General features: G+C 33.8%; 2 protein-coding genes and 2 long non-coding RNA genes across 7 annotated transcripts; 2 read left to right on the top strand and 2 right to left on the bottom strand.

Annotated features, from left to right (window-relative positions):
- Positions 1 to 14,054: 14,054 nt before the first annotated feature.
- On the bottom strand, positions 14,055 to 22,527 carry LOC138122365 (twisted gastrulation protein homolog 1-A-like). 2 transcript variants are annotated; one of them, XM_069036602.1, is made up of 5 exons: positions 22,131 to 22,527; positions 21,629 to 21,956; positions 20,422 to 20,613; positions 20,166 to 20,364; positions 14,055 to 14,380 (listed from the first exon to the last, which is right to left on the bottom strand). In XM_069036602.1, the coding sequence occupies exons 2-5, from the start codon at positions 21,852 to 21,854 to the stop codon at positions 14,281 to 14,283; spliced, it is 717 nt and encodes a 238-aa protein (XP_068892703.1). In that variant the 5' UTR covers positions 21,855 to 21,956; positions 22,131 to 22,527; the 3' UTR covers positions 14,055 to 14,280. The 2 variants fall into 2 exon arrangements, with proteins under 2 accessions (XP_068892703.1, XP_068892705.1); XM_069036604.1 differs by lacking the exon at positions 22,131 to 22,527 and having other exon boundaries at positions 21,629 to 21,972.
- Positions 22,528 to 54,279: 31,752 nt separating this feature from the next.
- miple1 (midkine and pleiotrophin 1) lies at positions 54,280 to 101,246 on the top strand. 2 transcript variants are annotated; one of them, XM_069042496.1, is made up of 5 exons: positions 54,280 to 54,421; positions 68,685 to 68,811; positions 95,713 to 95,850; positions 99,984 to 100,136; positions 100,597 to 101,246. In XM_069042496.1, exons 2-5 carry the CDS (start codon positions 68,685 to 68,687, stop codon positions 100,617 to 100,619), a joined length of 441 nt encoding a protein of 146 aa, XP_068898597.1. In that variant the 5' UTR covers positions 54,280 to 54,421; the 3' UTR covers positions 100,620 to 101,246. The 2 variants fall into 2 exon arrangements, with proteins under 2 accessions (XP_068898597.1, XP_068898589.1); XM_069042488.1 differs by having other exon boundaries at positions 99,984 to 100,142.
- On the bottom strand, positions 54,341 to 73,715 carry LOC138126721 (uncharacterized). The gene is made up of 2 exons (XR_011157935.1): positions 73,324 to 73,715; positions 54,341 to 54,448 (listed from the first exon to the last, which is right to left on the bottom strand). It is a non-coding gene; the product is annotated as an uncharacterized lncRNA (long non-coding RNA).
- Positions 101,247 to 109,234: 7,988 nt separating the features above from the next.
- On the top strand, positions 109,235 to 112,726 carry LOC138133148 (uncharacterized). 2 transcript variants are annotated; one of them, XR_011160260.1, is made up of 4 exons: positions 109,235 to 109,249; positions 109,299 to 109,598; positions 109,735 to 112,423; positions 112,477 to 112,726. It is a non-coding gene; the product is annotated as an uncharacterized lncRNA (long non-coding RNA). The 2 variants fall into 2 exon arrangements; XR_011160261.1 differs by lacking the exons at positions 109,235 to 109,249; positions 109,299 to 109,598 and having other exon boundaries at positions 112,140 to 112,154; positions 112,255 to 112,423.
- The last annotated feature ends 5,516 nt before the right edge of the window (positions 112,727 to 118,242 follow it).

Below are 118,242 nucleotides of genomic sequence, written 5' to 3'. Positions count from 1 at the left end.
ATCCCAGAGCCGCATCGAGCAGGACTTCGGTCCGCCTCCGCTAACGGCCGTAACTTAACCGTGGCCTCCCCAGAAATTTACTAGACAACCCCACGACTTCCTGATTGAAACCTAAACCCCCATAGTGGCGCACTTACAACATTTTACTGTAACGCTTCCGAAATCTAGCGGTGCTTAACTACAACATAAAGAAAACCCGAGTTTAATTCAATCGAACAACGCGTAACATTAAACGATGCGAAAATTCGACACAACAAAGCGCAACATTAAACAATGATGAAATGCACAAAACATAACGCAACATTAAACAAGGATAACATAAGCAAAAACAAACCGCAACATTAAACAAGGAGGAAATAAAAGAGAACAAACGTGCAGTTCAATAACGATAGAATAGAACCACTTTAAATGGCTCAAATATCAGGAAACAACATAAATCACGAATACAATAATCCCTGGTAATGTTAAACAAAAAAAGATGGCGGGTCGATGCCGCGAAAGTAAAATGTTAGTGAAGAAAAAGGAAAACAAAATGGACGCTCGCGGTTCGGACGACGGCTCCTAATTTCCGAAATTACAAGATTACAAAAAAAGGACCTCCCGGGAGAAAGATAACGCTTAAAATTAACGAATGGGCGCTTCTTAAAGCAACAGCATGCAACAAATTGAAATCTACAACATACCCTTACCACGTGGTCCTGGTCCCAAAACAAAACACAAAAAAAAAAACAACGAAAGTGGGATAAATTACCCAGGTGAATTAAAAACGTTGAATTCTTCACGTGGACACAAAATATCTACTCGGAACGGTAGTGTAATCGGTTCAGATGTAACTTACAGATTTTTGGAATATTGGATCGCTCTTCGCTAGGTCTGTTCGTTTCGAAAAACCAAACAAAAGTGAACTACCCCCCTTCAACCACCCGCGCGAGCCCGTTTCCTCCCCGCTATATTTCCGCTAGTAGTTCCCAGTCTAGCCGCTAGTACCTTCACATTTGGCGCGCTGTTGTGGCGGTACCGGAAACTTAAATTTAAATTTTAAACTGGGTCACTACACACGCCCCCAAGCTTCTTCGGAACGAAAAATGTGGAAGTGACTGGAGATGCTTTAAAAAGGGTGGCGCAGTTTACAAATTTTTGGACGTTAAAGTGATGCTTTGGCTGGTTGTCGTGTTGTGGTGGGTAGTCGCGTTGGTGTCGTTGTCGTTTTGGCCTGCTGCAGGGGGTAACAATCCTTGACGACGCCCCCGAGGTCCGTGTCCGCGGTACATGAAAAAAAACATTTAAGGCAGCCTCATGTTCTTCTATGGTAGAACTTTAGGTTGGCAATGTTATACTTACTCTTTTTCTTTTTCTCCCATCGCCGGAACAATCAGGGGAACACCTCTCGTTCCCGCTCTGCCATCGTTACCCCACTAGTGACCTGGAGGTGGCACCAAGAATGGGTTGAACGCCCCTTCCGTCTCTCCGATGGCGGCAGACGCAACCATCCTTTGTGGTGGCGCTTATGGTGTCGGTCCTGCCCGGTGTGGTGCCTCCCACGTTCGGTTTGGTGAGGCAAACTCCGTTCGTGGACGTTTTGGAGGATGTAGCACAGACTGGCGCTCCAGGAAATCCAGGGCCTCTTGGATTGACCTCTCGCCGCGTGGCTTTTCCGACTTGAACAGCAGCGAGATGTTCTCCGGAAAGAGGCGCATCAGATCCTCCACCATTACACACTCCGGAATGGGCTGTGTCAGTGTGCGCAACTGGGTGGCCTGCTCCATGAAGAAGTCCACCATCGAGTCTCCTTTGGCCATGTTGTAGCGCTGGCTTAAAACCCGCGCTCGAACCGCCAGTTGTCGACCCGCCGACCAGTAGGTAGCTAAAAATTCGACGCTAAATTCCTGAAAGCTTCGCCACTTACCTTGGTGGAACTTTGCCCAACGGGCCGCTGTTTGGCGGAGACATCGGATTGCCTCCGACAACTTCTTCTCCGGGGGTACCTGGGCGTCCGTGGAGTACCGCTCATACTCCTCCAGGAATTCGGCCGGGTTCTCCGTGTCCAAACCTGCAAAAGTTGGACGTCGTCCAGCAGCTTTCGCTGCGCTGGTGGCCATCGCAAGTGCAATTCGACGCCAATCCGCGACTTCTGGCTGGGCTTCCGGGTCCGGTGCTCGGTCGGGAGTACGCGGTGGCACGACACGGTCCACCGGTGGCTCAGGTACCTCATGTCCTGGTGGGGCTGGTGTCGGAGGTCGGACCCCAATCGGCGGTGGTGTAGGGGCACGGGCTTCTGCCTCTGGTACCTGGACGAGTCTCGTCGCAAGTAGCTCGATCACCGTGTTCGTGCGTCGTTGTTGCTCCACCATCTGCGCCATGATTTCCTGCTGTTGGCGTAACAGCGCTATCGTGGTGTCATCCTCTTGTGGTCGTGCACGGTTCCGCGGGGTAGCTGGGGCCCTACCCCTGGGTCTAAGCACCCTTCCTCTTCCGCGTCTACGTCCGGCTTCCATCGTGGTCCTTCTCTACAACAAAACACACACAAGGGGAATCTGCGCCCCCTGCGAGGTGAGTACATGGACAAGCACAAAACAGACAAACAAAGAAACTAAACGTAAACTCGGCTCTCTTCACAAAGATTTCACGCAATTTGCATCCTGGTCACGGCACCAATTCTGTAATGATTTGAATACATTACTTTTTCCGCCAAATATTTGAACCTGCGCAAAACGGTAACAAATGTGGTCGTGATCGTCATCGAATCGGAGGAGCCCTACGTTGTGATTTTCTTTTGGCGGAAAAGGTTCGGAATGCAAACGGTGAGGGTTCCAGTTGGAAGAGTGCCGCAAATAAAACACACATGTGAGGGACGCAAAATACCTTTTATTAAAAATGCCTGTAATAACTTTGATGAAAAAGAAATTGGAACGAATACAAAGGACAGAAATTAAGTTTAACGAAGTACAAGAAATTAACTAGTTGAGTACATCACAAAGATAAACGACAAGATGAATGCAACCATATTTAAAATAACAGAAAAACGAGCACATGACAGACAAAATGACAGTTTAAAGCTTGCAAACCAAGTAAACAAATTATAAGGCAGTTATTACAGACAGGGACGGATGAAAAACCCTCTTCAAAAACCGTATCCCAGGTATTACTCATATTTCACAATTAGATTAATGACAAAAACAATGGTTATTTGAAACTACGCGGTCAAGGTACGCCAACGCGAGCTTAGAGCTGGAGGTAACAAACTCTCGGCCGCGAGGGGACTCAGAAGAATAATCTGAATCATCCTGAAAGCAAGCGACGTTTCTAGATACTCAGGTTAGTAATGAACGTCGGGCTATTTCACCGACCAAGAAATAGTGACAGAGCGCCTCGGGGTTGTACGATGAGCTTCCCAAGCCGCTTCGAGCAGAGCTTGCTCCACCTTCCCCAACCAACCGTTTACCGACAAAAACCTAAGATTTCTAGAACCGCGACGGAGGTTTCACGTCAGCATCCCAGAGCCGCATCGAGCAGGACTTCGGTCCGCCTCCGCTAACGGCCGTAACTTAACCGTGGCCTCCCCAGAAATTTACTAGACAACCCCACGACTTCCTGATTGAAACCTAAACCCCCATAGTGGCGCACTTACAACATTTTACTTTAACGCTTCCGAAATCTAGCGGTGCTTAACTACAACATAAAGAAAACCCGAGTTTAATTCAATCGAACAACGCGTAACATTAAACGATGCGAAAATTCGACACAACAAAGCGCAACATTAAACAATGATGAAATGCACAAAACATAACGCAACATTAAACAAGGATAACATAAGCAAAAACAAACCGCAACATTAAACAAGGAGGAAATAAAAGAGAACAAACGTGCAGTTCAATAACGATAGAATAGAACCACTTTAAATGGCTCAAATATCAGGAAACAACATAAATCACGAATACAATAATCCCTGGTAATGTTAAACAAAAAAAGATGGCGGGTCGATGCCGCGAAAGTAAAATGTTAGTGAAGAAAAAGGAAAACAAAATGGACGCTCGCGGTTCGGACGACGGCTCCTAATTTCCGAAATTACAAGATTACAAAAAAAGGACCTCCCGGGAGAAAGATAACGCTTAAAATTAACGAATGGGCGCTTCTTAAAGCAACAGCATGCAACAAATTGAAATCTACAACATACCCTTACCACGTGGTCCTGGTCCCAAAACAAAACACAAAAAAAAAACAACGAAAGTGGGATAAATTACCCAGGTGAATTAAAAACGTTGAATTCTTCACGTGGACACAAAATATCTACTCGGAACGGTAGTGTAATCGGTTCAGATGTAACTTACAGATTTTTGGAATATTGGATCGCTCTTCGCTAGGTCTGTTCGTTTCGAAAAACCAAACAAAAGTGAACTACCCCCCTTCAACCACCCGCGCGAGCCCGTTTCCTCCCCGCTATATTTCCGCTAGTAGTTCCTAGTCTAGCCGCTAGTACCTTCCAAAGCCAGTCGATTAATAAAGTACCGACACGATTTGACGTTTACATAAAAGGCAACCGTAACGATATTTTCGCTACAAGAGGCGCTGATATCGCTATTTTGACTGGCTTTGGTGAACATTTGTTCACAAAAGTCCATGGATTTATTAGTAATAATTAGTAATTTATTGGTAATAATTAGTAATTTATTACTAATAAATCCATGCCAAAGCCAGACAAAATAGCGATATCAGCGCCTCTTGTAGCGAAAAAATCGTTACGGTTGCCTTTTATCTAAACGTCAAATCGTGTCGGTACTTTATTAATCGACTGGCTTTGGTACCTTCACATTTGGCGCGCTGTTGTGGCGGTACCGGAAACTTAAATTTAAATTTTAAACTGGGTCACTACAGATTATTTATTTTTTGCTATAACAATGAAAGTTTTTAACAAAGCTCTGTTTCTATCACAACAGAAAATTTTCGCTCTTACCCATAGGCGGGTATACACTTTGATGGTTAATTTATTCCAAATTTTAAATCAATTTGTATTGCTTTTTCGTAAAAATGTTATAGAGAAAAGTTCCATGATTTGGCGCGTTCTTCTCCTGGTTAAAATTAACACACGTATTTCAGAAACACCCTGCTGTACGTTAAAGAAAAAACAAATATAACTTCTATAACTTCAAACAATTCAAACTTAACCTCACTTACACAATTTTAGAACAATAATTTATCGATCAATAAATCTTATAAAAATGGAATTAAGAACCATTATTTGGTATTAAAATAATCCTTGATATTGAAAGAATCATTTTGTGATGTTTAACTAGTTCCTACTTTTTGACCAATAATGACTGGTAATTGACCGATCAAGGACCGGTCAACTTTAACCAAAAATAAATGACCGGTCATTTATCCATCACTAACCATGTTGAAGATTGAGTTTTATCGTTTGTTGTTGACGTTTTACGAAATATAAATTTTCTTTTACTATAACCTCAATTTCTTGTTTGACAATTTTGACATTTTTTTAACTAGGATTTTCTTATACCTACTCTGAATACTGGTTATGAATTTGTGTGTGCAATCTGCAGCAACATATTAAAAATGACACTGACAGCACGGATGTCGTTGAAAACGACTATACAGTGCATTTTTTTAAATTGTTGCCATAGGGAATTGCATGGTAAAACTTATACCCCCTGTTAACTTTTGTTCTGATAAAAATATTCAAACCATTTTTGGAACAAAGTTTGAAGATTTTTTTAAATTATCGGACCGAATACAATTCAATATCCTAAACTGTCGAAAAAGTTGTGAAAAAAATATTTTCTAGCGCACCAGAATGATAGTACGTCGAGCGGTCGCCAGAATAGCGTCCCTGTCGGCTCAACCAGCACCTGACCATCTCCACTTTTCACTTTTGTCACTTTCATTTAAAAAATAGCGAGATCTCCTGGAGGCTATGATTAAATTAGATTTTGGAAGGCAGAACATGTAAACATTTAGATATTTATTAAAAAAAAACGAAACGTTAACGCACAAATAACTCAACAAATTAACAGAAATTATTAAAGGAAATGTTCAGTGTTTTCCTTCGACTGCTAGACAATGTCCCAAGCGATCTTGAAAATTTCTTCGCGTGTTATTCTTGCCCTTAATTCCTCCACAGTTTCTGGTTGACCTCTTATGCGTTTTTTTTTTAACTGTTGCCGTAGGAATTGCATGGTAAAAATTATACCCTCTGTTAACTTATGATCCACTGCAGATTTGGTGCAAATTTTTATTTTTGTAATAAATCATTAATAAGACTATGTAATGCATACTGTTTGAACAACGAACGACAAACAGTTTTATTTTACTAATTTTACTCTTCAAAGTTGAAATTAATGAACGTAAATAATTTGACAAAAAACGTAGTAGGCGATATGGGAACAAAAATTAGGTTTTGTATTTTAATTTATTATTTATTTTAATCATAACCTCGAGGAGATCTCGCTATTTATTTTTTAAATGAAAGTGACAAAAGTCAAAAGTGGAGATGGTCAGGTCTCAGATGCTAGTTGAGCCGACAGGGACGCTATTCTGGCGACCGCTCGACGTACTATTATTCCGGCGCGCTAGAAATATTTTTTCACAACTTTTTCGAAAGTTTAGGATATTGAATTGTAATCTATCCGATAGTTTAAAAAATCTTCCAACTTTTGTTCCAAAAATGGTTTGAATATTTTCATCAGAACAAAAATTAACAGGGGGTACAAGTTTTACCATGCAATTCCCTATGGCAACAGTTAAAAAAAAAAAGCACTGTATATATATCTACTTAACTACCGTTACCGTATACGTAGAACAACGTATTACGTAACTCTGACGTATTGGAACACGTAAAAAAATATTGTGCTTTTAAGTGCTTATTCGCAATGTACATAAGCTTGACATAAGGCATAAGAAATTCATTATACATGCAGTGGATATATTATTAATTTTTACGTAACTTATGAGAAGTGACCTCAGTGAACATTATCGTTGTGTACAAAACGGCATGGAGAATCATTTTCGAGTTATTATCCGTTTTTTAAACTCCCGCACTGTCAAAGTGTTTGCAAGTTGCCGCACTGCCGTTCTGAGATTAGTAATTTTTACTTTAACGTTGGTGCAAACATTTGAAATTTCAAATGTGAGGTTAAGTTTAATAAATTGGCTTTCTTTCATTCAAAGTATTACTTACACGAAATGGCTGAACAAGATATGAAACGCAAAAGAATACTGTTAACAGGCCAGAGAGAAGCAGGGTATTGTTAATTATTGTTTGGAAAGACGAGAATTAACTCCATTAACATAACCCAACTTTTCTTGTTGACGTTTTTATAACTAAATTTTGTGTACAGGCAACTGAAAAGGTATGTCACCATAGGTACACTCCAAAAAAAAAGTCAAAAAGTTTACACTGACAGTGCGGGAGTTTAATAAACGGATATATGGACACATAAATTATTTTTTCTATAATTGATACAAAAAATTGAAATTCACGCATAGTTTTCTGTGCCTGAAGTGGGTCATATTCACGCATACGACTATTTCTGTTTTTCATTTCACGCACTGTTTTTTATTAGTTACCTAGCAACATGGTCACTGCATTGAAACTTCAGAGTTCCTTCAAAAATTTGAATTTTTAATTTCAATTTTTTGAATCAATTATAGAAAAAATATTGTTTATATTTCGTGCGCGAAGATGTTTTTGTGCATTCAAAGGCTTATACTGCCTCGACCTTCGTCTCGGCGTAAAAGACCTTTTCATGCACAAAAAACACTCTCTTCGCGCACTTAATATAAAAATAACTATTCTTTATACCATACTGTTATTAGGATTTATCAGTAGGTACTCAATGCTAGATTGATATGACACCTATAACAGTCTAGGCCGTTATTCAAAATTATCAGACCGAGGCCGTTATTTTTGCTGCCGTTGCTACGGTTACGGCATAAATGACAATTTAATTTAATTTTTGAAGTAAAGAGAAAGTCAGTCTTACAAATAAATCATCGTTAAATTAAATGTTAAGTATTATTGGTATGTATAAAGAAAACTATAAAACAACATACGGCCGATATGGATATAACAGACTCGGTTGATTATAAAATCTCGGCTCCGCCTCGATTTTACAATATCTCAACCTCGTCTGTTATATAATCCATATCGGCCTAATACCGTTATATACTATTTCCAATTGCCCAAATTTGTAAATTATTCTTAGGTATCCCTTATGTATTTCTTATGTCTTATGTCCATTGTGAATAAGCACTTAGAATACATATTTGATGGAATGTTACAGAATATGTATATGTATGTATATGTACCTACTATCGCGGCCAAAAGTCAAAATACGCTGCCCCAAAAAAGTTAAGGATATTGCTGTTTGTGAAGGAGGAACAGGGATCATAATCGATACACATGTGTAATTCCATTAATTTTCAGCCAAATCAATACAGAATGGAACTAAAAAAAGGAAAACCTTTGAAATTAAATAAAATTAAAAGTACATAAATCAAATCAAATAATGTTTGTTTTAATTTCAAATAATCGGTATTTTGTCCTCGTACCCGTATAACTTCTCGAATACGACGAATTAAGTTGTCAATCTCTTCCTGGGGGATCTGTTGCCAAAATAGGGAACAAGTCACTCAATTCCCGATAAGGATAAAGCAAATAGTCTGCGCGAGTGTTTCCAAGGTCTCTCTCATAGTACATTGGTCGTCGATGTGACGTTGAAAAGCAAAAGATCAACATGGTCGCGGTTTAGACAACCCTTCAGAAGCAAATAAGACGATTTATCAAAAACTGAAGGTGCCATATTTTTTACAAGAATAATTTGAAATTGTCATGACATTAATACTTGATTTACATTTGAAGTGTCAAAAAGTGACGACCAAAGTATTTTGGCCGCGATGGCATAATTAAAGTAATTCACTAATTCTTATTTGCTTTTTTCTTTGTATTTTCACCAAATAAAGATTTATTGGAGATAACCTATAATGAATCTGTCATAAATGTGACTTTTGTAATGTAACTAAGTTAAGACTTAAAGGTGCTTTTATACATGCACAGCTCACTTGATGAACAATTTATATGAAATCAACTACAAATAAAGCCCACAGCCACCTAATTTTTATTTGTATGTTTTATATTTTTTATTAATGTCATCGGAGAGCGACTTATCGCGGAATCGCGCGATTCAAAATCAAAGAAATTCCTTTTTGAGAGGATTTCCCTTGCCATTCAACGTGGAAACGCTTCAAGCATTCGGGGCACTTTTCCAGATTCTGCATTATCGGAAATTTTTGCATTGTAAATTAAAAATGTTATGATTACGTTGTACTCTATGTCCTGGAAAATCATTTAAGGATAATAACAGATTGAAAATTCATGTAGATAAGTATCATTTCGATAATAATCTATCAACTTCTTCTACTTCTTCTTGAACCGATTCAATAACAAAATTGCTAATTAATTTCAAACTTCAGTTAAGTACCAACTATTAGAAAATTACCAGTAGCGGCTCGTCAAGATCAAAACCGGGTAGGCACTAGCAATTTTTTTGGTCAGTTTTTTCGCGTTATTTTTTTTTTTTGACCTTGCACCAGTTAAACGGTGGTGATGGATATAATGCTTATTATTACAAAGGTGAGACGTAATTTCAAGATGCTCCACTTTTCCCTAACCTGGACGTTTTGAAAATGACAGTAACATTAAGAAAACAATATCATGCATTGGGTTTATTATGGAAAATAAACGACAACTCTTGCTGGCACAAAAAAATTGCAATATAAATTAGACTTGATAATTTCACGATTTTCCCGTACGCTATTCTTATCTAAACTTTTCTAAAAAAAACGAAAAAGAACGAATTTACAAGCAAAAGCAATATGCTCTTTACTCTTATTGTGCTTCTCTAATGCACGCCCTAAATCGTTCAAATCAGAATACCCTGTTTTTGTCCACACTGTCTCATTATTAGTCACGAATAGAATAAAAAAAAAGTTTTTTAAGTAATTTACTGCCAACAAGCCAATCATATTTTCCGTACCTACCACGAATTAGTAAATGCACTATTCTGTTTACCAGTAGTTACCAAAGTTTTACTTAGATCAGTTACATCAGGACAAGGTCTCTTTAACTGTTTAATCTACATAAAACTTATCTTCGTAGGAAAGTTTACAAGACCGGCATTTATTTATCAAAAAATCGAGATCGACGTTAACAGGAACGACAACCGCCTCTTGTTCTTGACTGGTACTTGCCATTGAGATCATTTTTATTAAATTCCTACTTACCTACTTACCATCACTAGCCTGCATAACCTAACTAAACCGCAATGTTTAACAACAACATTAAATTTCAACTTCTGTTCCGAGGTCGAGCTGAAGGAACGCATGATTCGCGCCCGCGCCGCTTCCCAACCTTTTCGACACAACCATTGTGTCCGTTAATCTCTCATAGTCACAATAATCATAATATAAAATAAAATTTTACGACTACAATGAAAATGACAAAACTACCGAGGCATAGCCTCGAGTTGCACTTTACTAACACGCAGTAACCAATAACAGTGTATGACGGGTTGATGGTATTCAGTTCTTTATTCCACCAACCACACAGCTTAGGCGGGAAAATGAAGTGGCATAGTCTACGGTGCCTCTACGGTACGCTGAACGCTCTGAATAAGTCTACGCTCTGGGCTCTGCAGTCCGAAGCGAAGGGGCCGAATGCAAAACGCGCCAAATACAAAATACAAATCAAATTAACACATGCAACAGTTATTCTTCGATAATAATTAATTCAATGTAGATACAAAATAAAAGTATACAAACATAAAAATATTTTTATACTAAAAAAAATCAAAAATTATCTATTAAAAAAGATTTTGGTTAGTAAAGTATTTGGTGAGGCACTGCCTCCCCTGCCTACCCGGAGAAGCCGCCCCTGAAAATTACCAAAAGCTTGTAGACATTTAGCTGCAGATAAATTAAGTTCCATTATTAATAATTGTCTTTCGACCAAATCAATATCATCCTTTGTGAATCTTTTGCTTTTTTCCTATAGAGCTTTCAATGTAGCAGAGAAATCTGATAAGTCTTTGAATAAGCATATAAAAGAAAATCTTTCTAATTTTGAAGTACCTACTTCAAATACGAACTGGTTCTAAGAAACGTACAAATTTATCATTAGCTAAGAAAGTGGAAGCAAAAGTAGCCGATTTTGGTATCAGAGGAGCTGTTAAATTATTGTCATCGGATGACTCATTAGCTTCATTCAACGAAGATGTTGCTGAAGAACTTAAAAAAAAACATCCTTCACCATCTCGCGAACTTTTTTTCCCAGACCCTTCCTAACCAGGAGACATTAGTTGAGTAGTCAATGAGCAAAACGTTCGAGAAGCTATCAATTCATTTCCTGGCGGTTCTTCACCAGGTTTAGATGGCATGAGACCACAATACTTGAAAGATATTGATATTATATCTTTGTCAGCGGGTGAAGCAGGTCAGAAGGCACTAAGAGTTTTAACAAAACTGTGCAATTTTTTATTATCTGGGCAACTTCCTTCAGAAATCTGCCATTTATTGTATGGTGCGTCTTTATGTGCCCTTAACAAGAAAGATGGAGGACTTAGACCGATCGCTATCGGAAACTGTTTGCGAAGCAGCAATTCATACCACACAAACCTATGTTAATAACGATCAAAACCGCGGCAAAGTTCTTCTTAAATTAGATTTCAAAAACGCCTTTAACGGGATTGTATTCTAAAAGAAGTCCAATGTCATACCCCACTTCTGTACCCTTATCTTTATCAATGCTATAGAAATCCTTCAACTTTATTTTTCGGTAATCATTTAATTTCTTCTTCTGTTGAGCCCAGCAAGTAGATCCCTGCGGTCCCATGATTTTTAGTCTTGCCATTCAACCAATTATTTTATCTTTGGATTCTCAACTGAATATATGGTATTTACATGATGGAAGGAACCTTAGCTGATTACCCAGAAGTAGTTTTATCCGACTTTATGAAAGTTATCAATTTATCTCAGGAAATTGGCCTTAAATTAAACTTTAACAAATGCAAGATCTTTTGCTGCTCTGGAGACACAGATTTAAAAGTCATAAAGGAATTTCAAAATTTAGCACCAGGCATTAAAATCTGTGACCGAGAAAATTTATCTCTTTTAGGCTCTCCAGTCTTTGACCAAGGTTTCAAAAACACTGTCGAAAAAACTATAATTACAGTTGAAAATCTTTTAAACAAAGCTGAACTCCTTAACAGACACGTGGCTTATAATTTAATCAAAAACTGTCTTTTCATACCAAAATTTAATTTTTTATTAAGAACAACTCCTGTGGCACTTATATCAACCGATTGTTGATTATAAGCCTACCTAAGCGAAGAGCTATGTTACGGGATTCGCGATTCAATAAATTCAAAAACGACTTACCGTTGGGGCCGGACGTCTGAATTTTGTTCGTGTTTCGGTACGCGGTGGAACTCACTTAGTGTTCGAGATGTTACTTGTTTGGTAGTTACCGACGAACTCTCTGAGACGAACTATCTTCTTCTTTGGGCCTTCCCGAGAGGGAGGGTTTTATTGTCGTTTTCGAACAGACGAATCGTGAATCGAAAAACGCGCCAATGACACACGATAGTAGAGTGCAACCACTTTCAATGAAACTAAATGCTAAGATCTAATAGATAAAGAACTAAACTAACTAAAATGTAAGGAAACAACAAAAGAGAAAAGTAAAGAGAGAAAAGGAAAAAAGATCAACTATATACAAATTCAACAACTCCATTTTGGAAATTTTCTAATTATGTTAATTCAATTGATTCTTTTTTAAAGTCTTGTTTAGAGAGAACACTTAATTTACGTTTAACTGATTTACAATGGCGTCAGTCCACTTTACCGATTAGATTTGGTGGTCTGGGAATTCGTCGCATTTCCGATATTTGCCTCCCTGCTTTCCTATCTTCAATTAATGGGGTTAAAAAGCTTGTTTCTCAATTACTAAATTCAATGAGCTTATTATTCACCATTATGATGAAGCTTTAGCAGTCTGGGATGTAGAAAATGAGAACCAAATACCAACAATCCCACAGTCTCAGAAGAATTGGGATAATATTAATATCAAACGAATAATTGCCAATGACTTAATCTTTAATTCACCAGAGACTTGGCTCGTTTTAAGGCTTTGCAATGCAGAGAATCAGGATCTTGGTTACATGCAATACCTTCTCCTAATATTGGTACTCTTTTAGATAACACTTCCTTCCAAGTTTGTATTGGTTTAAGATTGGGTTGTAATCTTTGTACACCTCATATTTGCAAATGCAATGCGAAAGTTGACGAAATTGGCACCCACGGTCTAAGTTGTTTCAAAAGCAGTGGTAGATTTTCAAGACACACTGAAATTCATTCCATTATCAACCGGTCTTTAACTTCAATTCATGTAAATTCAACTTTAGAACCAAACGGACTGTCTCGGGATGACGGAAAACGCCCAGATGGGATGACTTTAGTACCGTGGATTAAAGGTCAACCTTTGGTTTGGGACGTTACTGTTGTAGGTACACTTGCAGACAGTTACGTATTGAAATCATCTGAAGTCTCTGGTTCTGCCGCTGAAATGGCTTGCAAACGCAAACATAGCAAATATAGTTCAATCATTTCATCAAACTTGGCCCTTGGTGCAAAGAAGCCATCGATTTCATTAACGTCATCGGAAACCGACTTATCGCGGAATCAGGCGATTCAAAATCAAAGAAATTCCTTTTCGAGAGGATTTCCCTTGCCATTCAACGTGGAAACGCTGCAAGCATTCGGGGCACTTTTCCAGATTCCGCAATATTATCGGAAATGTTTGTATTATAAAACAAAAATGTTATGTAATTATGTTATTTTTTAACTTAAATAATTAATTATAATTAAATTAATAAACGTAAAATGTTATGTAATTACGTTTTTATTATACCTGAATTTATTAAAACCTCGTTCTGTTCCATTTGTCTAATTTTTAAAACCTCTTGAATGTTATGTCGGCAAATCTAATATTCACATTTTAAAAATTGACACAAAAATACTGCACTATTACTTGATAGTAATATCCATAATAGTTTATGTACTCCGGCAAAATTGCCGTGCCGCCGGGTGGTGGAGAGTTAAGATTTAGAATGGTGGAGCGATTCAATACTGTATTTTACATCATGTAGGTATTATTTTCTCTTTGTAAATTGTAAATAGGTACTTACAAAAATCTTATCTGTAATTCACCAAAAATTAATACATTTCTTCGGCATAATAGTCATAGTCATAATAATATAAATCCTTAACTTCTTCTTCCTTAGCTTCTTCTTCCTCGTCAAGGCACTCTTGACATCTGAAAAATGTGCATAGTTCATAAACGAAATGAAGTTAACGCTATCACCTCTATTTAAATTTAAAATCCTATTTAACGATTTTGATCAGCTATAAATTTGAAGTATGTTTCTTTAATATTTTAATATTAAATAAGCGTCAATAATGGCATACGTTATAAATTTTAAAATAATACGGGGTGATCAAATAGGACTGTTTAAGTTGGTAACACTGAATTGTATTTTAAATCGTATAACAGGAGTAACTTTTGGTTGTTGATGGCTTGTCGTTGTTAATGCTATACCTACATCAGATATTTGTCAAATAAACCAACAAAACATATCCGGTTGCAGGGTTATAAATAACCGAATTAAAAAAATTTCTTAATTGTACTGCCAACTTAAACAGTCCTTCTTGATCACCCGGTATATACTCCATTCTTTATCTTAGTGAGTGGTGTTTGGGAAATTTTCAACCGTCAAGTTGAATTTAGGGATTTTTGAAAGTTCCACTGGAAAAGTGCGTTGGTAGTTGTTGAAAAATATTCAAATATTACAATAATGTACTTACAGAGACGCCGCAAACTCTTTCTATTTATTATTTTCCGGGTTAAATTGCTCATCATTCATATGCACGAAATGCACCGAGACGACCGAGACATAACCTCAAACGTGTCATCTTCCTATCGCATCGTTTTCTAAAATTTTAATAACTTGCTTGGGAATTTCAAAATGTTGTAGACCGGCCACACACTTTCCGGTCAAATTTGGTCCGGTTTATGGTTTAAGAATCTGATTAATTTCTCACACCCAAACTTCTTTGCAATATTGCCCGGCATGGGACGGGAATAATGTTCGGTCGGACTGACCGACGACGGACGCCGATAATTTTCATATTTATCGGGAACGGTTAAATTTAAGAATCGATGTGTACGGCTTATATAGATATTTACATTTCGCGACATAAGATCGCGAGATTTGGACATGAATGCTTGACGAAGATTCTGAATCTGAATGACAGCGATGACAGTTAATATTTGATTTACACGACACACAAATTTGGTGGAAAAAGTAAAACTTACAAAGCTACCCATGGCTTGCTTGATCGCATTGACCACTCACCAAGATAAAGAATGGAGTATATGTATGTAATTTAAAACGATACAAACAAAACAATTAATATATCTAGGTATGTGCCTTGGCGAAAATAAATTTATAGGTATTCATATGTTATATCGAGCGATCCATTGAATTTAGGGAATTGTGCCAGGCCTGTTTTTGAACACGTTGTTTTTCAGGTATGGAAAAACAAAATAATCAAGGCAAGTTGTTACAGGTGAGTGCCTTGAAAGTCCGGAAACTTTTGTTGAAATTCCTCAAAAACTCGAGGTGTCGAGTAGGACTATTTGAACATTTTTTACTCTAAAGTGAACATACAGGGTTATTCACATAAGATGACGAGCCTGACCAGCTAAAAATGCAACCCAAAAGGCAATTCACAAAGCAATCTCGATCCCTATTGCATTATCCGGCATTATCATAATGGGCATAAAACATACCTAAGTCGCTTCCCATTTGCAACTGAGATGAGCACAGCAGACTCGCATAATGACGTCATAGTTCACTTTGTAAAGGACCGCGCATCCAATGCGTAAACAATGTGAGTAAACAAGTCTCACTAAAGCACACGGTCTGTGAGAAAACTCACTTGAAACTCACTTAACCCAAGTAAAAGGAACGCGTCATTAAGTGAGTTATGACGTCACAACTGAGAATTTACTGAGTTTCTGTGTAAATGGGAAGCAACTATTGATAGCTTTTAACGTCAGCCTAATGAATGTCAATTTCTGAGAGAAAAATACGTGTGTCAACAAAATATGATTTAATAATAATAATAAGCAATTAAAATCACAAAAGTAATGGGTAAGTAGGATCATATCGGTTCAGTCATCGTTCGAAAACCTTTCCAAATACAATATATGCACGAAAAATGCAATGATAGGTATACGAGTATACTCCATTCTTTATCTTGGTGAGTGGTAGATGATCATCGGCGTCCGTCGTCGGTCAATCCGACCGAAAATTATGCCCGTGTCGGGTAATATTGCAAGAAGTTTGGGTTTGAAAAATTAACCGGATTCTTAAACTATAAACCGGACCTAATTTGACCGGAAAGTGTGTGGCCGGTCTAGAACATTTTGAAATTCCCAAGTAAGTTATTAAAATTTTAGACAATGAAGCGATGTGAAAATGACACGTTTCAGGTTATGTCTCGGTGCATGTGAATCATGAGCATTTTAACTTGGAAAATAATAAATAGAAAGACTTTGCGGCGTCTCTGTAAGAAGATTATTGTAATATTTGAATATTTTTTTAACAACTACCAACGCACTTTTCCATGGGAACTTGCAGAAATCCCTAAATTCAACTTGACGGCTGAAAATTTCCCTAAGCCCACTCACCAAGATAAAGAATAGAGTATATCTTTCAAATTAATAGAATACCTACTTGGATTCGATTTAATTTTTTAATATCAAAACACAATGAATGCTTTGTAAAGTGTATTTTGGGTTGCATTTTTACCTGGTCAGGCTCGTCATCTTATGTAAATCTGTATTGTAGTAGCAAATTGTAATGGTCAATAATTAATTTGAATTAAATTTTTACGTGCTGCCAACTGAAACGTATTAATCACGGCCATTTCGATTTTTTTAAACTTTCGATCGCACGGTATAACATTTGGAAATTTGTTTCAAACCTTTGACTTTGTGAATAATGAATCTAAAGTTCATTTTTTAATTAATTGTAGTCCCATGGATCAATTAATAAGCAGAACAACTGTTATATTGCTAACTCTTTTCAACATAATGTAAAACAAGCTACTGAACTCTTATACGTATTGTGTTAAGCCCGACCCACTATGGATCTCGCTTTGGCATGTGCGATTAGACCAAGACGCGAGTTGTACTATATGTCGATGCTATTGGGAGCATGGAATTTCGGGTAGCAATTTATACAGGTGTCTCAAAATTTTCGAATTCCGAACTCAGAGCGTTGTAGGGGATCACTTCAGTAGTCCAAATATGGAAAAAAAAAAATCGGGACTCCCCCCACAAAGATACATTGATCTGAAGGTGCACTCTTTGAAGTGCGTTTTCTTCAAATACAGGCTGAAAAGTTCAGTGTTTATTATTATTTATGGTATAGATAATTGTGGAAAATAATAACGTAAAACAATTTTTTGAAGAATAGCTTTACTTTAGAGTAAAAAAATCCTAACTTTATGTAATTTTTCTTAAAAATGGAACGGCAACGTAGCTAGAATATTATTTTGTCACTGGATATGAAGGCTGCTATGTATTGAACAAAATCAAAGTGCTTATATCTTCTTCAGGAAGAAAGATTTTTCGAGCTCCACTGGGTCCTTCCCTACCACGCTCTAAATTCGGAATTCGGGAGTTTTGAGACACCTGTATGTCATTTAAAAAACCAAATGTAGTTTAAAGTTTACTGTCACACTCATAATAATTAATTTGAAGTGAACTTCAAAATAAACTGTCACAATTATGCACAACTATTTATTCACATAAAGTGTAAATAAATCTTTAGGAAGCGTAACCCCACTTTCAATTCTTGTCATTTTGACATGCATATTGTTATTCTGTCAATCAATTTAAACTGTTTAAAACTCAGATATTCCAAAAATCCGACATGAATGAACAAAATTAGAGCAGTCGTACATAGATAATCTGAGGTAAACGGTCTGTGTAAACTCCATCCATTTTCAATATACATACATTACTGTTAGGGAATTTTCTTTTTTTGTATAGGAATCAACGTGTTTTATTTTTTCTAATATTGAACATTCAAAGCGGGCGTTATGAATTTGTCAAAAAATTTGACACTGTCAGATTATAATTATTGAAAAAAATACGATTAAGTAGCGATATCATGGAGGTCACAGGCATTGTTATAAAGAGAAAATGCCTCACTTTAGAGAGTAAACAAAGTGTTCACAGGTGTTTTAAAAACATTTGTAAAGTGCATTTGACTTTTTCAATTCCATTACACATTGATTTGACAACTTACAAAATTGCGCGACTATGAACTGTCAAAGAAATGTCAACTCTATCCTACCTACACAGTTGCCACATAAATTTTCGTACATTCATACTCATGCACAATCATTTTGAATCACCCAATACATATTTTTGAATCAAGTATGACAATGACACATTTTTGGATTTCAATTTCAAAAGTTCCAAAAGTGACAATAAACCATGGACTACATCCATTTTTTTTTTTAATTGACATGAAAGTGACGGCCAAAATTCCGTGACCGCAATTGTACGGTCGATAGACAAATAAAACTGGTGCACTTAAAATTTAATCTATGTAAATCAGACTATTGAATTGTCAATATATTTGTCACTGTGTATATGTATACACATTGACAAATAATATGTCATACCAAAGTTAACCTATTTGTGATTTGTGAAGCCGTAATTAAACGATGCAAATTTGTAAATTTTGACTTATGTGATTGTCATTTTTGTCCCAGTTTTATTTGTCCATCGACTGTACAATGACCGGCAATAAAAATTAGCCATCACTTTTGTGTTACGTCAAAATCCAAATGTGTAATTAATGCTTTTTTGACACTGACATTTAAATGATGGCTAATTTTTTTTGCCGGCCATTGTACTATCGCGGCCAAAATACATTGGTCGTCAATGTGACATTAATGAATAATGATATTCAATTGTAAAGCAAGCTTTAGGATGGTTAACCTTATTTTTTACTGTTGTTAAAATAATTTTAATCTGTCAGTGTCATATGGGTGGGATAAATCCCAGCTGCGGAGGCAGGATTCAAAAGCAAAAGATCAACATGGTCGCGCTTTTTGCCCCATAGACAAAAATGTTACTGCTTGAAAGATATGCAGGCTGATTCACGTAGACCGTTCATTAGAAACTTTCTTATTTCCCCAAATCATATTATTATACTCATGTCACATCGTGAGGAAATTCCTTAACATTGATACAGAACATAAAACACAAAAAAGTCAAAATGTGGAGGCGAGACGCTGGTAATTATGTTTATAAGCACTGCACTATTACTTGATAGTATTATCCGTAATAGTGTATGTACTCCGGCAAAATTGCCGTGCCGCCGGGTGGAGGTGGGATACGATGAAAATTGGTAGTTGACTATAATCGACTACTCCAAGTTCAAATGAAATATTTTCAAAATGGTGGCACTTCCGGAAATACCGGAAATCGACGCCATCTTAATTTTTTTAAATGGAAGGCCTCATTTTGACTTCACATTTCGATTCTACGTTAATTTTTGAGTTTAGAACGTCTTTTTGTCAACATTTATCTGTCATTGTTTTTGACCTGTCATCTTTTTTGCAAAAAAGCGAGGTTGCAGGGCTTCATTAACAAATTTATAACTCTTGAACCATCGAAAATAAATAATTGATTTTTTTTTAGTTGAATTCCTAAAGACCTGGCCGAACTTTTCCGCCATTAGTGAATTTTTTTTATGTTTCATACGCCTACTGAAATTTTTCAAAATTGCTAATCAAAAAATGTCAAAAACTTCCTTGCTCTACGTAGAATTTAGTGACTTTTATGTCAACCAATCTCTCGCTGGGCAAACTATATCAAGTTATACTCGTAACTGCAAAGCGTATTAGCGGCTGCATTTAAAATTCGTTAGGGTCGCAAAGTTATGTGAATTAGTCTGAATATTTTCCATTATTCGCAAAAAGTCTGATCTGAATTTGTATTTTTTTGTAATTACCTTTTAATTTCCAAACCAAATGGGATGCAGTACTCTCCGACGCATTCACAGCATCCGTTGTAAAACCATCTGTAGCTATAAGCACCCATTGTGTAACAACTCCTTTTGCATTTAGGTAAAGTCACACAACTATTAATGTAAATCACTGTACAATTGAAAATTCGTGGACCGGCAAAATTTGTGGATAATTCTGTTTCCTCTAAATTTATCCAACATTAATAACTCAATATTCATCAGAAGTAGAATTCTTACTTACCGGAATCAAGTTCGATTTTGTCATGATTTTTAAGATTTACATAATTTGCAAATGTAATAGCTGTCCATCGATTCAGATCATCAGGATATTCGGTTAAAACGTTAAATAAGCCTGGGATTGTTTCAGGGAACTTTTCAACATGCGATTGTCTAGACAGTTTACTTTCATCTATTTTGGATTTGGGACAAAATTCTAAAAAGAAATAGTTAAAATTGTTTTGTGATTAAATAAATTAAATTAAATTAAAAGAAAATATAAATAACAGAAAACAAATTTACTTGAAATTTCGACATGTGAATGAACTAATACCGTGCGATCAAATATAAAAAAAATCAGAATAGGCGAAAATGGTGGTTTGAACCAATCAAAGCACACACAAGGCACAATCCAGGTAAGTCGATTTTTTTTTATTCGATCGCACATTATAATTATCGTATGATCAAAAATTCTTTAAATCAGGGTTGCCGTGGAATTAACTAACAAGCTATATCTATGAAATTATTTATTTCAATTATTTTTGACATTTACTTGACAACTTTCAAGTTACTAGAGGTATTTTCATATTTAGTGGCGGAAACAAAAGACTGAGAAATGTCACAAAAATGTATTGTCAGTGTCAAATTTCTCATAAACGCCGTAAAAAGGAATGTCTAGGTAAATTTAAATTTTCGCTAAATAGATTGAAAAAAGAAATTCTAAGGAAACCAATTTTTGTCAGTGCTTCAAAAGGAACAGTTATTCTCATATAATCAAACGTATTACAAATTATTTCTCTAGTTCGACGATGAATAACTTTCTTATTGCCATTTGCTGCATTTCTGTCGCAATCACGAACGTCTTTGAGAAATTTGACACTGACAATACAAATTTGTGACATTTCTCAGTCTTTTGTTTCCGCCACCAAATATGAAAATATCTCTACTCGTAATTAGCAGGTTATAATTCAAAATGTTTCAAAGAGAACATAAAATTTTTATTATTAAATCATATCTACTACAGTAATGGAAATCGTGGTGGAAATGGTAATTTGGTTTATTCGCCTCGTTTATGTTTAAATGAGTTCCGTGAGAGATTAGCGCTACTTTGAAGTACACATAAAAACTACAGACAGTAGAAGTAAATAATTCTATAGACGGTTTTTACATTTCATTGCTATCGCGATCCAAAGACTTTTTGATTATACGATACCTAATTAAGTTTTACTTACCAAGACACGAACAGCAAATATCGAAGTAAGTCCCAAGACATTCAAAACACTCTTTGTGGCACTTGTAGTTCTTAGTTTTACACACACAAGATTTAAGCAATAAACATTTACTAACTATACTTAAACATACATTTTCATTGCAGCATTGCACTAATTGAATTTGAAAATATAGATGTACGAGAACTAGCAGTAAATAACAAGTACTGATATTGTTATTTATGTTCATCGTTAGATTGATGTGAAAATACTCCTTAAACAACTTTTAAAAGAATCGTGTGCTGGTAGCGGTACGTCTTGATAGCGATGTTCACTGTCTATAGGTAGGTACCTATTAGCTGCTATTAGATGATTAACAACAAAAAATTAAAGGCAAAAAAATAAACAAAAAAGCGTTTTTGTTTATTTTTAGAACACAAACAACAATAAACGAATAACGAATTATAAAACAATGTTTCGATGACGAGTTGACAGTCGTCAACGCATGCACGTGGTGAGTACTTACCACGTGGATTAAGTAGTTAATAAAGTAGAAATAATTAATAATTATTAGTAAAACACGCCTTGAATACAATTGATGATAACGCAATTAAAAACAAGCAAAAAGGATAAAAGATGTTAAGGTAAATGAGTACAGACTAACAAGAAAAACAAAAATAAAGTACATAAGCAAAAGCAAGTACCTATCTTGCCAATAAGGGAAGTAAATATGTACGTTGTACGAGACTACGAGTACGTAGTACGACTCTATGGCCGAAAAGTGAACGCGCCAAATTTAAATCATTTTAAGTTTTCAATGAAACGTAACCTCATATCTGGTCATCATTATCAATTTGTCAGGATCAGGATAGTGTTTTAAATAATGAATTTTAGTTTAGCAAACTTTTCAGATTTGATTACCATCTAGGCATAGCGTATATCCCATCTGTTATATAGTCCAATTTTTACCCTTTTAAGGTGACGTCACGATTTCCTTCCTCGCTTTCTCTTTATTGAAACGACAGAAACAGAAAAAAACAAAAAAAAAGGCACGTTTATTTATTGATGGTCACTTTGAGGTTATTTTATGCTCCTGTAAATTTGACAATTTTTAATTTCTTTCACTTATTACATTGATTACAAATATAACCTTTCGAAGCAATTGTCAACAAATTTGACACATTTATAGTTATTTATGATCAATTCAAATTTGTTTCTGATCCTAGCTCAAACATACGTAAAGTTACTAGATAATGACGTCATCGCAAAAGGGTAAAAATTGGACTATAGTTCAATTTTTACTCTATTGGGATGACGTCACGATTTCCTTCCTCGCTTTCTCTCCATTGAAACGACAGAAACAAAATAAAAAAACAAAAAAAGCGATGCATTTATTTATTATTGGTTGCTTTGTGGTTATTTTATGCTCCTGTTAATTTGACAACTTTTTTCATTTTCACTTACTACATTAATTACAAACATACAATCTTGTCAAAAATAAATTACTAACTATGATTTAGGGAAAATTCGTTACTAGTGGTTACTAGGTTGCCATAAATTTGGTTAAGTTGGAGGCTATGTGGTTTCTGGTGACAAACAAAAGATATCGTACCCAACCGTAAGGCAGCGAATTCCTTGTAACAGTTGCATGTGGCTCTATTTCTCGCTAAGTGATGGATGTTTTTTCGTTTCACAATCAATTTTGGTTTCTGGCGGTATATTTAGTTGGACTTAAACTCTCAATTTATAGTAACCAACCTTAAGCATTCAAAATTACATACTTTTGAAAATTCTAGTTACACACAACATGAAACACGTTATTTCCCTAAAAGTTCGAATTCTAGGGAGTAATTTATTTTTGACACGAGAGTAACCCGTCAGGGTAACTGTCAACAAATTTACAGGGTGGTTCAACAAAACTCAACTGTCAACTCAGATTATCTGGAAAATTCTAGACATACTTGAAAAGCGTCTAAACCATGGAGGTACAGTTGCGGCCGTTGAAAACTCAGACACTTTGACAACGCCAAATTTTTAGCTTTGTAAATGGTATTGAAAGTGACGTTTCTCAAAATCCACATCCACATTAATTTCTCTCGCAATGGCTCTTATACTCACACCGTCCCTCAGTCAAACACATTTTTGCAAATCAGATAATTGCGGAATTTCAAAAGTTACGCGCGATTCTGACCTAATATGTCAATTACTGACACTAACTTTATAATCCTTGATGAAAATCCTGTTTACGCTAATCAAATTTCGGAATTTATACAGAGTGTTTAAATCTTTCCTGTCTGAGATTTCAACGGCCGCAACTGTACCTACAAAAAAAAACGGGAACTGTTAAAAATGGAAACATTTTTACCATTTTTTCTCCTTACGAGAGATACGTTAGAATTATGGTCAAAATTCAAAATTCAATGACATTTTTAAAAATTATTTGACAGGTGTTTCCTAATTTACATTAGGAAAATTTTAATTTCCCGTTTTTTTTTTGCAACCAACTGTACTTATTACTAGGTAAGTATAGTTTGTTTTAAAAATATATCCAGTTGTACGGGGTCATTATAAATGATTGTCTCATCGCAGTAGGCCTTGGTGACGTAATTGAATGTGCCGCAAGCTTTATAACATGAGTGAGACTAGCATCGCCGATAGGTAGCGCTGCTGGCGGTAGTGTAAATTTGGCTACTAGTTTGTCTAACGTTGCGAAGCAAGCGGAACATCTCAAATTTGTGTGGATTTTTGCCAATTGCGATGGGACAGTCATTTATAATATAATGACCCTGTATCAGTTTATAACACGTGTATGTTGCTATCTTTTTTCAACACATGACAAACAAGTTCGTTGCCTCTGTTACGTTCGCTATTAATATGGTCGCTTTATGCATCTCACTCTGAATCTTACGATCTGAGTAACATAGAACTATTGAGGTTCGTCGGACTCGGCGCGGCGCAAAACTGTGCTTGCGCATCATGTAATAATTGGAAAGTCGAATGATATTTGGATTAATCATTAATCAAAGCAATTATTTCGATTCATTCGATTATCGAAATATAGCGAAACTAGAAAATATAGTATGATCAAAAAGGCTTTGGATCACGATAGCCATGAAGTGTAAAAATCATCTGTAGAATTATTTACTTCTGCTGTCCGTAGTTTTTATGTACTTCAAAGTAGCGTTAATCTCTCACGGTACTCATTTAAACATATAGTAAATTCAAAAAACTCCTGGACTGTCAAAATTAAATTTTAAATAAAATGCTTGTTTTGACTGTACTTGGATATAACAAATTTTCGCTAGAGTGTACCGACATCAAAATTAATAGTGCTATTCTCTAAAATTTCACTGCATAATGTAAAGAGTTTTTTGTTCGACACTGTCAGAATTTGAAAATTTTCTCCTATGTGAACGGATTTTGATAAATGTCACAACTTGTCAAAACGAAACGTCAAGCTAATTTTAAAGGTTTTAAGCGATTTGGAGCCTTTAAGGGGCTCGTCGAACAAAAAAACGTTGTAAAGGCCCAATTTACACACAAACTCGTCAAATAAACTACTATACAGTATGTAGCTAACAGAGCAATGTAAGAAAAGTCCTTACAGAGATACATAAAATTCGTATTCTCTAAATACCTCTGTAAGCATTTGCCTTACAGAGCTGTTTAATACATTTGAAAATTAGTGGAGTAAGCTTTGCCCGAGTGAACAATGCAAATTTCGTACCTTTCAAAAATGGAAAGTGTCTAAATGAACAATTACAAAACGAAAAAGGTGCCAAAATACAACTTCCGAGCAGTAACTACGAAGAATATTTGAAATTATGTAGTGGAAACGAATGATATTTTTCGTTCTGGTGAACTAAATCCCAACATTTCCCCAAGTTACCTTTGGAAGTTGTTCAGGCCGTTAGCCCTACCACTGGTGGGGGTAGCTCCCCCCAACTCAAACCCCTAGTTGTTAGTTATAGACTGTACTGTACGGCACTTGTATTGTAATCGAGAAATAAACGAGAAAGCATCCTGCAAAGAAGTCTTTACTCATTTTAGAAGCGCAAAACGATATCGCAACAAATCTGGTCGTTCGAGATAATGCGAACAGAAGTCTTGGGATAAGTTGTCCAAGAAATTAAACGCAATTGGTACTGATTCCGTTTTATAGCCAAAAGAATGGGCGTTGTTCATGTTTATTTTTGTGATGTGAGTCGGTATAATCGGTAGAACTAGGCAGAATTAACAAGAAAGCAAACGTCAAGATTACATGTACTGACATTTATTATGGCTTACAGAGGCTTTACAGTGCTTATGGTGACGATTTGTCTCACCATAAATTTACAGCGACTGTACTCTCGTGTCAAAAATGGATTACTCCCTAGAATTCGAACATTTAGGGAAATAACGTTTTTCATGTTGTGTGTAACTAGAATTTTCAAAAGTTATTTTGAATGTCTAAGGTTGGTTACTTTGAATTGGGAGATTAAATCCAAATAAATATGCCGCCAGTAACCAAAATTGATTGTGAAACGAAAAATCATCTATCACTTAGCGAGAAATTAGTCATTTGCAACTGTTACAATTAATTTGCTGTCTTACATTTTTGGGATATCTTTTGTTTGTCACCAGAAACCACATAGCCTCCAACCTAACCAAATTTATGGCAACCTAGTAACGAATATCCATAGATCCTAGGGAGTAATCCATTTTTGACACGAGACTAAGCTATAGAATGTATGTTACAGAGACAATTTCGCTTAGAGAATACCATTTTGTGTTACAGACTGTAGCTTATAGGGTTGTAGAGTTACAGTGGGCAACTTTTGCTTAGAGAATAGCACCAATAGTTGCAAAATATATTTAGGTTATGTTTTCATTTTTAATCATTGAACTAAAAATGTTTTGAATCATTGCTGCAACTAAACGAATTAGAGCAATTTAATAAAGTTTATAAAAAACACGCGACAAACTGAAAACAGGTAACAAATAAAACAACAACCAAAATCATCCAAAATAAACTAATCTGTTTCATTTATTCAGAAGAAAATTATTTAACACTTGATTAACACTTATCTCTCCAAAATTTTGATTTGTGAATCACAAGAACGAACACCAATTCTTAATTAACAATACTGGAGCGGCTTTGGCACAAATTTGTGATTTCTTCCCGTTATTATCACTTTTTTGTTTGTTCCTCATAATAATTTTTTATGGCCCTTTTCTCTCGCGCCAATAGAACCACCCTACTTCGTTTTGAACTTTCCATTTTTACCTTTTTACAAAATACACTTAAAGAATTTTGCAATTTATTTGACAATGTCAATTTAAACAAATGAATAGTTTGAAAAATTAAAAAATCGTAGATAACAACTGGGGAATATGAAAATAACTAGTGATTTAACCAACCTAACAACTGCAATTTTGATTTTAACAGTCCAGATGTTTATTGAATGGACTTTAAACGAGGCGAATAAACCCAATTACATAAGATATCTTGTTAATTCTACGGCAACCCTGATCCAAAGACTTTTTGATCATACGATACTGTAATTTTCGACAATGGCGGTAACATAAACAACTCAAGCGCAGAAATTATGCCTTGCTGTCAAATATGAACGAACAGTATGTCGACTTCTTCATTCAGACGTGACGTCACTGCATATAAACATGGTCCATGGTCGAAACCACGACCTGCTGTATAATAAGCAACATAGGTATAGTTGACTCAAGTTGCAAAAAACCACTTGTCATTTGCAACAGCATTTTTTCAATATTTTTGAACCAAATAAAGGCACAAAGGGACCAGAAAATCATAGTTTGGATTGGATATTTTCCATATAAGTGCGGTTTTAAAGTAATTTCAAATGACTATTGAAAACGCTGTACACTGTGTGCGTTAATTCACCAGCTTATTTAGGTACAAAAGCTGATTTTGTAGACTGAGATGAATGAGTAATAAATAAAGTGGTGTTCCTCAATGTGCATACAGGATGGTCCCGATATAACCTGCCAGAAGAAATCCATTAATAGGTGACGATGAGTAGAACTCACACACAAAAAAAGTTTCTAATAAAAGTCTTTTCGTTTTCGAGATAAAAATAATTGAAAATTTGGTCAAAATTTGCTGTACGCTAATGAGTTAATCGGTTTTAAAAAGGTAATTCTGGTTACTTGGCTGCGATTTCTTTAGCAACGGTACCTGCAACATCTATGACATTTGTCAAGTTTAATTTTAAATTTGCGAATCCTTCAAAAAGTTATGAAATTCACGAAACAAGAATACGCCGATTTGCATTTACTCTATGGCGAAACACGTGGTAATTCAAGACCGGCAAGGCTACCATCCGGCGAGCGTTTTCCTGAAGGAGTCCTTCCGTCTCGTTGTATTTTTGTGGAGCTACATCTGCATTTATGTGAGGTTGGTTCTGACTGATTCCAATACGATGGCGTCCCCGATCCTCCATTTAACCCCTCTGGATTTTAATTTTTGGGGCCAAACGAAAGATTTGGTATACGAAGTTGAAATAAATACCAAAAGCCAACTCCAGAAACGCGTAGCAGACGCCGCGAACCAGATTAGTAAAAACCCAGAAATGCTGAATTCTGTTTATGAAAATTGGTACCAGCGTACTCAAATGTGCTTAAATGCCAACGGAAGGCAAATAATGTGTCTAGTCTAGTTTACCTTTCATTAGTTAGTAGATATTCTCCGTTAGAGTTGAAAGTACGAATATGTAAAGTGTAAATAAATTTATTCAATACATTATTTTGGCTATTTAACCACAATTAAGACGATACTCTTATTACACAGTTCTTCCACAATTTTGCACACACTACCTCTACATTTATTTACACATTGAGGAACACCACTTTATTTATTACTCATTCATCTCAGTCTACAAAATCAGCTTTTGTACCTGAATAAGCTGGTGAATTAACGCACGCAGTGTACAGCGTTTTCAATAAATGTCATTAATTTGATTTAGTTTGTCAGATTTGAGATTTGTCATAAAGATACAGGTACCTATGTTGCTTAGATACTGTCATCCTTACAAACACCAACAATTAATTCCTGAGTAGGTACGTATTTTTGTGGTCAGCAGCGTCGAATGGGTGTGGATAGGGGTTAATTTATCCCCATGATTTTGGACCTAACGAAGGGGGGTTTTTTGGACTTGTTAGATCCTTCTCATGACCCAGAATTTTTTTGGCAGGTTATATCGGGACCACCTGTAGTCCTACAGAAACTCTAGTGGAATTCGACTTTGGTTGTAAATTTATGTTTGTCACTGGAAAAATAGAATTTTATGCTGCAGCAATAATCCTACTGATAAATGCCAATGAGGGTCGTCGGTTTGGGGTTCGCAATGCTAGAGCTTCAGGCAGGAATGTTACAGGTAGTGGTAGTGGTATTTATGACAAAGGTTATTACTTGATGATAAAATCGTATTCTTCTGTTGTTGTTGTTAAATTTACAACCAAAGTCGAATTCTACTAGAGTTTCTGTAGGACTATACATTTTGTGTGTGGGGAACGTAGCAGAAACGCCAATTCTAAAACAATACTGAATACAATTATATGTATTTTTGTATTTTTGATTTTAAATTCGAATGTCATTTGAACGAGAAAAACTCTCGGTGACAAAAACTTAAGATGAATAATATCCCAAAAAAGCGCCCGTACACTAGCGCCCTGGGGGGAGTGCGGGGATCGCTCAAATTACACTTTTGAACAGGCCGGCGCTATACGAACGTTGGCTCCAACGTTGGACCGAACATTTGAGACAAATACGTTCGACACGTGTTCGACAGTTGGTGCGGCAAATGTACCGGCTACACGGTGTAGCGAATGTTTGATCCAAAAAGTGTGGTATGTACAAACGTTTGTCCGGTTTGTCTAGAGTAGGAGATATCATGGAGGATGCAGACGTTGCAGGTACATACAACCGTAGCTGCAAATTTCGCTTTTAAGAGTTACGGTGCCGACAAAGGCATCCAAACATAAAATTTACAACCGATTTCGGCCTCAGTGAACGGTTCTTCGGACGTTTCGTTGAAATTATTTAAAAACAAAAATTATTTATCGAACCTATTCGGACCATTACAATAAAATACACACCTGTGAAATACAAATGAAACACTTTGCGCTACACGCTACACCTAGTAGCCTGGTACCCCCAGAACAGCCACCTAGAAATTGAAAACTTTTTTGAAGTTCGAACAAGTCCTGTACCCGTGCATCAAACAAACGAATGTTTTCGTCAAACGTTTGGAAGAAGTCCTTTGACGCGGTCAAGAATACCGACAATAGCCGGAACGTGATCCAAGATCCAAGCGAACTAACTAAAGTCAAGCGAACGTTGGATGTTGGATGCTCGACATCTGTCGCTCGTGGATTGAAGATCGGCCACACGATGCGACGCACCATCAACCCTCCAGCGTTGGAGGGTGTTCGTAGCATCGTGTAGCGCCGGCATAATACAGCAGGTCGTGGTCGAAACACATCAAATTTGTTATCGAAAGGGTTACATAAAAAAGTGACAAATTCAGCAGCGCAACTACATGCTCCTGATTATAGGGTGGCCATTGCATTCAATTATGAATCATTATAAGGAACAGGAGTCGAATGATATCGTGCGTTCATTTAAATTTATCCTCAAAGTTGGCGTTGGAGAGTCGATTGAGAATGCACCACTCGTGTAAAAGCGTAAGATTTAAACGGCTGATCTGTGATCCTTTATCCGTATAGTGCGTTAACAATCGAGTCTTCAACGCCTACTTTGAGGATACATTTAAATGAACACACGATATATTGGGTGTTTTTTAAAATTTCATCTCATAGTAGGCGTTGAAGAGTCGATTGTGAACGCATCATACAGGTTACGGATCACGGATCAGCTGCTTAAATCGTACATTTTACACGAGTGGTGCGTTCACAATCGACCCTTCAACACCTACTGGGAGGTGAAATTTTAAAAAACACCCAGTCATTGCTGTCAACGCGTGCCTGGAACTCTCCTAAATCCCCACTGAGATGATCTCGTGGGGCTCGAAGACGAAAATGACTCATCGTCATCAGTCGTAATCGAAAGCGTTTCCCGGACGTTCTAGCGACAGAGTCGAATCATAGCGGCTGTTCATTAAAAATTTCCCGTCAAAGTTGGCGTTGAAGAGTTGATTGTGAACGCACCTTTTGTCGGTCTGTCATCAACTTGTACAGTTAATTTCAAAATTATCGAGTACACCTCAAAAATCAAGAAGTCGATTTATTACAGTTTTTTACACATGTAAAGATGCTCTTGACGATATTATAATAGTGGGCTACCCTTCGGATCGACCACCTTTCTTCTAATTTGGAAAGAATGAGCACTTTCGAGTTTTCGGTTATATTAGATATTTTGTTTGTCAAAATTGACATTGATCATTGACAAGAAATGTAAGTGCTTTTTTCACTGTAGAAAATTAGGTGTAGTCTATAATTTTGAAATTAACAAAAAACGCAAATATTGAGGTTAGAAGATTTAAACAGCTTTATCAGAGCTGTAATTGGTAGTGTCTTCAAAATCAACTCTTCAACGCCAACTTTGACGGGAAATTTAATGAACACCCGACTTTATGATCGAGAGCAGCTGTGAAAAACAAACGATTTAAAAACCAAAACATTATGGCATAATCCAGTCGCACCTAAATGTCATTATTACGATAGTTGTAATGAACGAAGATAAAAATAATCCGGAATTAACAATTCCCTAATCATCGTAAACGGATAGAATATTTTAATAAGTGTGGTTGGGATACAGTCAACATCTGATGGGAAGAAAATATGGGAAATTAAATTAAAAATAGGAAAGAGAATTACTAAGCATATACGTGTTTGTTGGTATCATTTTGTAGATGAAGATTTTATTCCACTGGTTTGGACGCAATATGCCCTCACTGTCCACTTGCTTGATAGTTTCGAGGTTAGGTATACCGCACACCAATAAATGTTCAGCCCGCAAAACAGCTTCCCCCGCGACGTAGCATTTGCTACTTGGGGTAGCATTTAAATAAACACAGACAGTTGACTCCTTTTTTCAAAACGCACTAAAACCCATTTTATGAATCAGATTTTTTTTTCTCTAATGTACTTAGGTACATATCTAAAATTTTGTTTGACACAGTTTTGAAAATCGTGTTAGGTAGGTGACACCCCCCATTGTTGATACACTGAATAAGTGAATAAGCCGATTTCTATACTTGGGCCAAACAACAGATATAGTAATAAAACCGCCCCCTAGTGCCCGCGTATTTTAAATAGCAGCTTATTCAAAACGTGCGCAGATTTTCAAAAGCCCGATGTACTATGCCGGTCAAAAAATTTTGGCCGTCATTGTCTGTCAATTCAAAAAAAAAAATTGTAATCCGTACTTTATTGTCATCATGATTACCGTCTTGATTATGAACGTTATTTTTGGGGTGGTAAATTTCAAAACTCAAAATTATTTTGTCATTTCTATGTTAAGAAAGTGACGGCCAAAATTTTTTGGCCGCCATAGTACAGTCGCGGAATCAAAATTTAGGGCACTGAGTGTAATTAAATCATCGCTTTCACCTGCTGCCTACCCGTTAATTTGCCGCAAAACACTATTTTTTATGTAAATAAATCAAAATGACAAAAACATGATAAAAGTAAAAAATAAGATTATATTAACGTAAAAGTTACAGTATGAAAATGACAATACTGCCCGAAATTTTAATTCCATAAATGTACATCCACAAAAATTACTTGACGGCATCCGGCATCTTATTCGTTTTAACCTCGCTTCGGGAGTTTGACCACGTGTTTATGTTTGTTTGTTTTCCTTGGCATTTTTCGATTTGTATTACAAAATAGTTTTTTTTTCAAGACTTTTGGTTCTCTACAGGGTGTTAGGGAATGGTCTCCTAAGAATTATTTCAGGGTGAGTTTATCAGGGAAAATATGGTCTGAAACCTTTATACCGCTTTTGGAAAAATTGAACCGTTTACTGAAAATAAAATTGTTCCCTGTTGTTTTGGGACTACTGAAATATTGCTTTGTGTACGAAAAAATCTTGTATGTTTCGATTTATCCGTCGCCTGCAAAGATTACAATAGTTTACAATGCCAGAATATTCTATCGAGGAGTATGCAGATATGTATTTGGCGTATGGGGAATGTAGCGGAAATGCCAATGCTGCTGTCCGAAGGTATGCTTATGTAATGGCAAACGGAGGATATTTTAAGCATTTATTATGAATGTTTTCAATACAAATACAAATAAATAAAATTACACAGAAATGAACGAATCTTATTAGGGTCAGTGCTCGATTTCAAATCCCTTTAGAGGTTGATCGAGATGTGGTATCACAAATGAAGCTGCACAAATAATTTCAGTTCATTGCAGCAATAAAAGGGGACTTACCTCAAGGTTGTGGTGAATCTAGATAAATATTTCGAATATAATTATTGATTTTGTCAATAAAAAATGCAGTCCTGGTAGTTTTTGATGATCTATTATTCCAGGGAAATATTTAAAACCGAAACGTCATTGTGACAGTAGGTACTCGATAAAATCTGACATGAGGCATTGTTGTTTTTGATTGCTAAGCAATTGACTTTCATTACAAAATGTTAAGTATTTATTTAATTATCACAACAATAAAATGGTGCAAAAGCTCCCAAACAGTGGGGCACTATTTAAAATTTTTATTTTTAAGAAAACCATTCATGTTAGGAAAAAATGGTATTAAGGCTTTCGACCACATTTTCCTTCACAAACTTACCCTGAAATTCTTGGGAGACCATTCCCTAACACCCTGTATTTGTTAGAAAGAACCTGCTTCATTGTGAAACAGTCTTCGGCATATATCGTTCTACGCAACTAGGCCACATCCCCCTTTTTTATTACTGTATCTGTTGGTTGGCCCAAGTATAGCGTTAGCCATGACATAGCAGCGGGTACGAATACTATCGCGGCCAAAATACTTTGGTCGTCAATGTGACATAAATGACATTCAATTGTAAAGCAAACTTTAGGATGTTTAACCTTATTTTTTACTGTTGTCAAAATTATTTTAATCCATCAGTGTCATACTAATGTGTGGGGTAAATCCCAGCTGCGGAGGCAGGGTTCAAAAGCAAAAGATCAACATGGTCGCGGTTTAGACAACCTTCAGAAGCAAGTAAGACGATTCTATATTTATCAAAAACTGAAGGTGCCATATTTTTGACAAGAATAATTTGAAATTGTCATGTATATTGACATTAATACTTGATTTACATTTGAAGTGTCAAAAAGTGACGACCAAAGTATTTTGGCCGCGATAGTATGTTGGCAATTTCTGCACGGAAGTTGGCTTTCAGGTCTTGTAGGGTCCTTTGATGGTTGATATAAACGCGGGATTTCAAAAAAACCCGCAAACAAATCGGGCGAACGGGCTCTCTACTCCAAATTGCCCCTTATTGAGATGAGGCTCCAGTTCTTCGTCTTGTCGCACTCCCGGTTTGTCTGAACGTAGTGACCCATGTTACAATTGATTTCTGGTCCGGGACAGGACCCAACTGGGCTACATTGAAGCGATTTCGGAATGGTTGCGATCACAGAATATCGGTTTGAAAAGTAGACCTCCACGGCAAACGCAGGCTCCCCACTCTTCCTACGCATGATGGCAACTGACAGGGCTGGGGAACAAAACTTTAAAACCACGGCTTCCGAATGAAACCACTCCCGCCCCATTACGACCCCTACAGCCTGAACGGCGTGTTGATCACACTTGTCAAAACTCAGCTGACGTTAAATTGTCGATGCGCGCACAATGACAGATGACAACCTTCAAAATGAATTTTCTCCATAATTTTTTTTTTTTTTGAATTTTTCCGATGGTTTAATAGTTATTCTGCTATTCGGGCCGGAGACAAATCCAACAAAATAAAAATCATAAAACAAAATGTTATTTGAAAAAAAATTGTCTGAACATTAATATTTTACATTTAATAAGATAGATTCATTATTACAAGGTTCTTTACTTCAATAAAAATTAAATGAAATATTCAGAATGGCCTCAATAGGCAGTTAAGCAATTACACAATCAATTACATATCAAAATTACATGTGTCAGGTGAAATTTTAGCCTACTGAAAATTTAAAATTAAAGCAAACGGAATTCAAAAAACGTCTTTTTGCTAGCTTATTCTTTGTTTCTGGTTATTAAATTGAAATTGTTTCAAAACATTATCATATCCCACAACTTTACTATAAAATTGGGTTGATTATTTTCATGAGGACAAAAGTTAACAGGGGGTTGAAAAATTAGCATGTAAAACTCTATGGCCAGTCTTAAAAAAAAACTCACTGTATATAGAGATTTAATTTGACAGTGACATCTTTCAAAAACAATTCCAATCGCCCAAATATTTTTAAAACGTTTTTTCTTAAATGAAATCCTAGCAACGTAAAATTACGGCAAACACACCTTGGAGGTGTAGATCTCTGATTAGTTAACTTTAAGTTGTCTTTTCTCGAATATGTTTTAAGCTAGATTTTTTTTCTTCAAAATTACACATCCAAATGCGATCTCTTGTTTCCTCTTTTTCTCTAGGGCGCGAGCTGTGAAAGACCCTGTATACTAGGGCGGAAAGTTAACCACTCTTTTTTATCTTTACTTCCCTCTCTTGGTCAGTAATAGGCCACTTTCCACCCTATTATAAGGTTTTTCCAGTGGCGTACTTACTGAAATTCGAAAAACAGTAGAAATGAAACTGCATCAAATTAATTGTTTATTTGCTAAGAATGTAACGATTCCGAATATAATAGTACACAAACCTCGGTGAGAATGTGTTTCATTCCTGTTTCGAGCATTAGTTCACCTCGGCTACGCCTTGGTAAACTATCTTAGCTCTCGACAGGAATGTAATCTACTATTACAACCGACAGGTCACACATAATTCACACCTTTATGAAAATCAAGGTTTCAACGTTCTCAAAATCACTAACCTAACTTTTGAGACTGACATCTGATAATTGAAATCTTAATGATTGCCAACTGAAATTTTTGGTCACAGCCAACTCTGATTTATTTATTTTTTTCGATCTCACGGTATAGTTTCTCCAGCGAGAGATGTGTTGACATAAAAATCAGTAAATTCTACGCAGTGCAAGTACTACCTAGCGTAAATAATTTTTTTGTTCGACCCTGTTAGAATTTGAGAAATTTCTCCTATGTGAGCGGATTCTGATAAATGTCACAACTTGTCAAAACGAAATGTCAAGCTAATTTTAAAGATTTTAAGCGATTTGGAGCTTTTAAAAGGCTCGTCGAATAAAAAAACGTTGTATTCAACTCGTTCTTGTGTAAATTGGGCCTTTTTTGGCACTCGTGGGCCTTTAAAACGCTCGTTTTACTCGCGTTTTAAACTGGCCCACTCATGCCAAAAAAAGCCCAATTTACACACGAACTCGTTAAATAAACTACTATATTTATTTATTTTCAAGCAGTTACATTTTTTGCCCTGAAATTATGCTCTAATTAATGTACTGTCGCCAGCAAAAAATTCTGGTCGTCAATGTCATTTCAAAATTTGGTTAGACTGTCACGAATTTAAAAATTTCCTGTGCCTGATTATGCCCATGTCAACAAAATGTCAAAAAAATTAATTAACTAATGTCAATTAATGTCATACAACATGATGATAGGTTATGAATTATGATATTTACGAACGTTTTACAATGGAGCATTTTCCATTGTGTCAAATCATGATTTTGACGACCAATTTTTTTTGCTCGCGACGGTACGAGTATTCTAGTGAATTTGTAGTGTTGTGTTATATGTATTATAAGTCTACAATTTAAAATCTCCCAATCTCTCGCTGGACGGAGTATAGTAGCTAGTGGCTCAGCGTTTTCAGTTCATCTACGATGTTCGGTGCATTTTAATTTGTTGCAGATGAGCAGATGTGGTTTTTTTTACAGCAACGCGTCCGTATACGTCTACCTACAATTCTCAAATGACGCCACTTGGATTTGCTTTATTTACTATTACATACTTACTAAGGTCAAAATTTAATATTATAGTCTTTGAAAATATCGCCAGTAGTAAACTCTGTTCACTCATAGATTGCTTGACATAAAGTTTACTAAAAATGTTCGCTTACGCTATAACAAATAGATCAGGCGCGAAATTAAAAAAAAACAGAATGTGTCGTAAAGACGCACGATAGAAGTGAAACTCTTGTATTACAGGGCAACATTGTAATTATTCATCAATCACTTTTAAATAGCATATTCACAACAAAATTGTATATTTTAATGAAGAAAATAAATTATAAACAACGATAACACTAAACAATATCGAAATGCGTAACTCATTGTTCATTTTTAAGCCTCCAAATCAAAGAGAGGACAAATGCCGTGAGTGTGACAAAGACAGAGACACTGCTCCCACTCGACCCAATAGTGTTTACCCCCACCACTTTTCGTCACACAAAAAGGTTGCCGATCAGAATTTCAAGACCCTCCCATAAAAAGTTTCACTTCAAAAATGGAAAGAGCAGGTTTACACGTGATGTTTTATTATTATTCTGCATGTTTGCACTTAGGAAAGACGAAAGAAAACTTCAGTACAGTAGGAGTAATATATTTGGTTTTATTAATACAGGGTATTTCACGAGTGATAATGTGCCCGACGGAATAAAAAATGCAACCCACGATACATTTTCGAATTTCCGAAAAAGCTGGCTATTGAAATTAAAATATCCAGCTTTTTTCGGAAATGGCTAAACACAAGCAAGAGATTATTTAATATGTAGGTACTCCTATTTAATGCATGAACAAAAATTACCTCTGTATCATTTTAGATGTTTGTAATGTCACTTAAAGTGTTTATAATGCTAGATTTTTGAGGCACGCACTCACTTCACAAATTAAAAAAAATCAACAAAAAATCGCAACGGAACAGATCAAAACAGCAACACGATCAAAACGAATAACTTTTAAAACCAGAGAATCGCAAAATAAAGCTCTGAAAATGAAAAATCACAAATATAAATGCTTAAACCACTTGACAGAACTGACAATTTCAAATTAAATCTCTATATACAGTGATTTTTTTTTTAAGACTGGCCATAGAGTTTTACATGCTAATTTTTCAACCCCCTGTTAACTTTTGTCCTCATGAAAATAATCAACCCAATTTTATAGTAAAGTTGTGGGATATGATAATGTTTTGAAACAATTTCAATTTAATAACCAGAAACAAAGAATAAGCTAGCAAAAAGACGTTTTTTGAATTCCGTTTGCTTTAATTTTAAATTTTCAGTAGGCTAAAATTTCACCTGACACATGTAATTTTGATATGTAATTGATTGTGTAATTGCTTAACTGCCTATTGAGGCCATTCTGAATATTTCATTTAATTTTTATTGAAGTAAAGAACCTTGTAATAATGAATAATAATAATAATAATGAATCTATCTTATTAAATGTAAAATAGACAATTTTTTTCAAATAACATTTTGTTTTATGATCTTTATTTTGTTGGTTTGTCTCCGGCCCGAATAGCAGAATAACTATTAAACCATCGGAAAAATAAAAAAAAAAAAAAAATTATGGAGAAAATTCATTTTGAAGGTTGTCATCTGTCATTGTGCGCGCATCGACAATTTAACGTCAGCTGAATTTTGACAAGTGTGATCAACACGCCATTCAGGCTGTAGGGGTCGTAATGGGGCGGGAGTGGTCTCATTCGGAAGCCGTGGTTTTAAAGTTTTGTTCCCCAGCCCTGTCAGTTGCCATCATGCGTAGGAAGAGTGGGGAGCCTGCGTTTGCCGTGGAGGTCTACTTTTCAAACCGATATTCTGTGATCGCAACCATTCCGAAATCGCTTCAATGTAGCCCAGTTGGGTCCTGTCCCGGACCAGAAATCAATTGTAACATGGGTCACTACGTTCAGACAAACCGGGAGTGCGACAAGACGAAGAACTGGAGCCTCATCTCAATAAGGGGCAATTTGGAGTAGAGAGCCCGTTCGCCCGATTTAGCCCCTTGCGATTTTGTTTGCGGGTTTTTTTGAAATCCTGCGTTTATATCAACCATCAAAGGACCCTACAAGACCTGAAAGCCAACTTCCGTGCAGAAATTGCCAACATACTATCGCGGCCAAAATACTTTGGTCGTCACTTTTTGACACTTCAAATGTAAATCAAGTATTAATGTCAATATACATGACAATTTCAAATTATTCTTGTCAAAAATATGGCACCTTCAGTTTTTGATAAATATAGAATCGTCTTACTTGCTTCTGAAGGTTGTCTAAACCGCGACCATGTTGATCTTTTGCTTTTGAACCCTGCCTCCGCAGCTGGGATTTACCCCACACATTAGTATGACACTGATGGATTAAAATAATTTTGACAACAGTAAAAAATAAGGTTAAACATCCTAAAGTTTGCTTTACAATTGAATGTCATTTATGTCACATTGACGACCAAAGTATTTTGGCCGCGATAGTATTCGTACCCGCTGCTATGTCATGGCTAACGCTATACTTGGGCCAACCAACAGACATAGTAATAAAAAAGGGGGATGTGGCCTAGTTGCGTAGAACGATATATGCCGAAGACTGTTTCACAATGAAGCAGGTTCTTTCTAACAAATACACACTCACTTCACAAATTAAAAAAAATCAACAAAAAATCGCAACGGAACAGATCAAAACAGCAACACGATCAAAACGAATAACTTTTAAAACCAGAGAATCGCAAAATAAAGCTCTGAAAATGAAAAATCACAAATATAAATGCTTAAACCACTTGACAGAACTGACAATTTCAAATTTGAAATGTCATATTATTTATTTTTCGCGTGGGTTTCATAACAACCAATGAGAATCAGTGGCGCGAATGCTTCAAGATATAATAGTTTTCCCATTTATAATTTAGTTTTATGGCAGTGCAATTGCAATTATTAGGGGCTGGGGTTGTGGTTTTGGCAATACTGAACATATTGTAACCTGGTCAGACAACAGACCTTCTTTTACAGTCCTAGGATTTATGGCGGTAGTTGCCTATTGTCGGGGTATTTAACTCCCTGACAACAGGGCTGGTAGTAAAACCAAATTATAAATGGGAAAACTATACCAACACAATCTATGATACTTTCTTAATATTTTAATGTTATGGTTTGGGGATTTTGTTATCTAAGGATATTTAAAAAAATGCATTCTATCAGTAGACGTAGTCTACAGGGTTATTATTATAAATGTTTCTAAAAATTACCTCGTAGTTGGCTGAACGATTAATTTTGGGTATGTTCCTACAGCACATCCAAAATTTGTGTGGCTTTCTACGCCGACTACGATGTTAGAAAGATTTTTAATAACCCTGTATTGTTGGCATCGGCAATAAAGTTATTTGAATAATTTGATACAAACGATTTTCGTGGACGCAATCAGCTATAAATCAAATCTGTTAAATCGCTGTTTTTTCTGCTTTTTAAAAATCTTCGAAACAACTTGGAGTACCTAATATGAAACTGCTTCGGAACATTTTTTTATTTCTTTCAATTTTTCGCTGCTTATAATTGCAAACCAATTGAGAATTAAAAATAGAGTTGCACACTGCAATAAAATAAAACGAAAATAATTGCATGATATCATTGATATTTTTACTCTTATTTTAATCTTATTAACTGAACTACGAGTATAACCTAACGCGTACCTGGTGTCGGTTGCGAAAACTTCGGATGGGTTTATTTCTACTGTCTTTTACGCTTTTTATTTTAAGACGTTTGTGTAAAAAAGTGATGCGTTAGAAACGGCAGTTTTTGATATGTTTAACTTTAATATTTTTATCAATTCAAAAATTTTTACCAAAATTAATATTCTAAATATCTAATTTAGTTGTAAGGCTTTAGCGGGACTTGGACGGTTTCAGTGGGTATATAACGTGCCCATGAAATTATAAAAGTGATACAGAAAGTGAAAACTCAAACGATGAATTTCAATTAAGCAATGACTATATTCATAAATTGAGTATTCAGACATCAAACACGCAATAAACTGAAAGGGCATTATCCCGCATCTTTTATCCACATATGACGCATAAATGAACTCGAACTGAGTGTAACAGAATACGACAACCTTTTACTAATTAATGTCCATTTACACAGAAACCACTAAATGGTATCGCATTTCAGCCCTAAAGGCTTTTTAAACAATGTGTAGAATACCCTCATCGCATCGTAGCCACGAAAAAAGAATCTGAAAGGCGCTGTCGATCCGTATGACAGGAAAACACCTGGGTTGAAAAAGTGTTAATGGAATAATTGACACCAAAATTATATTCACAACAACTTAAGAACAACATTTTGTAGTCTTTAAAGTAAAATAAAAAATTGTCCAGTGGGTAATCTACTTCATTTTAATTTATTAGGTAATAGTAGTTTATTTAATAAGTTCGTGTGTAAATTGGGCTAGTTTAAAACGCGAGTGAAACGAGTGCCAAAATAACCAAATTTACACACGAACGAGTTTAATACAACGTTTTTTTTTGTTTGACGAGCCCCTTAAAGGCTCCAAATCGCTTAAAATCTTTAAAATTAGTTTGGCGTTTCGTTTTGACAAGTTGTGACATTTATCAAAATCCGTTCATACAGCGGAAAATTCTCAAATTCTGACAGTGTCGAACAAAAAAAGTTATTTATGCAACATGTGTACAAAGTGTATAAAGCACTACTTTTATTAGAAGGGGGAATTCCACGCGTAAAAAAGTGCTTTATAAACGTCATACAGAATTTATAGACAACAAATTTTCATTAAAAATAGAAAATTTTCATATTAAAAATTGCTATTGTGTAAATGACTAATTGTAGTCGGAAAAAATATTAATAAAATTTCAACATATAAATCACGTAGCATTAATTTTCCACTGTCAATGTGTAATTTAAGTAAACTAAAAGTCAAAAGCTTTCACGATGTTGAAATGTGCATACATATTTACAATTACATACAGTGTGAACATAAAGTTTGGAACAAAATTCATAGTAACGTTATGTGATGTTTTTTGGAAAATCGCTCGGACAGGTCGATTTTATTTTGAAAAATGCCATCCTGTGACGTACAACTTGTTTAAATGACATCATTGGTTTTTGCGCAATGACGTCATCACCAATTTTTTTAAATGACAACCCCCACTTTTTTCTTCTCTTTTTTATTCTATTTGAATAAATGACACATTAAATGAAATATGTAGTTCGAAAAACACTTCATTATTATCATATTCGATATTTTTTTCGACATCTATTTTTTGACAGACGATAGCCAACTTTTTTTTTCAAATTACACTGTAACAGGTGTTTTTTAAATTTGGCGTCGAAGTAGGCGTTGAACTGTCGATTGTGAACGCATTATACAGGTTACGGATCACGGATCAGCTGTTTATATCTTAACGCTTTTATACGAGTGGTGCGATCGCAATCGATTCTCCAACGCCTACTTCGATGCCAAATTTAAAAAAACACCTTTATATGTTTTTTTATTCGTTCTTATAGAGAATTTTCTTCTGAATATCCGAACATTAAAAACTGAAAATCAAAAATCGAGTAATGGAATTTTTAAAGGGCGTAGGTCATTTTACCGACAGCTATTCTACCGACAGCCTTTTTACCGACAGGCCGTTTGACCGACACCCGGTCTACCGACAGCCATTTTATCGACAGACTTTTGACCGACAAAAATTAAGATACTTTATGTAAAAACAATACACTATTATAGGTAGTGGACAAATTAACGTAGCAGATAGACACACAAAGTGAATGTACAGGGTCTCTATAAATGATTGTCCGGCCTTTTTGAAACAGATGCTCAGTTTTAATTTATTAATAACGGTCACTTCTGACATGAATGACGCTTTTTTCGCGCTTTTCAGAACAATTTTCATTCAATTCAATTATTGCCGGAACGTTACAGATGCGGATTGGGGGACTTGTTGTTAAGTTGGCACTACCACGAAAAGTAACTATGCACGATTATAAGCGTAATTATAACTATACTCTGTTTGTGAGGCCTATGCGGCTAAGCCATAAAACGACCGAAGCGCTGACAGATTCCAGTGCTTCCAAAACTTTCATGAATAATTAATTATTAGCAGAAGGATTAATATTTCTAAGAAGATGAACTTTTTGATTTCCTGCTCTAAAGTAATATCCCTTACCATCTTCCGAACATCATGTTTTCTCACTCTTACGCCCGCACACAGATTTCAGAACGAGGATGGCCAGTTTGTTAACGTAAGCCGAGCGCAGTATCTTCCCGACAAAAGGAATTTGCATATTCGTGTGTTAAGCGGTGATTATTATTGATTTATGACAACCCAGTTTTACGACTTATCCGCAACAATCTCAAAAACCGAGTTTACGAGTATAAAGAGATATAATGCGCCTTGTGCCCAATTTTTCTTGCCAACATAATGAGACAAAAAACATATCGGTGCACCTTAAAATGTTCTTTTACTCATGCGCATTTGTGGGCAGTCTCAAACAGTGAGATGATACTTGTGTTTTGTTTCGCTTAGATGTCAAGACTTTCTAGGCATAGGGAAGGTAGCTAAGGCGCATTATATTCTTTTATACTTATATGCTTATTATAAGGTATTTATAAGGTACAGTTCAATCATAAGTTACAAGCGACCTTGAGTTTGATAATCCACATTAAAACGTTTTTACTATACCTTAATTTTTGTTGGCCTAATGGCTGTCGGTCAAGAGACCTGTTGGTCATTTTTGTCGGTCAAAAGGCTGTCGGTCAAATGGCCTGCCGGTAAAAAGGTTGTTGGTAGAATGGCTGTCGGTAAAGCGGCTGTCGGTAAAAACGCTGTGACCGATTTTTAAACAATACAAAATCTATCCTAGTTGCTCAAAATTGCCTCAGTGCTGTTGCAGACACTGTTGACACCTTCTAGAAAAGCCCAACTTTGCATTAAGTAAAAAATTTGGGGGTATTTCCTGACAGACGTGCACTATCCTTTTAAACATTGTCTCAAAAGTTTCGAATGAATGTAAAGAAATTCAATGGAATCAAATCGGGGGATCCAGCGGGTCATCGAATAGGTCCGTGAGTATCCATTCATGGATCACCAAAATTATTTAAATGATTTAAAAATACAAAATTCATACGTGCAGTGCTGGTTTTACCACTAGACATCTAGGCAATGGCGTAGGGGCGCCAGGAGAAAAGGGGCGCCCGGCTGATCGTGCTTTTAAAACAAATTATAAATTATATAAATAATTTGCTACGGAAATCGAAAACAACGCGTCAGCAAGAGAAAAGTACCAGATGGGTTGGACATCATAAAATAAATTAGGGTAGATTTATGACCGACAATGGTCGTCGTCGTCGGTTTCGGTACAACTTTGAAAAGGGAATGTTTTGGGTCTTTTTTTAGTGCAATATTTTCGGCTCTAGAATGTAGATACATACAGGGTCGATAAAAAGTATGGACACAGCTAAATATTTTCAGATTGGTTTAGCAGAACTCGTTGAAATTTGGCACGTAGTTAGCAATGTTTAAATTCTATCATCTGAAATTTTTTCAGTTTTCTAACATCGTTTATTTTGAAGATACAAGGTTAATTTGATTTTTTTAATGGGATGGGGGTCAAATTTAATATCTTTAAAAATAGCATTTTTTTGTAGATTTAGAATACATTTTAATAAAAAAAAGTTTAAACGCGATAATACATAATTTTTAATGCTAAAAAGATTTTCAAAATGGCGGCGATGTGGACATGTGTTGCATTACTGTATTCACAAAAAATACTCTTCAAAAATATTAATTGCATCTTCAAAATAAATGTTAGAAAAGTGAAAAAAATCTCATATGATAGAATTTAAACACATAATTGTATGTCAAATTTCAACGAGCTCTGCCCTCTGCAAAATTGTTCTGAAGATATTTAGCTGTATCCATACTTTTCAGCGACCCTGTATTACATTAGGTACATAATTATTCTTTAAAATGATAAAAAAGTTAAAGATGATTTTCATTTATTTCCGTGATTCTCTCGTTTTGTTCTGAGGGGCGCACTAAAATGTTGCCTAGGGGCGATTTAATTCTAAAACCGGCACTGCATACGAGCATTATGTGATATGGCGCCGTCCTGATGAAACACGACTCTGTTCAACACTGCTAACGGCATCTCACCCAGAAAGTTGCTTATTGCGTTTGATAATAAATAATATGATATTTTGTTTGATTAAGACTGCTATCGATAAAAAAAAGACCCACTAGTCCAATCTATCTCCAAAAATGCCACAGCATATTAACACTACATCGTCTTTGGAAATTTTCTTTCACAACAACATAATAATAATTATTATTATCAAACTGTTTTGACAAATGACTAATATTCAGAGCATTTAGAGCATTTAGAACAAACTTTTCTCTTGTTTATTTTGGTCATTTGCTTTTTAAATTATATACATTTATTCTTTAATTTCTGTACTTTTGTTTAATGAATGGGTATGGTTCTTTGCATTTTTATATTCAGAAAACAAATCTCTGCAATACTGAATTAAAAAAAATGTACAGTGCTATTTGTCAAAAACTGTAAGCACGATTTTTTTTTAATTAGTTGGTATTGAAGTGTTTTCAACATTATTTCCATTGATGTGTCATTTATTCAAATCGGATAAAAAAGAAGCAAGATACAGCACCAAAGGTTTTTCGTCAGTCACCCGGTATGTACTATATTTTTCGATACTATTTTTTTTGAATAAGGTGAAATAAAGAAGGCTGTTTCAAAATTACAACTATAATGACACTATTTTAATTCAAAATTGCAAAATAGTATATTAAAGAACGAGTTTTATATGGGTTGATTTGGCGCACGAGTGTAGAAAACGACCCGTAGGGGAGTTTTGTATGGGACGAGTACCCTAATGCCCAAAACGAGTTTTTTATGTTATTTTTTATAATTCGCACCCTTGTTTTAATTTTTAAATAAAAAAAAAATTAAATTCTAGGGAATTTTGTATTAATTGGTACCTAATTCAAGGTAACGGATGCAACTACATCTGCAACATATGTTAAAAAGTAGAGTTTGAACATTAATATTGGAAGTTTTTTGGTGTAAATGACAATAACACACTGAAATATTGATAAAAATTTTCTTAGAGATCTATTAAACTACGGTTGCTTTAAGATATAGCCATAAACGACTCCAAATTGAATACAATAATAGACCTATTAGAGACGTAGATTCTATATATTTAAATCATATTTAATTGATGTTACACATTTATGTAAAAGATTATGATAATATTCGATGAAAACAAATTATGATTGTATACATATTGGACCGTATCACGACACTCTTATTAAATTTAATCATGACTCTAATTACCTTGGTGACGAATTCATCTCTTTCTGGTAGGTTATAACTCCATAAATCTATATCGTTTTTGTTTACTTTAATCACGAGTTTAGTTGTCGGCCCCTTTATAACGATGTCGTGATACGCCCCATTATGTTTATACAGGGTCATTATAAATGATTGTCCCATCGCAGTTGGCGTTGAAAACCCACACAAATTTGGGATGTGCCGCTAGCTTCGCAACGTTAGACAAACTAAAGAAAACTAAGATACGATAAGACAAAAATGGCAGCTTGGACCTGGTTGACAGTACAGAACAGTGCAATATTGCACATTTCTCTAGTGTAAGTAGAAAAATAAAGTAACCAATAGGGAAGTCACATTTCGTTGCAGGATTTTGTAAATGCGCATGCATCCGCCTACCAGGAAAAAATAGACTATAGTAGACAAATTTACACTACCGCCAGCAGCGCTACCTATCGGCGATGCTAGTCTCACTCGTGTTAAAAAGCTTGCGGCACATTCAACTACGTCACAAACGCCTACTGCGATGAGACAATCATTTATAATGACCCCGTATAAGACTATTATTGAAGAATTTTCTTAGAAAAAGGTGAAGCAGAAAGATGCTTTTAAAGACATATTTCTATTAATTATATACAGTTAACTTCTTTTCTAAAATTGGCCTAGCTAAAATTAGTTAACGCACACCCATTGGTTAAACTGTCAATAATATTATTGTAAAATAGTTTTGTTACGCCATAAATGGAAATCATGTCGTTGGGTCAAGATGAGATATCTCTTCGGTCCTTCGGGAAAGCTGATATGTTACACCAACGATATGTCTCAAGTTCTCAAGACCCAAAACACCTCCTGCACTTTCAGTTCTATTTCCGTTTTCAAAGTCAACTTGGAAAATGACGCCTTGTGCCTATTTTTATAGTTCCCATGTAAAAGTTTTTTCTTTATTTTCTTGTACACACCTGGCGCCCTACGAATATAACGCTCACGTTTCTTTTTGTTCTTATTTGAATCGAGAATGAATAAGCTACTAAGAGGTGTCATTAAGTATATATTTTCAAATCAAAAATCAAATAATATTTCTTAACTAAATGCGTATTATCGTCAACAAACGATGGGATTTATTTAAAAAAGGTTAATCGTATTTCGGATTTCAATATAATCCAATCCAGTACGTATAAATATTTTAGAGAGCATAAAAAACGCGTTTCTGTAACAAATGCTATTTACAAGTTTTATTCATTTCAATTTGCACATTGTAACGTACAGTCGATGGACAAATAAAACTGGGACAAAAATGACAATCACGTAAGTCAAAATTTACAAATTTGCATCGTTTAATTACTGCTTTAGCATAAATAGGTTAACTTTTGTATGACATATTATATAGACACTGACAAATATATTGACAATTCAATGGTCTGATATACATAGATTAAATTTTAAGTGTCCCAGTTTTATTTGTCCACCGACCGTACATACACATAAATAGTTATTTACACAATTGTGGGATAAAAGCAATATTACAGGATTCGAGTGTGAAGATTGCAGATAATGAGGGCGTTAGCCCGAGTTCATCTGTAATCACACGAGTTATGTACCGCCCCGAATTAAAAAAAAGGTAAATCTTATTTATTTCCGCCAGTTTCATTACACCACTCAGTGGAATAATAACTTACTTATCCCACTGAGTGGGGTAATGAAATGCGTCCGGTAATGAAGTTCCTTATTCCACTCAAATGAGTGGGATAAGTGTCATTTATCCCACGGGATTAGATAAAAATATAAAAACCACAAACAAATAGAAACTGATGTCTGGATAATCAAAATCATGCAGAATTACTAGGTAATTTTTCTTATAGGTATGAATCTTATACCAAAACTAAGGTGCATAATTTACTTGACAAACATTTTAATATTTTATAATAAACGATTTTCGTATAATGAAAAAAAAATTATAACTAGATTAAAGTACTCATTGTTATGTTTCATGTTTAAAACAATTTCACAACATGCAGCATTACGTACAAAGCTCTTTAATTGTTTTAATGAAATACAGGCAAATACTATAATAAAGATAGTTGAAATACTTTATTTATCTACGAAACTTAGTTAACTGTTTAGAAATCGAATGTATCTTTCTAATTACCTCAATCGACAAATAAAAATAATCAAGCAACGACTCGACACAAATTTTACAATCATCGTACAAATTAACATTGCTTTTAAGATAATTATTATAGAAAATCACACATGCAAACTAGGTAATTTTCATCCATCACAATATAATTTAGTACACCCCGTTTTCCCTTGTACTACCTCTAAAATCTAGGCAATATCACGAACACTTATGACGTCTTCAGTCCGCAAACACTTCTCTCCTGCTCTTATAAATCTACATGATCTACATTGTTATGATAAGGGGGCATCAAATTGATCACAGAACTAGATCCTGTTTAAGTGGTCGGCCTCACAAGCCGTATTCCGAAAGTGTTTGATAAAATGAAATCAACTGGGCCCATATGTGCTTCGCTACCCGGCCAAATGCAGATGTTGGGTTCAGCTTTCAACCATTCATCTGGTGACAAAATGTGGGGACAGTTTCAATCCTCTTGAGTGGTTAAAGGATGTTGTTTTGTCAAGTAAGTCAACAGATGCATTAACTTATTTAAATTTTAGCACAAGACCGTAGTTTACGTCAGTTTACGATAGTTTTACACCCACATGAAATCTATGTAATATTGAATTAGAAATGAAACTGCACAAAATTATGTTAATTGTATCTTTTAACTATTTGTGGGTTGTTTTGTAACATATTCAGAATTCACAAAAGTAATCAGGTAAGGAAATGGCACCAGAAAATTCTAAATTAAATTCAAATATGTATTCCAATTAGCACCCTGCTTAAAAATATCAAATTCAATGTACGCACATATCGGAATATAAATCTTCATTTGATTACTATTTCCCTCAGAAAATTTCAACCAATCATATTAATGCATATTAAAGAAATCACCTAGCAACGGACGAATATCAGCGAGTATTCATGCACCGTGCAAATACCCGAGTATTTACACATGAGCACATGTGCATAGAGTGAATATTTTTGACATTTTAAAAACATTCGGGCTTTTAATTATCAAAATGCAGTTATTGATTTAAATCACAATTAGTATTTGAACAATAAATAGTTATAGTTATTATTGAAAGTACAAAACTCGATTTCTTGATTGTAATTCATCCAAAAGTTTTTTTTTTTTTTGTTATTATTTCTATCGTGAAATTTCTAAGTATCAAAGTTGCGGGAAATTTTCTTCGGGAAATAGTCCTCGATATATCCCTCGTGCATGTCATCCTTGAATTTTTTACTCGTGCACTTCGTGCAGTCGTAAAAATATTCCCGTATTTGGTATGCACTCGGGATATAACTACTGAATATTTACTCCATTTAATAATATTAATATTTATTTCCCAATAAAAAAAATATAGATACAATGGCGGCCAAAAATTTTTAGCAGTCACTATCTTGACATTCCCATAAATTGTAAATAAACCTTTAGAAACTCTAACCCCACTTTCGATTCTTGTCATTTTGACAACCAATTTAAACTTTTTAAAGCAAAGATATTCCAAAAATCCGACATGAATGAACAAAATTAGAGCAGTCGTACATAGATAACCAAAGGTAAACGTTCTGTGTAGTTGAAATGGCAAAATAATTTGGAGTTTTGAAATTTACCACCCAAAAAATAACATTCATATTCAAGACGGTAATCATGATGCCAATAAAGTATGGATTACAATTTGATTTTTTGAAATGACAAACAATGACGGCTAAAATTTCAGATCTTATGTTTAAAGAAAAGAATTATAATTTTTTAAAAACTTGTTTTTTGTTCGACACTGTCGGAATTTGAGAATTTTCTCCTATGTGAACGGATTTTGATAAATGTCACAACTTGTCAAAACGAAACGTCAAGCTAATTTTAAAGATTTTAAGCGATTTGGAGCTTTTAAAGGGCTCGTCGAACAAAAAAACGTTGTATTCAACTCGTTCATGTGTAAATTGGGTTCTTTATGGCATGAGTGGACCCAATTTACACACGAACTCGTTAAATAAACTACTAAAGTTTGTCCAGCGAGAGATTGGTTGACATAAAAATCACTAAATTCTACGTAGAGAAAGTATTTAATACCTACCGCGTAGTTTATTTAACGAGTTCATGTGTAAATTAGGCTTTTTTTGGCATGAGTAGGCCAGTTTAACACGCGAGTGAAACGAGTGCCAAAAAGAGCCTAATTTACACACGCACGAGTTGAATACAACTTTTTTTTGTTCATCGACCCCCTTAAAGGCTCCAAATCGCTTAAAATCTTTAAAATTAGCTTGACATTTCGCTTTGACAAGTTGTGACATTTATCAAAATACGTACACACAGGAGAAAATTCTCAAATTCTGACAGTGTCGAACAAAAATTTTTTTTTTCCTTCAAACAGTAACATTTTTGCTCTGAAATTGTGCTTTAATTAATGTGCACTAGGTGCATTTTGTAGTGCTGGTTTAATTTAATTCATTTTAAAATCTCCCAATCTCTCGCTGGACGAAGTACTATCGCGGCCATCCAAAAGTGAACGTTTTTTTTTTATAGTTTGATTTTTACTTTAAATCATAGGCGTCCTAAAATGTCAAAGTTTGACACTAGCGTTAAAAAAATTATTGAAACTATTTTTTTTTAAATGCCACATCCCACTCCGATTCAGACAGTTAGGGCTATTGCAAAGCTAGAAGAAAATCGGTTGTTGGCTGCTGTTGCGAGAGAATTACATTGCAGTAAGACTTGCATCTTCAGTATAAAGAAGCGTTGGCAAAAAACAGGCTTGCGAGGCCAATACGAATAGGTGTTGGAAAGGTTTCTTTACTAAAGTTTACTTTCACTTTAATAATGCGTTAATTACTTTTCAGCCTCATTTTTAGTAAAAATTATTTATTTCAACTTTTTATTATTAAAATAGTAACGCCTGCTGCACGAACGCCAATGAATACAGCCTGATTTAATTTAACGAAAAATACGAAAATTTTCGCAAGCTATCGTTCACTTTTGGATGGCCGCGATTGTACATACGAGTATATTAAGTTTTATGTCAATATAAATTTTACGTAAACATAAAAAATATTAAAATTCTATTTTATTCAAGTAGAAAATCTGGGGATCATCTTATGTGAACAATTCAAGCTGAATACAACAAGTATTTGAACAGTTTTTTAATCATTTCGTGGCCACAGTTGTAGCACCCCTCTCAGTTTATGAATCTGTAAAAACAATAAATCGTTAGAATTTAGATAAGAAAGGTCCGTTACTTAGATATATGAACTTTGCTCTTGTCACATCTTTTAATACTAAATTTAAATGAATAGTAATGAGGAGAAAATATGCTTATCAATCAATGTTTTAATGTAATTTAAAATCTGCTGCACATATGGAATCGACTTTCAGCAGAATGTTTTTACAAGTAGGTACTGGGTGCCCCAAAATTCGCGGAACAACTCAATGAGGCAATGTCAACTCATGTTAGAAAATAATTACAAAAATAATAAAAAAAACTCTATACCTCTTAGATTTGAAGATATGGGGGCTCAAAAGGTGCAGCTTTGATCTTATTTATTTTAAATATTAAAAAGGATTTTGACTATTTGTCTTTTACTAGCCAGTGGCATAATAATGCTGAGCGATTGTGATCAGGCTTGCAATAATTTCTTCATTATTTCCAGCTTTTCCAAGTAGTAATTTTATATGCTTTACTTCAAATAGCGTACGGGAACATGGCTTTGATTTTTCTGTCTCATTTGTCATTTCCATGGATACAACAAAAATGAAATATTTGCAGACTCTTTGGATGCATATTTTTTTTTTAGATGTTGCCACATTTAGTGTAACGAAGAGGTCCATATCTTTTACAAAAAAGAAGATTAATTTTTTTAAACATTTTTACCTGATATTTTAATGACTACTTAACAACGTACTGATAAGTTGTTCCGCGAATTTTGGGACATCCAGTATACTATTCCATAACAGGAACCGTTCAGGAAATAGGAAGTAAACCATTCTAGTTTTCTTGACCATAACATCGCATAAGCGATGTGTAGTTTAAATCATTGTTTAACAGATACAGAGTGTCCCCAAAAAAAAAGACGAGTCCAGAGCTCCCTTATTTATCGGACGATTTTAATTATCTATACACCAAATTAAATGGTTGTTAACAGACTACAAAACGGCTTAATAAATTCACGTATAGCTCCAAGGGCTTCAAGACTAAACTGTCAAAATATTTTTTTTCAAATGGGATTACATACTTTTTTTTAGTAATTCTGATAGAGATTTTAATTCTAAAAATAACAATGTATCACAAGTATAACTTAACATAAAAAAAAGAACACTAACTTTTGAAACAAATGACGAGCACCAAGCGAAAAGCTATCAAAATGCATTGCGTTACAATGTAAGAACCAAATTAAGGTAGCTGGAAAAACAAATGACAAATAATAACATGTGGGATTGCGCAGATACGCCGCTAATGTTTAGCGCAAAATGGAACATTGACGATAGTAATGTTTTTTTTACTTTTTGTTTGTGAATTTTTGGTATTTAAGTGTTTACTTGTGATACATTGTTGTTTTCAGAATAAAAGTCTCTATCAGAATTACTAAAAAAAAATATGTAAGCTCATTTGAAAAAATTTTTTTTGACAGTTTACCCTTGAAGCCCATGGGGCTATACTTGAATTTATTAGGCCATTTTGTAGCCTATTAACAACCATTTAATTTGGTGTACAGATAATTAAAATCTTCCAATAAATAACGGAGCTATGGACTCGTCTTCTTTTTTGGGGACACCTGTATAATAAACCTACGTAAGTGCTTATTCACAATGGACATAAGACATAAGAAATACATAAGAGATACCTAAGAATAATTTGTAAATTTGGGCAATTTGAAAATAATTTATGTGTCCATATACCTCGAATATGATTTTTCATGCCTTTTTGTACACAACAATAATGTTCACTGAGGTCACTTCGCATAAGTTACGTAAAAATTAATAGTATATCAACTGCATGTACCATGAATTTCTTATGCCTTATGTCAAGCTTATGTCCATTGTGAATAAGCACAATACAATGTGTCCAAAAAGTCTGGAAACACTCCAATAAAATAGAAACGAATGATTTTCGAGAAAAACGCAAAAAACAGGTGAATTAGCGTTTTCAAAAAGCTTTCTGTTTGCTGTTTTTTTTAAATGGCAACGTCGCATTTTTGCTACCGTTTTTAATAGATCTTTTAATTGTCTACCTGACGATCAAAAATTTTTCAGTTAACATAAGAAATTTCCTGAAAAAACCTAATTGGTTATAAGAAAATAAAGAAAATTTTAATTTTGAAAGGCAACTATAATTCTTACAACAAATGTTCAAAATGTTGTCCTTGAACGTCTTAACAATATCCTAAACGATAATAAAATTCGTTTTGGACGTTTTCTATTATTTCAGTAAAGTTTTTTTATAACATAATAACTTTTTTAAGGATCGAAAAGACCGAACAGACACTATCAGCAGAAAGCTTTTTTAAAACACTAATTGACCTGTCTTTAGATTTTTTTCAAAAATTATGCGTTACGTTTTCATTTGGGTGTTTCCAAACTTTTTGGACACACTGTATGTACCTATTTAAATTGAAAATTTGAATATTTTTATGAGTGAAGAAAGTGTTATGCATCATTGTTTTGATGTTTGTTTTAATTAAATTAATTTAATTATATTAAACTGCTCATACGAGTACATACAGTTTTTCATAAACTTTAAAACATTGCGCTACAACACAATTATTCAAAAGCACGGAAGTTCACAAATTCCTGTGTAGCCAGCAAAGTATATTGTCTTTTCAGCTGACCACCTTTTTCAACAAAAAATTCCACTCAAAAATGAAGCGGAAAGGTCGAAAAGGACTTGCGGCTCAAAGCCCGCATTAACAATGAAATACACAATCAAATTTCGTTGCGTCCGAGGGCAAGCCTATGTAACCGCAAAACAATAGTGAATGTCGCGAATGTCGAAGATCTTTGGTACGATCGGAGCTATTGGCAACATTTTGAAGCACCACAGAAACAGAAAGGAAGCTGCTTCAGTCGGTCCTGGAGCCCTGTCGCGCGCAGAGGGACGGGCGGCGGTGGCGGCGGTATATCCTGGATCCCCGCCCGCTGTTCTCGCCTGTTCAGTGATCAATAGACGTCTCTTCTGTGCTCTGCTCTCTCCACACGATCGCGGAACCCCCACAGTACCCTCACTCTCATCTCATCTTCATTTGCTTCAATCGTCACTGCAGTGGAGTTGTGGTGTTTCTTGCACATTTGCCCGATTTAACGCCGTCTTCCATTTAACGAGGTAAGTGCTTCAGGCATAACTCGATTGCTTCTCCACACAAAGATCAAGAAAAAAATACTCATTATCACTGTATTAAAAACAATTAATATTTTACTACTACCTTTGAAATACATATTTATTACGTGATGAATGAGATAAACATTTTGATCAACAAACAAATAGAATAAACATAACTTTTCAAAAAATGTATTTAGTTTTTCTTATCAATAATGGATAAACGATTTACGAATATTTAAAGACTTTAATTATATGTATGTATTAAGTTCGAAATGGAAACTTTAAAAAATTATAGGTCAAATAGAAAAGTTTTAAACATGTTCCCAAAAAAAGTTAGAGAAAAACTAACTTATGTAAATATTCGCATGCGATTGAGAAAAATGTTGGGTGAAAATTTATTTTAGGCATAAAGATATTAAGAAGCTGATTTAAACTTTGCCTTCTTTAAAGTTACATATATTTATTTTGAAGGATTCTAAAAGATTTCTTTTAAAGAATAAGTACTTATAGGTACAACAAAATTTATGAATTCACTTTCATAGATGCGAAAGTGTCCTATATCCTATAAACTAAAAATTAAGTTGCACATTTAGATAAAATCTGAAGTAACAATCATCAAACGTTTTTAGAGTTTTATAATTTTGCCGATTACAATTTTTTCTGCATTTATTTTTAGACCATGAAATTCCGGCATAAAGGGTTAGAGGCGAGTTGTCTCCCGTGCTTCAGGTAAAGGCATTAGGATTACGACTATGTACACTAATTGCAGTTGGATGCATTGAAATAGCTGGTAGATAATTTTTAAGGAGGAACAAACAAATAAAAATTCTAGAAAACAGGCTGTATAACTCAAAGTTATAATAAAAAAATACAACTTCAATAACACAAATACGTACATATAAAAATGTACTCCAAATATTTATAAATAATATTTATTTGTTTATTATAACGGAAATTATTGTAGGACATCTTTTTCACAAAATCAAAGAAAGTATAACTTCCATTACTACATATTTTTATGTTTATTAATTTTTGTTTGATATACTCGGAAGTGTCTTTTTGAAAATCAATGAGGATATCTATAAATAGAAAAATATTTGTTAGCGAAACAAAGAAACTTGCATTAAATTTGGAATAGACATTTAATATCTTCACTTAGAAATACGAAAATTATCACCGCATAGAGTTAATTTGAGTGGGAGACAACTCACCTCTTGGAAAAACTACCTGTGCCGTTCTGGAAGATAATTCGCCTCGTCCGTGAAATTCGTTTGTGGAGGAGGTGTAAAATCGCTGTTTTGTTTTGTGTTAACATGGGTAAATAGGTATACAAATATGTATTACTATTACATTGTTATAAACCTCTTTAACGGTTCATGAAATTAATGTTTTGGAGTGACACTTTAACGTACACAGTCCAAATGATTACAATTTATATCGACATTAAAGTGTGGCAATAATGTTAATATGCAAATAAATCAAAATATATTGTACATATTTATGTACAAAATAAATAAAATTTTGCTCGAGTTGATCACAATATTTACTAAGATGAAAGCAGAACTTTTGCAAATACGAAGTTACATCAAAAGCAAATGGAAAATACAAGTTTTAATATAAACTCGTTTTAACACTTTGCGTTATCGTAATATGAAATTTGGAATAAAATGTGCTGGTCGCAAGTTATTAGTGATAAATCATCATTTATATTCAGAAAAGCTTAGATACTCACAGTTGCGTTCGACAAAGATGAATGGCGTTTGGATTTGTTTTAACAAATATTACATATATTATACTGCGTTTTCTCTTTACAATCTTCAAGATAATTAGTAATCTTTATAATAATACTTATAATTTCAGTTTTAACTGACATTCACATTCAGCATAACAGACCAGACATTATTATTTTAAATAAACAACAAAAGCAAGCATATCTTTTAGGTATAGCTGTTCCAAATTCACACAATATAACACAGACATATAATACAAAAATTAATAAATATTTAGAACTCTCCGTTGCTATGAGAAATCGATTTTACCATTTATAATTTCAGCAACGGGAATAGTACCGCAATCTCTTTTTAAAAATTTAAAAATTTTGGACTTAGAGAACACATTGGTGGTTGAAATTCAAAAAGGTATATTATTATACTCATGTCACATCGTGAGGAAATTCCTTAACATTGACACAGAACATAAAACACAAAAAAGTCAAAATGTGGAGGCGAGACGCCGGTAATTATGTTGATAAGCACTGCACTATTACTTGATAGTATTATCCGTAATAGTGTATGTACTCCGCCGCCGGGTGGAGGTGGGATAGTGTATTTCTTTAACATTAATATGTTATGCTTTGGCTTGTGGTTTGTGTATTAAGTGCGAATGTAAAATAAGGAATAAGGAATAACATTCTTAAAATTTATGTCATTAATGCTTGGTAAAAATCCTCCTCGGGCAGGTTAATTTGTATTTCTCAATGGTCATTATTTGCTTTCAAGAGGAACAACTTAAAAATTTTAAATAGCAACAGGGGATCAATTGCAACATGTTTTGAAAATTCTCTATCCAATAGTGAAAGCATTTTTAAATCGGTTGGTTAAAAAAGAAAATTTCAGTAAATATTAGTAAAATAAAATTATCTCATCAAATTAAATCCAACAATTTCCTGATAGGTTGCGAAATGGTATTGAAATTCGTCGAGAAAATTACGATAACCTGTGGTCCTATTTATCGAATTTCGAATTTAATTCTTTTTTGTTTTAATCAACCGATTGAAAAATGATTTTAGTATTATGTAGATAGGCTTTTCAAAAACATGTAACTGATATTATTATTTAAAAAAATTGAGTTCTCCCCTTCTTTGCCGCCACTGGATGGAATAAAAACGTGTAATCTATGTATGTCAAAAGATGATATGTAATGTAAAAATACAAATTCACCTATTTGAGGGTTTTTGCAAAGAATCAACGACATAAATTCAACAAATTCTATTCTTTACACTCACTCACAGTCTATATTTACATTACATATACATATTATATCAGGTAAAAATGTAAAAAAAAAACAATCTTCTTTTTTGTAGAAAATATGGACCACCAAATGTGGCAACATTATAAAACATTCTATGTATCCCAATAGTCTACAAATATTTCATTTTTGTTGTTTCCATGGAAATAAGAAAGAAAAATCAAAACCATGTTGCCTGCCGTACGTTATTAGAAGTAAAACCGACGTAAAATCACTTCTTGGAAATGCTGGAAATAATGAAGAAAATAATTGCAAACCTGATCACAATCGATCGGAATTACGAGTATATTGCCACTGGCTAGTAAAAGACAAAGTCTAACTCTTTTTTAATATTTAAAATAAATGAGATGAAAGCTGCACCTTTTGAGCCCCCATATCTTCATATCTAAGAAGTATAGAATTTTTTTATTATTTTTCTCATTATTTTCTAACATAAGTTGACATTCCTCCATTGTTCCGGGAATTTTGGGGCACCCAGTATACATACTCGTATGTGTATCTACATAATTGTATACCTATATAAAAGGACTGTCACCCACTCCTGCCCAGAAAGATTTCTTATTTTTTACAAAAATTTAGATATGTATGTAATTAGAATTCTACTCGTACTTACACATATTGTTTCAATGCATCAACATTGTGAGCGGTTTAATAAATATTTAAGTTTCTTTAAGCTTCATATCAGTACATATATACCTACACGATATTTTTTCTATTTGTTTTTTTACTTATAAATATGTATATTGAAGTAACAAATTGTTATTATTTTTTAAAACTCCGTGTAGTACTCATACATATTTAGTGTTTTTCATATTATATGTATGTATAAAACAACACTTGTAACAGGCTTTCAAGTTTACGGTCTAACCTTAATTGTCCTTCATGCAGTGTAAATTTGCGCGTTACTTGGTTTTATAGTGGTAAGTTGGAAGTTCCCTTACTCATCAAGAGTTTAGGAAACTTTACCATAGAAGGCCGCATTTATTTTAAAATTTATAAACCCGAAAAAGTGACCAAACTTCGATGTATTAAGTGTTTAATAATAGTACAAGCACGTTACTTAAGTTTTGTAAGAGTTTGAACAAAGAAAGTTATTACTTATTACTAACATTAATTAATACCATAAATAACAGTGACATGAAAAGGTGAAACTTCTTTATCCATAAAGCTTCATAAAACATGTAAATATCTTTTAGTTCAAACTTTAGGTGTATGTAGATACAGGGTGACTGATGAAAAACCTTTGATGCTGTATCTTGCTTATTTTTTATCCAATTTGAATAAGTGACACATCAAATGAAATAATTTTGAAAACACTTTATTACCAACTAATTAAAAAAAAAATCTTCCATCCAGTTTTTGACAGATGAACATCAGCTTCTTTTTTTCAAATAGCACTGTACATTTTTTTTTATTCAGTATTGTAGAGATTTGTGTTCTGAATATAAAAATGCAAAGAACTATACCCATTCATTAAACAAAAGTCAAGAAATTAAAGAGTAAATGTACAAAATTTAAAAATCAGGTGACCAAAATAAACAAGAGAGAAGTTTGTTCTAAATGCTCGAAATGACTAAGTAAGCTCTGAATATTCATTTGTCGAAACAATTTGATGACAATAATAATAATAATGTTGCTGTGGACGAAAATTTCCAAAGACCATTTAGTGTTAACGTGTGGTGTGGCATTTTTGGAGATAGAATGGACTAGTGGGTCCCTTTTTTATTGATAGCAGTCTCGATCAAACAAAATATCATATTATTTATTATCAAACGAAATAAGCAATTTTCTGGATGAGATACCATTAGCAGTGTTGAATAGAATCGTGTTTCATCAGGACGGCGCCAGACCACATAATGCACACATGAATTTTGTATTTTTAAATCATTTAAATTATGTTGGTGAACGATGAATGGGTGCTCATGGAACTATTCGATGGCCCGCTAGATCCCCAGATTTGAATCCATTGGATTTCTTTATATTCATTCGAAACTTTCGAGACGATGTTTATTTGACCCCACCAGGTACCCAAAGAGTTAAAAAAAGGGTAGTGCGAGTATGTCAGGAAAAATCCCGAAATTTTTTACTGAATGCCAAAGTGGGCATTTCTAGAAGGTATCGACAGTGTCTGCAACAGCATTGAGGAAATTTTGAGCAACCAGAATAGATTTTGTATTGTTTACAAATTTGATTACTTGATTTTGATTTTCAATTTTTTTCAGTTAAAATACATTTTTTGTTTTTTCTTTTAACGTACGAATATTCAGAAGAAGATTCTTTATAAGAACGAATAAAAAAATATATAGAGTGTGATTTGAAAAAAAAAAGTTGGCTATCGTCTGTCAAAAAATAGATGTCGAAAAAAATATCGAATAGGATAATAATGAAGTGTTTTTTGAACTATTTCATTTGATGTGTCATTTATTCAAATCGCATAAAAAATAAGTAAGATACAGCGTCAAAGGTTTTTCGTCAGTCACCCTGTATAACGTACATTATTGTGCAGATTAATGTAGGAACAGTAATTGAATATGATGATTAAAATTGAGGATGGAATTTGATTTAGTATTTTAAATCTTTAACTCACTGCATAATATTGTAACCATTCTTTCAACAATATTTTCTTGTTTGTTTAGAAAATAAATAAATATGTTTTCCACCCGTACAAAGTTGAGGTTAACAGTGCTTAAAATTTAAAAATTCACGTTATGTTTATTTAAACCTAATGAAATCATTCAAGTTGTATCCTTTTTGTAACTAAAAATCATTTAAAAAAAAAACTTCCCTCAGTAATAGTACGAGATTTTTCAATGTTTAATAAGACTAACTACATGTACAATAAACAATCCTAATCAAATGACTAAACTTAGAATTAGATTGTTTTCTTTAATCGCAGTTAGTAATAAAAGTGAGCAGGGTTTGAAAAACAACTCCTATCTGCCTAGGTTTATGCCATATAGATGAATGATTTTCTGATAAGTTGATAAATATTTCTTGGACCCACACGGCATTATAAATCGCACAAACTTTTAATAAATGGTGTGATTTTGAAAGATCATAACTCTTGTTGCCATAATTTGTAATCATCTAACACTCACTTTTTATGGACTTGTGATATGGATTATAAGAAATCGTGCCCACTTAAATATCTTCCACGTTAAATGATAAAAATCCGAGCAATTTGTTCTTTTCTCTGATTCATCCGCCTTACTTTTTCTTTATCATCCAAATTGATTCGACGAAAGGAGGGTTATCTTACCCAACATCTCACTAATAGTTAACAAAACCCAATAATAAATTAGTTTATTAAATATACAGGTGTTCCAGAACTCGTGAATCAGATTTAGAGTGCACTTTCGTTGGTGATAAATGAAAGCAATAGCGCTAAAAAAAGGTCAAGGTGTAGTAGATTTTTTGTAATTAACAATTAAAGTTGACCAATCAGAAGGTCGCTGTTAGTTTGAATTTCAGGTAAATTCAACGAACACTTTAAATTGCTTAGCAACATAGTTCTAAAAAAAAAATAATTTATTATTCATACGATTCATTAATATTACACGTTACTTAGTAACTGAGGGAAAGAACTCAGTTTTCTCGTAAATTTGAAAAATTCATAACTAAAGTCCATTCAAAAATCAAAAAACCACCACCTGTTGCTTTAGGTTGGTAAAATTTAAAAAACCCTAGATAGATATTTTTTCATACTATGTTGGTAACTATAAATTATGACATTTATTTGATTTAAAATAAAATTCAATTGCTTTGAATTCCGTCCATATTGTTTTATTAGCCGCATGTTTCATTTATTTATTGATTCTTATTATTTTTTACTTAAACATGCCTAGAAAAATAATATACATTTAATAAACACTTAACCTCAAAATTACAATTCTCACCAAATTTTACACTAAACAGCGTTGCCGATAGTAATTATCGAGGAAAATGCGACGTTGGTGGTTTTTTGATTTTTGAATGGATTTTAAGAAACTATTGCACCCTGAATATTTTTCTGAACGTTTTTCACCACCATTGCGACTAAGGAATGTGCCCTTTAAATCTGATTCGGGGACACTTGTATAAAAATAGATTTTGCTATATGCAGAGAATTCAAAAAATCTTTAAACGTTTTGTGTATTTCAACTTCTGAAGAAATAGTAAAAATCACGTTGAATTTTTAAACATAATACTTACTTGTTAAATGACTTATAAATGATTGAATTTTTTTCGGTTGGCAACACATTTACAATTTTCTGTTGCTACACTTGACTCTTAAATTCAAATATGACAGTTCAAAAGTCAAAATAAATCAAATTGTCATTATCCCGATTTATTAATTTGCAAAAATCTTAACTTGGAAAACGAATCAACGGACAACCCTTTGACAAATGACTAGGCGTACCAATTATTCGGGAGTGCCAAACCACTAAATTGACCTCAATCATTTAAAGTCACCCGGTATATACATACATGCATTCAAATAACGGATGTTTTTTTTTTAATTTGGCGTCGAAGTAGGCGTTGAACTGTCGATTGTGAACGCACTATACAGGTTACGGATCACGGATCAGCTGTTTAAATCTTACGCTTTTACACGAGTGGTGCGTTCTCAATCGACTCTCCAACGCCAAATTAAAAAAAAAACAATTTATTTGTATATCATAGATGTTTTTCAACACAGTGTGTTTTTGAATAATGACATAAAATTACAAGTAGATTCATACTGGGGGTTTTCAATCATTAAAAAAATGTCCAATGCCAGTTAGGCACATACAATACTAAACAAATAATTACTACATATGGCAGAGTCAATCAAGGCGATTAGTATTATCTACTTAGCTAATGGATTATTCGTGAAAATAGTACACGTGCGAGGACAAATACATTTCTTCGAGGGAGTAAATGATTATAAATCGTCTGTTTATTTATTTTAAATATAAAAAAAAGTTTGTAGATATTCTAACAAAACACATCAAAAATAAACAACATTAAATAAATAAAATAAAAAAGGCCTTCTAAAAATAAACTCTGAAAAAATGTATTCTAATCATAAGATAATGAAAAAGAAATACTGGAAGTGATACCCAGACACCTAACGCAAAGCAAAGAACTCTTTTACTGCGCAAGTGCTTCCGTAATCGTAATGATATGAGTTACATATGACATCATAATTTTTTCAGTAGCATTTGTGTGTTACATTGAATTTTCAATACCTTCCATCGCGTCAAAATTATTAGGAGTGTCCCAATTTTCAATAGATTTATCTACATAAAGTGTGTCCCCTGATAGGTGAAACGACTCTTGTAAAAGATTAAAAAATCTCGGTTTAAATTTTCATTTTCTGGGGTTCAGCCCTGCTTGGTTAAAGACTAATTTCTAACATAATTTTAGTTTTGAAAAATCAAGTATGCCTTGGAAGTTTTCAAAATAACCTATTTTCCAGTAGAGTAAAATGCCTTTTATGTGACAACTACGACAAAAAGTTATTAAGAAAAGTTGTTTTTCCAACATCGATTATGAAAATGATACTTTCATCACTCAATTTAGTGAGGAAATAGGCGTTTGCATCACTAGTGAGGAAAATGGAGAAAGTAAACTCACTAGTGAGGAAAATATATTTAACAATCTACATTCATTAACAATCTACTACCTACTTATTAATATAAAAATTTAAAACACTGTTATTTGCATTAATTGAAACGCCAGATCCGGAAAATTCAAAAAATAGGGGAGTAAAATAATTATAAAGAAATTTAAAATTGAGACTCATTTTCATAAGCGATGTTGGAAAAAATAGTACATATACACAATTTGTGATCAAAGTTCTATTTTTCAACTCGCAATACTATCTATCCTCATTCGCTGGGCGCTCGAGAGTATATCATGTATTGCTCGTTGAAAAATCAGGCACTTTCATCACTTATAGTGTAATATACTATTATAAATAACATCTAGGCCCCTATACCAAATTTCAAAATCATCGGCCAACTATGAGTTTTCATTTTTTAATGTTTATTTCACAAATCAAAGAATTTTATTTTTAACAGTTCTCTCATTATGAGTAAAAAAAAACTTAGATTATTACTACAAGTTACTGGCTTAACACTAATAAGTTATAATTAAATAAAAGTAAATTAAAACCTTAGATTAAATGGAAAAATCATAGTTGGCCGATGATTTTGAAATTTTGCCTAGAGGCCTAAATGTTGATTCTAAACTACTTTTCTTAATAACTTTTCGTCGTATTTACCAGATAAAAGGCACCTTTACTCTAGAGAAAAATTGTTTTTTTGAACATTTTCAGGGCTTCGATTTCAATAAACAACATTGTAACCACACACTGAATGCATATTGATAGGAATAATTATTTTATATTTATGTTAATATAAGTATATAATTTTTTTTCCCTACCGGTTAGAAATGTAGGCTGTGGATACCTCATTTGAGGTGAAAACTTTCTCGCTAAGGTAAGAAAGTTAATCATGAAATGTTTATGGTAAAACTGTACCAAAATACAAATGTCAAAAGTCTTAAAAGTGAAATAAGTTATTGATAAATGAAAGCCAATTCAATAAAGCAAGCAATCAATCATATAATCTGGAAAATAAACAGATAAGCTAGGTAGGTAGATTACTTTACCCTGTTTATATCAAATTTTCGAACAAACGTCAAATCTTCAAATACGATGACAAGTTAATTAAACAAATAACCCAGCCTACTATTCAATTCTCAAAATTTTCATTTTAATCAGGAATATAACCATCTTTTTTTGACTTTTTTCAACGAAGTTGTGCCGGTAGGGAAAAAAAATTGTATTCAAACCTTGTTAAGAAAGTGCCCTTGCAGACCTGGGGCACTTCAAACCTCGCCTACGGCTCGGTTTATAATCTTTGCCCGCGGTCTGCAAGAAAGCACTTTCTTACCTTGGTTTGAAATATACTACATATTTTCATTTATTGCATTTATACAGTATGTCCCCGGATTGAGTTTACAATAGGAAAAAAAAAAAAATTTTTGATTTTACGTAAAAACTTCAGAGGAATAACATTCTTTGCTTCATTTGAAACCCCCATTTTCGTTATTAAAATCTCAGTATTGATACACTGTATTCTTAAATTAACATTTTTTGTGAAAATTTGGACTTTGAATTAATTTTTATGTTATAAATTTTATTACAATTGGTCTGGTTTTTTGACAAACAACGTATTACTGTTTCAAAATGTTGTCTTTAGAACAAAGAATTTATTTAATCCAATGTTGGACCGGTTTTTGTTATATAATTACAAAATTTAATGAAAAATTTCCCAACAGTTATGTATCAGGCATGGGTGTGCAGAAGCTTAAACTTCGATACAGGGTTGAGTTATGTACAGAAAACGGCGCATAGTTAATAGAATAGTTTTATATTCAATTATCATTTGATTTTTTCAAAAAAAAAGGAAAATATTTTTTCTGCATTTTCTTTGATTTCAATGTTAAGTCTTCCTCTGTGTTGAAAAAGACTTTTTAATAACAGAAATGGGGGTTTCAGATGAAGCAAAAAATGTTATTTCTCTAAAGTTTTTGCGTAAAATCAAAAATAAAAAAAATTTCCCTCTTGTAAACTCAATCCGGGGACATACTGTATACTAGTGTATGTTGTATACTCGTAATAGTATATTATGCAACAAGATTTATAAACGGCACTTTAGACACGAGTTTAATAAATGAGGGTCCGATTTCAAGTCATGGTGGCAAATAGGTGGTGCAGCGCCAATGTGTAGCTATCTTTATCCTACACGTTAATTACCAATATGCGTCATCTTTCTCTCTTGCACGTTACCATGACAACAAGAAGTGCTATTAAAAAAACCCGTTGCTAAATTCACCTCGTGACTAAAACGCATAAAGTCATAGCTTGTCAAGGTGTATTTAAAAGATCACTTAGCGTCATGAAAACATATGCGATAAATGGCGTTTGAAACATAGGAGCAGAAAAACCTGTTTATTTGATTTTTAAGTTAAAATGTTTTCGTGTATCTTTACACTATTATTGACAGTTTCGTTCCTAGATATACCATTAGCGGTAGTTGCTAATGAAATTTTACTTCGTAATGAGAAATTATGAGGCGGCCTTAATTTAAAATGAAAATGGATTTGGTGCGAGCGGCGCTAAAGATATAAAATGGCGTCGAAACATTGTTCGCAATAATTAATATTAATTTGAAACAGTTTCAAATTAAAATGTATCCTATGTAACAGTAATCACCGTACATACAACTTCGAATAAATAATTCTAGGCTAAAACTATATATTCAAATAAAGAAAATTATAAATAAGGCAGTTGGAATTTCTGACAAATATCGTGCAATGTGTAAAGTTTGAATAGGCATAAACTCCATTGCGCTTGTGTGAATTCCGCTGTAACAAATAATAATACTGATATGAATTTATTACCCCATAATTTCGATCTGTGAAATCCCAAGTGATTTTTTCAAATCTGCTGTTGCTGTACCTAAATAACTTTGAACATAAATTTAATTTTTTTTAATTAGAAATAAAAATTGGAAGCTATGGATCAGTCCTTTAATTGAGATGCATTTGTACGGACTAAACTGGTGTTGAAAGAATCCAATTTGTGTTTCTTAATGGCTTTTAATTGCTCCGACATGACATGAGTTCATTGTACTAATCGAAAACGTATGCCGTTAGGAACAGTGACAACCAATGTGAATATCATACTCGTATGCTGGTGTTACACAATTAAATAGAAAAACAAAAAGATAAACATATTTTTGCGAATTTTGCCAAATAGTTTACTTTTTGTGATGTGAGAAAACACAAATAGGCATAAAATCATCTTGACGTACATAACTTAATTCCTTTTCATTTACACTAAGTATAACTATTTTAAAGAATGAAGTTAGCATTTTCGTAGATACAAAGAATTAGTTTCATTACAAAGTAGTACTCATTTCGATATTTTCAATGTGAAATAAAGCCATCAAATTGAACTACTCGTACATTAAAAAAGAACAATAATTTATAATGATCCTGCATACAAATAACACGAATAACAACATTTACATGTTTGCTAGTAAAATATAAATTGAAACTAAGTACAGGGTCATTATCAATGATTGTCCCGTCGCAGCTAAATTAATTAAAGAACACGAAGAAGAACAAGAACTGTGTTTTTAAATTAAAGATTAAAATAATAATTTTGTGATAGTCATTTAATAATTTAGCATTATTTTCATTATTTAATTTTTATATACATATTAATTAGTAGGCAAAAAACATATTGAACATATTGAAGTTATTTTTAACTATCCATCAAGCCAAAATTTGAGTTCCTTGTTTTTTGCAAGAGCAAAAAGCTGTATTACCAATGTTTTCGTATTTTATGTATATGTTACGGGAATAGTGCGTAAGGGGCGAATGTGCACATTTACCGGCAAACGTTCATAATGACCGGTTTCGATGGTAAATGTGCATAGCAATCTTTTTCAGTCGTCGTTTTCATACATTCACCTTTCAAACATGGATTGTGTGCACATTTACCAGAGGCGGATGGTAAATGTGGATATAAATTTACTATAGTCCGTACGCTGATAGATTGCACGTTTTTAAATTCTAGTTCCAAAACATAACGCAGTGAAAAATACTAAAAGAAAACCTGCAGATTAATTCCCGCCACACATGTCTCTGTGTCTATCTTCTGTCAAAAAACGTGCAATCTATCAGCGTGCGGAGTACGACTAAAGAATAACCCATAGACAAATGAACACACTAAACGAAGTGTGTTCATTTGTCTATGGAATGTGCACCCACCACTTGGTGGGTGTTTTAGTTTTAATAACAATGAGGGGCAAATTTAACGTGTAGCTGAGCGCAATAATAAATGCTAAGAAACAAAATAATGGTTATCACTAAGGAAGGGCAACAAAACTAAAAAATTATAATCAAGAACAAGCAACTTTGAAAGTCTAAGTTACTAGTTACCTTTAATACCAACAGAATTAGATTTTCATGGATTGCTTATGTGCACATTTGTATGAAATTGATCGTATTGACGTCTTGGTAATGATTCAATTTTTAGTTAAGTACTTAACATTAATAAACCTACTGAAGCCTGCTCCAGTTTACCGGTCAAAGTGCATATAAGAGATAATTTACCCACATTGGCCGGTTCTGCTGGTCAATGTACACATAAGCCGGTGGATGTTAGTTTGCTAAGTAGAAAATGCTGTTACGTTAAATACGCCAGACTAAAGAATGTAACATTTTTTGGGATTTTCTGTGTTTAATATCCAACTTTACGTGCACAAGCACTAATCGTCAGGATTTTGTGTTACTTCTTAACAAAATTCAGAGTGGCAGCGCATTGTTAGCTGATTAAATTTCAGATTTGAATCGTATTAAAGCTCAAGGAAAAACAGAGATGTTGACAAAACACGTTTCGTTTAATAATCAGAATCCCAAGATAAAAGTGTGACGCTAACTCAATCTTCGTATTATTTTCTGCAAAAATATACACAGAAACGGGAGCTGAATTATTATTCAGTTTATTTCCCGTTTCAATTTAAGAAAAAACTCGACTACAGTGCGCTGGACTTTCCATATCGAATTTTTATTAAAAATGTTAAATAATTTTAAAGGAGTAGCTGTGGCTGCTTGTATAATATACGCAAATTGCTTGGAAGCAAAATATCATAAAAACACAGCATATTTATTACCAACATAGCTGAGCTCTTGTAAGTACTTCTGAAATATACCGCACCCGCAAATGAACTGTTTTACATGCTGTTCCAGCCGTGTTCCAGTGAAATAAATTAGGGAGCTCGTAGATATGGCTGTAATTGGGTAGCAGCTGAGTTATTGATGAAGCAAAAAATGAACTCCGGTACTAATTTATACGAAATAAACCAGGTCGTTCAGGTGGATATATTTCAATTATTTTCATTTTGATTAATGATAAAGGAAATTGCTGCACTTGGATTTTACGTCAGCTCCAGATTTACTACCAAATCCAAAAAACAGGAATGAAAAAGATTTTATTTCCGATAGGGAGGTGATGATTCGGTCCGTACACATAGTTCTATGATTCCAAATCTGATTAATTATCTTTGAAAGATGAATTAAAAAGTAAATGTAATATTACCGCAACAGGCAAAAACGAAATACATAAAGATACGATACAATCTCAACACAATACCTACTGTTAATTAATATGTTTGTAATTCGTCTTTTGATTTTCCAGATGAAGTGGTTAGCATTATGCGTACTAGCCGTTGTATTGATAACTCTCGCAGTGGCAGACGGAGAGATATGGGAGGAAGACGACCATGAAGTGCTTATCAGAAGTGAACGAGGAGCCAAGAATCGTGGTAAGCTTCGTTTATAGATAGTTATTTTTATCCTGTGTTCACCAACCTTATCAGAAAAATGTTTGTTATAAACACCAACCTTATTTATAAAATTAGCCCGATTAACAAACCAGTCTTGTTTGTAATTAATTCATTTGAATTATCGTCAAGTTTATTGTTTCCAATTTGCGTTGTTTGCGATAAATTTCCGGAAGAGACGTCTATTTTTGGAATCATTATCGAGCGATGTGAAACTTAACATTTAAGAAATCGGTATTTAACATCTAAAAAGTGTTACGTATTAATCCCCAAATATAATTATTACCAAAAAAATAATATTACAAAACAAAATGAATTAGGCGACATTTTTTTATCCCGGCGCATCCACCATTTATGAAACTTCACGTACGACGTCCAAATTATTGCTGTAAATTAACGTTTGCTAATAAAATGTTATGATTACTACGTAGCAGTTTGTTAATAACTGGAACTAAAATGACGTCTGGTGGCTAGCGGACTAGTTGTAAATTCTTCTATTAAATACCAAATTTCAGTTATAAAATTCAATCAGTATAAATTTGCTCGATTTAATCCGTAAAACTGTGCAATAAAATGTTTTTTTCATTACTAGTCTCAGAAGGCGTCATTATTGACTCTCGAACTGAACACAGAAGTAGAATTTCTCTCCTACTAGTTAATAATTTTTCATTATTAACCAGTAGTTAATAATGAACAGTCGTGACCTAGCAACGAAAGATTTTCTTTGATTTCATTGGTTAACGTAGACAGACGATTTTCAATTTTCACAGCAACCGTTGAAAAATGAGAACTCGGATCGTCGCATCGGACAAAATAATTTAATTAATAATTATTATTAGAAAGGGTTTTAACGTATCTAATAGTGAAAAAAATAATATATACACCACGGTTGAGAAGACAATTTTAAGCCTCGCTTCTTTATTATAAACTACCTCGGCTTAAAAAAATGTCTTCTCTACCTTGGTGTATAATTATGTACTATTATATCCATTACATTTAATATTACATATTATCATCATCATCATCACACCCCTCAACTTAAAATAACTCTTATTATTAAAATTCAATTAAAAAACCAGTGTTACCAACTTAAACAGTCCTTCTTGATCCCCCCATATTTTGGTCAATAATCGTCTTCATACGCCCCCAAATGAGGGCATAAATTGGCCTTTATGGCACAGATCTGTCAAAAATCTGCCAAGCAACGGTTGGTTTAATTATTGAAACAATGGTATCAATAGTTATTTGTATCACAAGGCTAGAAACTGCCATTTTGCAAGTGCAAGCACAAGTGCGAGCACTTGCAAAACATTTTCTAGCCGTGTAACACACAAAAATTTTTCGGCCGACAATTTATTTAAAGCAAAATATAATCATTTTTGTTAAAAAATTACCAGATAGAGAATTTATTTTTCTTCCATTGGCAACATAAAGAATTCAAGAAGCGACTGTCACGACAAAAATCAACCAGTTCCTCAAATATTCAAAACCGTCGTCGTCGTTTCTGTTATTCCTAAACCATCGCTTGATACCCCCCTCGACCCCTACTCCTATACACAATGTACAGCTTGCGATAAAGGATACAAATTTGCCCGACATCAATATTTTACACTTAAAAAATTGTACAAAAATGCCACATGACACTTGACATTTTGTGCTGCCAACCTAAAATCTTTCATTAAAAATTCCTGTGTCGATTTTCTTGCCTAGGCAGGGAAAGGCTAGTTTCCAGACGATTTAGACGAATGAAAAATCAGTGTTTCTAGACGGAGGCCGAAAAACATTATTTAATTAAAGAAAATCATACAGGGTGACTGACGAAAAACCTTTGATGCTGTATCTTGCTTATTTTTTATCCGATTTGAATAAATGACACTTCAAATGAAATAATTTTGAAAACACTTCAATACCAACTAAATTAAAAAAATATATTGCGTCCAGTTTTTGACAGATTAGCATCAGCTTCTTTTTTTCAAACAGTGCTGTACATTTTTTTTAATTCAGTATTGTAGAGATTTGTCTTCTAAATATAAAAATCCAAAGAACTATACCCATTCATTAAACAAAAGTCAAGAAATTAAAGAGTAAATGTACAAAATTTAAAAATCAAGTGACCAAAATAAACAAGAGAGAAGTTTGTTCTAAATGCTCGAAATGACTAAGTAAGCTCTGAGTATTCATTTGTCAAAACAGTTTGATAATAATAATGTTGCTGTGGAAGAAAATCTAAAGACGATTTAGTGTTAACGTGTGGTGTGGCATTTTTGGAGATAGAATGGACTAGTGAGTCCCTTTTTTATTGATAGCGGTCTCAATCAAACAAAATATCATATTATTTATTATCAAACGAAATAAGCAATTTTCTGGATGAGATACCATTAGCAGTGTTGAAAAGAGTCGTGTTTCATCAGGACGGCGCCATGCCGCATAATGCACGCATGAATTTTGTATTTTTAAATCATTTAAATCATTTTGGTGAACGACGAATGGGTGCTCATGGAGCTATTCGATGGCCCGCTAGATCCCCAGATTTGAATCCATTGGATTTCTTTATATTCATTCGAAACTTTCGTGACAATGTTTATTTGACCCCATCAGGTACCCAAAAAAAGTTAAGAAAAAAGATAGTGCAAGTATGTCAGGAAAAACTCCGAAATTTTTTACTGAATGCAAAGGTAGGCATTTCTAGAAGGTATCAACAGTGTCTGCAACAGCATTGAGGAAATTTTGAGCAACTAGAATAGATTTTCTATTGTTTACAAATTTGATTACTTGATTTTTGATTTTAAATTTTTTTCATTTAAAATACTTTTTTTGTTTTTTCTTTTAATGTAAGAATATTCAGAAGGAAATTTTTTATAAGAACGAATAAAAAAATATATAGAGTGTAATTTGAAAAAAAAAAGTTGGCTATCGTCTGTCAAAAAATAGATTTCGAAAAATATATCCAATAGGATAATAATGAAGTGTTTTTCGAACTATTTTATTTGATGTGTCAGTTATTCAAATCGGATAAAGAATAAGTAAGATACAGCTTCAAAGGTTTTTCGTCAGTCACCCTGTATATTATATACACAGTAACCCTAACAACATCAAAATAGCTAACTAAATTTGCATGGACACAACTTTTAGTTGATTTCCTTTAAGGAATACTAAATATTTGTTTGAATCTTTTAGAAATTATAAAATAAGTAGAATAAAACGTTGTATGTACCACGGGCATAATTGTCGATTATGGCCCTCGGAAATTTAAAAGCCCTCGTTCCTCGGGCTTTAAACATTCCCTCGTGTCATAATCTCCTATTTTTTCTACAACCAGCTCTATAATGAAAAAAATATATGAACTGTCGAAATTGATACATTTTAGTTCTGTCAGATGCTCATGGCAATATTTGATATTGACCGCATATTGCCGTGATGCTGCATTTCTATTGGTTATAAACTTGTATTTTAATGAAAAATCTTTATCTTAATGAATATCATTAAAGTACATATAGTATAATTCAGAATAAGTGGTATCGCGGTAGGCGTTGATTCTCTAAAGTGAGCTTTATGTTATGTCAAAAAATTTAGTAAACATGTGAAACCGTCATTATTTTATTTTTTATTCTGAGGTTATGCGTTACATAATTTTGACATGGTTTTCACCCACAGCAGACAAATAATACACTTTTCATAAATGAAACAAGGAAATTCCAAATACTTATAACAAGAAAATAAACACAAAACGATTCCAATGGTAATATCAAGGCCAAATTAAAAGCGAAGGTTACCAACAGCATCGAAACTAGGGTATTATTAGCAAGGGTCTTGCTGCCAACGTAAATTTGAATTTCCAACGCCTACCGCGATGCCACATATTCTGAATTGTAATATATAGTAAATGTCTAATAAATCAATTAAAGTATAGGAGTAGAAAAAATAGCATTTTGTTGATATTAATCAATGATTTATTGTTACACTTGAAATGTTCGTGTTCCGGTTAATAGTTTTCTGATATTTCAAAGTCTCCATAAAAAAGTAAATGAACCATGTGATATTCAGATTTTCTTTAAAATGAATATTGGTTAGTGATACATAGTTATTAATCACGAGTGGTTACAGATTTGAGAAAAGTGTAGACAACGTGTTTTTACATTGATTCAATTTTTCTATTCCTCTCAACTTTATATTTGCCTTTATCTCGTTTTAAAACGGTCACAGATGCCAGAAGTTTTTTGATTGATCACGAGTTCTGTTGAAAAATGTCAGGTCATGCTGTTTCATCATACGTTTCTGCATGAAAGTAGCATTTAATTCTTTTGATTAATGAATCTACGTAGAAATAAGCATCGAATATTATCTACAGATGGAAATGTTGTTAAATTCTAATAGAAAAGACGGTGGAAACGTTTATTATTACTGTTATTGCTGCATAAAAGAGAAACAAAACGCGAAGTGAACGCAATTACGGACATCCAGAACAACGATTTAACCAATACAAGCTTTACTTACCACAGTTGTGACTACGATTTCATCCTTTGCAGCCATGTTAAGAAATCGATGCATAAAGCGAAAGACGAAACTAACGTAAACAATCCAAAATCAATCTGAACCTGAAAAACACAGAAGCTGGTGAAAATTTGTTATTTCTCTTTACCGCATAATAAAAATAGGTCGACATAATCAAATATCCGAACTAAGGGTGTTGGAGATCGTCAGGAATGCAGTGTCAGCGTAGATACTATCTCGTACTTTACCCTGATAAATCGCATAGCTGAGCTGTGTTACATCACAACACAAACCGAATACTAATAAATTTTATAATAACATAAATACGAGTACATAACGCAACCGTACAAGATAAAATTCCACCAGATTTACCGACTTAATTTTACACCATTATACAATTGGTTAACTTGACTTTATTTATTATAAAAATAAAAAACAAATTGCTTTACTAATAAATGTTTTGAAATACCTAATATCTTATCTTACACTGATATTTTTACATGTTTATGCTGCTGCTTAACAGTGTGGTGCGCAAATGTCTACAAACAATTCAAACAGCTAAAATAGTTATTTACTTAACGTATGCGGGAAGTGAAATTGGTAATTGTTCACTTTAACTACTTCTGGAATTTTCGCGTTTTTTCTGGCTAGACAGCCTCAGGGCGTCCTCCTAGATCGTTTCCCACCATTCAAACCTTGAGCAAATGAATTTTCCTTACCCTTTAGTTATACTAAGCCATTGACGCGACCTTGAAACACAACAAGAGAGAAAAAAAAGGCACTTGCACAAGGTTTGAATGGTGGGAAACGAGCTAGGAGGACGCCCTGAGGGTATCTAGCCAGAAAAAACGCGAAAATTCCAGAAGTAGTTAAAGTGAACAATTACCGTGAAATTTCCCGCGTGAGCACTTTGTTTGCGGCACGACCGCAGGAAAAGTTAGGTACAATATTTTTTGTAACGAATACCTAACTCAAAAATATTTAAAAATAGAATTAAAAAAGTAAATTATTTAACATTAGTAACTGTTTTACTATTGGGTTGGTAGCATCTTCCGCGCTGATTACTAGATCATTAAAATTTAAAGCGTCGCTGGCGTCTTCCACGATCACACAACATACCTATTGAACAAATTCTTTCTCTTCACTTAAAAAACAACAATAATTATTTTCGGAGCCCTGTTATTAGTGTTATTACTCTTACCTTTTTGAATTATATGTACATATTATTTGTTTTATAACAAAATTACTCATTTCAATGAGAATTAATGTTACAATTGCAAATGTGACGAGACGTTCATTTTGTTTAAAGTTTCCGTCTGTTTACGTTATTAAATACCAACCTTACAATATGCAATCCCCTAGTTTCTGCTGCAAAGTAAAAAACACGGCGTGCGGGAAATCGTTGTTTCCTCACTCCGAGGACAACCGGGAAATACCGATTTTGAGGTTATGAATACAAAAAGAAATATACCCTTTCAAACTTCAAGCTTGCTGTCTATGTACAAAGTTTTTATACAAAAATTTAAACTCTGTTTTTTAAAGCTTTATACCGTGCGATCAAATAAAAAAAAAATCAGAGTAGACGAAAATGGTGGTTTGAACCAATCAAAGCATCAGAATAGCACAATCCAAGTAACTCGATTTTTTTTTAATTGATCGCACGTTATTTGAACAAGAATTTATTCTGTTCAGCTATCGCCATCATTCATTGTCTTATTTTTGACGTTCTATTGCTCCTTAAATTTAAAGAAAAAAGTTTTCAATTGTACGAATTGTCTTATTTAAATATTTGCTTGACGTGCCCTGATGGATTAGACGCGTTGAAGAGATGTTTTTTACAAACCGTTACAATGTAAACTTGAGTGTCACAGGTTATGAAAGTAATTTACCGAATTTCATTTCCAAGCTTATTTATTTGAAAAACCCCTGGAAATTATTATATGAAGAAGGATTTACCTGAGCTTCAACGACTGTTTTAATCAACACCGTAGCGTGGGTTATGCACGGGGCGATCGTTTTTAGACTGATATTAATTTTGGATTTTAAAGAAATGGGAGTTTTGTCTCTTGCTGAATTATAAATTACTCATTATTCTACTCGAAATTGGCTACTTTCAAACTTTTGCTTTTGCCAAGATAAAATATTGTTGTTGGATAATAGCCCTAATAGCGGCACAACCTGTAACTGAGGTAGAATTTATGCGCGAGAAACGATTTGTATTCAAGACGTTTATTATCTCTTTTTCTGATAATACAAAATGAAAGATGGAATTGAAACGGTACATCACCGTGTGAAATTATGAAAAGTAAAACGAGTTGCAAAGAAAACGTTTTTTAAAATTATATTTTCTGAAAGAATCGACGGTCGTTCGATTTATATTGTATAGCAGACATAGTTTCTATGATTTGTGAAAAATCTCAGTTCACACTTGTTTTATTCATTCAGTTCAGTACTTAAATTACACGATAAATAAACAGTTATATTTCACGTTAACCACGAAAAACTATAGAATAAAAATTGTTAGTATGCAAATTGCGAGTGACGCTTTGTGTTTGCCTATCTCTTTCCTCTTTGGTTTGTCGTCACACGGAATAATTTCAGTGTAATTAAAATGCACTTGGCTTTGTTGTGCTTCGTTCCGGTTTTAAACATTACCTACCAAATTGTTAAAGCTACAAGCTACAAGAAACTACTTGCTCAAAAACAAAATCAACCGCTGGAGTAAATTAAGTATAAATCAATTGTATTGTCTTCGCATTGAACCATTGAAGTTATGTTCATATATCTAGTTGTTCTTAAATATTTCCGACCTTTATCTAAATTGATTCATTTGTGATGGCACTTTGCTACATATTGATTGTTTTAGCTTTCTAATTGTTTTACAATTTGTTTTTAACATTAACTTTATCATCAAGCGACAATCAACTTTATTTTTTCAAAGGATAATCGTCCTTTTTTTAATATAGTTAACTAAACTGTCCGTCTTTAGTAACTGTTTTATTGTACAAAGGTAGGGCGCGGGAAACTCCTTTTTTGAAATTGAAATAAAATAGCGTATTGTACTCGTACATACAGGATAGAAATTTTGAATTTAAGCGGTTTTGGAAACGATATTCTGTTAATGTCGTTCCCTCTTGTCCACACACTGAAGAAACCCTTTTCTGAAGTTTTCATGCACTTTCTCGAGCAGGGCGACGGGGATCCTGGCAATTTGAACCTGAATATTCTCCTTAATGATGTTCAGGAACTGGGGGCGATCCGTGAAAACAAGGGACTTCAGGTACCCCCACAGAAAATAGCCGCTGGGGGCTAAATACTAGGAGCGGGCTGGCCAGTTGAGGTCCTCCCTGAGGGAGATGAGCCGCCCGGGGAAGTTTTCTCTCAAAAGGTTCGTTGAAACCCTTGTTGTGTGGGCTGTGGTCCCATCTTGTTGGAACCACACATCCTCTAGTTAAGCTTCTTTGAAAAAATCTTGAATAATAGTCAAATAACGGACTGAAGTCACTGTACAGCACGACCTCTCTCTTCAAAAAAGTAAGGGCCGATGATTCTTATTCTTGATATGGCGCACCATACAGTGACCCTGTCCGAGTGAAGGGGTCTTTCATGAAGTTCCCTAGGATTTTCTTCTCTTCGTTACCGCATATTCTGTTTGTTGACACATCCATTGAGGTGAAAATGAGGAGAAAAAATAGGCATCCGCCGAAAACTTGCGCTCCACAAGCGAGAAATGCATGTTTGTGACTCAAAACCGTTACAGCACAAACTCCCAGTCCCTCTCCTCTAAATGAGACCATTCCCCAACTTCTGTGACTCCCTCGAGCTTCAAGGCGCCCGTTTCAAAAAAGGAGTTTACCGGGCACCACCCTGTAGTACGAATTATTTATGACATAAATATTATGTATCTTTGGTTTTAAGTGAGAATGTATAATGTGAATACGAAATTTTAGGTTAAATTAGAAATTTTCTTGTTATACAGGGTCTATCAGAACTGGCGGACCAAAATAATACGGTGAAATCATCATCTTCTGGGAATAATAGGAAAAATATTTTTTTAAATCCATCCTCATTGGATTTTAAAATAAGAACGTTGTTAATTGACCAATCGCGTGTAGATATAAAATTACCTTAAAAATTATATTAGTAACTATCGAAACAAATTTGATTGTTGCAAAGACATAATAATTAAATATTATGTCATAATAAATTATTTCTGACAATTACAAGTCATTAAAAACGCTTAATGTTTACTTTTTGAAAATATTTTGATATGCTTGTCTTATATGGACAGTGTGATGAGAGTGCCACAGTTGTTGCTCAGGAGTACGCAATTCGTTTTCCCAGTATGAAACATCCTAGCAGAAATACTATATCCTGAAATAGTATCGTGTGTTCCAATAAAAACTCACTCGCAGTAAGCCATGACTATAGAGATAGATAGACTGGTCATGTCGATTTTAGGATCATTGGAAGTAGTTCATTTGTTACTTACAAATTTTCATCATATTGTGAGTTGTGACAGATAACCTATAAATTTGCTTTAGTAGTTCATTTCACATCTGGTACTAAGACATACTTCACTTTTGTCATGGCTTGCTGCGAGTGAGTTTTTTGTGGAACACACGATATATTAAAGTATAAAAAAGGTCTTCAAAACACGCGCGATTTTTCGGACACGACGGCGCAGCCGGAGTGTTCGAAATAGAGCAAGTGTTTTAACGACCAGTTATCCACGAATACTTTACGCTATTTTTTTTTATTGGTACACTTTGAAATCATAAATATTACAAAAAATGGAAATAAGAACGTGAATACATTAGTGATGTGACATGAATATACCTTTCGTTGTCATGGAAAATGAAAAAAAAAAACAAAATTAATTTCCAATCTGTCACTTAATCTCAACTACATATACCGAGCGATCATTTAAAAAATAAATCGGGTTTGCTTTGGAGCCTATGCTATAGCATGGGTTGCCATAGGTAACACGCCGACTCGATTTATTTTTTAAATGATCGCACCGTATTATTCACATTCATTTAAAAGGTTAAGATTGTTGAATATTTGATGAAAGCTTTTGAAACGTTTGTTAGTAGTATTTTATTTGACGTTACAAGGTACTCCTGTCAGATCAATCAGTAATATTTAGACCTCACGTTTCTCCGGTCCTCTCGGATTGTTGATGATGCCATGGAAACTTTAAAAAACGCGCGTTTTTACAAGTTCGATTTATACACGCTCAGGCGTGTTTTAAATGAGCAAAACAGCTTACCAATAAAAAAAATACTATAACCTAAAAACGTCCGTCATTGCACAAACAATGCAGATACCCAACAATGCATATGCATAATTTGAAATGCATCCATAGTTACAAATAAAGTAGGAAAACTCATTTATAGGTAACTTAACATCAACAACAGGATTGGTCAGTTTAAATTGCTTCTTTCCTAATCACTATTTAAGATAGATTTTTTTGAACATTTTTCCTATTATTCCCAGAAGATGATGAATTCACCGTATTATTTTGGTCCGCCAGTTCTGATAGACCCTGTATAACTGCGTTCATAAAAACTTTTGACAAATGAAAATGATCTACAGTGAGCGGCAAAAGTATGGAATAAATTCCTTAAAAATTAAATTTTTTTTTTTTCAAAAAAATCTTTGGGCAGGTCAATTTTAGTTTATAAAAATACATGTTTTAGTACCAAAGAAAATTCCAAGCAGTCATTTGTTTTCGAGTTATGACGTCATCGATAGTTTTTTTAAATGGAACCCCCCTATTTTTTTTCTTGATTCTGATAGCCCTTTTAATTGTCTAAATGACAGTGTAAACATTTTCTTATCTTACATAAGGAAATTTTTGAGAAAAAAAAAATAAAGTTGGAAAAAATAAATTTAATAACGAACAAAAACAAGTCAAAAAAATCAAGTGGGTAAATCAAACAGTCAAATGTTACTGTCAATTTCATTCGTATGTGTTATTTGTTTTACAAAACGTTTTCATTTAACAGAAACACAACGTATAGAAATTTTAATTTTGATTGGGTGCTGGGATGAAACTAAAACAGGGGGAATTTCTTCATAAACTTGATTTTTGTCAACAAGCTGGGGGATGGCAATTCGAACATTTAATTCCATAATTTTAAGTACTTACTAACACAGTTTTTGACTTGTTTTTGTTCGTTATAAAATTTATTTTTTCCAACTTTATTATTTTTTTTCTCAAAAATTTCCTTATGTAAGGTAACAAAATTTTTATACTGGTGTTTAGATAATTAAAAGGGCTATCAGAGTCAAGAAAAAAAAATAGGGGGTTTCCATTTAAAAAAACTATCGATGACGTCATAACTCGAAAACAAATGACTGCTTGGAATTTTATTTTGTATTAAAATATGTATTTTTATAAACTAAAATTGACCTGCCCAAAGAATTTTTTGAAAAAAATTTTGTTTAATTTTTAATGAATTTATTCGATACTTTTGCCGCTCACTGTATATAACACTTCAGTATTGCAACCAAATATCGTAACATTCCCTATATTTTTTTTTAATCCAATGATGTCTAACAGGTTGACTTTGGTACAATATTCAGTAGAAAAAATAAATATATATGTATATTTTCTATAAAATTTTCGGCTTTGTCTAATTTTTATTCTCATGGACATTCAAACAAAGCACAACTTACTCCACACAGTTTTGCGAGATTTACACTAGCTACTGGACGGATAGTAATGAAATTGACCTTTTTTGCATATCGTAATGAAAGTAGCACTTTTTTACACACAAAATCGTAGTGAAAGCAGTTTTTTACACGAAAAATCGTAGTGAAAGTACTACTTTTTTGCATCATTTTATTCCATCACCTTGGAGATGATTGTCAAAACATACCTATTTTTTTTTGTAATTTTTCATAAATTCTTTTAGACCAAATTTCTCAACTTACCTTATATGCAAAAAAATAGTCTGTACTTACAACACGTTATGAAAGTCTCTTTTTTTCACTTATTTGCTTGATTAACTCGGGCTACGCCCTCGTTAATCAATCTGCAAATTCATGAAAAAATGTATGACTTTCACAACTAGTTGTACAAATAACTATAAGAGTAATGTTTATGTTGTATGTACAATCGCGGCCATCCAAAAGTGAACGATAGCTTGCGAAAATTTCCGTATTTTTCGTTAGATTAAATTAGGCTTTGTTCATTGGCGTTCGTGCAGCAGGAAGATGCAAGTCTTACTGCAATGTAATTCCTTTGCCACAGCAGCCAACGACCAATTTTATTCTTGCTTTGGAATAGCCCTAGGGTTCTGAATCGGAGTGAGATGTCGTGGCATTTAAAAAAAATAGTTTCAATCATTTTTTTAACGCTAGTGTCAAACTGTGACATTTTAGAACGCCTATGATTTCAAGTAAAAATCAAACTATGAAATAAAAACGTTCACTTTTGGATGGCCGCGATAGTACATGATTATAATATTTAATATATTTATAGTTTTTGTAGACTATTTTGTTTTAACATTTCATAATTCCACATTTTGATTTTTAATTATACCGAGGTCGTCTAAGTTAGTCAAAGAATCGTCACTCGAGAGGACAAGTGCAGTTTTAACCTTTTACAAAGAAAACATCTGACAGTAAATAATATCTATGCATAAGAATGATTAACTTATTGTTAGAAACAATTTTCTTATAGACCAAAATATGTATACAACGTGTCTCAGAAATAAGTACATTAATTTTAACCCGTAACAGTTCTCGTCAAGAACAACACAATTTTTATGTATCATTTTTTCGAAATATAATTTTCATTTCAGTATTTTCCCCCCCCCCCCATGAATTAACGAGCTGTCTATTTACTCGCATTTTCTAGTTATTTGACTCAATGGCAGTGACCGTGAAATTATACTTTTTGTAAAATCAATGCAAAACATTATGTTTGTGTTGTGAATACAGTTTTTCCGCTCTGCGGCCGAGGTGTAGTTTTTAGTTAGTTTTGTCCGACTCCACAAGGCAGGTGTTTACGTGTTGATTTTGTGATTTAAGCTAAAATTTTGTGAAAATTTTTACAGATTAATACGCTAATTTCAGGTGACATTTTGTCATTATTTGGGTATGGGCGATTCATTAGGGTCAGTTTAAAATATTTATTATTAAAATTGTTTTCATTTAATATCTACCATAAGATTCTCTTTTTTTTCTTCCACCCTTATCATTATTGGTTACAGCAACAGGCGCAGCAATTAGCCGCTGTACTTAAGTTCGCAAGAAACAAGTGAAAGTTTTCTTGCATTTGTTTTTTATTCTTCGCTTATCGGCATCGGCGAAGCAAGTACCTAATCCCCATAGGCGGGTAACGAAATTTGTGCTAAATCTTTCAATAATTTTAATTGGATAACTACCGGGTGACTATAAATGATTGAAGCAAAATAGTGGATTGGCAACACTGATGCAGTTGGTAGTGCAAATCTTCTCGTGCATCATTTGTCAATCATTTCTATTTAGGTTAGGTTAAGTCACGAAGTACATTGGCGTTGGAAAAAAAATAGATTTTTTGACGTTTCTTTCAATTTTGAAAATTGCGTGTGTCATGCCAACGATGTTGCCAACTAAAGATTTCAAATGTGTTACCAACATAACAAAATAATTTTCAATCATTGATAGTCACTCGGTATAAGGTTTGGGAAAAAATATATTTAAATATACTCGTATTGTCGCTATTAACGAGTTCTATTACCAGTTAAAATTTCTTTCTGAGACACGTTGTATACAGGCTGTTTTATAAAAAACGCCTTTACCCATAACTTTTTTATTTATTACCCGATTTCAGTAAACAAAAAAACCAAAGATATGCGCTACAAAAAAGCCATAAAATATATTTTTTTGGTGTTATCTTCAATAGCTAACGATAGTCAACTTTTTTTTTAATAGGCACATGTAGTTTTTTTAGGCTCAATCTGGTAAGGTTTTTTTTCTGAATCTAATGATGTATTGAAAGTTACCATTTGGTCCATAGATAACTGAAAAAAAAATTAAAAATTTTTTTGTGGTTCAGCTTATTATGAAATTTTTAAGAGTCCCGTGAAAAAGAATCGGAATACAAAGTGCGGTAAATGTGATCCAAACGTCAACTTAGAAATGTTCATCTGCTTTTTTAAACTTTTTTTGATTTAAGTATAAAATAACAACATTGCCAGTCATGCAGGATAGCAGTCATTTGACTATTATTTTATATTCGAGTGTAATAAAAATTAGTCAAAAACGAAAATTTAATAGAAAAATAATAATAATAATAATTCATGTTTTAAATTATAATTTTTTTTTTTATAATTCATGATTTCCAAGAAAATAATAATAAAACACCTCGTACTCTCTCGTTGTATTACTAATGATAATTATTAATTTATTAATGTATTATTTATTACACTCTGGCTTATCATGAACAGAACAGGTACGTTTTATCACTCCAGATTTAGCTTGGCAAAAATTGCTACCTTTCAGTGAGATAGCTTTTGTTTTGTAATAGTGCCAGATGGTAATAACATTTCAGATTACAGAATTCTGTAAGGAAAAATAGGAAAATGCTAAAGTTACAATTTCTATTTTGTTGTGTGTCGGGTAACGACAAACAAGTAACTGCATAATAACCAGCGATTTAAGAATTTAAGAAAATATGTAGTGAAATCACTAATCACGGTTACTTCGAGTATTAGATCACGGAGGTTACTCGTGATTTCCGAGTCACGATGATAAAATCACCGGTAGTGAAATATCGCTCATCTCTAGAGGCTATGTAGTTTCTGGTGACAAACAAAACATATCGTAACCGTAAGGCAGCGAATTCCTTGTAACAGTTGCATATTATGGCTCTATTTTCCGCTAAGTGATAGATGTTTTTTTGTTGCACAATCAATTTTGGTTTCTAGCGGCATATTTAGTTGGACTTAATCTCTCAATTCATAGTAACCAACCTTAAGCATTCAAAATTACTTTTGAAAATTCCAGTTACACGCAACATGAAAAACGTTATTTCCCTAAAAGTTCGATTTTAAGGAGTAATTTATTTTTGACAAGAGAGTATCACTGTTGTTCTAAAATTGATTTGTATAAGTGTTTTCATCGTCTTAAATAGAATTTTTAGACCCAAAATATGTGAGAATCTAGCAACACTTAAGGTTTACAACAAAATATGGTACTTTTTTATGCTTTGCGGTAAGGTTTTCGACAATATTGAAATAATACTGGATATATCTCAATAAACTTATTGCTTTCCGCGGGTTATCATAATTTTTGCTGCCAAACCATGTGCTTATTTTTTTTTAAGTCGTAACACCTACTCCACATTCAAACCGTCGTTTTCTCTCTATTTTTTACCCAAAATATCATATATTATGATACAGACATATGATATATTACGACCCTTGACAAAGTTATTAACAAAGTAATTAATACAAGGATAAAAATAAATTAAATTAAATAAATAAAATTTATTTAATACAAGGATATGATGTACCTATGTATGAGGTACATATTAAATAATAAACAGGTTCTTTTATTTTCTTCATAAAATATGATTTCCGTAATGTACTCGTTTATCCTAGTAGTTTATATTAAGTGGGAAAAATACTAACGAAATAAAAATCAATTGTTTGTTTTCAATAGTCTATATTAAGTGGGCAACATATTATCGAAATAAAAAATCAAAAAGCTTCTGAAAAATACCTCTTTACCATCCCTAAATTTGCTAATTAAATTGAAACATTATGCTCTAATCATCATAATCGATCAAACCCTTCTCATTTTATCGGAATTAATTAGGTGAAACAATTTAATTAACAGCATAATTAAACCGTAAGTGATATTAAAAAAAGAAATTAATGAAACCGTTTATTTATATGTATTTTGTTTTTGTTAAACTTGCTTCGTATGACTTTGACTCGTGTTTGATATGTTATCTCGAATGAACTATTTATTTTTAGTTAATGCGCATGTCATTACATGCACACTTTCTGTTGCTCCTTGCAAAGTGGATGGATCCAACTAAATTGCATTGAAATATATGTAATAAATCAAAATTCCTAAGCCAATATATCCAGAAAAACAAAGTGAATTTTAATGAACCTACACACGGCTTCGTTCTCCGCAATTAATTATTTCTGTGCTGAAGCACATCCTGGAAGTTGCTCCGTAATAATTCGTCTTTCGTGCACCATGCAGATTGTAATCTATTTTCCTAAACGTATAGGGCGATACAATAAATCTTGCCCCAACTTCGACCGACCCACGAGCTGTATTTGCAAATGTCTTAATAAAACGACCTCGCCAATAAATAAAATGGATAACCCGAACGTTATTGTCTAGATTTGTTCGTTATTACAAAATTAAACCCTACCAACTTAAAAATGGTGATATACAATGTCAATTTTTTTCCGCAAATAATCTGTAGAATAAAGAATATCCTGTCGTGTTATGCAACTGTTCTTAAAAAATATCTGAAGAAGAGAGTAACAGAAATATTGAGACAATATAAAAGTCAAAACCAAAAATTAGACTACATTATTCAATGTTTAATTAATTAATTGATACTGACTAAGGAAAACTTGTTTTGGAATTATGCAATCAAACATTATTCTAAGTGCTTGTTCACAATGGACATAAGACATAAGAAATACATAAGAGACACCTAAGAATAATTTATAAATTTGGGCAATTGGAAAATAATTTATGTGTTCATATAACTCGAATATGATTCTTCGTGCCTTTTTGAACATAACAATAATGTTCACTGAGGTCACTTCTCATAAGTTACGTAAAAATTAATAATATTGGGTGATTCAAAATGATTGTGGCCAAGTATGGCAACTATGTACGAAAATTTATGTGGCAACTGTGTGAATGGGGTAGAGTTGACATTTGTATGACATTTCATAAGCGTGCATTTGACTTTTTCAATTCCATTACACATTGATTTGACAACTTACAAAATTGCGCGACTATGAACTGTCAAGAAAATGTCAACTCTACCCTACCCCCACAGTTGCCAAAAAAATTTTCGTACATAGTTGCCATACATGGCCACAATCATTTTGAATCACCCAATATATGCACTGCATGCATCATGAATTTCTTATGCCTTATGTCAAGCTTATGTCCATTGTGAACAAGGACTAATACAGAATAAATAAAGAGCGATCAAATTAATTTGTAATCGAGTTATCCATGAATCCGAAATCGTATGTCGTTACTTGAACTTCACGCTCCAATAAACCAAGGCGGTCTCTATTTTAACAGGCCAGGACACTGGCTGTGTTGCCAAATTTCTTAGTGGGCCATTCCATAGCATCCTGAGTTTCAAAAATATTGGCACTTCCATAGAAAGGCGGTTCATTCAAAAATCATTTTGACAAAACAATTAATTGTGCAATTAATTTCAGTAATTGAAAAACTAAACATGCCACACAAATGTTGCGTACCCAATTGCACGTCAAATTATGCTGCAAGCAAGTCTTCCTACGTTAGCGTTTTCAAATTCACATCGAAGAAGATTAGAATGCAAGAATGGATGCGGATTTTGGAACTAGAAAACTGGCGCGTGAGGTCTTTGTTGCTCGTTCCATTAGGTCAAAAATCCATTTTAAATAATAAACCTGTATTGGTGGTAGGGTCCATACACTCGAGTGGATAACTTTTGCAGTTCTTATTTATTTTTAACAATTCATACTGCACCTTTATTAGTTTTTAATGGTCTCTGTGTACGACTTTAGAAAAAAAAACCAGAATGTGTCGTAAAGACGCACGATAGAAGTGAAACTTTTGTATTACAGGGAAACATTGTAATTATTCATCAATCACTTTTAAATAGCATATTCACAACAAAATTGTATATTGTAATGAAGAAAATAAATTACAAACATAACACTAAACAATATCGAAATGCGTAAGTCATTGTTCATTTTTAAGCCTCCAAATTAAAGAGAAGACATTATCGATAAATGCCGTGAGTGTGACAAAGACAGAAGTATACACAATTACATACATTTAAGTGAGATGGAAATATTGGCGCAACCGTTGTGCGAGACTGTGTTTACCCCCACCACTTTTCGTCACACAAAAAGGTTGCCGATCAGAATTTCAAGACCCTCCCATAAAAAGTTTCACTTCAAAAATTTGTCCTGATCTGTACAGTGCACAGGTGGCATGCGTTGGAATTTGCACTGGAGCTAATGCAATCACGGTGAACTAAAAAGACTTCTATCTTCATTTTGGATAGGATACTTGTTCAGAATACAGGACTTTACGAAATTTTACAATAGCTATCTTATAAAAGAGGATACACATAATTACTTTGACTTGGACACCTGATATTCTTTGACTGAAGTAAAATTGCAATACGAGAATTAGAAAAATCTTTCATTGACAGCTGACAATGACAAAATAGTGAGTGATCACAAAACTTCACAAATAGTAACTTTTTTAAAGGTTGTCGAAGCAACGTTGCCAGACGTTTGGGCCATTCTACAGACCACTTTCTGAAGTCAGTGGCACGGCCTGTTAAAATAGAGACCGCCTTGAATAAACACAGCTTGAAACACAGGTTAGATCTCGACATACTCTCGTGTCAAAAATGGATTACTCCCTAGGATTTAGGGATATTCGTTACTCGGTTGCCATAAATTTGGTTAGGTGTGTGTGTTATGTGGTTTCTGGTGACAAACAAAAGATATCCCAAAAATGTAAGACAGCAAATTAATTGTAACAGTTGCAAATGACTAATTTCTCGCTAAGTGATAGATGATTTTTCGTTTCACAATCAGTTTTGGTTACTGGCGGCATATTTATTTGGATTTAATCTCTCAATTCAAAGTAACCAACCTTAGGCATTCAAAATAACTTTTGAAAATTCTGGTTACACACAACATGAAAAACGTTATTTCCCTAAAAGTTCGAATTCTAGGGAGTAATCCATTTTTGACACGAGAGTATCAATTGCGAAGACATACGGATTCAAATCCATTGATGACTCGATTACAAATTAAGTTGATCCCTCGATACATAAGCACACTTTTAAACGAACAATAAGATTAATTATTAATAGAATAATGTCTAAATATCCGTTATATCTGCCTGTTATTTAAGTTCTCAAACAAGGACATATAAATCTTATTAGGTAATACTGAAATTACAAATTTATGAATTTAAGGCAAGACTGGTATTAATTACGTCTTGAATTCATAGCACAGTATATCTAATTTAAAACTACGGTTTAATTTGTGGATAAATTGCTTGTAGGAAACTGCTATAAAATGCGTTAAACAATGTTTTGATAACAATGCTGTGATTTCATCCATCAATAAATATTAACGTTTATATTAGCGTTTCAATTAACAAGTTCTTATTCGCTATCACATCAAAAATTCTATTTTCAGAGCAACTCTAGAATATTGCTAGAACAAATGATAGCAATATGTTTTATTGAAATTTTGTTCTATAAAGTTATTATATTGTTAATGTTATTGTCTCATAATAGAGTGAATTAATACATTTTTTGTGTTTTTGCGTTTTCGATAAATTTATGTGTTAATTATTATTAATTATAATTAATTATTACAATATGTACGTGTAATTGTAAAATATTTGTACAATATAAGCAAAACAAAAATATATACAGGGTCGTTAAAAAGTATGGATATAGCTAAATATTTTCAGAACGGTTTAGCAGAGCTCTTTGAAATTTGGCGCATAATTAGAAGTGTTTGAATTCTATCTTCTGAGATTTTCAATTTTCTAATGGCATTTGTTTTGAAGATACAAGGTTAACTTGATTTCTTTTTTAAATTGCACGGGGATCAAATTTATCATTTTTGAAGAGTATTTTTTTGTGAATTTACTGATGCCACACATGTCCACCTTTATTTTTATTAAAAGGTAAAAAAAAATCAAAAATTTCATTGTAATTTTGAGTGATTCTTTGCAGAAGTTTGTTCAAGGTATTCGTTATTGCCAGGAAATAAATGGAAATCATTTTGAACATCTTTTGTAGCGTACAAATTATGTATTTTGCCTTTAACCTTTTTATTATTTTTTTTTTATTAAAATGTATTCTGCTTCAGTTAAATGTCTAATTTTTACACTTTATTGACATTTATTTATTTTTGGACAAAATACAGGCGACAAAGAACTAGCAATAGATTTAGACAACATTTTTAAGACTAATTCAATTAATTCGATATTTTTTACAATGTTTCGATTAAAATAAGATATGCATGTTTTAATCACTGAATTCACAAAAAAAATACCTCTTTTCAAAAATATGAAATTAAAAAAAAATCTAGTTAGCCTTGTACCTTCAAAATAAAAGATGTTAGAAAATTGAAAAAAATCTCAGATGATATCGTGCCATCCATTGAATTTGTTATTAAAGTTGGTGCTGGAACTGTCAAGGCATGTCTAGTTTTGAACTGTCGCGACAAACGTCACATTTAATGACAATTGTAAAACAGAAAATGGCGAATTAAGGATTCGAGGGATTAAGAGAAAAATTACAATGGTAATGTTTATTTTATGTTACAACATATGCTGAAAATGTTCACCATTTTGTTCTAAGCACAAACGGGCCCTTCATTTAACTCCACTGATAGCATTTTGTAACATGATTTACTATACCGGGATATCAAAAATCATCTTGGTGAAAGGTGGTCTTGGATTGTAACACGTCCGTCTCAACTTGTTTCGTGTCACGGTTTCTTTAGAACGAACGATTGGTCTACCAGCACCTTTTTTATGAGTCACAGAGCTAGTTTCGCGAAACACACCAACACAATTTGTAAGGGATGCATAAAAGTCCTTCGGCATTACTGCAAAGTGTGGGGAAAAATAAAAAATAAAACTGTTTGAAATTAAACTTATTTTATTAAAAAGTCGCCAGTAATACCTTAGGTATCTGGTTCTATCAACCTATCTACAGGGTGTTTATAAATGGCTGTGATCGCGGTTTGCCATGAAATTAGATTCATACAAATGGTAACCAGTACTATAATAAATTTGAGGTTAAGTGTAATCTGACAACAAATGCTGTATTTGTAATATTTTTTATTCTATAAGCATTTCGACTGACCATCAACACCTCGGCACCGCATTAGCACTCTGAAACGTGGGGTTGATAGCCTCGATTTAAATGTGGACTGCAATCATGAGCACGATTAATATTAGTATTTTTACATATGGTGTTAATTTGCCTTTATAAGATCAGAAACGATTTCCGAGAACTCAAAAATTATTCCTACAAGAGAAAAACAACCGCAAAGATAAATTTTGGCTGCAGCTGGCACACATATCGCTCACAAGCTGCAATTGTGGCACAACTAAAAAAAACTATTTTTGAGTTACTACAAGTTTCAACATGGCAAAAAGCCTTGTCTGTAGCATTAAGTAGCACTGGCACATCTGTTAATTCAATATTGGATCGGCAAATGGCAGAAGTCGTTGTATTATCTTTCAAATTTGTTGACAATTGCTTAGAAAGGTTATGTTTGTAATCAACGTAATAAGTGAAAGAAATTAAAAACTGTCAAATTGACAGGAGCATAAAATAACCGCAAACTAACCAACAATAAATAAACGTGCCTTTTTTTGTTTTTTGTATTTCTGTCGTTTCAATAGAGATACATAACAAGTTTTTTGAGAAAATGACAAAATTTTACTTCAAAAATTTAATTTAATTTTTAATTTGTATACAGGGTGTTTTCGAAGTTGAGGCGTTCCTTTTAACATGTGATAGTATGCGTTGTTCTAAAGAATTTTAGCCAAAATCACCTTAGTAAAATGTGTACGGCAATGAAGATACATTAAGTTAATTTTTTTGAAATTTTTGAAACCGGTCCTGCTCAAATTTGCGCTGATTTGTTAGAAATTGGAATTGACAAAAAAAAAAATCAAATGAGAATGGACGTTAATCAAAACTACTGTCAGAGTTGTCATCTAATTAGTCGAAATGGCTTTATTATTAGGAAAATAATGAGCTCACAGATATGTTGCAAATGCATGGGTAATGTTATCACGTTATCAGAATGCATCTGCAGCGTCCAGAGAGTATTGCAAAGCGATTTCTGGAAAGACACCATTCTGGGCTAGGTTAGTTATTAATCTAGTACAGCGGAGAAATGGACAGAATCGGACTCAAAATTTTAGAAAACAATAAAAATATGCAATCAATTATCTCCGTTAATACAAACATTTTACTAAGAAGATTTAGGCTAAAATTCTTAAGAATAAACTCGTGTTACAAGGAACGCGTCAACTTCGAGAACACCCTGTATACAGGCTGTCCCAGAGTTGCGAAAAAGCTCCATAACTTGTTTGTTATTAAAGATATCAACTTTTTCTTTTTTCTAGATGATAGATACGCTTCTACTGCACATTCGGAAAATATTGCGGTATATACACAGTGTGTCTCAATATTGTAAAAACACTAAAGTTATGTTTTTTTAAACGGAACCTACCCAGTTTGATTTTATTTTTGAATTCTATGCTAAATTATTAATCAAATTTATACAGGTCGTTTTTATTTATCTGCCATCGTTTTTGATCAGTGGCGCTTTTTTTTTACCAGAATTTCGAATTGCTGGGGTCCCTTCGAAAATTCGTACCTCCCTGTATATATACCGCAATATTTTCCGAATATGCAGTAGAAGCGTAGCTATCATCTAGAAAAAAGAAAAAGTTGATATCTTGAATATCAAACAAGTTATCGAGCTTTTTCGCAACTCTGGGACACCTGTATGTATTTTTTTTTTTGTATGGGATTATTTAAAATTTAATAGACCAAACAATTTAGAAGATTTACTGCAGAGAATTTGCGCTAAAATGGAACAAATAAACCCTGATATTATTGAGCGCAGTGTGCAAAGTATCGGTGAGTGCCAAATGGTTGGCGGGGTACAATTTCAACATTTGCATTAAATTTTATTGTTAACCTAAGATGTTTGTTTTTGTATGAGGTCAATTAAAATTTTTACATTAAAAATTGAATTAAATTTTTGAAGTAAAATTTGTCATTTTCTCAAAAAGATTGTTATAAAAAATCTTGATTCCTACCCTACTCTTTGTGCATTTCATGACTACCACACCCGAGCCGAAGCCATTAGCTTTAAGACAATAATAAATCCAGGGATGGTATAAATTATTTTTGCATAAACATTTTTAACAAACTTCCTACAAAAATAACAAAAACCATTAATGAAAAGATGCTGTTGTGTAAAATCAAATAGATATCTGATAGAAAAATCATTTTACTTGTTTGAAGAGTTTTTAGAGAATAAATTCACTGATTTTAGCACTGATTGTTATGTAAGGTATCAATTTTTTTCATTCATCGTTTGGGTAGGTACAATTACGGCCACGGAATTTTGGCCGTCACTTGTCATTCCATTGAGTTGAGATGTAAAGTGAGCCTTAAGTATTCGTAACCTGACTTTCTGCTATTACAAAACTTGTCATTTTGACTGACTTACCTACAAGAAAACCCGCTTCATCATTTCGTGCAATCTTGGAACAGGAATATTATCTGAACATCCGTATCTCTATCCAGAATTTTCTAATCAAATTAAATTAGACAACATTTAAATTTGAATTGAATGTCGGAACAGTCATGGGTATTGTGTACTTTAGCTACTTGTGGAATTTTCGCGTTTTTTCTGGCCAGACACCTTTAAGGCGTCCTCCTACATCGTTTCCCACCACTCAAACTTTGTGCAAATGCCCTTGTTTTTCTCTCTTGTTGTGTTTCAAGGTCGCGTCAAGGTCGCATCAATGTCTAGTATAACTAAAGGGCAAGGAAAATTCATTTGCACAAGGTTTGAGTGGTGGGAAACGATGTAGGAGGACGCCCTGAGGTTGTCCAGCCAGAAAAAACGCGGAAATTCCACAAGTAGGTAAAGTAAACAATGACCCAGTCATGTCATATTTCTGACAGGAACAAATATAAAACTGAGTCAGTTTATTCAACATGATAAAAATAAATCACAGCCATCCCTTATCCACATTCATCGTGAATCTATTATAACACTATCATGAATTTTGTTCCAAACTTAATGTTCACACTGTATACTGGGTGCCCCAAAATTCGCGGAACAACTTAGCAGTACGTTGTTAAGTAGTCATTATTAAATATCAGGTAAAAATGTTTTAAAAAATCAATCTTTTTTGTTGAAGATGTGGACCTATTTCTTACACTAAATATGGCAACGTTTAAAAACATTCTATGTATCCCAATTGTCTGCAAATATTTCATTTTTGTTGTATCCATGGAAATGAGAGAGAAAAATCAAAGCCATGTTGCCGTCCGTTATTTGAGGTAAAACGGACATAAAATTACTATACAGGGTGTTAGGGAATGGTCTCGCAAGAATGTCAGGGTGAGTTTCTGAGGGAAAATATGGTCGAAAACCTTAATACCATTTTTCCCAACATGAATGGTTTTCTCAAAGATAAAAATTTAAAATGGTGCCCCACTGTTTGGGAGCTCTTGCACCATTTTATTGTTGTAATAATTAAATAAATAGTTAAAGTTCTGAAATGAAAGTTAATTGCTTAGCAACTAAAAGACAACAATGCCTTTGTCAGATTTTATCGGGTACCTATTGTCACAATGACGTTTCGGTGTTGAATACTTCCCTTGGATAATATCTCATTAAAAACTACCAGGATTGCACTTTTTTAAGGTGAAAATCAATAATTCATTCGAAATATTTATCTAGATTCACTGCAACCTTGAAGTAAGTCCTATTTTATTACTGCAATAAACTGAAATTATTTCTGCAGCTTTATTTGTGATACCACATCTCGATCAACCTCTAAAGGGATTTGAAATCGAGCATTAACCACCTAATACTACTAATAAGATTCGTTAATTTTGGTGTAACTTTATTTATTTGTATTTGTATTGAAAAAAAATCATAATAAATGTTCAAAATGTCCTCCGTTTGTCCAAATACAAGCATTAACATACCGTCGGACAGCAGCAGTAAGCCTTTCCGCTATATTCCCATACACAAAATACATATCTGCATACTCCTCGATAGAATATTAGGGCATTGTAAACGATTGTAGTCTTCGCAGGTGACGGAAAAAAGATAGATCAAATTAAAATGTAAACTTTGACAGTAGTAAATTTCAAATCGTTACCAAGCAATCATTTATAAGTCGAAATTTATAAGATTTTTTTTCGTGCACAAAGCAATATTTCAGCAGTCCCAAAAAAGCAGGGAACCTTTTTTATTTTCACAAAACGGTTTAATTTATCCAAAAACCGTATAAAGGTTTTCGACCACATTTTCCCTGATAAACTCACCCTGAAATTCTTGGGAGACCATTCCCTAACACCCTGTACAGTGCATTTTTTTTAACTGTTGCCATAGGGAATTGCATGGTAAAACTTATACCCCCTGTTAACTTTTGTTCTGATCAAAATATTCAAACCATTTTGTTCCAAAAATGGTTTGAATATTGGAAGTTGGAAGATTTTTTAAACTATCGGACAGACTACAATTCAATGTCCTAAATTGTCGAAAAAGTTGTGAAAAAAATATTTGTACCACGCCGGAATAATAGTGCGTCGAGCGGCCGCCAGAATAGCGTCCTTGTCGGCTCAACCACCAACTGCCTATCCCCACTTTTGATTTTTGTCGTTCATTTAAAAAATAAATAGCGAGATCTTCTCGTGGCTATGATTAAATTTCTTTATAAAAAAAAAAAACAAAACGTAATAACGTTAACGCACAAATAATTCAATAAATTAACAGAAATTATCAAAGGAATTGTTCAAAATGTTTTTCTTCGACTATTTTGTAAATGTCGCACTGTAATGGAATTTGGTCAGGTGCTGGTTGAGCCGACAGAGACGCTATTCTGGCGACCGCTCGACGTACTATTATTCCGGTCCACTGTAAAATATTTTTTTCACAACTTTTTCGACAGTTTAAGATATGGAATTGTAATCTATCCGATAGTTTAAAAAATCTTCCAACTTTGTTCCAAAAATGGTTCGAATATTTTCATCAGAACAAAAGTTAACAGGGGGTATAAGTTTTACCATGCAATTCCCTATGGCAACAGTTAAAAAAAATGCACTGTATATTTGGAAATGCTGGAAGTAACGAAAAAAATAATTGCAAACCTGATCACAATCGTTCAGAATTATTATGCTACTGGCTAGTAAAAGATAAATAGTCAAAATCTTTTTTAATATTTAAAATAAATGAGATCAAAGCTGCATCTTTTGAGCCCCCATATCTTCAAATTTAAGAGGTATAGAATTTTTTTAACATGAGTTGACATTGCCCCATTGAGTTGTTCCGCGAATTTTGGGGCACCCAGTATAAAAGTCACTTTCGAGTGGTGTCACTTATTGCAGTTGTTGATTTCAGTTTATCGTGAAAATGATAATTTTAGATAATTAACATATTTTGGGATACGAATGTCTATACTCCATTCTTTATCTTGGTGAGTGGACTTTGGGAAATTTTCAGCCGTCAAGTTGAATTTAGGGATCTTTGAAAGTTCCAATGGAAAAGTGCGTTGGTAGATGTTGAAAAATATTCAAATATTACAATAATGTACTTACAGAGACGCCGCAAACTCTTTCTATTTATTATTTTCCGGGTTAAATTGCTCATCATTCGTACGCACCGAGACGACCGAGACATAACCTCAAACGTGTCATCTTCATATCGCATCGTTTTCTAAAATTTTAATAACTTGCTTGGAAATTTCAAAATGTTCTAGGCCGGCCACACACTTTCCGGTCAAATTTAGTCCGGTTTATGGTTTAAGAATCCGGTTAATTTCTCACACCCAAACTTCTGGGCAATATTGCCCAGCACGGGACGGGAATAATGTTCGGTCGACGGTCGGATTGAACGACGACGGACGCCGATAATTTTCATATCGAGAACGGTTAAATTTAAGAATCGATGTGTACGGCTTATATATTTACATTTCGCGACATAAGATCGTGAGATTTGGACATGAACGCTTGACGAAGATTCTGAATCTGAATGACAGCGATGACAGTTAATATTTGATTTACACGACACACAAATTTGGTGGAAAAAGTAAAACTTACAAAGCTACCCATGGCTTGCTTGATCGCATCGACCACTCACCAAGATAAAGAATGGAGTATAGAATAAATACCTCATTATAGCTTCCTTGTTTAAAATGCATTCAAAGGACTATTGTGAAAAAATCTTATACAAATAGAAACATATTTGTTTATTTACTCATTATCACGTCCGTATAAAACTATACCTTCATTATGTATAATAATTTATAAAGTAGTAAGTAATTAACATTTAGTAATCGGTCTTGCTCTTATCTGTTGTTTTATGCTGGTTTCAGAGGAATGCAGATATGGAAAAGGAGCGTGGTCGGAATGCGACTCAAAGACCAACATGCGTTCGCGAACGTTGACATTAAAGAAGGGTAACCAGACAACGTGCGAATCTACGAAAACCATTCAGAAGAAATGCAAGAAAGGTAATTACGCCTTTTAGACGAATAATATACCATCTCCGGTATGTCGCTTTGAATCGTCCGTCGCTCAGTTCGTGCTGTGAATGTGAGACTTCTTATGTCGTTTATTTACGGTTCCACTTTTATACAGAACCGTACCCAGTTGACAAGTTGAATTTGCTTTTATTTTTGTATACTAACCAAGACAGAAGCACATTTTATTGGGTTTCTTCTATTTTGCTACAAAAGAAAAAATACGATTTATCATGTCGGATCTTTTAAATGTTGAAGTTTAGTAATGAGTATTGTAAATGCAAAACTTTATCTATAATTTGTTTCAAAATCAAAAATCCACCACCTGTTGAATTATGTTGTCAGAAAAAAGAAATCCCTAGAATAAGTTTAATTTTTTTTGGATTGGCCCAAGCTCCCGCCAAAATTAGACATTGAACTATTGAGTTTTTTACGTAACACAAAATAATTATTATGTACAAAAAGGTGGTAGCTACCATATCATAACTTTTGAGTGATATAATAAAATGAGAATAAAAAAACACGATGAATTACGACCTAAACGACTGTCAACAGTTTTCTTTCATAACTCCACTTTTTTCTGACACTTGCAACACACTAAAAGCAAAAGTTGGCGACGTTGTCGGTTGTATTTTCGAGATAAAATGCAGCGTTGGTGGATTTTTGATTCTGAAACAGATTATACTTTGGTGTCACAACGAGCATTTTGTGACACCGAAAACAGTTTCACAAAGATCAATTTTATAGCATCGTTTCTAGTGATTATTGAATGTGGGGTTGGTATTGATAGTAAATTTCAGTGTTAAATAATATGATGTCATTTGAACTTGAATCCATGTTTTGGATCAAAATAAACTATTAAGGGGGTAACAACATTTGGGAGACAATTTGGAATTTTATTTTCAATGAAATGACATTGCTTCGTCAATACCAACCCAATTCCATTAAAATAAAAGTCACTAGATAATTATTTTATATAAAAAAAAAATAAATTAATGAAGCCATAGTAGTTAGAAAAAATTGGGATGGAGCCGAGTCGAAGACCCGGCCTAGTAACTTACCCGACATCAATTTAAACCAATCTGAATTGATCCGAGATACCTACCTAATTTTCTGTTAAAATTTTTACCAATTATTACCGCCGAACTATAAACACGTAAATAACTTTATAAGCCGCCATATTGGAAATTCTCGCAAATAGTACATATCATTTCCAACATAAAAACACATGCCCTTCCAACTGGTAATGTCAAATTTTCATGTTACCTCATTATTTTTTTGAGCAACCCCCACCCTCTTCCACCCCTCGTAGTCGGATTGGCACCAAACTCTATTTGGTGATTACTATTACAGAGTTAATTCCAATGGCAAGATCCGAGATTATTTTGTTAAAAGTTTCAGCAGTTATCGCCGTCGATCTATGAAGACGTAAATAACCTTATAAGTCCGCCATATTGGAAATATCCGCAAATGGTAAACATCGTTTCCGACATAAAAACAGATGCCCTTTCAAACGGTAAAGTCAAATTTCCATGTTCCCTTATTATTTTTTCTACCTACCCCCACCCTCTTCCACCCCCCGTGGTCCGATTGACACCAAAAGCTTTTCAACTCGAGAGACCATGGGTAAGTTTGTACTGGTCAATTTTGAAAGCAATCGGTCAAAGCGTTTTTGAGTAATCGTGGGAGAACGAAAAGTGGGACAGACAGACGCACAGACAGACGCACAGACAGACATCATTCTAAAAACTTCATTAACGTATTCAGGGGACCTCAAAACGTAAAGATCTGATGAAATTAGCAATTCGAAATTTTGGACCGATCACAATAACTTACCTTCCTTTGGTCGGATAAGTTAAAAATAGCATGTTACACTCGTTTCACTAAAATTAGTATATCAAATAGAGTAGCCTCCATCCTGGTTCCTAGGGGCGTTTTTCGATGATAATTGGCTGCACTTTTATTGTCAAAATTATCATTATCTGCGTTTATCGTTTCAACAAAAAAAAAAAACGTTACACATTAATTTTTCAGTCCACGTAATCATTCTGTTAATTCCATTATAAACAATCTACGTGTGTTATAAATTAAAAAATAATTCTTATTTCAGAACATCAATAACCATTCGTGTAAAAAATTCATATTGTCTGTTAGAATTTCGAGGATGCAGAATAGTTATTTACATACGTGTTTTTTAATATTCATGAAAAAATTAATTACGCTCGAGCACAAGGTTTGTCCAAGCGCATTTATCGTTGCCTGGTAGAGCAAAGTGTAGTTAATCACAAAAATTGCCGAGATTTATAGCATAGCAATAATAAAGAAAATCGATAGGCAGGTGCGCGACTAAAGTCTGCTGTCGAGGAAGATACAGAAGATCAAAGAAATATTTACAGGGAAGAAGTACCTATAAGTTTTTCTCTTTTCCGCCAACGTTAAATTCTCGTTACTGAATATCGCAGATTTTATTTCATTATAGGTAACATCCGGAACCGCGCATCCTTGTTAAGAAACCTATTCTGCCGCAACTTCATAACATGGAGCCTTGCTGCCTGCATTACGGAAAATTGCTTTTATATTAAACATGAACACGTTACACATAGTATAATGGCAATTCATTAAAAACGGGGGGCCACATGTGAAAATGCTTATAAGATTATCCGAATTAAACCGTACTTAAGGGAATTGAAATTCGTTTCGTACTAAATCTTGCGACGTGATTGAATTTATAAGTAACCTAGTCGTCCAATTGACGGGTTTTTATCGCAAAATTCTTTGTGGTAAATAAGGTAGTCGAACTATTTAAAATGAAAGTTCGTAAAATGAAACGTATCCGTTTCAAAATCGAGCGAAATTTAATTAACGAGAAGTATTTAAAAGAGTTTGGATTGGAAGGTTTGGAAAATCTATCTTTGACAACACTTGTCTGTCTACAGCATCCTAAAATAAAACTTAACGAGTTTGCTGAGATCGTAGAGAGAGTATTGTTTACATTCATTTTCTGTAGATTATGAAAGTGTCTTACGAATATATCTATAAGTACTAAACAATTTGATTATAACAGTAAGTACAGTTGCGGAATTAAAATTTCGGGCACCATTGTTAATGTCATAATATAAACTCTAAAACAACCTTTACGTTAATAACCTTATTTTTTACTCTTGTCGTGTTTTTATCTTTTTGGCATTCAAAAATTGTCATTTGTGGCATAATAACGGGTAGGCAATATCAAAGCGATGATTTAATTACACTCAGTGCAACTAACTGAAATCTCAAAAATTCAAAATTGATTGGGTGACTGACACAGAAAGGTTTAATTTTTGAATGTCAGTCATGATGACAGTAGAAAATGTTACAGAGATTTTGTTGAAGCGACAGAAAAATAGTGTCCGAAATTTTAATTCCGCAACTGTACATGAATACTGTTAAAAATGAACATAAAGAAAATAATAACATGCGATGCACCTAAATAAAACACGACATTTATTATTTTTTGTTCAACAGACTGTCTTCAAAATCATGGTAAAACAAAATCGAAAAATTAAAAAATTATGATGCTAAATAATAGATATATAAAAATGTCTATAAACGATAATAGCAGTTTATTTAAGGAGTTTGTGTGTAAATTGGGCCTTTTTGGCATGAGTAGGCCAGTTTACCCAAAAACGATTTGAATACGTTTTTTTGTTCGACGAGCCCCTTAAAGGCTCAAAATCGCTTAAAATTTTTAAAATTAGCTTGACGTTTCGTTTTGACGTGTTATGACATTTATCAAAATCCGTTCACACAGGAGAAAATTCTCAAATTCTGACAGTGTCGAACAAAAAAGCTAAATTAATCCATAAAAGATATTGCTTCATTTGGTTCATCTAAATTCATATCGATTTATTTATTTAAATAGGTATACACTTAATTCTTAAAAATAGATGTACACTTAATTTTTAAAAGCTTGTCAAAACATAATGATTTATACACTTTTTGTGGAGTATTCTGCAACATAAAACTAGTATATTTGAGGGCTAAAAAATTGCCTCTCCGTACCTTTTACTTCCCTAAGTCCTATAAATCTTCTTCTTCCCCTAAATTGCCTCGGTAATAATATTTAAGTGTTAAATCTTTTTCAGCATGTCGATACGAAAAAGGAACCTGGGGAGACTGTAATGCTCAAAGTTTGATGACGCGAAACGACAAGTTGAAGCCTAACAGCGACGCGAGTTGTGAACAGAACAGGCAAATCACAAAAAAATGTAAACCTAAAAGCGCCAAACCAACGAAAGGTAAAGGTAACAGTATCGACCATCTTCAACTCCATCTTATTTAGTTTCAGATTTGCGTTTAGTTCGCGCGCTTTTATTCCCGCTCATACATTATTCACATTATTTGGAAAACTTTTTGATGCTATTTATGTATTTTCCATGTTGTTTCAAACCACATGATTGATGATTCTGGCGGATAGACTGCAGACACGTGCGATTTATACAGAGCATCACATCAACCTGTTTCAAACTGAATTCAAATTAACAAATTTAAATCCAGGGAGATGAGAAATGGGGTCTGAGATTCGTCGAAATATGTGTCGAGTATTATTCAGCACCCACACAGCTTTTAAACGTACCTACGTATTCATCCTCGTTTATTCATTTTGTCACAAAAAGACTCACAATTCTCAGTATAATGTCATTGTCCGTTTCCTCTGAGACTACATAATTAATTAATTACTTCATTTTGTTTTTCCAGCTACTCGTCGCAACAGGCAGTAGAAGAGTGTGAAGAATTTAGGATAAAATCATTTTCGATATAATACCATCTAAGTAATTCGTTCATCTCAATAATTATAGTTCTCCCTTTTCCTCTAGTTATGGGTGTAGATTATGGTATATCAGACATATGTGTAATCCAGAACGGCCGTTGTATAGGGACTTAGTTAATAAATTAACTTAATGTAAATGGGTTGCTCTGATTTAGCTTCCCGGTTGTTTCTTGTGACTGAAGCTAATATCACCTAATAGTCTACACCCATAAAGACCACTCTTTACCATTAACCCTATACGGCCCACTGCCAACGAAATCACAAAACTGATCCTTCTCGTCCCTTCAACTGACCACCCTCATTACATAAACAATGCAAATACCACCGCAGGCTAAACTACGGAGGAATTTACGTTAATTCCAAATGTATAGATGTTCGTTGTAGGGTTGTACAATAGTATAATCATCGAAACTATGTGTGTAATAATAATTGATTTTAATATAATATTTTCAATTATTGTTTTCGGTATGTAATATTTTTTACTTAACTATAAATGTGGGTGTGGACTTAATCTAACATAATATTATATCATTGTATTTGACACATTCAGACAAAGAAAATAAAATGTTTAACATTATGACAACTTGTTTTTATTTTAAACTTATATCATATTTTCATTTTAAAAATACATTCGTAATTATAATCCTTAGAAATTTTCTCCTAACTAGCTGAAAATTGGTGTATATTTTCATTTTGTAATTATAAATAATATGTTAACAGTAAGTTTCCTTTACTCCGTAAAATATTACAGCACATAAGCACTGCCAAAAATATGTTTTTAATAAAGTCTTTCAAAAAGTACATACCTAAGTACATAACATTTTTGGTTTACAATACAACAATTTCCGATAATAATGCGAAATCTGGAAAAGTGCCCCGAATGCTTGCAGCGTTTCCACATTGAATAGCAAGGGAAATCCTCTCGAAAAGGAATTTCTTTGATTTTGAATCGCCTGATTCCGCAATAAGTCGCTCTCCGATGACGTTAATAAAATCAATGTCATCTTTGCACCAAGGGCCTAAAGTTTCAAAGGCTAAACCTTTAAATATGTAATTTGACGAAATAATTGAACTATATTTGCTATGTTTGCGTTTGCAAGCCATTTCAGCGCGGCAAAACCTGAAACTTCAGAAGTTTTCAAAACGTAACTGTCTGCAAGTGTATCTACAATAATACCTAACGTCCCAAACTAAAGGTTGACCTTTAATCCATGGTACTAAAGTCTTCCCATCTGGGCGTTTTCCTTCATCCCGAGACAGTCCGTTTGTTTCTAAAGTTGAATTAACATGAATAGAAGTCAAAAACCGGTTGATAATAGAATTAATTTCATTTTGTCTGGAAAATCTACCACCGCTTTTTGAACAACTTAGACCGTGGATACCAATTTCGTCAACTTTCGCATTGCATTTGCAAATAATTATGAGGTGTATAAAGATTATAACCCAATCTTAAACCAATACAAATTTGGAAGGAAGTGTTATCTAAAAGACTATCAATATTAGGAGAAGGTTTTCCATGTAACCAAAATCCTGATTCTCTACATTGCAAAGCCTTAAAACGAGCCAAGTCTCTAGGTGAATTAAAGATTAAGTCATTGGCAATTATTCGTTTGATATTCATATTGCTCCAATTCTTCTTAAATTGTGGAATTGTTGGTCTTTCGTTGTTCTCATTTTCTACATCCCAGACTGTTAAGGCTTCATCATAATGGTGAATATTAAGCTCATTATCCTTTGAGTTTAGTAATAAAGAAACAAGCTTTTTAACCCCATTAATTGAAGATAGGAAAGCAGGGAGCAGTAAAGCAGTAAAGGGGACTGACACCATTGTAAATCAGTTAAACGTAAATTAAGTATTTTCTCTAAAGAAGAATCAACTGAATTAACATAATTAGAAAATTTCCAAAATGGAGTTGTTCTTAATAAAAAATTAAATTTTGGTATGAAAAGACAATTCTTGATTAAAGTAGGTATAAGCCACGTGTCGGCTAAGGAGTTCAGCTTTGTCTTAAAGATTTTCAACTATACATAATTATATGTAGTTTTTTTGACAGTGTTTTTGAAACCTTGATCAAAGATTGGACAGCCTAAAAGAGATAAAGCTTCTCGGTCACAAATTTTAATACCTGGTGCTAAATTTTGAAATTCCTTAATGACTTTGTGTTTGTGTCTCCGGAACAGCAAAAGATCTCGCATTTGTTAAAGTTTAATTAAAGGACGATTTCCCGGGATAAATTGATAACTTTCTTAAAGTCTGATAAAACTACTTCTGGGTAATCAGCCAAGGTTCTGTATTGTTGGTTGCCTATGACACGTGGGCGACCTCCTCTACAGACTTGAGCAAGATCAGCTCAAGATGGTGAAGGCACAATAAACGTTATATTGAAATATAAGACAACAGTTTTATTTACAAAATTACATAACGTAACATGGTGGCAGCGGTGAAAGTTTAAAAGAAAAAACAGTGGTGAGAAAAAAATGGCAGTTGAAGAAGTCGTTCCAGGGGCAGCGTTAAATTTAAGTTTAAACGTGAGTCCACCCGAAAAATTTTGCTTCATGAGGCCTGAAAGTTGGACACAATGGAAGAAACGTTTCGAACGATATCGTGTCTGGTTTATCAAATCGTACCGACGACGAGAAAATAAACGTGTTATTATATTTAATGGGAGAAGAGAGTGATTAAATATTATTGCAATTTGCAGAAGAAGAAGGGCGTTTGATAAGTACTTCATCCCAAACAAAAACGTTATTTTCGAGAGATACAAGTTTAACTCAAGAACAGAGAGAGAGGGAGAGTCCGTGGATAGTTTTGTAACAGCTTTGCATGGGTTAGCTGAATATTGCGAGTACGGAGCTCTAAAAGAAGAACTAATCCGCGACAGAATTGTAGTGGGAATGTCCGACACAAAAACTAGTGAAACAATTCAATTGAGAGGCGAAGTGCAGCTGGCCGAGGTGGTGATGATGGCAAGAAGAGCTTAAAACCAGCAGAAGCAAAATCAGGTGTTACGACAGGAGAACAAAACGATTGCTGCTGTGTCTAGCAACAAATGGTCAACCAGCAAGCAACAATCAAACTCCAAGGTCAATGCCAAGCCTTCTACATCCAATTCCAATGTTGAATGCAGTTACTGTGGAAGACGCATGCATGAAAGAGACAAATGTCCGGCGAAAGAAGCAAAGTGTCATTTATGCGGAAAAAAGGGTCACTACAGCAGAGTATGCAGGAAAAAGAAGGAGGTCAAGTCCATCACTGTAGAAAGCAGCAATGGAAATGAAGCAAACGAGCTATTTTTGGGTTCCATTTGGAAAGGTGGAATAAATAAACGGTGGTACGCAAATGTTTTTGTAAAAGAATTAAAGAAATCTGTTCCTTTTCTAGTAAACACTGGAGCTGATATTAACTGTTTGTCGTTAGATTTGCTAAATAATAATCAAAAAGTAGAACAGTGTACAGAAGTTGTATCAGGTCCAGATGGCTCTAAATTAGATTTAGTAGGCAAAATCAATTTAATGCTTAAATTTAAAGAAATTTTGGCGGTATCTGAAGTATGTGTTTAGAAATTTGAAAGTTCCTATATTGGGTAGGACAGGATTATCTCAATTAAAGTTAATCCAATTCAGTCAAGGTCATTTAGTGGGCCACGTGAGTCAGTTAGAAAATCTTAACATTGAGACAATTGCCGTCCAGTATCCAGGAATATTTAATGGTTTAGGCGTTTACAAAGACGAAATTAAGATAAATATTAATTCGGATGCAGAACTATTCGTGCAGTCTGTACCGAGAGTAGTTCCTATTGCGTTAAGAAAACCTTTGCAAAAAGAAATTGACCGGTTACTCAAGCTAGGAGTTATCGTACCCGTTGAGGAACACACCAGTTGGGTTGCGCCTATTGTGGTGGTGCCAAAAGGTAACGATATTAGATTATGCTGTGATTACACTCGGTTAAATAAAAGTGTTTTGAGACCTCATTTTCCAATACCGAAAGTTTAATCTATGTTAGCTAGGTTAAAAGATTCAAAGTTCTTTTCAAAACTCGATGCTAGCTCAGGGTTTTACCAAATCAAGTTAGATAAAGAATCGCAGCGTTTTACAACCTTCATTACGCCTTTCGGGAGATATATGTTTACGCGTTTGCCGTTTGGTATCTCTTGTGCTCCAGAGTTTTTCAGTCAGAAATTCACGAGTATTTTGAGCGATATAAAGGAGAGTGTTGTGATTCACATCGACGATATTCTAGTGCATGCGGCGACTAGAAAGGATCACGATGAAAAATTAAAGGAAGTTTTGAAACGTATTTATGACGCAGGAATGTCTTTGAATCGGGGAAAGTGTCCAACAAATAAGAAAGAAGTTTTACAGATATTGGGAATGATTAATTTTGTAGATAAATTCATCCCACAGAAGTCGCATTTACTAGAACCATTAACGGCTTTACTAAGAAAGGGTGTAGAGTTTGTATGGGAAATCGCCCAACAAAAAGCTTTAGATGAAGCAAAGCATATCTTAACAAAAACACCAAATCTTTCATTTTTTGACTTAGATAAACAGATAATTGTAAGCGCAGATGCAAGTTCCTTTGGTTTGGGAGCTGCGTTGTTTGAGGTAAATTCGGAAGGTGTGCGTGAAGTCGTTGCATTCGCATCACGGACTTTAACAAAAACCGAATCTAGATACGCACAAATCGAGAAAGAGGCTTTAGGTCTTACGTGGGCGTGCGAAAAGTTTAAAGAGTATATAATGGGGTTAAATGTTGTGTTAGAAACGGATCACAAGCCGCTATTAGGTACAAATACTACAAACTAAGAATCTTGACGAATTGACACCGCGTCTACAGAGATTTAGAATTCGCTTAATGCGCTACACATACTCTGTAAAATATACCAAAGGTACTGAATTACTGGTAGCAGACGCTTTATCGCGGAATCCGATAAAATTGCAATCAACAGATGAAGAGTTGGGAGCAGAAATCGAAGTTCCTGTAAATCAAGTTATTAGAGTATTACCGTGTAAAGACAAATATTTATTAAAAATTGCAGAAATGCAAAGTAACGATTCGGTCTGTAGGAAATTGATTGAATATTACCATTTAGGTTGACCGGAGAAGAGTAAATTACCGGATGAACTATTACCGTACTATTAATATCGAAATGATTTTTCGCAGGCTGAAGGGTTTTTGCTAAAAGGCACTAGACTAGTGATTCCATCAAGTTTACAGTTAGAAATAATAAATTTTATACACAATGGACATCAAGGCATTGTTAAATGTAGAGCACGTGCTAATCAATCAGTTTGGTGGTTGGGCTTAGCAACACAAATCAAAAATTTGATACGAAATTGTCATAATTGTGTAGAAGTGAGAGTAAATAAAAAAGAATCTTTCGTAAAAGATGCATTTCCGGACAGACCATGGCAAAAACTTGCGTTAGATCTTTTCGAATGTAAAAATTGGTTTCTTGTCATAACCGATTATTATTCTAGATTCATAGAAATTTTCCAGTTGGATAATGATTTTTCGACTAAGAAGGTAATAAATTCTTTGTTATCAGTGATTGGAAGGTTTGGTATTCCTGATATGGTTTGTACTGACGGGGGGCCACAATTCAGGTGGGAGTTTCAAGAGTTTTTAAAAGAATTTAATATCAATCATAGAGTATCTAGTCCACACTACGCACAATCCAACGGGGCGGTAGAAGCAGCTGTTAAAGTAGCAAAAAATTTAATAAAAAATGATGGTTTGGAAACAAAGCAGTTGCAATTAGCTCTGTTAGCATACAGATCAACTCCTCTTGAATGCGGTTTTTCTCCTTCGGAGCTTTTGCTGGCCAGGAAAATAAAAACTTTTGTGCCTCTTTTGCCTTCAAAATTAAATAAAATAATTGACACAAGTTCAGTTAAAGTGACGCAAAAGAAGGGAAAGGAGAAGCAGGAAAGGAACTATAATAAAAGGCATAGAGTAAAAGATTTAAGTGAACTAGGGGAAAATGACTCGGTATGGGTAACTGATCTAAGACAATATGGTAAAATTGTTAAAAAGACAGATGAACCTCGTTCATATATTGTTAAAACAGATTCAGGGACTTATCGTAGAAATAGATGGCATTTGATTTCAGCGCCTTATGTTCCATATAAAAAAGAATTTAGTTTAATAAATCCTGAAAATATAGAAAATAGTAATAATACAAATGTACCAGCTACTACCTACATCAACAGAACCTGAAATTGTTGACTTACGAGCTGAAAGTTCTATTATAAATGTAGAAAATCCTTTGTAAATGTAGAAAATCGTGATGAAACCACGTCTGTCCAAGAGAGTAACGATAGTGGTTTTGTTCCGAGAAGATCTCAACGAATTACATCTCGACCAGCTTGAATGAGAGATTATAATGTTTAAAAAAAAAAGGAATTATTGTTGGTTGCCTATGACACGTGGGCGACCTCCCCTGCAGACTTGAGCAAGACCAGTTCAAGATGGTGAAGGCACAATAAACGTTATATTGAAATATAACACAACAGTTTTATTTCCAAAATTACATAACGTAACAGGTTCCATCATCTAAATACCAAATATTCAGTTGAGAATCCAAAGATAAAATAATTGGTTGAATGGCAACACTAAAAATCATTGCACCGCAGCGATCTCCTTGCTGGACTCCAACAGAAGAAGGAATTAAATGATTACCGAAAAATAAAGTTGAAGGATTTCTATAGCATTGATAAAGATAAGGGTAAAGAAGTGGCGTATGACATTGGACTTCTTTTAAAATACAATCCCGTTCGACTGAGTTAAAGACTTTTTTGAAATCTAATTTAAGAAGAACTTTGCTACGGTTTTGGTCGTTATTAACAAACGTTCGTGTGGTATGAATTGCTGCTTCGCATCGTAGTTTGGTTGCCACTCCAAGTTGGTGTGGAGATAAATACGAATTTACAATATAACGACTTTGAAAACAGGCTAGCTTTGAGGTCAATCTTCGCAGTTTCTGATAGCGATCGGTCTAATTCGTCCAGCTTTCTTATGAAGTTGACCAGACAATAAAAAATTGCACAGTTTTGTTAAAGCTCTTAGTGCCTGCTGACCTGCTTCACCCGCTGACAAAGATATAATATCTTTCAAGTATTGTGGTCTCAAGTCTCATGCCATCTAAACCTGGTGAAGAACCGGCAGGAAAGGAATTAATAGCTTCTCGAACGTTTTGCTCATTGACTATTAAAGAAATGTCTCCTGATTTGGAAGAGTCCGGGAAAAAAAGTTCGCGAGATGGTGAAGGATGTTTTTTTTTTGAGTTCTTCAGCAACATCTTCATTGAATGAAGCCAATGAGTCATCCGAGGACAATAATTTAATAGCTCCTTTGATGTCAAAATCGGCTACTTTTACTTCCACTTTCTTAGCTAATGATAAATTTGTATGTTTCTTATAACCAGTTCGTATTTGAGGTACTTCAAAATTAGAAAGATTTTCTTTTATATGCTTATTCAACGACTTATCAGATTTCTCTGCTACATTGAAATCTCTATAGGAAAAAACCAAAAGATTCTCAAAAGAAGAGATTGATTTGGTCGAAAAACAATTATTAATAATGGAGCTTAATTTATCTACAGCTAGATGTCTACAAGCTTTTGGTAATCTTCTAATAAATATCTCCTTATCTATTGGAGCCATATGACTGAAACAACTATTATCAAGTATATCGATTAAGAAATTTTCTATAAAAAGGTCCAATACTTTTCTTCATACAATCAATAGTTTTCACAGCTTATAATGTTTAAAGTTTAAACCTAAATATAGTGCAGAACTCCAAGAACAGTGAAGTTATTATAGGAATTTTCTCCGAGGTGAAGGAATTTTGGTAGTTGTAAAGTCGAATTCATTACTATCATTGGTTAGATAAAAAATAAGAGTGGCAGGATTACCTTTTGATTCTTTCTGTTTTACCTAGTTAGCAACTTTGATCTTTGTTCATGGAAACATAAATATTTAGTGGTTAACAGTTGCCGCAATACACCTACGTGCGCTAATTAGATGTTACATTTTATATACGGGCGATCAACAATTACTTAGATATAAGAAGCGGCTATGACTGACAGTGTCAGATTTGTCGTATCTTTGCTAATAAACGTCAAACAACTGTTACTATGAATCAAATTTTAACGCAAAAATGGGTTTTACTTTAGAACAGAAAAGATTCATCTTACTTTCGTAACAGTGTTTTCAATAACGAAGAATAGACATACAGCGCTGTTGCCTGTTTGGCCGAGTTTCAGTAAAATTTTCCAAATTTAAATTGATACAGGTATATGCAACCAGAAATACTTCCGTGCAGTCAGAACATCTGAACGTCTAGATTTGACATACCTATATGCCATTCACGATGTTTTGGCATAAGGGGAGGCTATGATTTCATTTTTTAAAGTTGGATACATGTTTGATTTCTGTCATCTCTGCTGTCACTAAAGTGCCTGACATGCGGACCTATCAAAATGAACGTAACATGTTGCCGAATTTACCGTAATCATAATTAAGCGACATTAAAACGTATTGATGGTGTTTATATTAGACTGCAGAACATATTTTCAGTAAGTTGCAGTGAAGTCAAGTTCTTTTTATGTATAAATTGAATCGTAGGTGAGTACGAGATAAATATGTAGCACGGATAGTGAAGGAAGAAACAACGACCCAATTGAAATGGCACAGGGGTTTTGTAAGACCTATTATAACTTCGCCATAGAGTTGTGAATGAGTGGCTTGAGTCTATTTTGAAATGTACTCCTGAAATTTGCCAACATTTTTGTAGATATTGTAAAGAACTTATTTTGGAAGATTGGACAAAATTAATGGGAAATCTTTCATTTGAAAACGTTCTTCCTTTAATAATAATTTCATTAGGAGAATCTGACTCGGAATTTGATTGGGATTTTCATGCAGGTAATGATGATTCAGAATTTTCTAATGAATTACGGAAGTTGAATAGTTTTGTTGGGTGTGTAAATATTTTGCAGAAAGATTCGAATAACGTAAGGCTTAATAAGTAGGTACAAGATTTTATACAATCTAGTTCTAGGAACGTTTTGGTTAACATGAAAAATTCATTGAGAAGTTACTAATTGGTTGGTTAAGATACTGTATAAATGGGTTATCTAAGTGGTGCATAAATTGACAGGAGTCACTTTGTCTTTCGGTCCCGGCCCTTACTATTCTGTAGTTTGTTCAAGTCAGTTTCCTGTTTTGTTAAATTGGATTAAAAATATGTGAGTATTGTTCTATTGCAAACTAGTAAAACTGACAACAATGCACTAGACAATGACGCAGTTTATAACCTCAAACTTAGAAAAACATAACCTAATTCAACAGACAGCTTTACTGCCAACTTAAATGCACTTTTTCCATGGCCTCCCCTTATGCCAAAACATCGTGAATGGCATATACCTCCAAAACCTCAAAGGCTTCTTTGATCTAATTAATAATTGTTGATTGCACGGTGCTTTTATTTAAAGAATCAATTTATTTTTAATAAAAACAAATTACTTTATATTCCTGCTATTAGGGTTATACTGTATTTAATTTTCCTAAGACTTTTTACGCAGCATTGTGTAAAAAATATTCTCGCAGTACGGGTAAATTGTCACAAAAATGTTCTGTTACCTTTTTCAAAAAGATTACTTTTTTATTTTTAACCCAAAATAACATTTTCAGTATTTAGCCAAATGTTTAAGCTTTATGTACAGTGTGATTGAAAAAGAATGAGGACAATTTGAATTTGGCGCCTAGTGAATAATTTGTCATGTTGGTAACAAGTATTGACAGCAAAAATAAAGCTTGGTATGATCATGGGCGTATCTACTGGGGAATTGCAAATTGGTGACAATTGACAAACGAAATCAAAACAATGGTTTTGAACCTGGTTTGACGGAAACCTATGGATAAATCTTGACAGCGATGCGCTTCTGAAGCAAAACTGCCACACGCAAAAAATGAAACGCACTATAATTTATGGCGCCAAATTCAACTTGTCCTCATCCTTTTCTAATCACACTGTATGGTGGTTTAACATTTTGAAAAAGCGAATTGTCTTAATACAAAAAAATTAAATGTTAAAATTACGACTTTGAGCTCCACTCTCACCTATAAAAAATTTGTCGATCCCCCTTCAGAACTTGCAGAACCAGCTGACTTCGAGTCAAACCCGTTGGAAAGCAAAACCCCCATCGCCGTCATCAGGACCTTGTCGCTTTCGTGACCAAGACCCCCCTGTTTTTGACATTTAAAAAATTGGAACGTAATTTAACAAATTCTGCAACGCAATTGACAAAAGAAGAAAAGCAAAAGAAAAACATTGTATTACCAGTCGATTAATATATTATAAGATCATACAAGAGTTAATAAAAATGAATTTAAGTCGTATTGCCTTGGAATTCAGTAAACAATATAAAATATAATATTAATCAATGTTTTCAAGATCATGACAAGACTAACCGGTATAATTTACAAGGTTATTAAAATTCGTTATTAGTCCAAGACGATTGTAAATAATCTCATGTGTACTTACAATATTTTTTAGAGAACATTGACATATCGCTCAAAAATCACGTTTTGATATACATACATCTGTTTAAAGTTTTCGTTATAGAAGCATCACAGTTAATAACGACTTCTTCTACTATTCGGTAATATAACGTTAAAGTCTGAGATATGCCAGTGTTACTGCTGGAAAGACTAATTTGCCACACTGGAACTTGTAGTAGGTAACTCCCGAATCGTTTTTTTTTTTTTAGTTGTGCCATTATTGTACTCCATTTATTCTTAAAGATATTTTATTATTTATTATTTGTCATGGGTTGTGATTTGAAACCCACCGCACTGAAACCTAAGTTTATTTCCCACCTCGAGATATAGGTAACATGTTGTCTATTTTTTTAAGATCACAAGGTTTAGGAAAAAATCGGTAACTGTTTAATAGGTCTTTATTTAGTAAAAAGAATCAGTCAATATTTATTGCTTTAAAGGATATAACCCCCGTATCCTCCATAAGCGTAAGGAGCAGCATATCCATAGCCATATCCTAACCCACCATACGCTCCATACAGACCACTATAGAATTGTGGGGCAGGTTTAGGGGCGGCAAGAGCGACAGCGAGGACAACCAAAAGTACCAACTGAAAATTTGTCAAACATACTCGTATAGGTCATTGTGATAAAATTTTGTACCTTCAAATAGTTTAACATAGTTTAATTAATTAATTAATATGTGGGCTATACTCGTATAGCAGCGGAAAATTCTGTGACAATTTGATTATGTTTCCACTAATAAGAACACTAATAATAACATGACTAAAATGCTACTTACAAGTTTGAACATTTTTGCGGATTGGCTGAATTACTTGTGTAATGACAGTTGCTCGTTTTATGCTGAACCAATATTGAATGAGGTTTTATATATGGTTTTGGAGATGTGACAATGTATATCCCACCACTAAAGAGAAGGTAAGTTGAAACAATACCAGTCTTATATTTTAAGTATTTAAATACATGTAAATGACATTTTTAAATCAATAAACAAAGTTTAATGCTAATTAAAAAGTAGACCCAATTAGCATTCGGAGGCCTGTTCCGTGATTTCCTGTTCTGAATCGTGAAATTTTACAAGACACACCCCCATTCTGTTCATATAAATATTGCATTAAACCGAAATTAAACCAGTGTTTGCAGCTGACAAACTATCGAAACTTACCTACATAAAAATGTTTAAACTTGTAAGTACAAATATTACTAAACTATAAAGCATTAATTGTTTATTTGTTTACAGTTCGTATTTTTGGCTCTTGTGGCTTTTGCCCTTGCCACTCCTAAAGCTGAACCTCAGTTCTACTCGGGACTGTATGGAGGCTATGCTGGTTTAGGATATTCTTCGTTAGGATATGGCTACGCTGCTCCTTACGCTTATGGCTCTCTAGGATATGGATATTACTAAATTTGATATATAATTGATTAGTGTCTTTATTTCAATTACATGCTACATTTTTTGTGAAATTCAATAAAATGTTTAAATAACACAATCATGTTTTATTGCAATTAAATTAAGATCAACATAAAATGGGACACATTTTTCTCGCTCGTAACTGTTTCTCTAGGAGATCATTTATATTCACATGATTGTGAAATTAAGATATATTGAATAAATCTAAAATTAAATTCGAATTTTTAAGTACGATAAATTGGGAGTTTTTTATTCACCTGCTCTTAAACACTTCATGAATTTTGAAACTTAACAATAATTAATATTTTATCATTGCATCATTACGATTAACAACTTCTGCTAATTTTCGGGACATAGAATGGTAAAAATTCAAGCAGTAATCGTCTTCAATAATTTCCCAGAATGGGAAGTTGGCTTCCCCCAAAGCGCCACAACGGAGTAAAAAAGATGTTCTCTTATTGTCTTGATTAATAAAGCATCTTGCTCTTAATTAGAAATCTCTCTTCGTCCCGCCACAGGAATTCTATTTATTGTTTTTCAATATTTTTAAAAATATTGAAGACGGAATTTTTGGTGATATTGTACCTGAGAGCAATCCGCCTTATGGACCAGCTTTATAAATTATTCGCTATTTGAGTAAATTGCTAATGCGGACCATGATCGTTTTTGATTTTTTTTTTTTGACAAGTGTCAAATTTAAAACATCAGATTTAGAGCCGGTTGTAATCAACTAAAATTTAGGAAAAATCTGCATCAAGACTTGTTCCACTTTATTTTGTTCACAACTGTACTGTAAATATTTAAAATAAATTAATCACAAAGAAGTTTACAATAATAACAAGAATCCGGCAACAGCGCTGCGATGGGACAATCATTTATAATGACCTGGGCCCTATTCCACCAACGACTTTGCAGCTTTATACTATGCACTTTACACTTTGCCAAACAACTTTGCGTTCCAACAACAACAATATATTTTGCAAAGGAAAAGTAAATTGGCTTTGCAAATACATAAAAATTTACACTTTTTTGCATAGTGGTTAAGAATATTGGTGGAACGTAAAAGGTTTGCACTTTTCAATATCGGCAAAGTGAAAAGCGCAAAGTGCAAAGTTTCAAAAAATGTTGGTGGAATGGGGCCCTGGTATAAGGGTATGCCAAGTGACACCTCGTTTGAAAGGCCACTTCGCAAGGAATAGGAATAGGCTTGCCCGACATCGATTGACGCGACGCCAAGCTACGGAGCGCGGCGTTTTTCAGTTTGTAAACCACGGCCTCCTTGATTTATAAGAGACTCGTCTCTTATCCGGCCTGTCGCATTCGATAAATGTCTGTTTTTGAAAATTCCCCATAGAGAAAATAAAATACTATAGAATGAAAAGTCCCTAATAAATTTTTGGAAAATCGTTTAGCGCACCCTCACCACACCGCAAGAGGGCGCAAATGTTTTAAAAAGTTAAAAATTTAAAATCAAAGTAATCTCAATAATCTAAAAATCAGTCAAAGCAGTGTCAATCTTTATGTCACTATCTTGTAATTCAAAATGAGGCTGTGTCACGTTCACAAATAATGTAGTACCGCTGCTAAGATTGCTAAATTTGTTGTTGAGAGAATCAAGCAAAATTTATATAGAAAACAATCAACAAATTGAAAGAAAAATAATACTTCAAGACCAAGAGATTACACCATTATTTGATACACCTCATCTTATTAAAGGAATTAGAAATTATCGGATAACAAAAGATTTGGTTTGGGAAGTAAACGAAGAAATTTTAAGTGTGAAATTGGACCATATTGTGAAGGTTTATCTTTATGATTCAGCGTGGGGCGAATTAAGATCCCTCCACAAAATTACGGACATGCAGATAAGATCCAAAAGATGTCCTATGCAACTCAAGTTTTGAGTCGTCATAATCATGATTAATTCAACTATCATGCTATTAGTTAACTGTGGTAATTTCTAATAACATTGTTGTTAATAATCTAATATATATTTTAACTAACAGGTAGAACAAACCTAAATGATGAAGACTTGGGAACTGCAAAAACAATAACTTTTTTGACAAACTCTTTGATAATAATCTGGAGGGAGGAACATGTCGTCCACGTTGCGAGAAACCTCTTGCTTGTGGAGTTTACAAAAATCCTGGGCACACAAAATTTTGGCAGGAAGCAGTCCTACACTTACGCATATGTACCTACTTTGGAAAAATTTTTGGATTAAAAAACAGCACTTCCTTCCATAAAAAAAATTGAATGAAAACATTGGAAGGATTTTTGGATGTATACTAAAATTTAGCAGAAAGTGGCAAGTGAGTTTTTTAGAGTTGGTAAAAAATGTTAATAAGATTCATAATATTTTCAAAATTATATTCAGTAACATAATTTCGGCCGATAATATTAAAAGCAAAATTTTAACGGTAATTCAAACATAAGTACCTAATGTTAATTTTTCGTTCACTTAAAAATAAAATTGAAGATGAAATTATTGGTAAAATAATTCATTTAACCACATTTACATTAAGGTGTAAAATTTAATTTTAAGTGGTAGGATACGAGAACGGTAACATTTAGGAATAATATTTATAAAAATGAAGCAGAACTGTATCAAAAACGGTTGAAAATAAAATATCGAAAGTATTGCTGGCGTTTTAATTTGTTGTGAAAATTTGCGATGATAAAAAAATCAAATAAAAGGTAAACTCATCCAGTAGGCTGTGATTTTGCACCCTCACCAGGATAAGAGATGGCGGTAAACGCTTTGTGCCCAAAAAATGTATAGGGAGTTTGCGTTCTATATGTTCTTATTTTGTCTATGAAATTCCCCGTATAGTATGTCCATCTAACGACTTTAATGTGACCCATATATTAGTATATGCAACTAAAAATACGTATGAATAATGACATTTTATATAATAAATTGTCAATTTGAAAAACTGAGTGCAGTCGAAACTTTAAAAAATGCCACAAACAAAGAAAAAATGTTGTATTAGTTCACGACATAAAGTTAACATTTCTTATCATAATCTACCCAATGATATCACTTTAAATGCAGCATAGAAGATAGGACTGAGAGATCATACTGGTAATATCATGAGTGCCGCAGAATATGCAAGTAGTAAAATGTTACCAAGATTCCAAAATTTAAGGATCAATGTAAATATTTCACCTTGCAAGATAGTTCTCTGGAAAAACTAGAAAAATTGTCTTCCTTTACTTATTTGCCAAGAACCAATTTTCAAATTGAGACGGCGGCAACAGCTTTTTTATGTGGCTACTTAATTATGAAAATAACGGAGGCAGTCCATGGATGTGATTATTGCTTGTCACATTTACAAGATTCAAATTCGAAAAAGAAAATCCCTTTACTGGAATTAATTTATTACTAAGATAGAGGAAGGCTAAGTTACCCCAATGATCAATTTGTGGGTCTAGTATAGTTTGGGAATGAGAAATTGGAATTTTAGCTTCTTCACTTGCAATGGGTTTTGGGAAGATTAAACATTATAGATAATAATGAAGATTTACAGCTATGAGCAGTTCATTCCAGGAGGGACAAACAATCTGCATTTTGCCGATATTTGGCATCCCTTTTTAGTAACTAGCAGGTAGATAAACTTACACTATCGTAAATCTTCATTATTATAATCTTTACAATCTACCCATTGCAAGTGAAGAATCTAAAATTCCAATTTCTCGTTATCAAACTATACAATTTACAATAATTTCAATAATAGTAGAAATTCTACCAAGCATTCCAAAGGAAAATATAAATTTTGTTTTGAAGAATATCTTGGCCTCAATCTTTCGGGCAATCCACTAATTCATTGTCCTGTTCATGGTAAAATGTGAGTGAGACACTTATTTAAAAATTAGAACTTCCTGTCATTGTAAATTTTTGTAATTTGCACTCACAGACAAATAAAAAAAAATTATAAAAAAGAAAATTGTTGAAATTAAATTTACCGTTCATAAAAAAATTTTTTGATTTGAGATTTTGAAAAAGTGTCAGATGTATGTGTGCGTTAAAACTGTTGAAAAATGTTGAAAACACGTCTATAAAACAATAATTTCCTGCAAGGCAGGCAACCAGTACAACACATAAGCCCCGTATTGTGGCGCACCCTATAAAACAAAAATAATGCCTAGAACTACGAATGCGGCCGGCCGGATAAGAGACGAGTCTCTTATGAATCTAGGAGGCCGTGTTGTAAACAAACAGTTTCGTATTTGACGATGTGTAAAATCGACTTTTTGAAAGTAAGAAATTTAAATTATTTAGAAAAAAGAAAAGAATGATTAATCGGGGAGGTGTTTGCTGTGCTCCGGCTTTCCAAAATACCGAAAAAAAGAATCGGTAATTGAAATTTTAATCATGTATTTGGCATGCGTACCTATTTGCTAACAGCAAAGAACCTCTTATTCGTGAGAATTAAAAAACAACAATTAATTGTTACTTTTTCATACAATAAATAAACAGTTGACGCATAACGCAGTTAATTTCAATTGCATTAATAATAATTTACATGATTAATGTAGTGCGTTAAATATAGGTACTGGACAAAGTACAATCGCGGCCATCCAAAAGTGAACGATAGCTTGCGAAAATTTCCGTATTTTTCGTTAGATTAATTAGGCTTTGTTCATTGGCGTTCGTGCAGCAGGAAGATGCAAGTCTTACTGCAATGTAATTCCTTCGCCACAGCAGCCAACGACTAATTTTTTTCTAGCTTTGGAATAGCCCTAGGGGTCTGAATCGGATTGAGATGTCGTGGCATTTAAAAAAAATACATGTTTTTAACGCTAGTGTCAAACTGTGACATTTTAGAACGCCTATGATTTCAAGTAAAAATCAAACTATGAAATAAAAACGTTCACTTTTGGATGGCCGCGATTGTACTTGAAGTTAAACCATTAGTCGAGTCAATGAAGGTTTTTACTTCTTAATCCTCAGAAACAGCTCCGATTTTGATTATTTTTTTTTAAATGTGTGTATTTATATATTATTTGAAATCAGAAACATTTTGTTTGGGGCACGTAAATATTTATATTGTTTAAACAATAATTTGCTATTTATGAAAAAAATTCCGTTTTCCACGATATGTATTTCAAAGATTTTTTTTATATGGCAACTGAAGTATGAAGAGTAGTTGTTAAGTTAAAATTTCTAGTAAAAAAAAAATTTTTACAACAAAAAACATAATAAAAATGCAACATAAAACCAAATTCAGAGAACATTTTTTACCCATTCGTGTCTTTCTGAACAGCTTAAACAATGACATAGTTGAATCAAACAGTGTAGTTGTTTTTAAAAATAAATTACAAAAATATTCTCTGGAAATTCATAGCCATAATTACAATTAGGTAAGTAGTGCTTATAGGCGGCCCGGCCGCGACTGGAACGGAGCAAACAGTGAAATACATCTGTTGGAAATCCAACACTAAAGCTTGCTAAGTTAATTTCTGGGAATAAAACAGGCTAATGCCTCCATTCCTCCAATTAATATAATAATTATTATTATATAAAAAAAGGCTATATTCTATCTCGTGATTCGGAAGTCACGTTAAGCCATTGGTCCCGGTCTATTGAGTTGG

Source organism: Tenebrio molitor, chromosome 1 (assembly GCF_963966145.1).
Source record: "Tenebrio molitor chromosome 1, icTenMoli1.1, whole genome shotgun sequence".
Taxonomy (NCBI): domain Eukaryota; kingdom Metazoa; phylum Arthropoda; class Insecta; order Coleoptera; family Tenebrionidae; genus Tenebrio; species Tenebrio molitor.
Note: the sequence above shows the minus strand (reverse complement) of the source record. Positions and strands in the feature narration are given on the sequence as shown.

Excerpts from the sequence above, each read along its gene's own strand:
- miple1 (XM_069042488.1), top strand. The coding sequence starts at position 68,685 with ATGAAGTGGTTAGCATTATGCGTACTAGCCGTTGTATTGATAACTCTC. Across the intron at positions 68,812-95,712 it reads ACGAGGAGCCAAGAATCGTG|AGGAATGCAGATATGGAAAA; the intron begins GTAAGCTTCGTT and ends TGCTGGTTTCAG. Across the intron at positions 95,851-99,983 it reads TCAGAAGAAATGCAAGAAAG|CATGTCGATACGAAAAAGGA; the intron begins GTAATTACGCCT and ends AATCTTTTTCAG.
- LOC138122365 (XM_069036602.1), bottom strand. The coding sequence starts at position 21,854 with ATGAACATAAATAACAATATCAGTACTTGTTATTTACTGCTAGTTCTC. Across the intron at positions 20,614-21,628 it reads TATTTGCTGTTCGTGTCTTG|AATTTTGTCCCAAATCCAAA; the intron begins GTAAGTAAAACT and ends ATTTCTTTTTAG. Across the intron at positions 20,365-20,421 it reads CAAAATCGAACTTGATTCCG|AGGAAACAGAATTATCCACA; the intron begins GTAAGTAAGAAT and ends GGATAAATTTAG.